At 47.5% G+C, this 135,107-nt stretch overlaps 3 protein-coding genes and 1 long non-coding RNA gene across 6 annotated transcripts; 2 read left to right on the top strand and 2 right to left on the bottom strand.

The window, feature by feature from the left end:
- Positions 1 to 1,253: 1,253 nt before the first annotated feature.
- Positions 1,254 to 4,704, bottom strand: LOC111845980 (uncharacterized). The gene is made up of 3 exons (XR_002838784.2): positions 4,554 to 4,704; positions 1,885 to 1,972; positions 1,254 to 1,801 (listed from the first exon to the last, which is right to left on the bottom strand). It is a non-coding gene; the product is annotated as an uncharacterized lncRNA (long non-coding RNA).
- An 8,639-nt stretch (positions 4,705 to 13,343) lies between these two features.
- Positions 13,344 to 42,239, top strand: cables1 (Cdk5 and Abl enzyme substrate 1). 2 transcript variants are annotated; one of them, XM_023815609.2, is made up of 10 exons: positions 13,344 to 14,048; positions 25,589 to 25,660; positions 25,806 to 25,898; positions 27,861 to 27,938; positions 33,498 to 33,603; positions 34,107 to 34,263; positions 36,185 to 36,288; positions 38,945 to 39,051; positions 39,134 to 39,341; positions 39,860 to 42,239. In XM_023815609.2, the coding sequence occupies exons 1-10, from the start codon at positions 13,513 to 13,515 to the stop codon at positions 39,998 to 40,000; spliced, it is 1,602 nt and encodes a 533-aa protein (XP_023671377.1). In that variant the 5' UTR covers positions 13,344 to 13,512; the 3' UTR covers positions 40,001 to 42,239. The 2 variants fall into 2 exon arrangements, with proteins under 2 accessions (XP_023671377.1, XP_023671378.1); XM_023815610.2 differs by lacking the exon at positions 27,861 to 27,938.
- Positions 42,240 to 52,577: 10,338 nt separating this feature from the next.
- Positions 52,578 to 73,506, top strand: npc1 (Niemann-Pick disease, type C1). Its single transcript, XM_023815649.2, has 25 exons — positions 52,578 to 52,755; positions 56,673 to 56,801; positions 57,026 to 57,132; positions 57,594 to 57,757; positions 59,088 to 59,255; positions 60,090 to 60,339; positions 60,455 to 60,534; positions 61,269 to 61,639; positions 62,019 to 62,245; positions 62,331 to 62,431; positions 62,739 to 62,841; positions 64,042 to 64,231; positions 64,428 to 64,610; positions 65,017 to 65,131; positions 66,338 to 66,465; positions 66,651 to 66,785; positions 66,944 to 67,033; positions 67,288 to 67,478; positions 67,580 to 67,695; positions 68,130 to 68,256; positions 68,515 to 68,715; positions 69,367 to 69,598; positions 70,160 to 70,273; positions 70,520 to 70,682; positions 71,012 to 73,506. The coding sequence occupies exons 1-25, from the start codon at positions 52,678 to 52,680 to the stop codon at positions 71,092 to 71,094; spliced, it is 3,846 nt and encodes a 1,281-aa protein (XP_023671417.1). The 5' UTR covers positions 52,578 to 52,677; the 3' UTR covers positions 71,095 to 73,506.
- Positions 73,507 to 74,122: 616 nt separating this feature from the next.
- Positions 74,123 to 129,984, bottom strand: egfra (epidermal growth factor receptor a (erythroblastic leukemia viral (v-erb-b) oncogene homolog, avian)). Of its 2 annotated transcripts, XM_023815602.2 has the most exons (29): positions 129,868 to 129,984; positions 128,562 to 128,875; positions 95,307 to 95,458; positions 94,942 to 95,149; positions 94,441 to 94,572; positions 93,804 to 93,872; positions 93,288 to 93,406; positions 92,946 to 93,087; positions 92,114 to 92,230; positions 91,908 to 92,034; positions 91,363 to 91,436; positions 89,331 to 89,421; positions 88,887 to 89,086; positions 88,421 to 88,553; positions 87,886 to 87,976; positions 87,241 to 87,398; positions 87,107 to 87,142; positions 86,834 to 86,981; positions 86,024 to 86,146; positions 85,634 to 85,732; positions 84,017 to 84,202; positions 82,499 to 82,654; positions 81,796 to 81,871; positions 80,447 to 80,593; positions 79,854 to 79,951; positions 79,155 to 79,322; positions 77,288 to 77,353; positions 76,872 to 76,965; positions 74,123 to 75,790 (listed from the first exon to the last, which is right to left on the bottom strand). In XM_023815602.2, exons 2-29 carry the CDS (start codon positions 128,632 to 128,634, stop codon positions 75,441 to 75,443), a joined length of 3,633 nt encoding a protein of 1,210 aa, XP_023671370.2. In that variant the 5' UTR covers positions 128,635 to 128,875; positions 129,868 to 129,984; the 3' UTR covers positions 74,123 to 75,440. The 2 variants fall into 2 exon arrangements, with proteins under 2 accessions (XP_023671370.2, XP_023671373.2); XM_023815605.2 differs by lacking the exons at positions 128,562 to 128,875; positions 129,868 to 129,984 and adding an exon at positions 125,594 to 125,660.
- Positions 129,985 to 135,107: the final 5,123 nt, after the last annotated feature.

The raw sequence follows: 135,107 nt of genomic DNA, 5'->3' as shown, positions 1-135,107 counted from the left end.
GTTTTATAAGAGCTGTAAAATCAATCTGGTAGCCAATAAGTTGCAATTACTGATTCTGGGGAAAAAAACACATTTAGACAAGACAGTTATTTATGAGTAATTCAGAGTAAATCTTTAAAGTTGTGGAAAGAATATGTATTCAATAGGGGTGAAATATGAAGAAGGAATAGATTTAACAACAGACAGGTGATTCACAATGACCATCTTATAACCACTTGTCCTGGGTTGCATCATGAACATGATTATGATGTGAGTGCGAGACACTATGGGGGGGGGGGAGGGAGGTGGAATTACTTCAGGGTCTCACCTACATGTGAAAAAGTAACCTCAAAGTCATCAGATATTTTCATTTTTGATGGTAGCGATCAAAAGGGAGTAAAATCTGACAGATTCTATGACCTTTTAAAAAATGGTAACAAATTTTCTACAAAATATGCAGATAAGACTGCAAGGGTGAAAGACATTGTACAGAAAAGAACCGAAGTCTGACAGGATAAACATTCGTGAAGGGTTCTCCATTATTTTTTGGACCTTGCAGGAAAAGATGTGTCAATCCTGGATTATTTGACATACAGAATTGTGAATGATTGTATCTAGCAATAACAGACTTGTTTATTTAAGTTGTCCATGCATGATAAGTTTACTAGACTTCAGAGGATAGTTCAAGTCCAGAGAGTAAAAGTCCAGACCGAGATTTTGTTTCAATCAACAAGTTGAGTACTCTGTGACTGTGACTGGAGTATAAAAAGTCACAGTCACATAGTACTCAACTTGTTGGTCGAAACAAAATCTTGGACTTTTACTCTCTGGTCCTGAATTACCCACCTCTGTCGGACTCACTTTTGCCGTCCTGCCCTGGGGGACGTGCTCAAAGCTAATGCTAAATGACCTTTTAGCACATTTATGTGAAGTCAGAACGTGCATTTCGGGTTAGATGGGAGCAAATGTGAGGCTTTAAGAAAAGGTGATCGGGGAGAGTTTTAACATGTCGTCATAAAAACAACCGTCACCATTATGTAACCGCTGTCATGGACACCACTGGATAAAAGCTTATATTTCTCTGCTTTATAGTGCCATGGTAAAGTCTCCCCTCTTCCTGACTTCTTCCAGTACAAATGTTTGACACTGAATGGCTGCAGATATTCAAATAAAATCTAATATCAGAAGACGGGTGCCTGAATGGACAAAAAATTACATTTCTTATTTAATCATTTTAATGAATAAAGTTATCAAACATCAATATTCCTGTGTAAAAAAAATTGTCCCCCCACTTCCTAATTAAATCAACCCATTAAAAGAAGTCAGCTTACTGATCACAGCTAGGCTTGATTATAGCTAGAAATTATCAACATAACTCACAGATAGTTTGTACTTTACTTAGAATTAAGTTACCAGCGGAAAACAACATTTCAGAAGTAGTCTAAAAAAGAACCTTAATCTCCAAACAGAGAACAGTAGAATGTCTTCCTAGTACCGACCAGTCTACCAATACCTCTCCAAAAGTACAAAATAAAATAATCCAGTCACAAATAAATCATAAAATTACATCCGCAGAACTATAGGCTTTTCTTGCTTCAACTATGGTGAGTTTCCATGACTCCACAATTAGAATGACAGCAGGTCAAACTGGGCTTCTTGGTAGAGTACCTTGGTTGAAACCACCACTCACAATGAAGATCATAAATCCTTGTCTCAAGTTTGCCAAGAAGCACCTTGGACGGTCCCCAAGCCTTTCGGAAGAATGTTCATGGGCCGATGAGTCAAAGCTACAACTTTTTGAATGACATGGGTTCCATTATATCTGATAAAAAGCAAACACAGCATTCCTTAGTAAGAGTCTCATACCGCTGGCGGTGATTTGGAGATACTTTGCTACCTTAGTACCTGGACAACTGGCCTCCGCTGAAGGAACCATGAATCCTCTTGAAGAATGTAAGGTCATCCATCCATAAGCTGAAGCTGAAATGCAGCTCTTGCATAAAAAGAAAGTTTATAGCTTTGGAATGACTTAATCATAGTCCAGAGCTAAACCTATTTGAGATGCTAGGGTAGGACCTAAATCGAGCAGTTCACACTCAAATATCCACAAATCGGGGCCTTTCCGCGTAGGAGAGTTTAGATGTCCTCCGCAAGGATGTGGAAGACTGAGAATCATTTACAGGAATTGCACGGTTGCAGTTACGGGTGGTGCATTCAGTTATCAAATGCAAAGGGACAGTTTCCCTGCGCCTGTGAAACACCATCTGAACTGCTGGATCACTTATTAAAAGGAATATGTAAAACAATATTTTCTGTCCCTCGTATTCCTTTTATTTAATATTAGAATTTTTCTGAAGATCTAAAAAGAGACATTGTCAACCTATGCAATGATGGAGGAAATCAGGAAGGGGGCAAATACTTTTAAATAACATCGTAAGTCGCTTGTGTGTCTCGTTCCATCGATCACAGGAGACTAAAGGGTTGCTCCTGATGTCTAATACTTGGACTCTGGACCATATAATCCTGTTGTTTACGTGAAGAATGTCATGAAGATAGATGGCCTCAGTGCTGCGAGGAGTGCCGTGGTCGAGATGGCCATCTTGGTGTAAACCACTCACTCTCGGCCCCACGATGGTAGCCGGGCCGACCCTCATTTGGCAGAAACCCCCCCTGTGTTTAATCTGGCGAAGGGATTGGTCCTTTGAAGGTTGGGTCCTGCCTCTGGCCAGGGCGACAGTTGAAAGTGCTGCATGGCCGTCCTCATATATCATTCCGGCAGCCCGCGTTTGATGTAGGAGGGCCACCCCGTGCGGGTGGGCTGCCAGGGGTTTCCCCGGGCAATCAATCCTCTGGCTCAACCCGGGACCTGGCCCTCCCCATCTGCCCTAGACCTCTGCCCTGCTGGCCAAAGACCCCTATCACCCGGAAGCACATTGCACTTAGCTGGACTGTGACGTAGCACGAGTGCTAACACCGGGCCCAGTCATCAGCTAATTGCCCACTTTGCATTTTCAGACACCTTATTTGCTTACTTCATTTTCGATTCACTGAGATAAATACGCAACATGAAAAATATAGGGGGCGGCGTGGTGGTTAGTACTGTTGCCTCACACCTCTGGGACCCGGGTTTGAGTCTCCGCCTGGGTTACATGTGTGTGGAGTTTGCATGTTCTCCCCGTGTCATCGTGGGGTTTCCTCCGGGTACTCCGGTTTCCCCCCCACAGTCCAAGGACATGCTGAGGCTAATTGGAGTAACTAAACTGCCCATAGATGTGCATGTGTGAGTGAATGGTGTGTGATATCTGTTTATTCAAACTCCATTATGAAGCACTGAGCTAGACAGGGTTTTGTAAGATATAAAAAATGCATTCCATTTACTGCTCCCATTGGTACACTAAAAAAAATCCCCATCCTTTCTCATTTCCCTAAAAGAGGGGGAAAATGTTACTTTCCTTCAAATATTAAAAGAGGTATATGTCTTTTTGCATATTGTTTTGTTCAGTGGTCCAGCGTGACTTTTCGAATACTGACAGGTTGTGGAGATTGGCAGGCAAAGTGCACAGCATACTCTCAGCTCACTTAGTCACGGCCTGAGAAAAATGCAACTGATTTCACCCCCCCCCCCCCCCCCCTCCCGAAATAACTCAAAGTGACGGCTCCCTCCAATCTGTCTGATCCCGTGTCCCGCCAGTGTCTCGGAGCGAACCCGGAGTTCTCAGTCGCATCTCTGCTCCAATGCGGCTAAGAGCGTACGGAAGCCCGAAAGGGACAAACCGTGGGGTGACTTGTGGTTACAAGGCTCTGAAAGGTTAACAAAACCCCGGTTTAACAAGAAATCTCACAGCTGCCTTATACGTCCTGCTCATGCATTACTAGTCTTACCAGAAGATAACAGTTTACAATTATATACATGCATAACAAAATAATGGCTACACAGAATTTTTAGTAACACTTTGTTGGGGGGGAAGTAGGCCTAACTTTGTACTTGAATAGCAACTGAGTTAATAAATATGAACAAATATATATAGTGACTGCATGAAATACAAGAATCGTTCCGACTGATTAATGAGGAACGAACATGGGATCAGTACATAACTAACACTTGTGTCTGGTTAATTAATGCATTAAGTAAGTAGTGTTACCAGATTTTAAACAAGGCGACGCTTAAGTAACAGACTCATTTAGCTACAAACAAATAAGCTAATAACTAATTAAGGTACAACAGAGCCATTTTAGGAATCGCTAGAGCTAAATTTTGTTTTCCTTAGGACTAAGTCACCATTGAAGTCTTCTCCCATGAGTAGTAACAAAACTCTCTCTGCCGTATGCAAGCAAACCATAAAGGGGTTACCCACACAAATCACGGCCGCCACAATCGCCTGTGATCTATTAAGACGGATAGTGTCCCCTCTGTTAGCTAACAAGCCGCCTCTTTTTTTGCCCGTATTTTCTTTTTTAAAAGACGCTGTTTGCTGCTGTCTTCCCGGCTGCCCTGAGTACCCGTGCTCCTTTCGTATTTTTCTCCATCCTTCAGCGAACAAACACACAGACGTCCAGGCGAAAGCGGCTCCTACCTCCGGTGTAGCGCCCAATCAGCTGGCCCCATTTCCTTTGTTGATATCGTGACTATAATGACACGTGGTTTTATGTCACACGTAATAGAACCTGCAGATAAATCCGCTAACATCCAGAAATCTGGCGAGAAGTTGTCCTTGCTGGCTGTACCTTGGTCTGCAAAGGGATACTGGAAAAAATCTCTAAACTGTAAGAAAAGTAATTGAACAATGCAGTTGTATGTGTAGTGTATTCCACATAATAAGGACTAGTGTTAAAGTTGTTCATTTGCATAAAGTGTTGCTTGCATGCTGTACATTATTAGCATACAGAAAGTGTTCAATTGAGAAAGTGCGAAGAAGAAAAAGACCGTTAAAAGCCATAGTCTGTTTTAATTAAAGTAGGCCTATAACACAAAAAAAATTATACAGGCAATAGACGCACTATAAACATGCACATATTTAAATTGCATTTTCTCGTTATACTATTATTATGCACATTATCAGGTTTACTACCTTCACTAAGTATTTTGGAAGTAACAAAAATAGTTCTGTGGGGTAAAGATCAAACCTCCAAACCCGTGATTAGTGATTTGTGGTTTGGGTGACAGAAGTGGCCTCTAGTGGTCAAAAGGTTACATGCATCAATTACTCTACTAATCATATTTATGCGACTGAAATACACTACGAAGCAAATGTTCAGAGAGGAATTGTATTCCAAATGAACTCTTGAATTGTATAACTGTGTACAAATCTATTGAGCTTGATTAACAGAGTCATTTGTCCAGCCAGCTTTATGTATTTTAATCAATAGATGAAAATATAAGAAAAACATTGTTTTTATATAAAAAAAAAGGACAAGGAATGTCAAAGAATGACATAGAAGAAATAAAGTTTTAAGAATAGTCTCCCCTAGAATTGCTTTCGTAGCTGGTTTTTGGTCATGATAAGTCCACTTTAACACCTACTATTCCAGGCGGTTTGGATTCATAAAAAGTTTTACCAAAGAATACACAGTGTACAAAAAGAGCATTTACCGTGACCTTGCTTTGGAAAACAAGCTGATAGTTAGTGGGAGTTGTAACGTTTGGACAGGGGTGTTTGCTCTGGGACTGAGGAGGAAAAAAAAAAAACAGGCTGGTCTTCAAATGAAGAAGCATTTAAATGATACTCACAGTGAAAACCCAGAAAGTGTGCTCCTGAGTTACCTGGGGGGGGGGGGGGGGGGGGGGAGTGTTACGGGGAACAGTCTAGTGTCCAAAGTCAGCTATGCAGCCGAGGTCATCAAAGTGGACACGTGGAAAAACGAAAGGAAGCGAATTAGAGACCGTGAAACATTTATTAGGAAGTGATGTGAGCGGCACCTGGGCGCCCTGCCGTTTCAGTTCAGTCGTATAAGGCAGTTTATTGGTGCCCTTGCGGTTTGTTTTTACAGTGAGGTGGCCGTTGCTGTGTGTGGGGGTGAGGGAAGCTTCGTTTGTGTCGAGATGAGGGCTGGGCACCGAGGTTTGGCGTTTGCGACAACGTGCAGCGGAGGGGCAGAGCCACGCAGGACCGCAGGGTGACAGAATGTGGAAGAGACACATGCGAAGGTATGCGCAGGGTAAGGGACAAATAGACAGTTAAAGGACGTGTTGAGGTTAAAGGACACGTGAAGTTTAAGGGACAGTCAGCCGGATTTGGTGACATGCAGCGTTTATTTTGACAAATCTGTGTCCCTTCACAAATGCGGTAACGTCATCAAACATCAGTGGGGGTGGCTTATAGTAAACCTCATAAATATGGACATATTCCCATTCAATGGCTCTTTAAGTGCCTAGCTCTGTTCTGAGCATGCTCAGGTACATCCAGTGGGGCGGGACTTCCTGTGAGATTGAAGGAGGCTACGCCCAATGGGCGGAGTTTGTGCGTCTGCTCGATGCTCTTGCAGAGGTCAGGTGGCACCGTTGACTTGCTCTTCCACCTTACAGAGATGACTTAAGACATGATCCGTGTCCTTGGCGGAGCATGCGAGCCGCGGGAGCCCAGATGGGGGCGAGGGGGGAGGGGGGTAGCTGCTAGGTGTCCATCACACTGGAATTTCTGTTCCCCAGAAACCCAGCCGAACAGAGGGAACTGAAGCAGGAGAGATAACGGCCTCTGGAAATAGAATGGCAGGAATCTTAATGGGGGCAGAGTGCTGGGGGGGGGGGGGGGTCTGCTGTGTATCAGCAGCCTGCAGGTGGGTGAGAGTACAGGAGGAAACATTAAACCGATGGAATATGCAATGACGCACTGGGCTCTTGACACCGAGAGTGGTACTTCAGAATCCTCTGTGTGTGTGTCTGTGAGCGTGTGACTGTGAGCGTGTGACTGCATGTGGACACAGGTTTCGTTATCTCTCTGGCCTCTGCAAACGAAAAACACAACAAAAACAGATGTGGGGAAATCCTCACACAATGCTTTGCAACTTTTTGTTTGTTATCAGATCCAAGCACGGCCTGTTAGAACAGCATTCAGAATCATTAACCGTGTCAATACGCCAGCTCTTCCAAACACGGAAGTTCAAACGGGTGTCCGTGGTGACTCGTTTGATCATACCGGTCTTGGTTCTCGAGTTAAAAAATCCATCTGCTTTTCTGCTTCAGAATGGAAATGCTTTGCGGTCCCGCTCCGTAAAAACATGGTCCTAAATGAACATGACGGACTGCCGGAAAAGAGTGGTATGTGTAAGGCCGGTACCATCCCGAAGAGTCTCAGCGAGAGAGTAAAAGCTTTTTATTTGCTGCTACTGTACGGTGAAGGATAATAACAAATGAATTTGCCTTGACCCGCGCAGCCCTGTGGACTTGGCTGAAACTTTCCTTAATCAGCACACTTGAGTGGTGGAAAGAGAGCGGCCAATCTCCTGCCAAAGAACGTGGCACTCCAGGCGGCCCAGCGAGGCCACGGCCCAGTACCAGGCGGCCCACAATGAGGTGCCGTTAAGTCGTGCCGACAGGAAATCTCACACAAACACAGGAAGTGGCCCATTTCACAGGGGCACGGACCAGGGCCGGAGCCATAACGAACTCACGACTGATGGCCGACGCAGATTAACCTGGGAAAAAAACACCCACGGCCCCCAGGGTCTTATCATCACTGAGTCGACATCACCGTCTCACCAGCAGCCCACTATTACAGGGGTGTGTAGAGCTCCCCTGATACCATGACTAGCTCTTTATATGCCTCAAATAACTTCCCCCTCAACACATCCCTCTCAATGATTTATAATTGCTAATTTTCATCTGCACTAAAAAAAATGATTTTTTTTTCCGGGGGGCAGGATGACGAGAACCATGCAGGAATAGCAGGCATCGACGTGCGCACCAGCCACGCCATTAAAAAATAAAAACATGGACGAGAGGAAATCTCGCGAGAACAAGCCGGCGCCAGCCGAAGTTCAGGGGAGCGAGAACAAACGCCTGCGGTCGAAGCGAGGACACCAGCCATGGAAAGGAAGACGGGACGAATGGTGCTTTAGAGACGGGCTTTATCGCCCTTTTATTATGAAGAGAAAAAAAAACTCTTAGACTATACAGTTAACTCCACAGATCTCATTTCTGAATTCATACGTTTTTTTTGATACAGTGTGTCAGTAACAATTCAAAACATTTAACAGCAAAGTAAATAGTAACTATCCTTCTGTTGCTTATTAAAGTCGAATTTTCTCATTTCTTTCATTTACAACTTACAACTTCTAAAAAGCAGTATTACCACATACTTAAAATAATTGTTTGCCACATTTGTAAAGATTTGTGAAAAGTGACATTTCTGTCATTTTAACACCTAAGCGTGGAGGACGCTGTCTCGGGGCTTGGGGGCGGGGATGGGGGGGAGGTGTTTCACAGAGTTGAGCAGCTGATCCCGCTCAACACAGCACCACCGATATCCGAGCACCAAGTAACCAAATTACTCCCGCGGGATGCCATCACAAAAGTATACCTTTGGACAAATGACCTTTGTTCCTCAAACCAGACTCTAAATAATACGCATAGCATGAAAATATTAAAGTATGAAAATTTAGGATCGATAGCACCCTCTTATCTGTTAAAATTCAAATACACTACATGGGACTGTTTTTTTTTTTATTATTAAATAAAAGAACTATAGGGGATTGTTCCGTGGATTAAGACGTCAGCAGCATGATTTGGGTAGCTATGTTATTTTTTCATATTCAGTTGATCAAATAGAAAATAACATTGTCAAGGGGCGGGCGTGGTGATTTCTCATCTCCCCTGAAATAGCAGACAAACTGTGTCAGAAGAAAATATGAACAGGGAGACCCCTGGTGGCCAATGAATGTAAAGCAGCATCCAAAGCAGTTCGATGCACATTGAATAAGTTAAGTAAGTGTGTTATGTTTGCAAAACAAAATGGTTCTTTGTAACCTGACAAATCACAGTATTGAAAACTGGCACCGAATTCAGATATTGCCAGTGTATTATGAGGGAGTCGTTAATGCAGAGATGTGCAAATAAAATGAACTTCAAGTGTCATACGCTTCATCCAAGCCGATAGCGATGAAAGTACAATTGATATTTTTTATTACATGTAATATAAATGGCGCTGTAGAGGTAATTAATTCAGAAAAAAAAAATCAGGGTTATGTGTGTTTTTTCGATGATGTGAGATATTGTAGTGCAACAAGAGTTAATTACAGCCACCTTCATCACTGTATGGACGGAATAATGGTGCTTTATGAAAGATATGCCCGCTATTTAACTTCATTAGATGTGTCGCTGAAGCGAGCCATAATAGCCTTATCTATTTGTAAACACATTCAATTCAGAGGAAAAAGGCGTACACGATGTTGTTTCCTTGGTGTCCTTGTCACAACGACATATGTCATAGGTGCATAAAAGGGACTGTTCCACCGGCTGTTGACGTTTCTATCAATTATTTTTCTTCTGTCGGATCTCAGCGAAGAGCCCCAGGTGTGAAAATTTTAATTTTTTCCTAAGTGTATTTTTTTTTTAAAACAATCGCAAGAGTGCGTCTTTGCGCTTCCGTGAAATCTTTTTTGACGGGCATTTTGACAATGCTGAAAACAAAACTAAGGCTGTTTGCTTAAATGGGACATTTACTTACTCAAATAGCAAAGTTAATCCGAGACCTGCAGTGTCAATAAGGGGCACTATGGGGTCCAAAGACCGAGTGTTGCTATGGCGACTGCAGTCCAACAAAAGATGCCATGAGCTGAATTTCAGCTCATAACACCTGTCTTGTGATGAATGATCGTTTACAATTAGCACAAAAAAAGCCATATCTTAATGTGTCCATGGCTGGAGACAAAGGCATGAGCACATTTATTTGCAGATAATAACAGCAGAGGTGAGGAATTGTGAGTCTAGACCAGGGTTCCTGAATTCTGAATTCAGCTCACCAGACAAGTGCCAGGTTTAGTAGGTGTGTTTGAGGGGGGAACTCTGCAAAGTGTGCTGAAAACTGCCCCCCGAGGACTGGAATTCGGGAACCCCGGTCTAGATGAACCTCATGGCCTTTCCGGAAAATGGGTAGGAATTTTAATACATATACAATGAAAAAATCAAGTCAAAATGGTTCTGAGGTCCGTCCTGGAACAACTGAGAACCCACTATAGGAGTACGGTTCTACACTTCAATCAGAGCAATCTGACATGCTCTATCTAAGTCTGGTATGGTGGAATGGATTCCTTCCATAGGAAAAGACTCCAGCAGATTGTCACCAAGGTCTCAGTGATCTTTGGTTCTGTCCTGCCATCAGTCGAACAACTATACACTGAAGGCACACAACAATGCAATATTCGAACCGTTTCAATGTTTACTTTCTCATCAGCACAGATCCCTGATGATCTATTTGCACATTTTACTTACACGTTGTGTTGTTTGTTATGCACTATACGTACGCGTTGTATGTGGCCTACCTGTGTCAGCTTCTACCGACCTCTATATTTGCACCATACCTTGCGTTTACTCCTCTGTTGTCTGTTTTGTGTCTTGTATTTGCTCTCTGTCCACTTTATGCCTAATTGTAAATCGTACATTGTCATGGTGTCTCTAACTGTAGCAGGCTGTGCTGACACAAAAGACTTTTCACAGTTTGTCAAAAGTAAAATAGACCTAGCCATAATCGGCCGAATAATAAATTTTAACTGTTAAGGTCCTTGTGGTTTATATCTGAGAAAGAGGTTTATAGATAATATTTATATAAATTTACCACAGCTAACTGTCATTAGCATTTTTATTTAACACTAACATTACAGCTAATATTACAGTTTCCTGACCTTACAGAAACTTGGAAAACGTCACACTTCATGTTAGCGAGAGTCCATTTTTTAAATTCCCTTTCTACCAGAAGATGGCGCAATATCTCTGTATTACAAACGGCTCGCCGCAAGGTGTTTTGGACCGTTCGTGTATAACCTTTTCATTTAATTCATCTGCAGATATTCTCTTTAGCTGACACGCTTGATGTATACAGTTATGACAATGATGGCCAGTAAAATATTTTGAATGCCTCACCTTTGGGCGCAAATTTTTTTTAACAGTTATTACCTTGCAAATACAAACGTGTTTTTTACTCCCGTTGGACGACTTCATGTTTTACCATATACTGAATCCTATGTATAGTTTTCAGTATTGACTGGACCATTTACTTTGGTTATAGGCCTGACAGGAGGCTAAGTTATAGCACTATCTGTTAGGGAGCACTATGAACTCGACAAGTGCCGAAAATTTATATGCTACCACTGCAGATTAATTTAAAGTAACTGGACCACCACACAAGAAAAAGGCTTAAGCAGAAGAATTGCTATAAATAGCCCACCCAGCTCTGCACCATCGTACTTAATGTGTATCTGCGGAGAAAGCGTTCTTAAGACAGTCGGATCCGCCATGCAGCAGTTATCTAGAGCAGGAGTGCAGTTTTTGCGGACGCAATTCAATACGGGCTGCGTGGTAGATCCGCCCACCCGCGGCCGACGGACCATCCCCTGTTCGGCGAAATCTAGCGAGGGGGACCCCCTCACCCTCTGGAATATTGTGTTGGGGGCCGCGGACCTTGGCTTTGATGGGATTTCAATCACAAATAACTGAATACCCCTGATCTAGGCTGTGGTAATTACCATTGACTCGATCTAAACATTTAAGTCTTCCTTCAAATCTGAACTAAACACATTTCTCTTCCAAGGACATTTATCTCCTGTCTCTTTCTCTTTTACTGATTAGTGGGGTTTTTTTCTCCTCCCGTAACGCGACCTTGGATTGTGAAAGGCGCATACTATTAACATATGTAACATATTATTATATTATATTACATTATATTATATATGCTATATTGGCCTATATTATATATTAGTAATAATAACTCTATGGAATGGTGCGGGTGCTGCATGACGTTCATTTAGCATTTGTTCTCATCAGATTTCGGGATGTTGGCGGCGCATTGGTGGAGTCCCAGACGTAATACTGCTGTTATACTGCTGAGGGTATGGATCGCGTGCCTAATCACAAAAGAAAGAGGGCGAGAAATGAGTAAGGATGGGCTGGTATCTGTCGCCTGTCGGTGAATCACAGAGAAGCATTAATGACACCTTAATAAAATATCCACACAGAATCTGTAGGTTACATAGTGAGTTTGGCATACAGTGATTCTAAATACCACTATAGGATTTACAATAAGACGTCATATAATACTCAGGTGCCTGCCTAGCAGACACAAGTGAAGCTATTTTTCAGAATTATATTTTATGTCTTAAACAGCTGTATCATGACAGTTTCTATTCAAAGCAGCCTCTTTACTCGATCCCCTTTCGCTTTTAATCGGACCCTTTTGATTTAGCAGTTTGCAAGTAAAATGCGTTTACTTGTATAATGACGCATGATAAACCAGCCCACTAACCCGATTAACTTGTTTTGGTGTGGGGTGAAAAAAGGGACCGACTCCACCCTCACCTAACAGTGAGCGGTGCAAATAATACAAGGCATGGGCGTAGCTAGACCCATTTTACTGGGGCACATGCCCCAGTATTGATCCGCTGTGTCCTAGTAAAACCTCACATTCGTGTTTTAACAAGCTCCTATATTTTTGGCAGTGTATTAATTTAGATTGATAATAAGGGGACAAAAATTGATTTCTTTCTGATCCACGTATCGGCGCCAGAAATAGGAATCGGGACTGAGGAATGATAAAACGATGTGACTAAAGTAAATTTGTAAGTAATTCCGATGATCATATTTTGATTTCGATTTAACTCGGTTATTATTGACTCCTGTTTATTGGCATCAGCATGGCAGTGGAAGTCGCAGCGCAACTAATCAAGGCTAGTCCAAATAGCACATTGTACAGCACATTTCATAAATATAGCAGGCATTCGAGGAAAAACCGTGTGATTTGAGTAATGGGGGGCCTGTGCCCCAGTAGAGCTTTATGTCAAGCAACGGTCCTGATACAAGGAACAAGGGTGTATGTGTGTATTGCCTTATTAGTAAATTAATCAGTGCGTATACAATGTAAAGGGTTAGGATAGCACATGTGTCGCCCCTTCTCCCCCCCCCCCACCCCAAACGTCAAACTACCTCATCAGACTTCTTTATATCTGTTGAGTTAAACCGTCATCGCAGGCTGTAGTCTGCCTTAATACCTCCCCCCGCTGACCATTTCGTATTATGTAATCTTGCGATGCCATGTGGCGGAGAGGGGCGGGACCTGAGGAGGGAACGAGGCGTCCGTCAAGCGTGTCCGCGTCTCCCATTGGCCGGAAACACGCCTTCACTCGCCATAATGTTTTATTACCGCGCCCACGTGACCGCCCCGTCCCCTTTTCCTAAGGGCGCGCGCCTGAGCCCGGAGGAGCGCTCGGCGCAACGTCGGGATCTGCAAGGGCGCTCGCGGCTGTGCACAGTCTCCCGTTGAAAAGCAATCCCAGGTTGTTTCCCCCGCCCCTTATTTTTCCCTCCTACTGCTTGGCACAGTGCGGACCATGGCGGCCGCTACCAGCAGCGGCTCGGCCACGGCCGCTCTGCAGCTGAAGCACTCCGGCGGCGAGCATGCACGGAAGCGCATCGATCCCCGCAGGAGACAAGCGGCTCTCTCCTTCCTCAGCAACATCTCGCTGGACGGGCGGCCGGTGCAGGACGACGGCGAGAACCTGGGGGACGAGGGAAGTTCAGTGGAGGCCAGGACTAGACAGAGCCTAGCGATGCATCCGGCTGGCGCTTCGGCCCAGGCTTTCGTCGGTGCCAACCAGGCTCTCATGCTCGGCGCCCGGGCTAGTTTCGGGGTGAATCCCGTCGGCAGTCCGCCGCCTTGCGTCACCCCGGAGGGCATCGCGTTCGGTCGCGTACAGTCCGTCTTTGGTGCTCCGTACCCGGCCGTGTCGGCAGCAACTAGAGGGAGGCTCCAGACTTTCACTCAGGGATTTGCGCCTGCCACCTTCTCCAGGCAAGCCGCCCAGAGCTACTGCTGCATGGAGGGCGGACAGATCGTTGGTTCCGCTCTGGACCTGCAGAGATCCAGGTAAACTCCATCGGGCTGAGTGCATGGGGATCCTTCTGGATTGCACCGCTGTCACCCTTAAAGTTCAAAGAGAATTTGCAGAAGAAACCTTTGGACGACTTATGCCACCGAGGGCAATTAATTAGATCAGCCCTATCCCTTACAAGTCTAGGGATTAGCGGGCGATCGATGCCTGCCTTATACCATACGATGTTTAAGCTGTCAGCTTCACATGGTCCACAGTCACTATGCATCGCACCAGGTTGACTAATGTCACCAGTCCCCACCTGTTAAACAGCGTGTCCCGTCATTGCAGGCTGTGTCCAATGTAGAAGAGTAACTGGACCTGGAAAACATCGCCCTTTCTTGTATTAAATTAGTTTAGATCAAAACGTCGGGTCCTTTTCAGCTGGGTATAAAGCTGGCGTTGCTTATTATAGTAATGGTGGCGAGAAACTTTTTCGTACAAAAACCTGTATTGTGTCTAATAAATTTAATACCCCGCTTCTTTGTTTCCGCCCCGAAAGCCGACACAATGCTTTGCAACTGAATACTTTCATATTTCAATGAAATGATGAGTCGATGGGATTTTATCGTGTGTTCATAACCGCTTATCTGTAATTTTGGTCGCTGGGATCCGGAGGATGCATGAAGTGGAGGTACACCGTAGACGTGTGTGTGTGTGTTTCTCAGTGCGCTGCCTTAACAGATCTGCATTTTAATGGATCTCCAAACACCAGGGGAATTTGTCAACCCAGGAGGGCATGAGACAGCCAATCCCAGGTGTTTATAATTTATTTTCAAACGCTTTCAGTTGAAACGCATAAATCTTTAGGTCATCTGTTACACGTTACTGCAAAGCTCACTCAGTGTGTGCATTTTCAAACTGCCAAAGTGTGCATCTAGGAGTGCGATAGAGATCCACAATATTGGTTTGTTGTCACCTTTTGCGTAAAATAACGTACCCCGGTCCAGATCTGTACAGCAAAACCTGTGTGGTTTTCAAGTGTTCCTTTCTGGAGGTATTGACTCTCACTTCCATCATGTTTGTGAGTGACGATACGTGCTTCTGAGAAACTTCAAAAGGAAGGGAAAAGTTGGTCTGCTTCTGATACTGGAAGCAAAAACACTGTTTTGGCTGTTAAGTATAATCCCCCCCCCCCCCCCCCCCCATGCAGTGTGCACTGCATGACTGCAAAGATACTGTGGGTGGAGCCACATCTTAAGAAACTGTAAAGGCTGCGTAATGAACCCAAGGCTCTCGGGACCCGCCAACAGAGATGCCCGGGGCAAACTGCCACCCTCCAGGATATCATGCCTGCAGGGCACCTGTGCGAGTAAAGTGGCCTCTATGGGGGGGGATTCAGTGGCCCATCTTCTGCGTAGATGTTGCAGTGCATACTAGAGAAGTCCAGAGTGTATCCAGACATTTCTAGGAATGCAAAGCGAGAATGGATACCGAAGTGCTTGGTGCTGATCTCCCCTAATGGTTCTTCAGTAAACGGCGAGGCAGGTGGGTCCCAGGATTCGGGTTCGCCTCTGTTCCGAAAGGCCCGGTAAAGTGGCTCGCGGGTCCCATCACCCATAGCGCCAGGTGGAGGTGTTTCAGCGCCTCTGGGATTCGGACATTTCAGAACCAGGTCGGAGGCTCGGTGGTGTGTGGCCATGGGGCTCGATGCCCTTTTTGGGAGTTTACAGATACCCGCAGGCTGCAGCTGGCACGTGGGCGAGGGCTGTACTGCTCCCCCCCCCCCTGTCTCCGCCTGGGACTAAAGAGGAATAAAGGGGGACCCCCACTGCAGCCGATCCCAGCTCTTCCCCCGTGACCTTTGGGTGACCTTTCCCTGATGTCTGCCGCTGATCAGAATCTGCTTCAGTAGCGGGCGCAATAAGTACCCGTGCGGGGCTGGAATCCGCACAAACCAGTGACTGGTTAAGAGCCTGTTCTGGGTGGCGTCTCGCTGGAGTTTGGCATTCCGCGCACAAGTGTCACTAAGGTGGGAACCTCCTCGATGCCGCGTTCCTGACGCGCAGCTCTCCAAGGCTGCCGAATCCGCGTAGCGCGCTTCTGTCCCTCCCAGGTGTGGCGGAATACCATCTCAGTGGTCACGGATTTAAAGTCCTGCATCGAATCATGATGGAGGAACGGTAGATGTCAACAAAACTCTCCCTGGGAAATAATAATAATAATAAAAAAACGATGATGATAAACAAAAGCGTGTGACGTCTGTCATGTATTTTCTGAGGGAAACTTTAATCCTTACTTGAAAATTGTATTTTGTGTTGAAGATTGGGTTCTGCGGTCCGTTCAGATTAACCTCAGCGAATGATTAGGACAAAATGACTCTGACCCGACCCACACAAACTCCTGCTTATTCAGTGCCTTTTGGTATCGGGCTGGACAAAATCATACTAAGTATCTGTGGGAAACATTAGGCTAGTCAGACCTGCGGTTCTCAGCCCGGTGCGGGTCTGATTGCTTCACTAAGCCATCTGCAGCTTGCATTTCTTTACCCATAAGCCCCTGGTGCTGTTTTGGGCAAGCAAAGAGCACCAGCAAACTAATATATCGCTGTCGTGTTGGGCTCCTTTACACCCCCAGGTGTCATATTGTGTTAAGATGATTGACTGCTCCTCACGCACAAATGCAAAAGAAACACACTCTTGTGTAATACTTTGTTTCCTGCTCTTGCCTGATTCTTAGTGCCTGGGAGACCCAGAAAAGGGTTTTATGAAAAGTTTGGCTATTTGGCTGCAGTTACCCGATGGGGTGTGAAGTTGATCGTTTACATACTACAGAAGAAAATAATTAAACGCAGCATGACTTTACATGCACCGTTTCTCCTTTTAATGCTGATGTCAGCAGAGATTTGGTATATTTTGTAGCTTGTTTAAATCTGTTTTTTTCCCCCTTCCCATAATGCTTTGCATTGCATCTAAGAAACACCCTGATGTGAATGACCTGTTGTGAATTTACTGTCTCCCAACCCTTTAGCTTGAGATGAACCTCCTGGCACTGCAGTGTGAACCTGAGTAACGTGCAGCCGGTCGAGACCCTTTCCCCCCCTGGCCTTGGGATCGGCTGGTGTTGTGTGTAGCCGCTGTGACCGTTGTTTATTATTTCAGTTTGTTTTTGACGGCCCGACTCCGAGCGCGTTCTGTGCTCTGTGAGTGACTTTCCAGGAAAGGTACGTGATTTGATCCCTGTTGTGTGGCCCACACCACTCCTGCGGCTCGTGGACTCTTCCCACGTGGGTCAGGTTAACGAATTTCCCGTGCGCGTGGGGGCGTTCACGGCGCGCTCCGTCAGCCGTCGTCACCTTCTGGATTGAGAGGAGCGTCATCCGCCCGTGACGTTCTTCAACGTCTGCGTGTAACATCCTGAATCCCAGAAGCTGACGCCCTGCTTCGTAACGGCTTCATATTTCAGTCTATCATTTTTAATGAGTAAAGCCTATAAATGCTGTAACTATTTAACTGCTTATGTTGGAGGGACATAAAATTTTATTGTAACGCAAGGTTGTGGTTCGGAGCTAGTTAGAGAGGCTCTGGGGCGGCAGAAGCTTATGAAACGGGCGAGAGTGATGAACTGGGACGTTATTTGGGGGTGGGAGCAGAAATTAAGTTAACAAAACCAGTTTGGGTGTGGTGGAGGACATATCAATAGGCTGTTGTTTTAATATAAGTATGGGGGGTCAGATAAAAGCCAAAATGAGCTTATTCTGGGGGTCATAACCTAGGACTGGGTCAGGCTTTGGTCTCTGGGTGGGGGGTCAGTGGGGGTTGGGAAGAAGAGCAAGGTGAACTGATCATGTGACTCGGTCACCTGACTGCCCCGGGACATGCATAAGCTGTCTGCTATCTGGAGATGTTTAGAGCTCCAGAACATCCCAACGCACACGGTCAGCTGACATCATCTCACCATAGTCTGCACTCCTCTGGTGACGACGTCCCGGTGAACACGGGCTCTGCTATTAACAGCAAGGATCTCGGGGGTGGGTTTAATACCAGGAGATGCTGAGAATCGCCTTTGTTGTCTACTAGGGGGGTGACCCGGGTGAGCAGTGTTACGAGGACTGGTGGGACTCCGGTCTATGTGAGCTGTCGAGTGCATCAAGGCCGCAGAAACCTTTTGGCTGTCTTAACGTGGGATGTGGACATTCGGCACGTCGTCTCACTTCTGCCGTGGGGGGGGGGAATAAGAGGATGTTTCGCAATCCTTGGCCGGCCCAAGCAGGCAGCTTGGAGTCTGCACTTGCTACATCTTCGGCATCCGGTGCAGACCCTCCCCCCCTCTCCAACCCCCGTCTCCAACCAGGGAGGTCGGAGGGAGACAAGTTGGCCACGGAGGCCCTATATACACTACCGACGAAGAGCTTCGCTCCTGTTGGGAAAAACTGCCTCAATCTCACTGCCAGAATGGGGGGGGGGCTCTGCTCAATAAGGGCTTTCTCCCGTTCCCAAATAACCCCTCCCAGCGGGAATAAATCCCTCAGAGCCTCTTCAGTCGTTTGTGGGAGGAGCTTATTTCTGGGACACTGATTTGTTCTGGATTATCACCAGTTTTCGTGTGATACCGTTTGGCCTGTCCTCGAACCCGGGCCCTTAGTGTTTCATGCGCCCACTCATTAATTCCTTATCAGTCGTCACTCATTCCTCACCTTAACCCTTGAAGCACATGAAAAGGCGACCCTGTTCCGGATCTTTCTGTCCCCCCCCCCTCCCACCCAGTACATGAATCGGTACCTTATGTTCCCGGCAGCCTCACCGAACGTCCGTCCTTGAAAAGCTCATCATTTTCCCTTTTCGCCACTTTCTTTTCAGGGATGTGTCGACGGGCATCGACTGTTTCCTGTTCATTGTGTTAATCTTGAAAAGGATTGGGCCTCTTCTCTGTGCTCTGAGCAGTCAGCGTACGCCCACCCCCCCCCACCGCCGGCACTGAAACTAAAGCCTTTCCACCCCCCGCTCTGGTGCGATTGGCAGGGATCTGCCGGCACACTGAAATGTCAGCTGACAGCCTGCTGGACTTACTCTTCAGCTTGGTGAAAAACAACAGTTTTTAATTTTACCGCCCCCTATTGGCAGGAAACTGTGTCATCTATAAATGAGTTTTTTTTTTTTATTTACTACATAAATTTAACTTGTGCTGACCCTAAGCAGGAAAACCGCCCCTCCCCCCCCTGCCCCCCCCCCAGGTGAGCCAGCAGGTGTTCAGATTATGGCCGTCAGCATATTATTTATTTACTTGCCTAGCCAATCCTTTTACCCGGCCCTGAGCCTTGAAACTTTACCCGATTACAGCTTGAGGATATTGTACCAGTGTCCTTAACTGCCATGCCCCCTGCTGGCAAGCAAGTGGCGTGCGGTCTGCTGCAAGACAGGAGTATCTGTCACTGGCGCAGTGAGACCGCCTCCTCTAGTTTTCTCGGCCAGACCCCGCAGAGTCTGTAGGGTTACCGGTTCATAAAGCACTCTTGGCTCGACGCCGTTCCGGTTGCAGTGGGAGTGCGGGACCTCAAAGGACCTCAGGAGTCACATGCCAGGTCCTGCAGGTGCACAGTTCAGAGGAAGGCGCCCGGCACTGCAGGGAAGATGGTTCTAGATCTGCGGGGGGTGATCCTGGCCAAGCTGAGCCTGATGCTGAGTGTTCGTGACTGACAGGCCTTTCGGCACTACCTCCATGTTGACTCAGCTGGGGCTGGTGCATGTGTGTGTGCGTGTGTGTGTGTGTGCGCGTGTGTGTGTTTGTGCGTGCGCACGTGTGTCTGTGTGGCCTGCGTGGCAACGTTCCAGGGGTGGGCGTCTCTTACCCACACTCGGATGAGCCTTCACTATTGCCCAGATGGTCTTTATCTCCACGGAGACAGTGGTCCGCGTCTCACGATTCGTCGCCGGTGGGACTGAGGGGGGTGCTTCGAGACCCTCCTACGCCCCTGGACTGCGCGGACGGTGCAGTCCAACACTCTCTTCTGTAGGATTGGATCCTGTATCGAACGTCTCCTCAAAAATGAAGGACGCTTCCCGAGATGTTAGGCGATCTTGCGGCTGTAGGCCGTTCCATGGTAGATTCAGCCGGATTTTAAGTCCTGACTTTCCACACGGGAGCGGGAACATCGGTAAAGGGGGTCGTTCGTCGTCCTCTTGTGTGTAATGACTGGCCGTGGTTTAGGTTAAGGGTGTTAGTTCTGCTGTTGCTCATAATGAAAGATGTGAAAAACATGGGTGAGTGGTTTGGCTGTTTGGCGAGGTTGCGGGGGAGGGTGACAATGTCGATTGTCACAGTGAAAGTCATGCTACCTCACTGGTACACTGTGCCACCAGATGTCAACACTGAGACCCGATGGGCTTGTGACATCATGCAAGCCCGGTCGGCATGATGCCACTTGCTGGTCATGTCGTCCCTTTGATCTCGCAGAAGCGGGAGACATGGTCTCCATGACGATCTGGATTTGTCCGTGTGACATGACCACATGTTCGGCTGTCGGCGGCCGGCCATCCCATCCCAGGAGCAAACCCCAACCGTGGCGGATGTCAGAGGTGGCCGGTTCTTCTCAACGTGCTCGGGTGTGAATGACAGACAGCTAGGGGGGGGGGCTCCTCTGTGATACCCTGGGGTAATGAACTTGCCGGGATTGCACCAGTAAATTTTATGTAGCTGTGTCACCTGCATAAAAAATTATACAGAATACAGTACATCCATCCTCCAACTGCTTATTTTACTCAGGGTTTGGGGGGGGGGGGGTCACCATGAAATCTCTCTTCACTGGGGACAGTGAGCTAAGCCTCTGTGCCGGAGATCAGAAGATTCGGGCCCCAGCCTCTGTGAAATAGTCACATGTGCATGTGCCCTAAAGCCGCTGTTTCTGGCGTGGCTGACCCTGTGCTGTGACCCCCAGACCGGCTCTCACCTGTCTCCGTGTCTCTTGCTGAGTGATATGGGGTAGGGAGAGAGCCAATTCTCCCATGGGGGAGTGATTCTGTTCTGTTTCATCTTCTGTGTTTGGTTCTCTGAGCTGAATGAGCAAAAAAACAAAAATCCAACAGAACATCCACTGTAAGCGTTGCTGTTATGCGCAATAACATCTGAAAAGAGAGAGCGATTGCATTTCCTGGCTCCGCTGGCGGATCCCGGTGTGTGTGTGTGTGTGTGTGTGTGTGTGTGTGTGTGTTTTTTTTAACGGGGTATTTTTTGCGCTTGATGTCAGCGTTGCAGGAACGTAGCAGCTCGGTGGGACCTGGCCCCCCACCCCCTTTGGAAAACAGCAGACGTGATACCCTGTCACATCGATTTGTTGGGGCTGCCGCTGAGCTCGTATCTGGCAAACAGAGAGCGGGGCAGTGGGGGTGAGCTGGGTGCGGGGGGGGGGGGTTTCCAGTCCGTCTCTCTCGAGCTTCTGTTGAGGCGTCCTGTAACCCAGCCGTGAAACACGTCATATCTGAGTGCAGCTGATCTCTCACGCGATCGCGTTTCCACAGCAACATACTCCTGTCGTTCTTCCTGCGGCACCAAATTGCAGGAACGTGCTCGGTAATCTTTGGCCCGTTTTGCTCGAACCCTTCTTAGAGCAGCTACGTTGCAGTCCCCAGCAGTGAGGGGGGGCTTTTATAAGCCACTTTCAGCTCAGGACGCACATATTAAAGAAGCTAATTCTTAAGAAAGAATTTGCCCCGAGGCAATTGGCCGGTGCGTTATAAACTGCAGGCTGGGTCCCCGTCATCCGGCACGTTCTCCTCCGCTCTCGCCGTATGTGGGCTGCAGTGCTGCTTGACGTCTACATTTTAAGCTGCAAACGGGACCAGATGAGAGAGACTGTCTGCATCTGGGTGGCTGACTCAGTGAAAGCTGTGGACTCTTATGGAATTCACTTTGGGGCATTTGGTGCGTCGATCCACTTTTAGTTTGAGGCCGATGGACGGACCGTCAGCACGCTGGAAGGGAGGTGGTCTTCGGTTTGGGCGGGGTTTTAAGGGAGGGGAGACGGGGGTGTCGCCTTCAGACGCCGAGCTGGTCCGTCGCTCATCTTTGCTTTTGAATACAGCAGCGCTCCCCCCCCCCCCGCCCCAATCTATCACAGCATCCAAGGACGGAGGGTGGGTTCAGACCCAAGGAAATTCACTGGGAATATACCACCCCCCCCCCCCATCTGAATCCCGTGGTCGGCTTTATTCTTACCCAAAGCCATGCATTTCCCCATCATAGGCTACGGCTCTTTGACCCATCATTTACCAGTGTTTCTGTTTTGCTGAATAAACGATGTTGACGTCGCATGCTGTCCTCCCCGCACGGCCCGTCGTCTGTCATAAGTATTTGTGGTTTTTCTTGTGGCTTCCTGGTGACATTGATTTAGTGGCCGGCGGACCTAGAGTGTCAGCATGCTCGGTCGGGCATGCGCTACGGGCCGTGTGTGTGTGTGTGTGTGTGTGTGAGTGTGTGAGAGAGAGAGAGACAGAGAGAGAGAGATTAGGCTGGAAAGATCCTATTGGCCTCAGGGAAATGACTCTTGGCCGTTTTAGGAGAGATGTAAGATTAAATAAAATTAAATAAAAATGCCTCCTACACAGCTGGCTGATGAGGCTCATACTCAGCCTGCTCTTAACCTCCCCAACGCCCCCCCCCAGGCATGGCTCTCCAGGTCCTGCCCCTCCCCCCCTTTTTATTGGACAAGAGCTGTTAGGTCAAAGGTCAGAGGGCGGTGCCCCACTAGCCTGGCATGTCTGTTTGGGGGAGCATGTCAATCCAAGGGAAAAGTGAAGAGTCATCAGCAGCACCCCCATCGGGCAATGGGGTGGAACATTCCATTATGAGAATGGAACATTCCTTTAAAAGATGGCTGCCGCCACTAGCGTTTGAGAAACCCTTTAGCATGTTTTTTAAAGAAAGAAAGCAATCCTCATTTGAGGCACTGGTGATTAATTAGTTTGAATGTTCCTACAGCAAAAGCCCCTCCCCCATCTCTAAAGTCTGTGTGCTCACTGGTCCGCTGATGCTGTGGGTGTATCGCTTTCCATTCCTCAGGTACCCCCCCCCCCCCACCCGGCCGTCTGCGGATTTAGCACGGTGAAACGTGTGGCTCCTTTTTCACAGCTCCTGCTGCCTATAGAGCGGCTGTCGATCACAGACTTCCTGTTTGGTAACAGGAAGTGACACTGTGCACTCTGGGCCTGGCTTGTCATTGGATTCTTCATGCTTTAATTTGTTACTTTGTTACTTTTTCATTGAGACTACTGTCTTTTGACCAAGTTGTTCTGGCACTGTTTAATCGCCTTTTAAATTTCAATTTTAAAAATCTGTTCGTGTATCTATTTTATATTGGAAAATTAAATTAGATCAGTTCACCCTGTTCCAGGTGATATAGATGGGTGGATGAAATCCACTTGTGCAGTTTCGCTTCTGTTTTAGCCATGAAACCACAAAGCTGATAAAGGAATTGTTTTGGCTCCCGCTCCGCGTTCTTGTATTTTGGCTGTTAAATGAAGTGGACGCGATCGGATTTCACACTAATTCGGGCTGCATTTCAGCTTGTGGGGATCTGTGAAGTGAACGCTCTTCCGTTAAAGAGCGAACGGCGTGTTTTCTGTCATGAGCACCTCGCACTCGACCAAAACGTAACGTAGCGGTAGTCGTGGACGGTATATAATTTTTGTACCGTCCAGACATTGTATTGTGGTATATAGTATTTTCAGGGTTTCTCAAAACATCTCCTAGCAGTGCGGGAAAGGGGGTCCTCAAAAAATCTGCTACTTTTATTTACAAGATTACACAATATACCAGAATAACTCCGTTATTACCATAATATCACCCAATCGTACGTTTAGCGGTCAGATTGTAACACAAACAATGCCTCATTCGCCTCTGCAGCCAATGTCCTTTGATATCGAGTCAGAACACAAAAGTGACCTTTGTGTGGGTTTTACGGTTTTGACATCTACCACACTCTGAGATAATGGCTAGTCGGTCACGCTGTTTTCTGACCTATGCGGCGCAAAGAACTCAATCCAGAGAGATCCACGCGCATGACTGTCAGTCTTGTGACTTTCGGATACTCTAGAGGTTCAGAAGGACTCGCTGGCATATAGATTTTGCGAACGATTTTTGTGAGATGTGTACACGTTTGCATGATCGGTTCACTAAAAAGTTTGCGACATTAACTCTTCGTACACAGCATGATTAAGGCCTTGTGAGGTTTTTTTTGGAAAAGGAGATTTTAAAGGCTCATGTTTTTGATACATTAGATTTTTAGTCATCGGCTATGTGGACTTATCCGAAGCAGCTAGCAGAGCTATTTCTTCTTTATCTTTCATCTATATCATCATACAAAAGTTAGTATTTTACTGAAGAAGTTAAAATAATCTTGCTCTGGACTAGATATGCAGTCTGAACTCTATTGACTACTTCAGTTCCAGCGTGTTACCCTACAAGATTATTGGTCAATCAATAGAATAGTAACAGGGATAAAGGAATTTCACTCGGGGGGGGGGGGAACGTGATATTTTTACTTATGCTTTTAGGGTCTTGGAAGACTGCAAAGCTACTTTCTAGAGCTGTTTTCCTCAGAAAGTGATTTGCGTCTTCCTGCGACTGGCTGATCAGCAGCGACCGTGGTCCGCTGGGATCCGGTGTACGGGCCACCTCGAGTTTGGGGGGGGGGGGGGGGGGTTTCAGTGAAGCTGGGGAACTCGGGCGCTTCTCACATTAACCCGCCGTCTTGCCGTTACATGCCCCTGACGGAGGGTACCGATCATGTTATAGTCCGGGTCGCTGAGCGGTGCTTACGGTTCACGTTAATTTATTTAGCAGATGCTCTTTTCAGGTGAGGCAGTCGGTTTCGTAGGAGCGAGGGCTGTTGCATCGGATAGTAAGAGTTACACTGCCCACGCCCCCCCCCCCCCCCCCCCCCCCAATAAGTGAACCCTTGGACTTATTCAGATGGTGTCTGCATTTTCTGTCCTGACTGGAGAGTTGTTAGATGACTAAATGAACAAGAATGACTTAAATGGCCAAATGTACTAGAGCAATTCCGGGTAATAAACAGTCAAACCACCAAGTCCTACATGGCTCATAAATAATAAGTCCATCCATCTTCCAGCTGGTAGGGGGCCTTGCAGCCTACCCCAGGCAGCAGAGTGGGGACCTCAGCCAGAGCAGGATGCCAGTCCATCACAGGGCTCGCAGAGTGGGGACCTCAGCCTGGACAGGATGCCAGTCCATCACAGGGCTCGCAGAGTGGGGACCTCAGCCTGGACAGGATGCCAGTCCATCACAGGGCTCGCACACAACAGGCGATTCAGAGACGCCTGTTAGCTTAAGTGCCGTCTAAAGACTAGGCGAGAACATGCAATCTCGATTCGAACCCCCAGCCACGGAGGTGCTATCCACTGAAGAACGCTGTCGCCCATCCAACCATTCAGAGTTTGCCTATTTGCGGCTCCTATAGTTCTGACCTGGTAGCCTTGTCTTCCAGACATGGGTGCCATCGTTGGTCCTCCTGCTTCTAGCTCTGGGGGCATCAAAGTCAGCCAACCTGCTCCAACTTTCTCGTTTTTTGGCATTTCCGCAGGCGAAGGCTAATCTCCCAGCGTTCCTCACTGGAGACTCTGGAGGACATTGAGGAAAACGCTCCCCTCCGCAGGTATTGTACTACATAAAATAATATAACTATTGGTATAATGTGAAATAAATTCCATCTCTTTGATAACAGAGACCTATGTTCATCTCTTTGTTGACACTGGGGGGCGTCTTTAACCCGTGGCCGTCTTCCTGGGCGTTCTCCTAAGGTGTCGAACCCTGTCGGGTTCACCCAGACCAAAGAGCTTCAAGAAGGTCCACTTCATTAAGAACATGAGGCAGCATGACACCCGCAACGGCAGGTACGTGTGTACGCCGATCTGCTCAGCGCCGCGGCGGAAAACTCTGGAAATCGGGCACTCTGGGGTTTGACGTGTCCCGTGAGGCGTCGGTGTCACATGTCCGTCCGGCTTCGATTTTATCTTAAAGGTGAACTAACAGGCTAATGGGTGACTATGGAAAAGGATGCTGGTTCCTGCTACTGTGTGGCTGGACTCATGCCAGTTTCTGCCGACGTGTGTTTTTTTTTTTCCTGATAGCTCAGATTTATTGAATTCAGATGTTCCTGCTTAATGAAAAGAGACATAACACAAGCGGCTGTTGTAAATCTGGGCTGCTCTGTAAACACCCATATTTTCACAGCCCTCCTGGGTCTGTGCGAATCAAATTAACTTTGAAAAGTTTATGAGTTGCCTGTTCAGTTCTTAATTGAAAACACAAGCCAAGACTGATAAAGTTCCTCTAGTTTTTGTAGTTCACCAAATATCACATTTCTAGTGCTGAATTATTAGTTTTACTAAATTTATTAAGTTGTACTACTATTATCCATATTCTTAGCCTTACCTTGTTAGCATAGATTTTCTCTAACACAGTTGGGTTTGCATGGAAGATAAGGTCTAAGTTTTCAGAACTTTTAAAGTCTTATGCTATTGCTATATGATGTGAAGAACAAACCACATGCACCCACCAGAATTTCCAGCAGACCGTCAGCAAGATTTATGTTTATTGCAAATCCAGTAGACGTTTTTAGAGTGCCAGTTATTTCTCATGACTTTCCAGACTCTTAAGAATAAGTGTTTGAAAAGGGTTCCTTGTTGTTGGGCTTAGGTTCTGCCTAGAACCATAAAAAGACTCTACAAAGAACTCTGCCGGGGTATATTTGGAACTGTTGTTTAGACGAGACCATAGCAGACATCGAGAGAGGAAAACCTCCTCAGTTGTGCTTAAAGATAAATGAGTACATCTCTGCCAAGTGACCATTATCGATAGGTTCCCATTATGACACTGAGGAATTTCAAAACCATTATAAGATTAACATATAAACTTTTAATCCCAGTGGAATCTCTTGTGCACATAGGAGTTAGGTATGTAAAGTGTGCACATAAAAATCAAATTTGGTGTAAACACGGCTAAAAGACAATTTGCAGTTTCATTTTATTATTCTTTCAATATAATGCAATGACACCATTTTCCCAGATGGATTCCGCATAAAAGCGTTCATTTATTGGGAAAGTCGCCATAAGACTATTTCTTGGAGTCCAATTGTTTCTGATTTTATACAGTAATTCTGTCTTGGGGGAGAAGCATGTGGATCCGTTCTGGTTCTATACTTGTGTTTCACATCACAAAAATAAAAGCCAGCCGATCCTGGCGTCTGTGTTCATAGAAGACGAAGTTCCACACAACATCTGAACCTAAAGTGAGATCGTCTGGTCTTTTTTAGCCTTGCGTATCTTTGTCAGTGAGAGCCTTTCAGGTCCACTGTCATCGTCAGGTGGGTTGGCAGCTTGGCGAAGAGTCCTTCAGCGTAGATGGTGATAAGGCCACGTCGACGGAAACCTAAGACGGCCTCGGCCATAGAGATATATCGAGTGCCATTTGAACAGGTGGTCAGGTAGAGTGCCGTCAGCGTGGCACACCTCCAGCCTTCCTCAAGCTGTTCCCCATGAGCTCAGACTGCCGTCCGCCACGGGCGAGGCTGGCACCGGTTACCAGAGCATTCCGTCGCAATTGGGCAGAGAGTCTCTATAGGTAGGAGGTTTGGGGGTCTTGTGTGCGCAGACCTGAGAAAACCCACCGGAAATTACATCACGAGTGTCACGCGTCACTGCAAGGCTCCAAAACGCATCCCTCGAGATGCGGCCGAACATGACACGCTTCACCTGTGTGCCACGTTCTCTAATCTCTTCTCCTATCTCCATTTGAACCTGAGTGTCACACTGCTGTAGAGATCTCACTCAGCCTGTCATTGTTTTGTCTTATAGGATAGTCCTAATCAGTGGCAGAAGATCCTTCTGTAGTGTGTTTTCTGTCCTGCCCTATCGAGACTGTAGCCAAACAGGGTATGTATCCTCTAGCATGCTAACCTTCACGTGTCCCACCCATCTCCTTTGCCCGCTCTTGTTCTCTCGCCTCTAGTTCTGAGCTTTTGCGTAGAAGCGGTTTATATCCAGAAGCATCCTGCTTTTACTTTTGTCCTCTTTATGTCATGCGGTGTTCCCGCGCATGGAAATACGCATCCGCTCATGTACAGGCAGCTCTCGACTTACATAAAACCGACTTAAGTAAATCTGCACGTACGCAAAAAAATTCCGAGCTATGTGGAGTTCACAGAAGTGCTATCGCACTCGATATTTTTATTTTTTTAATATATGTTATGCAGTACATGTTGTATTTTTTTTGCCCTACGTGTTTTTGTTTTTTTTCGCTAAAGGCTGTTCAATGGTATGGGCGGGGTAAATCCGATTTACGCAAAATTTGACTTGCATATGGGTTTGTGGAACGGATTACTTACGTCTGTTGAGAACTGCCTGTGTATGTGTGTGTACGTACTTTATATATTGATTAAAAAGCTTCTAGACAGCACACCTTAAGGTTCCAGAGATCTTAGGGAAAAAGCAGAACCGTTGGCACCTTTAGCTAGCTCAAGCGCTAACGAACGCTTAACGATGAGCCGAGGATGCGTATGGGCATGACTTTAGCTTTGCTGTTGCGTTACGCATACTGTGTTCCTTTCGCAAAGTTCACCCCTCTGTTTCCTGGAGACCTTTGAACCCCATAGACCAGGGGTGCCCAACCCTGCTCCCGGAGATCTACCACCCTGCAGAGCTTAGGTAGAGCCCTAACTTAACACGCCTGATACAGATAATCAGGCCCTTTAGTTATATCTTAGTATTAGAGTCAGCTATGTTGAAGTTAAGCTGATTCTCATAGTGAGATATAACTGATTATCTGTATCAGGTGTGTTAGGGTTGTACCTAAGCTCTGGGGGGAGGGGGTAGATCTCCAGGAGTAGGGTTGGGCACCTCTGCCATAGATCATGCTTTGCTTGGCTGCTAGTCCTTCATATGCTCCCATGTCAAACTCATTGGTTTGGGTTCCTGGTTCCCATATAAACTTAACCGAATGAAAGTGACTTTGCTGTGACAACCTCAGCATCAAAACCCCCTATATCAGAAGACAGGATTTCTTAGAGGAAATGCATTTTTTGTTGTTGTCAAAGCAGCGATTGGTTAAGGATGAAGTCTGAATGCTTAAAAACCAACTTCTGTGTTTTCTGAATGTTTCAGGTAAAAATAATAATAATAAATTAAAAAAAAAAAAAAAAAAAACGTTGGGGGAAAAATTTTACTGTTTTGTCTCATGCCTCATTTTGCATGATGATTAATCATGCCATTGTTTCAGGATTTGGGAACAAAAGCAGTCTCAGACCGGCCCTTCCAGCTTCCTGTTTCTCGCTCATGAGTTAAATCCTGACCTGACCTTGCGCGGCATTCCGGATTTCCATTGAACCGGGCTGCATTTCGGAGAAAGTCCAATTAAAAGACAATGGGCTGCTAAACACTGGGAATGTGGCGAAATTCAAGCTGAACAGTCCGTTCCTGAACGTTTCTTTGCTCCTTTCGCTCTGTTCTTGAAAGCCACTGTTGCAACAATGGAAAGCCAGCTGACCGCTGGTTTGATCCCCTCTTTAAGCTCGTATCGCAGGAGCCGTTTCAAATAGCTCACTTAAGCTGGACCGCATGGATGAGTGCCGGCATCGATCCGAACGCGTCCCAGCGGCGATGCTCACATCTGGCTGTGCAGCACTGACATCAGCGTGTTCAGGGCCGACCTGCCACCAGCCAGGGCCCGTTTGTGCACGGATACCCCTCCTCCTTTGGACCGTGAGGCACCCCGGTCCCCTTCCCTGGTTCCGTGAAACCCCAAGGGTCAACTAATGAAGAGTTGTACCTTGAAGATGAGAGCAGAAGAGCTTGTGATGGAAGTTCTTCATTCATTTTCCGTTCATGTATTTAGTTAACACCTTTACCCTAAGCGATGTACAATTGAGAAAGTACGCCCAGTTCATGTAGCAAGTGGGCTTATTCTTACACGCTCCTACAATAATAATGTTACTATGAGAAGTCACCTGACATTTGGGGTCAGTTTAACCCCACGGTAGGTGTGAGAGTTAAAGGGCCAGTTTACCCCAAAATCAAAAAACAAACATATGTCTCAGATATGCTGTCAGGCTGTTTACGCATCTAGATTGTTTTGGTGAGAGTTGCCTAGTTTTGGAGATACGACTTCTGGTCAGAGACATTTTTCAAATGTATTTTTTAGCGCGTTGATTGTCACAGACAGAATCATTCAGTCCCATTATAATCGCATGAAGACTGACATTTCTATGCCCAGTTCCTCTAAAACTAGGCAACACTCATCATCACAACAACCTAAATGAGTAGCATATCTGAAATGTTTTTTTTTTTTTTTTTTGGAGTGAACTGCCCCTTTAAGGACCTTGCTCAAGGGCCCAAAGGTGACATCATCTTGCTGCCCACAGAATTTGTTCTGGCAGTCTTCCTATCATGGGCACGGAGATCTCGCCTGGAGATCCACTCACAGCTCCCACAAGAATGTTGTGGCAAGAGCCAGGAAACATTACCTTCGGTTCTTTAATAGGTACAGAGATCTGGATGTTTCATCACATTAGTTTGTGTGTGAAGTATTTGTTTAGTTTTTTTTTTTTTCTCAGAATGCCACAAGGCACCAATGAGAACCTCAGAATGCCACAAGGCACCAATGAGAACCTCAGAATGCCACAAGGCACCAATGAGAACCTCAGAATGCCACAAGGCACCAATGAAAACCTCAGAATGCCACAAGGCACCAATGAGAACCTTTTCACCTACAGAGGTTGGTCAGTCTTCCACAGAGCATTGCGGAAATGTGGCGTTGGTCCAACACGAAGTTCAGCATCTGCTTGAGGTTTATTTCACGTCATGACCAGGCTGGTTGATCTTGGTCAAGTCGTAGTGAGAACGTGACCTTGCTGGGGACTTTGGCTTTCAGCAAGGCACTCTTTGATAGAACATCTGATTATTGAAAATGATATGATGGTAAAGCAGGCAGCCTGTGGAACAGGAAGAACAGACATGTTATTAAGTAATATTGTTTTTCCAAACTATGGAGAGTTTTTGTTTGAATAGAACCCTCTGCAGGTAACCTGCAGATGTGACAAGTATACTTTACAGCAAATATTTTCTGGAAGCATATTTATCCAGGTGTATAAACACATTTGGTGTCCTGCTAGGTATCCTCATTCTCTAACGTGTTCAGATCGCCGGCAGACCCTCTAGGTGTTGAGATTCTCAGAAGAAAGATAATATCACGCAGTTTATTCATGTTCATTCATGTGTCATGATGGGCAACAAATCCATAGGGCTATGTACAGTCCATAACCTTCAAGACAACCATCATTGGTGACTGACTTTCGCTGCCTCATTTGGGTCTTATTCTTTCTTCTCCAAACAAGAAACCAACTGCTCAAACGTCTCCTGAAATACAAGTCAGAAAGTTGTAACCTTGTATTAGTTTCATACTTGTAGCTAGATGCACTGTTACATTGACCAGCTTCTTATTGATGGTGTCTATATAGACAGAGAAATGTAGACTACAGCATGCTCATCCGTTCCTCACCTCAATTACTTGGATTGATTTGCTACAGGGTATTTTATTAACCGTGCAATTCAATTACACCGTTAAGTGACTCAAGCCACTTGAGAGGCGAAAAAGGCCGGTAGTTGACAAATTAGATGTCATTACCTTTCTCGGTATAATCCTGTTCACTGGCTCTTTTTAGTGACTCAGGGAATTTAGATGACATCATTCACAGTTTCATTCCTCCTTTTCTGTTTTTTTTCTCTTCTTTTTTTCCCTCCCCCAGGTATTTCAGGGACATATTAAATTACAGTCTATTAAAGCTGTCAGTTAGGCTTGCCTACTTGAGGTCCAAGCTAAACTGCAAAAATTTCGATTTTTCTTTTCTGACCCAGTTAGAGGGTGCTGATGCTGAATACCCGTCAACACCAGGTCATGGGAGAGAATCCGGGTCTGTAAATTCCTGCTGGGGAGTTACAATAACCCCCTCCTTAACACCTGTGTGCTTTTGTAAGATGTATGACCTTTTAAGGAAGGTACTGTCTATTATGATGTCATAATCTGCAGAAGGTCACACAACAGTTAATTGGCTTTTTTTTCCACCCCTACTGGAAACCTAAAATAGCCTTAGAGTTCAAGGTATCAAGGTGCGTTTAATCATGAATAAACCTCTCAGCCGGGTCACATAGCACTGCGTAGGAGAGCCACCAATCACAGGAGCGGTAATACCGTTTCCACTGGTAACCGTCAGCCTGCTCAGGCTTCACGTTTCCATTGAACTTCTCCGTTGAGGTACTCATGCGGCAGCCGGTCATCGCCGATGACCAGCTTCATCGCTCCTCCCCAGGGCAAAATGATGCCATTTGTTCCACGACCGAAGAACCCTAGGACTGGAGCCTCAACGCCAACACTTTTGTGGATCGTAGAGCCATGGTATCTTACCCGTTTTAATCAGCCTTGCAAGCTTCTGCAGTCGCCTGATAAAATCAATGTCCTGAGTGGCATTCCCGTGCTGAATGGGTCGACACAGAACTGTGACATCGTGGGTACTGACTTCAGTCTGCTGACTCAGATAGGCGGGTCCAGGGACCCGACTCATTGATGGACCTTGGCTTTGACTCTGACCACGGTCTACACCTTGTTTTTAGCCAGCAGGCCCGTTTTTATTATAATGTTAGCGTACTTGGGGAGGGAGGCAGCTAATTGACCATAGATCTCGAGATCTACTCCCCACTTAGGAGTTTTTGGTTCATGTCCTCTGTTGTGTTCGGTCTCTTTCTTCCACTCATTCTTTCCGTCTTCCCCTTTTCCATGTTTCATGCATTATTCTGTATAAACAATGCAGTAATGCATTACCACGCACCCAGGCGCTATATAAAAATAAATCCAACTGGATGAAGTGGAAAATGACTTTCTCGGAAGCTACCGTGGCGATTCGGTTATCGCCGCTGGTCCCGTTAAGTCCCATGACACCTGCTACGTACGTGCAGCCTCTCAGCCTCCCTAATGAGTGTCACTTGTGTCCCTTCAAGCTTCTAAGGCAGAGAGACATAGCCATTGCCAAATTGAGGAGCTTTGCCGCTGAAGGGGTGCCCTGGGAATTTCCGGAAAGTCCATTTTCCACCGGCTGAGTTTCAGGAATCGCGACTCATGGTCACATTTTCTATTGTGAGCACTTTTTTTTTTTTTTTTTCTTTTTGGACTCTTTCCAAAGAAATGTTACATGGTACATACTGCAAGCCTTTTGGATGATGCATTCGTTTTGAAACTACAGCCTTAAATGAATCAAACAGCCAGACAGACCTGTGGGTACGGTGCTTTCCTTCAGAGGTAATTGTAGAATTCACTTCTGAACTACCCCGCAAATCAAGCACCGGGATCATTGCCGACCAGTGGGGATACCGTGTGGGATTGGGGGGAATGAGTTGGCCTGGCTGTTTGGGAGGGGGGGCAACTAAAGTGGTGTTCTACACTGACAGGGAGACCAAAGTGGACGTAGGGCGTCAACGGCACCCCTCAGGAGGCGTCAGCGCCAAGGAGATGGTGATCGGGCTGGAGGGCGTGGAGCTCGGGGCAGATGGGAAGGTGAGGCAGGTGGCCGGGTTGGTCTGAGGCCTACCAGGGGAGGTGACTCTGCATGGTTGGCCGTTTTTTGCTCTTTGCAACATACGGCTTGACATTGGAATCAGTCGATCCCTGCAGCACCATTGGGTTTCCTGTACGCTGATCCTTCATTGTTCCTCTAGAGTTTCATTTGATGGCACCATTGAATGTAGCCATCTGGGAACCCTATGAAGTCTTTGATTTGAAATGGCTTTTCAAGGAAACGGTGCTTGGATACATGAGGGACCAAGAGCCGTCGAACATCTGACCTTAGTCATTTTGTTGATTGCATTTTACAGGTGTGTTTTTTTTGCCTTTGGTGGAGAGGTCCTGTTTATAGCGGTCTTAGAGGGTCCAGCTCTGGTTCGAGCCTGTTCCTGAACACCCTGTGATGCTGAGGAGGACCACGTTTCAAAGCGAGTGGAAGTTCCTCTCCGCACCCTGCTCCCATTCATTGTGTGGCCTCCATTGTGTTGTCTCCTTAGACGGTGTCCTACACCCAGTTCCTGTATCCCACGAACGCCCTGAGCTGCCGCAGGAACACCATCGACTCCACCTCGTCCTTCTCACAGTCGCGCCACTCCAGCCACCGGAGCCTGAACCTGGCACGAGCCAACAGCACCCAGGGCAGCATCGATACAGGTCAGCAGCCCACCTGTACTGGCCATCGTACCCACAAGCGGTGTTTGAATTCTTGGAGGTCTTGGGGCGCCCCCTGGTGGGCAGTCCAACCATGACTTGAAACCGTAACAAGTTTGCGTAAATGTAGGGCAGGGGTCTCTAATCTTATTTGTAAAGTTATTGATTTATTTATTGATAACTTTGTCAATGGAATCATGTTTCTCTCTTATGGAAAGTAAAAATCCACACCAAGATTTTGTTTCAATCATCCAGTTGAGCACTCTGAGACTGTGACTCTTTATGCTGAACTGGTTGGTTGAAACAAAATCTTTGTCCGGATTCTTAATTTCTGGATGTGAAACGTCCACCTCTGATGCTGCCCTACTGTGATGCCGTACACAAATGCATAGTGTGATGTCTAAGGATCGTGGAGAACAGCAGATCAACAGTGATGTGGGACTTAGAGATGATCCAGATGATTGTCTCTTAAAACCTTATTTAATGTTTAATCATATCGAGACACGCACTCACCGTGTCTGTCGGAACCTTCTAGAAAGTTGGCGTCTGATGTTCCAGAAGGCCAACCTCTGTACTAAATGTGGTCACTCTGTCACATGCTGATAAAGCCACTTCTGTTCTGAAATCTGACACCTTGATTTTTTTTTCCTCACATGTACAGTGAAACTAGGTCTCTGGACAAAACATATTTTTATTTTTGCGACTGGTGTTGTTGCAACCAAAGAATAGACATAATTAATTCATAATTTAGCAAATGAAACATTATCGTTTCACCCTATGAATAATTTGCTGTTGACTTCTGTTGTTTTTCTTTTTTTTAATGTTGCATGTTCTCTGTGGAACAGTTTTTATGAACAGTTCAGTCAGGTGTTTCTTTAACAAACCTTTTTTTTTTTTTTAAAAGTCTACACAACTGAGGAATATTTAAATAATAAATATTTGAATGTGAACTATTTAGCCTGTGGGAAAGATCTGTTTTAACTCAGATTCAGTTGGCTGCAAGATAAGTACACTCAGATTACATCGGATGTGTTCTGACCTTTAAGAGTGGTGTTTTTGAAAGTACATTAATGAAATAATGATCTCCTTGATATTTTGTCGTTTTTTTAGCATGTAAATACGGACCTTTTCAGTTTTCCTGAGCGCAGACTTTCCTGAGCGCAGGCCATCTATTCCCGCTGGTCTGAAATCAGAGTCTGTGCATTATCGTGACCTTTTCCACCTCTAGGCAGCAGCAGCGATGTCATCAAGGTCAGTCAAGCGAAACAGGTCAAGAGTTTGCACATCAACGGGTTTCCTCCTTTGGGGGTGGCACACAGTTTGGAAACGACGCCCTTTTGTATGAAGGCGGAAAAACGAGAGGTCATGTTTTTACGGGCATGTTGACCCCCTTCCCTCGTTCCAAGCCTGAGGTCAATGGGACTGTGGCCAGGGTTAGCCGTGTGCTCATACTGTATGCATTTTTAATTTGTTTGCACGGGGGACACCCTCGCCGCAGCTTATCTCATGGTGTTTGCCAGCGCGCATCGTCGGTAACCCAGTCCTCGTTGGGGATTAACCAGAGCTCTTTAAAGGCCATTGCAGCTGTGGTTTATCCAGGTCAGTGTTTCTCAACCCGGTCCTCAGGTACCTGCAGACAGTCCACGTTTTTGCTCCCACCACACTTCATGCAAGGAATCAAGAATGAACCAAGCAATCAAGAAGGGAACAAAATGTGGTCTGGGAGTCCCCAAGGACCAGGCTATGACCCGGGCGCCAAACCCAAACTTTATAGACATTCCTGCTAGAATCGATGCATCCTAACTGTTTTTTAAAGGCAGATGTTGCGTGATACCATTCGTGCTGCCGGCCGTCGACCGGCTTACAGTGACGCATCTCCTCCAGCATCATTATCGGCCATTGACCCCGTTGCTCTCACTCGCAGGAAACGACATGGGCGACTTCTTCGAATACGACCCCAACCTGCTGGATGACCCCCAGTGGCCGTGCGGGAAGCACAAGAGGGTCTTGATCTTCCCCTCCTACATGGTGAGTGACCCCGGCCCCGTCTAATCAGCTCGCGCTGGGATTTTCCCATCTTCCCTTGCTCTGGTTCCAGACGCAGGATGACTTATTGGTATCTCATCGCTTAGTCACTTAGACTTTTTTTTTTCCAGAGAAACTTCACTTGTGGTGACAGTTCTGTGTTTTACCCGTTCGCTGAAGCGTTCCGTTGGTTGAGTGTTTCTCGTTTACGGAATTCTGCACTCATAGGTTCCCTGTTGCCCTACTAGGAACATGTGGTTCCTATTCTGAAACACAATTGGTACTAGCCTCTCCCACTGAATCCAGTTTCACCAGTTTCTCCTCAGTCCTGTCATTTCATTCTCACTCGATCAGATAGCCTTGTCCCTGTGAACTCCTCCTACATATCAGGTGGCATCTGTGTAGGACAAACTTAAATGAAGTGTATGGGTGCAAGTGACTGCTTCTGTAGCTGGACAAGCAAAGCGTAACGCTAACAAGGCTAAGGCGGGGGAGTACGCACGAAGTAGCCTGTGTCTCCGCTGTAAGTCGCTTTGGATAAAAATGTCAAATGTAAACAGGAAGTTGATTAACGCGCTTAATTACCGAAGGCGGACTGCAATTCTGCCGACAGCTGGCGCTGCTTCTATGAGGATCTCAAAGTGCTTTCGGTGGAAGAATCACTATGTGTGATGATGAGCGTTACGTTGTCTATGAAAAGCAAACAGCCAGGCTCCCAACGGACTGATTGTTGAGGCTCTTTTTTATCGTCCTCTTCTTTCTAAATGACGTTTTTCATTGTTTTTAAATTTGAAACCTGTGGGAATTCTCTCACGTTCTCGAAGACACAAGTGGATGATCTAACGACGTCTCCCTCCTGGGTATGATGTAATTGGCTCTTGAGTGCCGTTAACTGCTTTTTTTGGGCAGGATCAGTAAGCCAACTTCAGGCTTCCTAGCAAGACTGTAGCTTGGGACGTCCAAAAACCAGTTCCTGATATCGATGGTTTTTAGCCGCTCCAACGTGCTCACCCAGCAACGCGACACGAAGCTGTCACACATCTCAGCTTTTCTGGAACGTCTGGCTCTCCGGCGCCGAGGATGGGAGAGATCCAAGTGTGGATTCAGTCATTTTGTTGACGCATCGGAAGATTAATCTAGTAAATAAACAGAAAATCCGAAATGGGGAGAGGCAGCCAATAGTGATGTCGCTGTTACTATGGAGAGGACCCGGGACTGAGCGCGACGCCCAGGTCTGTTAGGAAAACATGCTGCCGGTCAGGAAAGAGGAGTCAAAGCTACAAGAGAATGTTCCGGGCTCGGACCAGTTTGTGGTATTATAGTATGTCGAGTTATTGTTCCTTTGTTTCTTGCCGTTTTAATAATGATGACAGTCTGCAGTGAGTCCAGTTCAGTCTACCTCAGCATTCAAACGCACCTGTATAGAAAATCTATATTAGGAACAGGGGGAGCAGAGCCCCCACTGAGGGGTGAATATTAAATCTCTGGGGTGTGTCTGCCCTCCAGGTGTCTTTATAAAGTTTGGTCTTACTCCTGTTTTAAACTTGCCTCCGTATAAATAATTTACAGTTCTGGATAAATGAACGATTGTCCTGCTGGGTTCATGAATGGAACCGTTCATTCTAAATTGTCCTCTCCCGGGATGATTGATGCACCCACACGCCGATTCCACTTGGCAGCATCTCACCCCAAACACCCCCAACCCCCCACCCCCCACCATGCCGCATGTTTTCATGACATATGCCATCTGGCTCTGTGCCACGCGATTCAGCTCCGGCAACGACTTGTAAACATTGCATCAGCGAGCCACAGTGATCTGTTTAGACCGAGATAAGAGGGGTAATGCGGGCTTAGATAACCCGGTGGGTGGAGCTGTGACTCCCCCCGGTGATAGTCTGGGGGGGGGGGCTGAACCGCAAGACAGGACTCCCAGACCCCTTGTTTCCTCATGGAGTCGCCTCTGGTGTTACTGTCCGGGAAACTTTGCAGCGGTTGTTTCCATGGCAACAACAAGTGGGGGGTTCACCTGCTCCTCTTTCTGGTCTCTCCTCCTTCTGGTGCTCATCAGTTGTCCAAACCCACACCCTTCCGGGGTCCCTAACCCTACACACCACCCCGGGGCGATGTTGCCGTTACTGTAATAATAAACCAAGATCTGAGCCCACAATGGAAAATGATCCATGATACCATTTCTGATGGTATTTATGATTTATGTAAAGTTGCGTCCTCAGCAATACAGTGGCCTCTTGAAGGAAAGGTGTTGATTAAAACGCAGAGGTATTTTTATATAACACTAAATTATCAGAACAACGCAGGAACGCTTTCTAACTACTGTGATGGCTGTGAAACAAAGTGACTGGATCAAAGAGGTGGACATTGGCCTCCCACTCCCTTTGAGGCTGCGTTTCCATGGAGATACCGCAGCAACAGACAGAATTATTGTATCTTTTTCCCTCTTCCCTCATGATGTAAAATTGTTCTCAATCTTATTTGAATTGAGAAATTGACTTTATTTTTCGCTTAAACTCGTCTCATGAACATAAAATTTATGCCTAACGTGTAACGTGCTTTTTACCCATACTGCCTTGCACCTCAGCTTAAGCACAGTTGACCCGAGTTAATGGCCATTCAACCCTAGTCATGACTGGTTCTGTTTCAGACCACGGTCATAGAGTACGTCAAGCCGTCGGATCTCAAGAAGGACATGAACGAGACCTTCAAGGAGAAGTTCCCTCACATCCGCCTGACGCTCAGCAAGATCAGGAGGTGAGGGCCGTCGGAGGCGGCCGGCCCGGTCCGTACCCGTGCAGCGGCCCCAGCTAACGTGCTCCTCCTTGTACCCGGGCAGCCTGAAGCGGGAGATCCGCAAGCTGACCCAGGAGGACTGCGGCTACGAGGAGTCCACGGTGGCCATGGCCTTCGTCTACTTCGAGAAGCTGGCGCTGCGGGGAAAGCTGAACAAGCAGAACCGCAAGCTGTGTGCCGGTGCCTGTGTGCTGCTGGCCGCCAAGATCGGCAGCGACCTCAAGAAGCACGAGGTCAAGCAGCTCATCGACGTGAGTCACTCCCTCCGGCTCGCGGGCCGGCAGTTTCCAGATCCTTCTGAACCAAGATGGCTGACCCTGACACCTGTTTATATCGAGCCTCTTAAACAAGAGCTCACTCTGTAATATTTTGCTCCTCATACACATCCAGTTAAGGTCTGGTCTGAGTAGTCAGCTGAGGTATTAGGAAAGTTCTCAAGAACTTCTTGTTCTACTCTAACTGCTCTTTCCACAGAAAAGGTTTATGTTTCCTTAGTGTTAAAACTTAAGCATATTGCCTTTATAAGCTTTGTGTCTTATCTTCGTAACCAGTACATAAACATTCATTTATATCAACATCCACGGACTTCTATGTGGAGTAACAGTGTGTAGGCCGGTACACATTTGTTATGCTGTACGGAGTTAAGGAGCTGTAAGTGTGTCCCTATTTTATTAAGCTGTACATGATGTGTAAATAGTGACATTTAGTTTCAGGAATTGTATGTTCAGTGATGATTCAGTGTGGTTACAAAGCTTCTTCGTTCATCCAGAAACTGGAAGAGAAGTTCCGGCTGAATCGTCGAGAGCTAATCGCCTTCGAGTTCCCGGTTCTAGTGGCCCTGGAGTTCAACCTGCACTTACCGGAACAAGAGATCATGCCCCACTACAGACGTCTCCTGCAAAGCTCCTAGCGCTGGCTACCTGTCAGGAGAGCTGCAGCCGCCGTCGCTCTCCTGATCCATCGTGGAGGAACCTTTGTCTTGGGTGGCCTGGGCTGGAGCGAGCACCTCTAGAAGCTCCATCCACTCCCGTTTGCTGGACCCAGAAACCCCTAGCTTCCCCAGAAAGCAGGGTCTAGGAGGTCCTGCCCTCTCATCACATTCAGTCTAGCAGAACGTCTGTCGCTTCTTCATAAACACAACTTAAACACAAACCCAGGCTGACAAGCAGAAGATTCAGAAGGGGAGATGGTCTGTTTTCTCCCAAGCTAACCAGTCTCTAATCATCTCAGTGCTCTTCTAACTGCAGTGTTGCTAACGATGTGTCTGATTTCTAACAGGTATGAGCAGAAGCTTATACTTCCTAGAAAATTCCTCACAGTGTCAAACTAGTGGATTGTCTCCTCCCAGAGACTTATTTTTTGGTCCCTGATATTTCAATCGAGCTGGTAATGGGAAGTTTGCGCAGAACTGATTTCTTACGTTCGAGCTCCAATATTTTAACCTCTGGCATGTTGGGGTGCCTTCAGATTTTTTATACAAATGAAAGAAATCCTGAAATCATTGTTCAGTGGCCTACAGAGACAAGACTGACCCTCTCTGATTCTGTCCTCTTCATTTTCCTTCCTGACTTTCACCATCGTAAGTGCTCTTTTCTTTTGCAGGACTTTGGGAAGGAATGCCAACTGTTGCCATGCTAATTGGGAGATTCATCTCACATCTCCCAGCACTAGGAAGCTCTTTACGGCTGAGTTGTTCAGGAATGATGTTCCTGAACGTGCTGTTCTTCATTGGCCTCAAGCAGCAGATCTTGCGTGGATTTTGTTGGTGCGACGGACACGTAATTCACTGTAACACGCTGTCATCATTCCAGTTTCCGTACTATGGGCCAACTGAGTTTTACACAGGAAAATGAGGAGCTGAACATGCAGTGTCATCAAGCCCTGGATTTTTTCCATACGGTCTTTTTCCTGCTTACTACCCATCTCATATGAAGAAGTGAGGATTTGGGCCTTTTTAGTATTGTTCCTTAAACCTCCCCCTCTCGTACTCTACGTTAGAGTGTTTTATCAGCACGTTTACGGTGCTATTTTGGAAGAGAAAAGCGATAGTAAGGGTGTGTGGGTCATGATGAGGATGTAGCCGCGTGTGGTCATGTGACTCTGGTTGGGTACTGGAGTGCGATGATGTAATGAACGGAAACTGTGCTTGGGAATTAGCGAATGTGTTGAGGTGACTGAAGATCAAGCGAAACTGCCTACTTTCTGTGGGGCCTCTTTTCTCCCCCGTTTCTCCTGCTTTTTTGTATCAGTTATCGGATATTAATTCAGTATTATCTTTTAGCTTTAATTACGCCCCCCAATTTATTCCCTCTATGATACGCATCGAGGGGGAAACTGATGTAAATACAGTGACCACAAAATCGATTTGTGGATTTTCTGATGTTTCTTTTTCCATTTCTTTCTTTTGTTGTTTTTAAATCCCTAATTTCGGGAATAGTTTCACCGGATTCTCAATCGGCTGCATATTCCACGTCTGAACCGGTTAACTGCTATTCTCCAATATTTCTATTTTTGTATAAAGTTTAAATATTCAAACATTTTCCAGTGTAAGAACACCAAAGACAAAAAAAACAAAAAGAAATGGGTCCGTTTTCCTCGGAGAAAGTAGGCCGTATCTAGCGTGTGTCCGACTCCTTTCAATGTGAGCTTCAGCGTGATCGAAACTGGAATTTCAGCCCAACCAGAGTTTAATTAGACAGAGAGCTGATTTGCAGCGGTGGTTAATCTCGGGCGGCACGTTGACGCAGAGATAACCGGCAGCCCAGCTGCACCAGGTTTGGTTTTTATCACTGTGTGAATCTGTAACCGAAATCCTGCTCGAATTAGACCAAATCGCTGGGAGACGGCTCTCGTGGGAACGGCGCGATCCGAGTCCCGGGCCCCGGGCCCCCAGCGTCTCGCCAGCGCGATCCGGGCCCCCAGCGTCTCGCCAGCGCGATCCGGGCCCCGGGCCCCCAGCTTCTCGCCAGCGCGATCCGGGCCCCGGGCCCCCAGTGTCTCTCTCACGGACGTGCACCTTGTGACATGCGGGTTTGTGAGGAAACAAAAACGGATTTTGACTTTCCCCACAATACCCATAAATAGTAACAATACATATGAGTGTGTAAATGCACTATTGCCTGTTCAATAAAAAAGAATGATAATGAATATCTTGGGGTGTTTGTCTCACATTCCGTTTTACATTCTACTTGCATTGTATTTTCCAATTATTTGTTTTCTTCATCCGTAAAGTTTTAATGGTGTTAAACTGACGATATCAGTATCACCCGAGGGCTTTAAACTGGGTTTGGATCTAGCAGAATGACGGCCCAGTCAGATGGTACCTTGCAAACTCAGTAGTTCTGAGTTCACTGAGGCTCTATTTCTACCCACAAAGATCATTGTGTTTCAGGCTCCTTTTTAATTCTCTACGTATTCGACGTGCACACGTGTTATAAGATGGACGCTGCCATGAGGTATGGCAGTAGTCATATTTAATTATATGCAATTATATTTAATTGTATCAATACCTCCCAACTTCAAAGCCTATAAGGCCTTTTAAGGTTGACCTTTTGTGTTATGATTCAGTTGTTTTCTATAAACCCTGACGAGATGAAGGAATACCCACCGCGAAGTTTATTTGCTCTGTATCCTGTCCTGGTAATCTGTTTACACTTTCTCTAATGTTTACCGGTTTCATGCTCCCAAGAATGCAGTTCCTGCAGAGGGAATGAGACTCACCAGCTGCGATTAAAAGGGGCTTTCGTTCCTCGGCGGGGAGGGGGGCCCGGATTGCTGTTGCCATTGTAGTTCTGATGAAACCTGACAGGACGGGACAACAGAATGGACTGACGCCCCCTCTCCTCCACCCCGCAGCCAGGTGCAGATTTAAGGAAAACAAGACCTGGATTGACACCAGCGCCTCATTCTGGCCATTGAGGGAAATGGCACGATGCTTTATTTTCCATTAGCACAAATACAAGTACAGGCACATTGGAAAGCTTCATTTCATAATATCCCATTTTACTCTTTCAGACACACACACGCGCATACACACACACACACACACACATATATATATATATATCGTTCAGAACTAGAACTAAGTTTGAGGTCTGAGTGCAGGGGCAGGCCATTTATCTGGCACCTCTGGATCATTTGGGGAGGGCAAGGCTCCTTGTTTAAGAGGCCAACAGACATGTGACTATTCTGCAGAGGCGGGGGCTGACCCAGAATGCTCAGCCTTGCCTGTTGACCCAATTCTCTCCCCATTGACAGCTTAATAAATGGGACGTTTCGGGCCAATCCCGGACCCCAATGACACGTCACCCTGTGTCACCGTGAAAATGTGTTGTGTCGTATGGGACAGTTGTTTGCGGCAGGCTTTCCGGAGCGGTGTTTTGGTGTGGGAGTTGTCCTTTCCTGCCCGTCGATCCCCTCGCCTCCAGCTAAGTGGTCTTGCCTTCACCGTTATTGTAAGTCGTAAACAAGGAAGTGATCGCCGACACAGATCAGAATGTCATTGTGCCAAGGTCGTTCCAGCTTGCAGGCCAGACGCCGGAGTGGGCATGACCTCCGCAGAGAGAGACCCTGCAAATCCCATCCTGGCTGTATCTTCATCAACGGCGATTTACTCTTCAGCCACAGGTTTTGTCGCGTCAGCTGACCACTGCTCTGGAGGCCAGTGAAACGGGAAACTTGGTGTCTATTGGTGCTTTCACATAACCATGTAAACAGTGGGATAGATGTCTTGCAAATTCATAATATTCTGGCAAAATGATTTCAGAACATCAAAAAATATATGTAGGTGACTGAATGTAAAGTATGCATGGTATTTAAAAATTTGGAATGCATATTCAGCACTGACATTCCTGGATTAGCCAGAGTGCCTCTGGTTTCCTGTATATTTGCCATCTGTTCTCAGTTCTAGGCTATTGTTGAGAGCCCGGGATCTTCCCCCTGCTCTCCTGTTTGCCCAGTGCCAGTCCTTATCGCTGGACAGGTCACCAGAGCAAGATGGGGGGGAAGGAAAAATACAGTCGCAAATTCCTGAAAATATGCTGCTGACTATCATTATTTGGAAGTGCTCCCCCCCCCCCCCCCCAACATTCCCATGTCCTCCCTGTGACAGACTTCAGCTAAAGGCGTCCCGTGTCAGCAAAGCTGTTTTGATCCCGTCAGTCCATCTAAACTCGACAGAACAGATGGTTCTTTAAGGTAAAATGCATTCTTTTTCAAATTGGGCTTTTTGAAATGATGTGAAATTGGATAAAAAAAAAAACTCCCCCAGCCTTTCTAGTGAGGAGGCCCAAAGGCATTAATAGCGGAAACGGTCCAGTTGCTCTGGGTGATTCAATCGCCACTTTCTGTGTGTGTGGGAGCATTTACACATTCCAGTAACGTTTATCACGTTTCTCGTCACTTATGTAGCAAATTATAATTCTGTGGTCCATACCTCAGTGGGTTAGGTAGGTATTCCTGTCTCCTGTAGGTTGTGGGTTCAAATCCCATACCTGCTAGAGTGATAATACCATCCTGAGGACCTTGAAAAAGGCCCTTAACCCCTACTGCACCAAGGAACCTGACAGACCCTGTGGACAAAAATACACGCGGTGGCCAGATTCCGAATCAGGGCCATTCCCTAAGTCTGTCTTTAAGCTGAATTTGTAGGCAAGTCAGAAGGTACATATGAATCATAATTAGCATCAGTTAGTCAAAAGCTTCTCGTGGTATACAATTCTTGCAATATATTTTACCTTTCTATACGTATGAAACACTTCGAAATACACTAAAACCTTTAAAAATAATGATACAGTACATAATGATAATAATAATCATCATAATATGTAACTACTTATGGTACTACACTGCATCTCGAACTGATGAACCGCCGCATAATATTTTCTAGCACATCACAAAGCAGAGCGTACATTCATTATTACGAATCATTCTATTTAACCCGAATTTTTAATATAGCAGGCTTTATGGCAGTCTGTTGAGTTGTCTGAGTCGGACGTTCTTAACCTGGAGACTGCCTGTGCCCATATGTTTGTGTATGAATAATGTCAATGTAATGAACAGCGATTTATTTGCAAAAGATAACGTCATGGTTGTACTTTGTTCTGTTGAAACAAACAGTCACCCCAAAAATCTGCTGTAAGAGGAACTTATAAACTAATTATCTTTGGCAGTAAAAGTTTCCTAATATGGTTGCTGATTAATTAGACTCATTAAATAACTAACTATAATCATTAAGTTGGGTAAGCTGAATAGTTATACTAATTTATTCAGTAGGCTGTTGAATGCATAGGTTTATTTCATTTGAAGTCAAATCAGTCATTCTACAATAGCCTAACACATACTTCAAAGCCTGCTGAAGTATATCAGAAAGCCAAAGTAATGTTTTTACTCCTGAAATACTCACAGAATCTGAAATAGTCACAGAATCTATATCCAATCCTATATTTTTGTTTTACAACTGGGTGCTAAATCAAGAAACTAAAACTCTGATGTGAAACCCACTCTAGTCCCAACAACCATCTGTAAAATTCCTAATGGCTTATCAGTGTTGCTTTGTGAATCACTTCTTGGTGGACAAGGTCGCCAGCTCTGAGGAACTTGTCCAAAAATAGAATTGGTAATAAATGGAAAGACAACACTAAAGGAACTTGGCAAAGAAAAAATTCCGGGCGAATTTTGACGTGACTGTCACCAGTATCTCAAGCCAGACTTTAGCTGGTAGCTGGTCTGTTGGTTTCTGTTGTACCAGTAGCTTTCCTGGTGAATCATCCGGCAGGTAATTAGGTAGTTGTGGTTGTTTATACTGGTTGTTTTGTACCGGGGCACATTTTCCAGTGAGATCAGCGATTTCAGATGTGTATGGGAAACATCAGCGTGAATCCGATATGTGTGTGTTTGTGATTATGTTTATATTACATTGTGGGGACCAAATGTCCCGCACAATGCGATAAAAACCTGTTATTTTGATGTTGTCGAGAATTTTCAGTTCCCCACAAAGGTCTGTGAATGACAAAAGACTTGTATTTAGTTTGGTTACTTGTGGTTAAGGTTAGGGCTGGGTACGGGTTAAGGTCGTCATGTTGGGAGTAGAGATGAATGGAGAGTCCCCACAAAGATATAATCACAAACCTCTATGTGTGTGTGTGTGACAGAGAGAGAGTTTTCTCAGGCTCGGCGTGTGCTAGACACAACACCAGACACGCTGCTCATTTTGCATTAGATAGGAGAGCGGGACGTCTTGAGGACAACAAGGGAAAACTAAGGTCACAGACGACACGTTAGCAGACGGGCCGGATTTAGCAGCGTCGCTGCTTCTGCTCACGTTACTGTCACCAGTGGCCCCGCAAGGGCAGCTCTGAGGAGAATCACAATCGTGCCTCTCTCTGAGAACCCGTTACAGTCAGCACCACCATGAATACCAATCATCCCAGCGTAGCCGGCCGCGTCAGGACCACTGCCCCGGCTCCGTACGTGTTCCTGATCGTTAAAACAGCACGAAGACAATGACAGTCACTGTGACACAGAATGGCGGATGGTTTCTTAAATAGCTGTTAGATTAAAATGCTGATAGAAGTCTGAATAACATCTATCCTCAGCTAATATATAGCACCGTGGCACGATTCTCCAGTTACTCAGGCCAAAATGCAGTGTCAGCTTCTAAGGTTCCCCCGAACCTTTCAGGTTCTTCACCTGCTTTAAACACATGGAGAATTTTAGCTTCTTAACAATTTTAGCCTGTAAAGATTTGGGACTTAAGAGCAGCATTTGGGCATCACAATGTTCCCATAAACTTTAAATATGTCTTGTAGCATGTTCATGTTGCAGTGTATAGATTTTAAATGTTTTTAAAATGGTTTTGAATCTTTTTTTGTTTTTTGGGGGATTTTTTTTTTTTTATGGTTGTGTTACAGATAATCTCTGACTGTAAGACCTTTATACTTGTTTGTGGATCTTAAATTTAACCTTCTGAAACACTGAAACCTTAGATATAAAAAAGTTCAAATTACATTTTTAGAGACACTACTGTGAGACTGCATTCTGTGAGACTGCTTTCTGTGAGACTGCAATGTGTGAGACTGCAATGTGTGAGACTGCATTCTGTGAGACTGCATTCTGTGAGACTGCAATGTGTGAGACTGCATTCTGTGAGACTGCTTTCTGTGAGACTGCAATCTGTGAGACTGCTTCCTGTGAGACTGCAATCTATGAGACTGCATTCTTTGAGACTGCTTTCTGTGAGACTGCTTTCTGTGAGACTGCTTTCTGTGAGACTGCATTCTGTGAGACTGCTTCCTGTGAGACTGCAATCTATGAGACTGCATTATGTGAGACTGCTTTCTGTGAGACTGCTTTCTGTGAGACTGCATTCTGTGAGACTGCATTCTGTGAGACTGCATTCTGTGACTGCTTTCTGTGAGACTGCTTTCTGTGAGACTGCTTTCTCATCAAATCGTGAGAAAAACATGTAAATAAAGCTTCATGGGACTGGTAAAAAAATAAGAGGAGTATAAAATGGGGTACTACTCTTGCCCAGGTCAGACAATGGACACACAGGCTGTGCTAGCCTTCAGCTTAGGCAGTGGCAAATATTTACATCATCTATAGAGGATTAGCGAGGATTGTGTTTCAAGTACAAGTCAGAAAGCGTAAAAGTCAGAAGGTCTTGTTGTGCTAAAAGGCCCTTTTGACCCAGTAGCACAAAGGCCTGTCTGTCTACATGCCCGACTTCCTGTTTGATGCCATTGCAACATTTTTGAAGGGTGATTCATGGGATTCATACAATTAGCTTTCAGGAGTGAAAACTTTGCCGGGAAAAACAGGCATAAGCAAATGGCTCGTGTGCATGCAAGTGACAGCAATGGCGACGGGTATAGAAGATCTGGTGCATTTTGAACGTAAATTGAACGGAATGGTATGGACCAATGGGTGTTAACCTTGCATATTACAGAGACGTTGGACAGCGTTATTTATAGAGAGTGTCTCCGGCTTTTTTCAATGAGTACGGAATCATCGAGATTCTAAAGTTTCTAAAGTCTTTAATCGTATGAGTGAAGCCCCTCATACTCAGAAAACCATTAAGAGGACAACAAATGAGAAAAGCTAATTAGGCTACACATTATTGCGCCATTCGCTGAAGATTCAAAACATTAAATTGTCACATTTTGAGTAATACATTCCAGGGTACACTGAACAACAGGGTGATGACACAGCAGCACACAAGGTATCTGTAAAGTTTGCCACTTCCCCCCTGTGCCAGGAGATACAGATGAGGGCACAGACGCAAGATCCTCCCCCCCCCTCTTGGACATGGGACCACAAAGGGCAGTGATGCGTCATCTCAGACTCTGGAATCACCCAATCAGCAAGCGGATATTAGAGACACTTCCCTGTCAGCTTTGGTGCCATTCGACCGGTCTGCATTATAACGATAATCACAGTCCATCACTCACTTTCCACATGCTGTTTATGTAACCACGCTGCCAAGTGCACAAACGCTACAGCTTAACATGGAATGGTTCCCACATCACAGCCTGCTAGTTTGGCTCCAGAGAGTACAAATCCAGACCAGGATTTTGTTTCAATCAACCAGTTGAGTATAAAGAGTCACAGACACAGAGTACTCAACTGGACTCAGCAATCTTGGTCTGGACTCTGGACTTTTACTCTCTGGACCTGAACTACCCAGCTCTGTCCCAGATATGAGTCTTCACTGGGAATCTTCTTAAACAAACTTGAAAGCAAAGAAACACGACTGTGCCTTTGGCTGCACTTATTAAAATTGCAGTTTTCCCATTAATTATTGTCTTTTACTGATTTACTTCACTATAACATATCTGTGAGGGTAATGTGAACCATGTCACAAAACATCTCATATCTCCTTATTTTCCACGTATTAAACACAGTTGATGTTTGACCTGTATTTGTCAATGAACAAGGACACCCTTCATTGACAAATACAATCCATAATTCAAAACTGACCAGTTTCCCTGGCTGAGCCGAAGACAAGTATGGTGTCAATTGAAAGAAAAGAATCCTTTTTTTTTATGATTAAAGAACACGTTAAACATTAATTCAGTGATTGTGGGCCAAGCTTTGATCAGATAATAGCTAATATGCTCCCTTTATATTATACAGCCTTAATTCAGTCAAAGAATGAGATTGTTTGTATATTATTGTTTTTGATGTGACGTTACACGGCCAACAAGCAAGAAGCTAAAATGCCCAGAGAACAAATGTTTATCTGTAATGACGGGAAAGCACCTTAATTATTGGTGATCATATCCTGGTTATCAAGTATCTACGTGTCATGCTATTACAAAGCTGATAACCGATACAACACAACCCCTGAATACTGACAAGTTCCGTATCCATAATCACCGTCAATTGCAGATAATATGGGAGACGTCGCCCTCTATGGGACACTACAGGCAAATTCACTTCTAGTGTACACCTTAAAAACGAAACCAAACGCAGTGCAAATAAGTCCAAATTTACTAACTCCCGAGTAGAAATCATCAACTCACGACAACATTATTTTTTATTATTGGTTCTGTAGCAAATATCCAGTCAAATTAATGCATTTCTGTAGGGGCAGGTTAATCTATCTGGGGGTCCTAAACTGACACCAGATGACGCTTATTTAAATAACCTGGTTTATTTTTTCCCAAGGCCATGTGTATTAATCGACTCCTATATTTCTCTGATTTTTTTTTTAAACGGCGGAATTGCTTCTCTGTTCATCGATCCGAGTGTAATAATAAAGATGAATGTGAAACCTTGAAATGTGTAATTATAGTTTTTATGGTGTGGCATGCATGCATATATGGATTGGAAGCATTTTAACAAAGAGAAATTTAAACGTTTGAAATTATTCTGATTTGTTTCACGAAAGCTTGATCAAGTGGTACATGGACCTTGTTACCGATTTTAGCCGGTCTACATTGAATCACAGAGGTATTTGGTTCCACATTTGATTTGCGGGTGCACTCAGGTTGGAAACTTGGTGCAAATAAATCCGTGTTGTTTTTTTACGGAAAAAAAGCAGTAAAAACTGTGTCCTGGGGGCATTTATTATTATTAGCATTATTATTATTATTTCAATACAGTTGCCGGTTTGTGCAATTGCAACATGACTGGTTGGTGCGGTTGTCTTGTCAGGTGAGGAAATGTCATCTCCGGAATAAGTTTAAATCGCCTGGATTAATCACCAATCTACCATGTATCTGCACAAACCAAGCACAGAGGTCAGGTTGGAGGGAACACGTGTCAGACCCAAATGACAAATGAGAATATATAAGCCTACTTTTGAATTGGGACCGAAATTGATTTGAATTAGATTTATTTTCGTTTTTTTAAGAGGCTAAATTGTTACATGATCGTGGAATCCAATAAGAGCCACTGAACTATATTTCTTTGCAAAACGTGTTTCCTTTAATTGTCAATGTATTCTTACTCTCAGCACTAGCGTCGAGTGACGGTCAAGAACAAAACACATTACAAATTAAATAGTTTCACGCAGCTGGACATGTTATGGAGTTTTATCAAATTGGTTCTTAACCTGAGATTGTATCTTTTTGTACCAAAAGTACGGTACTTGGTGCGGTGGAAAAGCGCCCTAGCACTACCCAGTCTCAGGCCGAGGTGGAACGAGAACGAGAACGAGCACCAAACAGAAAAGTGCTCTTGGGGATGCCAGAATAGCAATGCGAGGTGCTTGCGAGCTCATAAGAAAACGAGACAGCTGCAACCTGACGTTTTCCCAAGATATTTATTCGGTAGGTTTACATTATACGGATTGCGGCTGCGTGTTGTGGAAAAAGCTCTTTTATACTAAGAAGTGGAAAAAGCTCTTTTATACTAAGAAGTGGAAAAAGTTCATCTGATGCACATAATCAGAAATATAACCTGACAGCTGATAAATACTATAGCTTTGTTTTTTGTTCCCGGAATCCCTGAACCTAACGAAATTACGGTAAAAATAATATTTTGGCTACTCGTGCTATTCTGTTAAATATTATCATTTCCGCGCAGTCATGTCCATGTTTCATTTGCAAGTAGCTGATAACGTTCCAGGGTAGGTCATCCAGTAAACGGTCTCTGGCGCCATCTGTCGGATGTCCTGTAGAGCTCAAGAACAACAGCCTTTAAGGTTTTAATGTGTGCGTTTGTATTAATTAATTAGAAAATAGATTTGATCAAGCGAAAAATAGCATAAGCAATCAAGCTACGCTATGCTATAAAAATTAATGCATATCCCAATCCAAATATATCAATTCTTCATTGAATTAATTTCCCAAAGGCATTGTATCGATGAAACATTGACTAGGCATGATTAAGCATGCAAAGACAGCTTACAGCTTCTGTTCTGTATTTGGAATGTGTAATGCGATGTTTCCATATTGTTACCCAACCGAGTCAATATTAAAACTGTTTATTTCTATTCTGTCAACAGAAAATGATTATACTAAGTAAATTGCTTCCAGTGACTATAGGCTACATATAAAATTGAATTAGGGTATTAGTTCTGGAACGAGACAACACATTTTTACGCATCACAAATCAAATACTTTCGTGCAGCAGATCATGTGATCGATTTTTATAAAATGCTCCTCTTCAAAATGTATATATTTAAGATTTACACATCTTTAATAATTTCAATATCTAACATTTACGATATTTGAAAATCGTTAAGTTGCAGTGTTGCAAACTCACGCTTTCAGACTCTCACGCTCGCAAGAAATCTTACAGCAAACCTATTTTATTCCATTATAAACCTAAAGTTATCTACATAAAATCGTCGGAGCAGTTTGCAAGCCATACAGACTATTTACATGATAATAAAACTGTTACATACATCTAAATGCATGTGCAGACTTGTCTCGGACTGATCTTACTATTGTCAGCTGACCAAACTTGGCAACCCTTAAGTTGCATTAATTAATGTTTGTAATATTAAAATATGCTCAGCGTAACTAAAATGCACGTACAGAATCTGAAAGAGACCACTCATCGATATATTGATTTTAAACTTCTGAAACGATGAATCACGAAGTTATATGTACCAGCATCAGGGTATCGTAAATAAATGGATTATATGTGTTAATAAATTTGAGATCGTTCTGAAGAATTTCGGCGTTTGGCATCACTCAGCAGTCACAACACTGTATCCAGTCGCTTTAAGTGGTCAGTACTCATTACGGGCATGTTCTTGTTTTTTTCCTTGAGTACCGACAACGTTTCTTGCGTTCGGGCACTGAATGACAAAAGGAGTATTCCTTATATCTATAGAAACGATAATTTAATATTAACTATATTTTATATGCACATATTTTTTAAATAGGAAGGACTTTCCATAGTTCATCTCTGCCGTATTTCTCTGCAACGTTATTTACGACCGAGACCCAACGAGCTGTAGCTCTCTCTGATGCATACAGTAGGGGGCGCTGGAAGACGCGACGGTCGGGAAGAGGCGGAGCTCCGCGGCGGCGCCTCAGCTGACGGCCGGAAGCGGATCCGCCCGCCGCAAACTGAAGGTGCTGGTAGTTCAGCCTAGTCAGTCACAGGCTGCTTTCGAGCCGCGTCTCCGGGATGGGCGCTGCGCCGGGTACGACGCTTTTGCTCTGGCTCTGCCTCTTCGCGCTGCTTCTCGAGGTGTCGCACAAATGGGTGAGTTTAAGCTTTTTTTCCCTCACAGTTTAACGGCCGGTCGAGCCGGTTTGTTTGTAGGGCGAATGACGCCGGGGTCCGGGGCTGTGTTTTCAAACGACAGTGTGGTCGGTAAAAGGCCCTGGTGGGTCGGGGGTAAGCAGCCGGCAAAGTGCCGCCGGTGCTATACTCGGTAGTCGGGGCTCGGGAGGGAGCGCACCGGCCTCTCAGCGGGGCCGGAAAGCCCAGCCACCGGCCCGGAGAGGGGGGAGTGTTAAAAGTTACCTCGGCTTATGAGGGGTAACATGAGTCACTTGAATCGCGCCTGACTGGTAGCGGTGATTCAGCCGCTGGTGGCCCTGCCAGTGCACGTCCGCCGACCCCCGCCACCCCGGCGAGTGCAGCCTGCCGGCGGAGCATCTTCACGCCTTTGGTACGGTTCACGGGCTCGGCCGCTTCACAGAGGCCGGTTAAACGTTTGTTTTTTTTTTTTGAGGGGGGGGGGGGGGGGGTCAACTTTTCGCAGCTCTTTGCTTTGACACTTTTAAAGAGTCCTGTTTCAGAGAAATGGTGTCCGACGCTTCATTAATTCACCTAATCCTGATCTTAATACTGACCCTGATTCTAACTGCTACCATTTTCCCCCCAGTCTTCGGCTGTTTGGATTAAAACGCATACGGTTATTTGTGTGGATAATGTTAATGACTTATCTTTCTGACAAATATAAAAAAATATATAATAATCTCCGAAACCTCATTAGCCTGTATCCCCTGCAGTATAAGGGGCACCACTTGTGCACGTCAGAGCCAGCATTACGTGGAGTAACTTCATACACTGGTTAGCTACATAAATGGCAACAATTGCAACATCTTGTAAATTTCTGCATTCTACTTTTCTAGTTTCTGCTTAGTAATATTTTTGAGTTTTAGACTTTGAGTGTTTAAACTCAAAGTGCAGTGTGTCTTTAGACTATTTACTTCCTCTGTGTGTGGTTGGCAGAGGGGCATTGAATTCAGGGACCTTACAATCAAAGCTTTGTCAAAAAAGCATTAAGTGAATAACAACCATAATCTTTGTGCCCGTCCACCCTCATTTGCATTCTCGTTTGCAAGGCCGGTTGCCATGGACACTTGTGGGGAATGAAAACACACTCTGATTGCAAACAATGTTTTATTTGGTTATATTGGGGTTTTAAAGTTTTATTTACTCTTAAGTATGAGCTTTCAGTTTTGACTTTGCTGAAGCTATGTTTTTGTGCTGTGTTTAGCATGTATGACAAGCGTGCTTGGAAAACCATCATGTGACATCTGATCACATGATTCGCTGTACCATGCTTGGTTGTCTCTCTCTTTTTTTTTGTCTGAAATAAACAGGAACCTGTACCTCTCCCAATTGGGGTGACGGGTTCCCCATGTCCCTCACACCTCAGCCAGAGGGGTCCGGTTCCCTAATAGTCCCTTCTGATTCCACTGGCGGCATGGAAGTAACAGCAGGCATATCAGTTTTCCTCAGGGGACATCCTCTTGTTCTGCGCCCTGTGTTGTGTCCTGTCTGGATGCAACGGTATCACTTAAGCCTGTAGCACACTGAGCCGATTTTCAGCTCTCGATAAGCATTGGGCTGTCGATGAGTTGGTGACTGTCTGTTGCGCTGGTATGTGCAGCATGTTTGGACTCTGTTCCTGTTGGCACTGTTTTGGGCGATTTTGAGCTTGTCGAAGCTCTATGATTGGGCTGTTTTCAACCGCCACCTCTAGTTGTGCTGATGTGTTCCAGCACACATTCTCATAATCAACAGGAGAAGACAGGTGCAGATCATTTCTTTGGCCTTGTCAGGTTGTCGACGTGATTCTGTGACTGCCTGTCAGTCCGGTGTGTGTGGCAATATGGACACTCTGTCCTTATCGGACTCAGCATGTTGAATCAGCGCCAGAGCTGGTTGACGAAACAGAGCTCTGATTGGACCACTAGTCACTTCGGTGTGTCCCAGTCCAAATTTTCACAATCGATGGGAGCCGCTTGTTTCTTACCAATGGCTTGGTATGTACCCAGCTTTAGAGTGGGATTTCTGTGCTTCTCTCTAAGGCAAATGTTCACGGTTTCCTGTGTGTCCCTTAGCCAGTTTGTTCTTGCCATGGTTGTCCTGCACGCGATTGTGTGCTGGAGATGAAGTTCTGTCCCAAACGGACGGCACCCTCCTCCATTGGTTGCATGTGGATTGTTGATTGCTGAGCTCAGCAATCATCTCCTGATGTCAGCTGATGTGGTAGCCGTTCGTTTACCCTTACAGTCAGCAAGTCGATGAACTCTGAAGCATTTCGCTTTTGGCTTTTGATCGTGTGTTTTTTTTTTTTTATAGGAGATATGTTTGGCAAGCCATGAAAGGTACATTTTGTTGACTCTCTGAAGCAACTGAAAGAGGACGTGGTTAGGTCGGTTTTCCACCAACACATTGTACCACACAAGCATAGGTGTTCTTGCTCGTTGAGTAGGATGGAATTTTATTTGTGTAGCACATGTTATAGGAAGCAAGAGTCCCTGGTTGAACCGCACATTACAGCACAACAAAGCTGTCTAGTTACTGTGGTCATGGCTGCTCTTGCTATTTGGAGCATGGATCCACGTCCTTAAAGGTTTTGTGCTTGTCTAGAAAGTAATGATGCACCGATCGATCAGCCAGCGATCGAAATGGGCCGATTTTCAGCCTGATCGGTCTGATTGGTGATCAGCTGATCAGTCTCACGTAGAGGTGGGCCATACATCGATTTTATTAATTAATTCGAATTTACAGTTCAGGACGATGTGTTTTTATGAAAATCGATTTTATTACTTATTTTACACGCAAGCGCCAAAAGCGAAACTAATGTGGACTCGCTTATAACGGAATATCGTCCATAACAGATAAGGTCCGTTGGTCCCGGCCGTGCGCCTTTAAGAACATGCAGAAAAAGCATCGGATATAGCAGAATCGCATATATAACGAAATTCCGCTTATAACAGACAAACAATTTGGTCCCCAGGGCTGCTTTTAGCTGTAGTTTTGTTCGGCTATAACGGACATGCAGGCTCCGGCGAGAAGGTGCGTGGCGTGCTGGTGATATCCAGCGCAGATACGTAGTCGGGATTATTAATAGTCACGCATCTGCTCAGGTAAAGTTGGATTACTACATGTACAATATAATAATCTATACCACAAGTGTGTCTGCTGGGGTGTGGCATGAGTAAATGGTGTCCTGTAGTTCTGTTCTGGGCTTTCAGCAACTCTGGATATAACGGACTTTGGATATAACGGACTGTTTTGCCAGGTCCCTTGAAGTCCTTTATAACTGGATTTTACTGGTAATTGTATTTTGACCACATGGCCACCAAAAGCTGAAAGGGGAAGCAGGTGAAAGCGGGTCGTAGGGTTAGCAGGCAGATTCACTTTTGTCAGGTTGCTTTGTGCTGAAAGGGGATGTGAGGCCAGTATTCTGCATGCACTTTAACAAGCTGACAGCTTCTCGTCTTTTCAGGCATTTTCATAACGCTCCAGGAGGCTGTGAGCCTAGTAAGCAGAGCACATGGCTTTCGTGTGCAGTGGTCTTGTCTTATCGATGCACCGGCGTCCCGCAGATGGCCAGCCGCAGCCTTGGCGTTTTCGGTCCTGCCTTCGCTCCGCTTAGTCCAATCGGATTCATTTGTTGTTGCCTCTCCTTTGGCGCGTGGCCCAGCTGACACATGATTGCTCTTTTGTTCTTGGCCGCAGAACGCCTGACTCTTCGCTGGGGCCTTTCGCTTCCTCATGTGATCGTAAATATATCTGCGCTGGTGGAAGTTACTATGCGAAAGCATGTCACAGTTTTTAAAAATAACATTGTATTTGAGCCCTGTCTATGTTCATGCAACCTGGGCCTGTTTTCTAGATGGGGAAACCAAACCTAACCCCCCTTTTCCCTTCAGGTGTCTGCTCAGCATTGCGTGTGGTATGGCGAGTGCGGCATGTCTACCAAGGTCCCTGGGAAACGCTACAACTGTAACTACACTGGTCCCCCCATCCCTTTGCCCGAGGAGGGGCACGACCTGCTGGCGGTGAGTCGGCCCGGTTGGCGTGGGGTTTGCGTGGGGAAATGTGGGCTATCTTTCTGTTGTTTTTCCATGGAGACACATCTGTCCATGCAAGGATTATACTGAACAATAGTGGTTGGGACACTCCGCAAAAAGAACCCTTTTTAAGGGGAATGTTTGTGTGAATCAGTTGCTTGTAAGTCTTCAGAAAACAAATCGTGTGTGTGTTTGTCCATTTGTCCATACAGGAGCTGTGCCCAGGGTTGGACTATGGAACCGACAGCCTCTGCTGTGACGTCCAGCAGCTACAGACCCTGAAAGGGAGTCTTCAGCTTCCTCTTCAGTTCCTCTCAAGGTCAGTAGCGGTCTTAAACACCACCTTGTCGGCCATCACATGCTCGATACGTCTCTTAAAACGCAATACAGCCAGAAGCACTCTGAGCTGAGAATGCTTATAAATCTCAGGTGGTATGTTTATTTTTATATTCAATGCTACGACTGATATATAACCAGTCATGATAAGAGTAAATCTCCACATTACTTTTGTACCGGAATGGTTGCCTTTTTGAAGGTTTTGGGAACCTACAGGAAAGAATCTGTGTGTAAAACAGCTGCCTCTCTATTGGTCAGTGAAAAAACACCTCACAAACGGCCGCCAATCAGATTGAAGCATTGCTTCACTTGTAATATCACTCCACTAGTCATCGGTCATGCGGTGTTGCTGTGACGCATGCTTCCTCGAGATTGTGCATGCAGATGTGTTGCAGTCACCGCGGCGTCCGTGACGACACACCCCACCTCTCACTTTCTCCGCAGGTGTCCTGCCTGCTTCTACAACTTGGTAAACCTGTTCTGCGAGCTGACGTGCAGCCCGCGCCAGAGCCTCTTCCTGAATGCCACCAAGTTCTCTCCCGATGCTGAGCACAACAAGACCAATGTGGAGGAACTGCAGTACTACATCGGGCAGACGTTCGCCAACGGTGAGGAGGCCTTGTGGGGAGTTGGCCATACAGCTGCTGGGAATCTCAGTTCTTCTTTGTTCAGCTTCATTGTAGATGGTTGCGTGCGTGAATATCGTTGCACGTAGGACTCATATCCTGTAGCTGATATAGTGACGTCACCATTGGGCCTTTGTGCACTTCACCACGGCTCCTCCAAGGACAGGCTGACCGTGCTGTCTGATCCTGACTTTGGACAAAAGCATCTGGTAGTTGTGAAATGTAGCTTGACCTCACCTAGAATACCTTGTGTGGCTTCACTCTCGTCTCTCTTGGTATGACCGTAGTCTGTCATTGGCGAGTGCCGAAGAACAGGAGTGATTTTTGGTCTTTAGGGTTCTCCTCCAAGGACTGGTTAGAAAGGCCTAGGTATCCCTAGTCCCGTTTGAAAGTGGATGAAAGGGATTGTGGTGAAAGGGTATAAAATCCGGCGTTGCTGAATCCAGAACTCATGTTTGAATGGAAGTTGCTTGGCGACCGGCTTATGTCACAACAAAGAACATTTCACAGGAAGAATGCAGAAATGACAGTGGCTAAATTCATGGAAAACGGCACATGTTTTCCATCACTGTAAAATCTGATGGCGGGCATTTACAGTCTAGTCATTTATTTCTCATTTGGAAAATAATCTTAACTCATTGTTCGGGAAGCCTTTGCTTGTGCAACAGCGTGGTGTGTCAGGAAGTGAACACGTCACCCTGTTGCATAACAAGGCAGTTACGGTGAATCCAGACTGAGACTTCTGAGTTCGCTTTAGGTGAAGCTTTATGTGCAATTGTGACTATACAGCAATGGTGGCCAGTCTTATCCCGAAAGGGCTGCTGTGTGTGCGGGTTTTCGCTGCAACTCACTAATTAGATTACTAATTCGAGGACTGATTGACTGAAGAGTCCTCACACCTGGGTTTGAACAGCTGACCTAAAGGTTATCGCAAAAACCTGCATACACACCGGCCCTTTGTGGATAAGATTGGCCAGCCCTACTATAGAATGCTCATCTTCAGTTTAAAGATGTTTCAGTGTATGTCAAAGAAGGACTTGATTGAATAGCCTCTTTGCTGGCTGAATAGTATCAGATGCTGTCCAAACAGTGGTTAATGATTAATCTTTAAGGAACTACTCTAATATTTGATTTATAAGATTATGTACTGCCTAATGGTATTTGTGAGTAAGGCTCTTAAGCAATTGTTCTGTGTTGCAATGCAGATACATCTGACATGGTCTTTGGTATTCATTCCTGTATTTGCTTGTGTGGGTGAGAGTTTGGAGGTATCTCTTCAAGGCTAAGGTTTATGAGAGGTGGTGTTTTTCAGCGATGTTCAACGCCTGCATGGACGTTCAGGCCCCGTCGAGCAACGTCAAGGCCCTTTCGCTCCTCTGTGGGAAGGACGCAAAGGACTGCAATGCCACCAACTGGATAGAGTACATGTTCAGCATCAACAATGGCCAGGCTCCCTTCTCCATCACCCCCATCTTTACAGGTGAAATTTTCTGAATTTAGTGATCAGTGGTCTTTGACACACCACAGCACACAGTGCACAACAACGAAACGTGTCCTCTGCATTTAACCCATATGTGACGTCGTGACATAGCAGGGGGCAGCTAATTCAGCACTCGGGGAGCAGTGCTTGGGGGTGGTACCTTGCTCAGGGTACCTCAGTGGTGCCTTGCTGGTCGGGGAATTGAACTTGCAATCTTTCAATTACAAGTGCGCTTCCCTGGGTTTGAACAGAAATGGACGTCTCCGTACGTCAGGGCTGCGCTCAAACATTCTCTGCCCGCTAGGGTCCAGTCACTGGTAATCCCGGTTCTGATGATAAAGGGCAGATAACAGCTGCTGGAACGTGACCCAAGATACTTAAATTTTTCAGCTGTGTTACACTGATTAGTGGTTTCTGGGACCAGGCACCCACACTGGGCCATTGCTTGGTGGAAACTCATGGTCTGAAGATGTGTCCAGCTTGGCGGAATATAAATAGTCAACAGATTTGATTGATTTTTTGCCTCATGAAGTTCTGCTCAAGGTTACTGAAATTTTTGTTTGTTTTCCACCTACCCATCTTCTGCCTGTCCTGGTCAGGGTTGAGGCTGAGTGGGGGGGGGGGTGGGGGCTCATGGGTGAGAGGCACCCTGGACAGGATGTCAGTCTGTTTCTGATCCCATGAAACCAGCCACTGAATCAGAACCCTCTGCTGCCAGTTGTTGGTTCCGTTTTTGGAAAGTTCGAGGAAGTCGTAAATCTGATGGGGGGGGGGGGGGGGCAGGTTTTGTTCTGAAGATATGTCCGTGTAACTGCGTGACCTTCATTGTCGCAGATGTTCCGATGGCCGCCATGACGCCGATGACCAACGCGACACGTGGCTGCAACGAGTCCCTCCCGGACGGGTCGGAACCATGCTCGTGCCAAGACTGCAGTCTGGTGTGTGGGCCCATGCCCGTGCCGCCCCCCCTGCCCCCGCCCTGGACCATCCTGGGCATGGACGCCATGGCTGTCATCATGTGGATCTCCTACCTAGTCTTCCTGCTGGTCTTCATCGGTGGGGTCTTGGGCACCTGGTGCTACAGGTGAGGACGTTTGAAAATAATCCACGGTTGTTCTTCTGGTTGCCAGCGCTTTGGCAGAAGCGCACAGTGACTCTGTTCAGAAGTGGGCATGAGTGCCTCTGTCTGTCCTGCTCAGGAGGAGAGCCATCCTGTCAGAATATGGACCTATCCTGGACAGCAACAGCGCTCACTCCGTGAACAGAGACGGCGACTCGGGTGAGTGTCTCTGCTGCACTAGTGCATCGGCGACTCGTGACGTTAATCTTTCACTTGGCTTTTCACCCGACTGCTATAGTTGACTTGTTTTCTGTTGCCAGCAATGCTCCACTGGATTTAAATTTTCATAAACCTCAGTTTTAATGGCTCTGTAATAAACTTTGAGGATAATTCCCCCTTATCTGCGTGTCCAGAATCACAAGTTAAACGGGTGATTGGTTTTTTTAACAGGCAGCGTTTCTTTTGCTGAAACTTGGGTTTCCTGCCCTCGCTTGAGTGCACCATTAAGCAGAAGTTTTCACTACTCGATATTCCGTGGCACCTGCCTCTATTATCACGCCATCTGTGTCATCCATAGTGTGTGTTTGTTGACTAGATGTGTGTGTGTGGCTCATACTCGCGTCTCTCTGCTTTATGAAAGGGCCACAAATGACAATCAGATGTTTGCACCTATTGAAACAAACATCTGAGTATATAGTGTGTTTTTTTTTTGAGGTGTCAAGCCTTTGTGGTGATGTTTTAGTGAAACGTTTTTGTATGGTTTCCTAACACCACTGGTTTTTATAAAAAAACAAAAAAAAAAAACAAAAGCACACTTCAGCCAAATGTGCTCTTAAGCAGTATATTGTTGTTTCTAAAATTAAGTTACACAATTCAGTTTTCAGTTTCGGTCAGTTTTTTTAAACCGCTTTCGCCGTAAAAGCTGGTGAGCTGTGAAATACTGCCCCCTGCAGGCGCGGTCACCTGCTGCGAGACGCTGGGCGAGGCCTTTGAGGAAGCGCTGCGGCGCCTCTTCTCGGCCTGGGGGTCGCTGTGCGTGCGCCAGCCGCTGGCCGTGATCCTGGCCAGCCTGGTCATTGTGGCGGCGTGCTCGGGGGGCCTGGCCTACATGCGCGTCACTACCGATCCGGTGGAGCTGTGGTCGGCGCCGGGCAGCCAGGCCCGCCAGGAGAAGGACTACTTCGACAGCCATTTCGGGCCCTTCTTCCGCACGGAGCAGCTAATCATCACCACCACCCTGCACTCGGCTTCCACCTTCTCCCCATACTTTGGCGGTCCTGACGTGCCGTTTGGTGCCCCACTGGACAAGGGGGTGCTGCATCAGGTATGCGGCCAGTGGGACCCAAGCCTGCATTCTGTGCCTCCTGAGTACTGGAGGTCCACCGACAGGTTTTTCAGTGGCCTTCATGGTAATTAAAGAGAATTCATTACTTTAGTTAAATACCATTAATAAAATAAGGAAACGTATTTAACATTTATTTGTTTAGGAAGCGGTTTATGTGGAATATGGTTTTCGTTTAGTTATGTTTACGAAAATGTTTTCTTTTAGTTTCGTTTGCGTGTTTGTGTGTGTGTGATGTTTCATGTGGTTGATTCCCTGAGTGACTGGTTGGCCTTCTCCCATTTTCCCCAGCTGTGTTTGAATGACACTCCCAGTTCCCTCCCACCGTCACGTCCTTCAGCTTAACCTCCCTGTGCCGCAGGTGCTGGACTTCCAGACGGACATCGAGAACCTGGAGGCCAGCTACGGGAACGGGACTGTGCGCCTGAAGGACATCTGCCTGGCCCCGCTGGCCCCCTACAACGACAACTGCACCATCCTCAGCGTGCTCAACTACTTCCAGAACAGCCACGAGGTGCTCGACCACCAGATAGGAGACGAGTTCTTCACGTACGCGGACTACCACAGCCACTTCCTGTACTGCGTCAGGTGAGCCACGCCCCCTTTCTCCGACAGGCACTCTTACCGCCTGCCGCACTGTAAACTTACCCAATCTCACCCGCTGCCGCCGTAGCGCCCCAGCCTCGCTGAACGACACGGGGCTCCTCCACGACCCCTGCCTCGGCACCTTCGGCGGCCCCATCTTCCCCTGGCTTGTTCTCGGTGGCTACGACGGTGAGTTTCACGCCACGCGTTACATTTCCAATATTTTTCTTGATTAGAGCGTGTCTCCGAGTCTCAACTCATGGGCTACACAAGGGTGTAATCAGGCATCTTGTGTCTCAGCCCCTAGTTTCACATTTTATAAATGAAAATCATCCTTAATAACGTCTAGATGCACTACTGAACTTCGTCCAGTGTTTTTCTGCATTTATTGACACGGAATACAGTTTTGTACTGGCGGAGATGGCTGTGTACTTGCATGCTTTGTTGGATAACCTCGTTTCTTTGGTGACTCGCTAAATCTAATTTCCGGTCGCAGCTGCCAACTACAACAATGCCACGGCCCTGGTGATCACGTTCCCAGTGAACAACTACCACAACGACACGGAGAGGCTGAACAAGGCGCTGGCCTGGGAGGCCGAGTGAGTCCGCCGCTGCCGCTGCCGCGATTCGGGGCGTGCGCACGGTCACGCCACACCCCAGCAGAGTAGCTGTTGGATAGGCGTCGGGTAACTAAGCAGTCTGTGGTCATCTGTGCCGGACACCCACAGGATTCATGGTGTTCATGTGTTTCTTTTAATGACAGCAGTCAATATAACAACTGAACTAAACATCAGAACTTTTCTTTTTATGACAATTATCCACAAAGTGTGCAGCTTTTGTCACTGCAGTGTATCTTTCTGGGCTTCTGGAAAAACATCTCTAGAGCCTCTTGATATGGGAAGTGAGAAACGTCTCGCCCATTTATTGAGATCCGCATGCAGACTGCTAGATGGTCTTCTTGCAGCCTATTGCGGATGTTTGTCTTGACCTGCAAATACATTAACTGTTAGGCTTTAAACGTGATCGCTGAGAGCTTAAAATAGTGATAGTTTAAAGCAGAAAATCCGATTGCGAGAAGTATTTATTACCCTGTTCATGGTTGAGAAGTCCCTCTCACAGTTTACACTGCTGACACGCACTCAGACACGAGCACAGGGACTGCACAGAACTTTTATAAAGAGGAAAGAGAACGCGAATCCAAAATCAGAATATCTGGCTGAATATCCCTTTCTGTGCTGGTGGATTGAAGCGGCATATTTTCCGACGCGCGCTCTCCGTCCGCTGCTGGGAGAGTGCTCACCTGTGTGTGCGCGCACGTGTCTGTGCGCACGCATCGGGGCGGAACTCCGCCACGCGCGATACAGAGAGCAGAGGAGAATTGTAAACACGCGACCGTGTAGAGACAAAAATGACAAGCTGTTGTGTAAATAAGATAAATAACATAAGGCTGTTTAGTCTGTTTAATAAACATGTTCTATAGGAAAGGTAACCTTTAATGACTAATGATGCGATCTGGCGCTATATAGAAAATAACATTAATTTGACTTTCAAGAGGGGGGTGGGAGGTGCCGTTGGGGGGGCATGGTGCCCCCCTAATATAATGGTAGGGGAAACACTGGAATTGTGGGTCAGCTCGGCCTTCGAGAGCCGTTGGCACCGCACAGTATATGCGATCTGTATCTGTGGTGTTAACTTCCTCGTGTGTGGTGGAGTGGAGGACGTATCGCCCGCCTTCTACGTTTTGCTTTCCTGCCAATGACAGTGTAAATGCAATCCCCCCCCCCCCCCCCCCCACTCAGATTCATCCGGTTCGTGAAGAACTACAGCAACCCGAACCTGACCATTGCCTTCAGCGCGGAGCGCAGCATTGAGGACGAGATCGACCGCGAGAGCAGCAGCGACATCTTCACCATCGGCATCAGCTACGCCATCATGTTTGTCTACATCTCCCTGGCGCTGGGCCACATCCAGAGCTTCCGACGCCTGCTGGTTGGTCCACCCCCTAACCTCCCCCCCCCCCCAAAATACTTCCTGCCCCCCCATCCCTGCCAGCCTAGTTTTAGTGGAGTCCTTTGTTTGGTTTCCTTCCTTTCTTTTCAAACCAACATTTGTCACTCTTCTGATTGTGCGTTTTGTGCCATTTTGACTTTCCGGAACGTGTCCAACCCGTCTTTCCTCCGCGCAGGTGGACTCGAAGATCTCGCTGGGCATCGCCGGGATCCTCATCGTACTCGGCTCGGTGGCCTGCTCGCTGGGCATCTTCAGCTATGCCGGCGTGCCCCTAACCCTCATCGTCATCGAGGTCATCCCCTTCCTGGTCCTGGCAGTGGGCGTGGACAACATCTTCATCATTGTGCAGACGTACCAGGTGCCCCTCTGTTCCTGCCCCCCACATACACACAGACACACACACTAATTTCCCGTTAGTGTCGCAGTGCACTTTGACATGTCATGGTCACATGACCACATCTTCTCATGTCATTTTCTGTTGCTGCACATTTGAAGTTTCCACCTCAGCAATTAGCTGCAGGTTGTGTCTGTCTCTGGATGTTTTTATAATGATTTTATATTGGCTCTCTGGTATTTATCCTCTTGAAGCTGGCCCCCTCCAAAATGATCTCGAGCAGACACGAGTGAAAGGTTTGCAAATAAGGCCATGTAAACCCAGTGCCCCCCCGTGTCGTCCCTGATCGGATAGCGAGGGCTGACAGTCCAGGCCGGATTAGATTACTGTGTTTGCCTATGGAGTGTGACCCCTCTCCCTGCCCTTTCAGAGGGACGAGCGGATGCCCCAGGAGGAACTTCACCAGCAGATCGGCCGCATCCTGGGTGACGTGGCGCCCAGCATGTTCCTCTCCTCCCTCTCGGAGACTGTGGCCTTCTTCCTGGGTACGGCTCCTTTTCCCTGCGTCTTCCCGTTCACTCATGTAGCGGAACGTGCTAAAGATGCTAACAGTGGTTTTGTTTGTGTGTGTGTGAGAGAATTGGCGTCGTCTTGCATCTCAGCATGCAGTTGCGCAGAGCAGGGGTGAGCGATCTGATGATTTTTATATCATGGTCGAGCTTGAAGACGTCCATGATGTGCTTTTCATGCAGCTCGTGGAGGTCGTGATATTTTGTATCCTCTCATAAAACTTCAGTTGCCAGTAATAACGGGCGACACTACCCAATCCGTACCATACTTCCTCACCACCTGTGTCTGGCATGCTGATCGCTCACATTGAATTGCTTTTCGAATGTGTCACACATGAGACACCTTGTCATAGACATGTGATGTAACTTAGCCAACCAGCACAGCTGTCTACTAGGAAGTCATTCTTTTGATTTGTGAACGTAGCCTGACTAACCACCCTGCCTGATGTGTACTTTACACATCTACGCCACATTTCCTGGCCCCGTCCGATCCATTTCTCCTTCTATTTTATAGAAATCATATTCACTTATCTTTTGAAGTGTTCATTTTGGTCCTTTTTGGATCTGCGCTATTACCTAAGTATCCCATATCTGAAATATTAGTTTTTATCCATCAGTTAAAATTGCTGCTATCCAGCGACATGGCATTTTGGTCACTTATAGTTTTGGTTCCCTCTGAACTATAGGGACACATACAGTCACTCTCCGTGACTGAGGTACCCATCGAGACCCATAAACACGCACTCAGACACGAGCACAGGGACCGCGCAGAACTTTTATAAAGAGGAAAGAGAACGCGAATCCAAAATCAGAATATCTGGCTGAATATCCCTTTCTGTGCTGGTGGAGATTGCTTACGTGCAGCCTGTAAAATGAAATGAAACTAAACGAAAATGTCATGAAACTAAGTGGTGCAAATCCAGCACCATCGCAAGATATGCGGTGAAGTGTAACGCTATGCATGCGCAGGCATGCGAGGTGCTAATGTGCATTTGCGCTTAGATATTTTATAAATCCATCAACTTTGGGCCACGGTCGGCACTTCTGGAGGTAAAACGATAAATCTGACCTTAAAAGGAAGCATCTTGTCTGTTAAAGGAACCTGCGTTAATATTGAAAAATGGAGTTTTTGGTTGGTGGTGGTGCTGTGACACACGGGCCTGCTGTCGGACCTTTCTGCAGGTGCTCTGTCCACCATGCCGGCCGTGCGCACCTTCTCCCTCTTTGCCGGCTTGGCCGTTTTCATCGACTTCCTGCTGCAGATCAGCTGCTTCGTGAGCCTGCTGGGCCTGGATATCCGAAGGCAAGAGGTCAGTCCCTGAGGGAGGGGGGGTTGTCAGCTGACCAGGGTGGGGGCAGTCCGAGGCGGACCACTCCGAGCCATATTTATGATGTGTAGGTGCCTTTTGTGCGTTGCGGTAATTGCGGAGTATAGTACCGCCGCTGTCGAATTCACCTGGGCTTGTTTGCTCTGTCATGGTTCTATCCAAAACAGAGCAACCGCCTGGACATCATGTGCTGCATAAAGCTGCCTGAGGGCCAGGAGGGGAAGACCGACGGCTTCCTTTTCAGGTTCTTCAAGAAGATCTATGCGCCCTTCATTCTGAAGGACTGGGTGCGGCCCATCGTGGTGAGTATCCTGCACATGGCCGGCTCGCACCGAGAGCTAGTCTCTGCGCAGAAGAGGATGGTCTCTCATCAGTTTGGGATCTTCCAGTTCCATGATGAAATGACCCTTTGTTGATGAGCTTTCAGTAAATTACTCATAATCCCCTTCTGCCCTCGCAGGTATCAGTGTTTGTGGGCATGCTGTCCTTCAGCATTGCTGTGATAAATAAGGTAGACATCGGCCTGGACCAGAAGCTCTCCATGCCTGATGTGAGTAACGGTCGGCCTGATGTAGCTAACGTAGAGTCAGCTTGTAGGTGTTACCGAGTTGTCTGCGCCATTAGGGGCTAGGCTTCTGTTTTAATTCTGCTGAGATCCAAACGTGGTTATGTGATCCAGAAATGAGTAGGTTTACGGGAGGAGGTGGTCATAAGGTTGACGTGTTGGTTCGACGAGCGCGGTGTTTTTGGTGTACCTCATATTTAGCTTTTCTCTACCGCGCGTCGGCGGACGTTGTCATGTAGGACTCCTACATGCTGCACTACTTCACCAACCTGAGCGCATACCTCCACACCGGCGCGCCCGTCTACTTCGTGGTGGAGGACGGCCATGACTACCGGACGCTGGAAGGGCAAAATGCCATTTGTGGGGGCGTGGGCTGCAACAACGACTCTCTCATCCAGCAGCTCTACACGGCCTCTCAGATGAGCAACTAGTGAGTCCTCAAACCGACCAGCATGCCAGTACCTACGTCGTGCCGCCTGATCAGTGTGTCTGTAGTTGTAGTAAAACCTTGCTCCCCCCCACCCCATAAAGCACGAGAATCGGCTTCCCGTCCTCGTCCTGGCTGGATGACTACTTCGACTGGGTGAAGCCGGAATCCACATGTTGTAGGATCTACAACACGTCCGGCGCCTTCTGCAACGCCTCCGGTGAGCTCTCGTCCGGTTGGGCTGTACGGACCACCGTCTCCCGTTGACTTTACTCCCGATGTTAGCTGGAGCTAAACAGCCCCGATGTAGCTTCCTTGTCGTTTACCTTGCGTCATGTCGAACTGTAAAATTATCGCTGAAACGCACTTTGGATGCCTACGAACAAGCCTCTGATTTAAGTTATCCCTGGATCATGCACAAATGGGAATTTGCAAAATGTTTCAGTAGGATTAGTGCTTAAGGTCAACATGTAGAGCCTAGTTTGTAGTGTCAGGATCAAGGTTTTAAGATGTATGTGGAGCTCTGCTATGGCCGGGTCTTACAGTTGAGTAACAAATGTGTGTGATCATGTAATTGTATGGTAGTAGGAGGGAGTCATCATCCCATTTTGTCCTGTGTCACATGGTCATCGATCTCCTCACACTGTACCCCAGTGGTGGACAAGTCCTGCGTTCACTGCCGCTCCCCAACACAAGGGAGGACCAGGCCCACCGAGGGCGAGTTCATGAAGTTCCTGCCCATGTTCCTGTCTGACAATCCCAACCCCAAATGCGGCAAAGGGTGAGAGTCTCCAGCTTTAAGCCGAACAGCCACTGCTGTGTCTTTATGAAAAAATAAATATCAGATACGTAGTAGTTTTGTTGTCAGGCTGAAATAAGGATTTTATTGAAGTTCAGTGTCCTATAGCTCATTGTAAAGTTCGAATATCACTGGCTAAAATGCGTGTGCAGTACAGTTGAGCCTCAGCCTGTTTATTGGAGTGTTTGCTGGCTTCACTGGAGCTCCTCACCAAGGTATCTCCTGCCTCCCTGCCACCAGAGGGCATGCGGCCTACAGCGCTGCGGTGGCCCTGACGCACAACGGCACCGACGTGGGCGCGTCCTACTTCATGACCTACCACACCATCCTGCAGACCTCGCAGGACTTCATCGACGCCATGAAGATGGCGCGTATCCTGGCCGACAACATCACCCGCACCATGGCCCCGCAGGGCAAGAACTACAGCGTCTTTCCTTACAGGTACGTTGCCCCTCCCCCTGCGCCCCATTGGCCAGCTCCACCGCTGACTGACCAATAAGAGGGATTTGGCCTACTAATTTAGCTAAGTATATTCCGGGGCCTGTGAAATCACAGCCTCGTTAAAAGACGCGGTATTTAAAGTTGTACTTTGTGGTGCCAGCCTTGGGTTTTCATGTGAATGTCTGAAATGACCGAATAGCATTCTGTGCAATACTGGAACATTTTTCTAGGAATTAATGGCTAGTATTGAGCACTTCTGCCCGCGCTGCTTTTTCTGGGCTAAAGGTGTGCCAGAGGGACTCCAGTGAGCGGCCTTCAGCGTGAAGGTGGTGGCCCCTCCCTGGTATTGATGAAATGAAGCGTTCAAGGTCCAGCGTCAGATTAGACAAGGCTGTCTGTGCTGTGACTGTGGGGCTGGGTTTGTCGTGGAGTCTGAGACGCAGTGGACTCCCCAGTTCTGTGTTTGTTGGAAAACCACTGTAAACACATCTAAGTATGCAAAACATTGTTTGAATTGGTACCTAAGAGTGTGATGACCCACTAACACACAATGGGAAAAACCCATGATGCAATGGGGCTGAGCGTCTTTGTGTGAATCGGTTTGTGGGGACAGCATTGCAGAGCCGTAACCATGGTGACCCTTCCCTGCAGCGTGTTCTACGTGTTCTACGAGCAGTACCTCACCATCGCCGCGGACACGGCCTTCAACTTGGGGGTGTCCCTGGCGGCCATCTTCGTGGTGACCACCGTGCTGCTGGGCTTCGAGCTCTGGTCTGCCGTCATGGTCTGCATCACCATCGCCATGATCCTCGTCAACATGTTCGGGGTCATGTGGCTCTGGAGCATCAGCCTGAATGCCGTGTCGCTCGTCAACCTGGTCATGGTGAGCGAGCCGGAGTTTGGTCTGCATTACCGGGTCACTGTATTCTGTAATCTTTTTTTCTCGTTTTCTCCTCGTTTTCTCTTACTTTTTCTGTCTTTTCCCGTTATTTTCTCTTTCATTCTTACGTTTTTTATTTTTATTTTATTTTATTTAACCTTTATTTAACCAGGAAGGTCCCATTGAGTTACAATAACTCTTCTTCCAGGGAGTCCTGGCCAAGAATGGCGGCTAGTTTACAAGCACACAATAGACATACTACCAGATTCACTAAAGGCAACGAAACATAACTACAAAACACAAGTCTCTCAAAAATACTAAGACAATGAACATACAACCACAAACAATAAAGCAATAACAAAAAAAAAAAGTTTTTCTGTCTTTTTTACTGCACTTTCAGTTGCATATGACTTTATTTTTCTCGCATTACCACTAGGTTTCCTGAAGTTCTTGCAGCTGGGGTCTGTCCCAATGTCGACCCGTTTCATGTGAAGCCCTTTTATTGGTTGGAGAGGGTTTGTCAGTGGTACTCATCTGTGTGTGTGCGTGTGTGTGCGTGTTCAGACCTGCGGCATCTCCGTGGAGTTCTGCAGCCACATCGTGCGTGCCTTCTCCATCGGCACCGGCAGCACGCGGGTCGACCGGGCCGAACAGGCGCTGGCTAACATGGGGAGCTCCGTAAGTACGCCACCGCTAGTGGAGTCCGGTCAGGTGGTCCCAGGGTAACCACTTACATCAAGGACGTACCTGATGAACACCTATGGCGCGAATTACATCAGCCTTCAAGCTAAACGCCACCTGCTGTCTGTTTGGGGGGGATGAAGTCACATATAGAGCATAATACTTATTATTTGCGGATTTAATGAAATCACTATGAGGAATCTATCAGTAATCGGCGTAAATTCCCACTCCGCTCTTCTGCAGGTGTTCAGCGGAATCACTCTGACCAAGTTCGGCGGCATCCTTATCCTGGCCCTCTCCAAGTCCCAGATATTCCAGGTCTTCTATTTCCGCATGTACCTGGCTATCGTGCTTCTGGGGGCGGCCCACGGCCTCATCTTCCTGCCCGTGCTGCTGAGTTACGCAGGTGGGGGCTCCTCACGCCAGCCGCTCCCGTCTGCCTGCCTCCACAGCGAACTCCTCGCACTGGAATGTGCTTTTTATTAACAGCAATTATTTGCGCTACTTAGTGGATTGTTTACCTCTCCGATGTACCTGGAACCTTATTAGACCTGACAGCTGAATGGTCCTTCCCTCACCCTCATGTCACGCGATATATGAACCTTAAAAAAAAAAGGGAGAATTTTCTTGTTCTGCGGGTTTGATTTGATGTTCTTCTTGCCCCACCGTGGCTTTGACGGTGAGCTTCTCGTGCTCCTTTAAAGCTAATACCACTTTTCTCTCACTACTCTGCAGGTCCCTCTGTAAATAAAGCCAAACTGGCTGCTTCTCGAAAACGCTACGTGGGAACGGAGAGGGAGCGGCTGCTGAACCTCTAAGGCCTTCTCAAGATAGGGGTGGGTCTGCTTTTCGGCGATGGCGTGGGCCAGCTTCGGATCTCGTCCTCCGATCGCACACGGATGCTTGCCCCACCCAGAAAAACTTCAGGCTGACTTCATCTCTAACTCAGGAACTCTCAAAACCACACACACCACCTGGCACGTAATATTATTTTTCGTTTTCATCCATCGGCAACACTACACAAGCACCGTGCCGCACGGAACCACACCCTGGACACGAGGGGGTGGGGGGCGGGGGTTTCACTGCATGGAGTCAAGTGTCGACGAGGGACATTGATGTCTTCCTCTCTAGCAGCGGTATAGGGACCCAGTAGCCGCTGCTGTGCCGGATCGTCCTTTCCAGACACTGAATCAGACGCGCATCCAGACAGATTTGCTTTTTAATGGATCTGTATGTGCAACTGTATAAAGGCTAAACATTTTTTTCACAAAGTGAGACGATGAGTTTAACTAACTTTGTACATGACAAATTGTAAAATGGCTTGGGTGTTCAGAAGGGCTTTGCAGAGATTTTTGTTCCAGAAGTTGCCAGTTGGAAAATCTCACGATGTTTCCTTGTCAGACACGAAACCACGGGACGACGCGGTCGCTACAAGCGGTTTGACGATCTACAAGGGAACTTAAAAGGTTTTTGTTTTTGTAAAACAACTTGTCACAGGCTCCTTTCCCTGACTGCCGATGCTCATTTTAATGAGGACCTCGATGCCGGGGGGGGGGGGGTTTGGAGGTGCTGGTAAACGCCTACTGCAGTCGCCCCCTGCTGGCTTGGCGGTCCAGGGGGGTGAAGGCCCTCCAGCCATTGGGGAGTTTCTGCAGTACAGCGCTACACGCGGTTGCCGGAAGTGTCCCCCCCCCCCCCCCGTGTCCTCCGTAGCTCCGTTTTTGCCGGTGCACAGGCCATGAAATTGGGCAGCGCACAACTCGAAAAATTTTCCTGTTTTTTTTAATGTTGTTTCTGTCACGATTTCACCAATGAAGTGTTCCAGGCAGAAAGCTATTCCAGGCGCTCTCTGTGCTACATGGCAGTGATTTCTTGAATAAACTAATCGTACTAATCCGATGCTCAGTTGTTTTGCTTGTCGGCTTGTCTCTGTATGTGCAGAAAAGCCAAAGTAGCCCCCCCTACCCACCCACCCGCATAAAGAACATGCTTCATCTGTGTCCCCCTATGGTCAAATTATGTCAAGAAGATCTGCTGTAGCCCAGATCTCCTGAAGCCCAGATCTCCTGACCTTTTTTTCCCTTCAGTAGCAATCGGAGAACTGAAACTTCCAAACACGCTGGAATTATCGGCGTTCTGACGTCCGCGCTTCCAGCTGCGTTATGCCAGGTCATGACTAATGTGCTGCGGTTTGCTGCATGTAGAACTAAAATTCCACATTTCATCTTTTTACGAATTTAGGCATTACATTTACGCAGTCAGATCGGAGTTATCTGTTTGAATGACCCTCAGCCTCTGTGCTGTTGTACAATGTCAGTGTTTATAGGCAAAATAAGAAGTGACTGTCAAAGTTGTGGTTTTCTGAAGTTCTGATGAACTTACTCTACTTTTATATCACAGTATATTTTTGAAACTTAATGATGAATAATGGCTTTTTGTGTGTCGTCCAGTAGATTTAGTTTTAAGAGAGCTTGAATTCATATTGGCTGTGTGGTAGCTCTCTGCTTGCTATATGCTAGGGAGGCTGTGTGTGTGAGTGAGAGAGAGAGAGAGTGAGTGCCCTGTGATTGGTAGGCAGCCTGTCCCGGGTCATTTCCTGCCTTGTGCATGTAGCTTCCATGATAGGCTCTGGGCCCCTGGTACCCTGCCCAGGATGAGCAGGTATGGGAGATGGGCCGCTGGCAGGGAGAATGCCGGCATTTACGGGTGAAGCAGGAGTGTCGTTTTGTAGGTGCCTTCTCTTTTCCACCCTGCTTCCCTGTGCCTGAAGACTTAATGTCACAAAGGAAGGGCAAAGTCTTCCCTGGGGCATCCCGTCATTGTGAAGAATCCTGTGCCTTCAGGTAGGGTTATGACACTAACCAGGATGAGTCATTGCCCTTTTCACAAAATATCAATTTGAAGGATTGTTGTTGTTGTTGCTAAAACTTACGTCCCTGCTGCAGCTAATCATTTAGTATCTAGAAGGTTAATTTCTGAACATGAGGAATCTCCACAGGACATTTGGAGGTGCCTTTATTTTTTGCAAAGCAATTTTTGTATGCATTAACCTCTTGAGAGCTTGCAGGAAGTGCAGGATGCTCTGTCAGTATCCTAGCAAACTGACAGTTGACATCTTACTGGCAAAGTAAATAAATAATATGTAATTTTTAAGTGTCAAACTGTCTGCAATGATTGCAAGTATTGGTATGTTGCCTTTTAGAAATAAACTACTTCTATACAAAGTTGAATCTTTTGCGCCCTCTTGTGTCATGAGTGGTCAACATCAACTAAAAGGGAAGTTCAGGCAGCATCGCTGGAGATGTTGAAGGTGACAAAGGCAGTTTTACACTACCAGCCTGTGTATTCTAACTGGTGACCACCTGATCAGACCTAACCAATTAAGCCACATACCATGTAGAGAACCTAAATCATGGAGGTGCTGTTGACTGTTAATTAGGGTTCCAAACAGTGTTCTTGGGACGATAAGCAGCCATAGGATCCAGTTTGCCTTTTAGTGACCTCTGAGATGCCCTAGTCAAGGCTGTCCGAGGCAAATCAGCTTGAGTAAACATGTTGTTGAGCCAGTGATGCCTAGTGGGTGTAATCCAAGCTTTTAACTGTTGGATAAGTTAATATGCCCCCAGAGGGCTGCAGCTGTGTTGAGTATAAACACCCCGCCCCCCTTTGTTTTGGGGGTGGCAGTTGGAGGGGTTTCCTGAGACTGCTCTACTTCTTAAAGCAACCATCTCCCATTTCAGTTTTAAAATATGAAATTCAGGATTTAAACAAGCCTTTACACCTGCTTGTTTAAGTCTAGAGACACCTGACTACATTGTCACAACAGGAAAAGAATCCCACAATGCATTAAAAAAAAAAGTATTGATTTATTGATGGAATAAACAATGTAGACATATACAGCGACGCACCCAACGGCTGCAGAAATCGCTTTAATCTGCAGTTGTCCTGTATGACACAATATAACATTAGCGACAGACAAGTACGACAAACCTTATAGGGAAAATGTGTTTCACCAAAGTCTGCATTGTTGGAGTTTAACTGTTCACCTTATAACCTGAACCCCACAGGAAGGTCTAAGTTGAAGAGCAAATCTAGAGACTTAGCCAAGGGTAAACGGATTTATAAAAAAAAAAACTGGAAAAGTGAGTGTGGTTAGGCTACATGTACACTGGGTAGAACAGAGCAAAGGGAACAGTGCATTTTCTCAGGAATTTAAAATAAGTAAATTACAAATGGAAACAATACAAATACATGAATATAATATGTCTATAATCTTCAACTTATTTTGTCCAGTTTTCGACCCTTGGACCATTCTATACAGGCTGTGATGGCTTACCAACGGCGTACTAAAATCTGACCAAAGATTTCAGCAGACCGTCCAAATCTCCCATTTCTCGATAAACCAAGAGATTCCAACTGAGCGCAGCTGTACAGATTTAAACCTAAAAGGTAAAAACATTCCTGTTTTTTATTTACAAAACATTCATCTATGGCAGCACATGAAAGGGTCCCAGCAACGACGCCCCTGTGTAGCTCGTTGACGATACGAAGTCGTCGTCGTCTTTCCGCAACCTTCACATCCGTCGTGACAGAAGAGTGGCTGCCGCGATCGGCTTCCGAAAAGTCATCTCTCATTCGCTGAAGCTCTCGAGCTCCCCCATCATCTAGTTGGGCGCTCTTTGGCCGAAGAGCTGCCCCTTTGAACCTACCTGACTGGGTCAGTGGCCAAGAACCAGCAGAGAATCCGACGTACGATATTATTAACTACTTCGCCAAGACAGAACCTCAGACAGGATAAATGGACTTAAGCCCCTCAGTACCTTCAGTAACTTCAGTACCTCCACGTTTAGCGAAGAGCAGGTGGGATCACAAGGCCGTAGCGGAATTTAAGGAGGGCTCATTCTGAACAACATCCAGTGGCTGAACATGGTGCCGTCCCGAATTCTCATGAAAATGCGAGCTTGGGGCACTTCAGTTGAAGCATCACAGGTCATAGGTCACAGGGCAAATGTTCTCAGTTGAAGGTGACTTCCTGCACCTGGAGGACTGTCTCCAGGTAGCCTGGTTATGAAACTACACCGATAAGAGAAGCAAATGAAAGCAGTCTATTGCACCCCTGTTAAAGTTTGTCTGTCCCTCTGCTACCTTGAGTTTCTGGGGGCAGTTAGTGGACCTGCGCTTCCACAGTAAGGCCCAGGTACTCCACGTTCTCCTTGGCAGGCAGGTGACCATTGGCCCGTGAACGTCCAAAGGCAGAAAAGCCTTCCTGATAGTCCGGGTTGTCCAGACTGGTCTGGGCTCCGAATTTCTGCCCGCAGCTCTGGGATTTGTTGAAGACGGGCTGCACTACATTGAGGTACTCGGGCTGAGAAAGTTCCAGCTTGAAGCAGTTCAGGTACTCAGCCTCCGCCTCGTCAGACGCCACCGCGGGGACCGTGGAGCTGGATGGCAGGGGGTTCTGGTAGATGGGGTTTGTCATGTCAAGCGGCCCAGTGCCATTTTCGTTGACATACTCTGCAAGACAGCAAGAAAAATAGACCATTGGAGAACAGAAGCCTGACTAGTAGTAAATTGTATCGCTCTGTACTGAACTGACATACAGTTGGTCTTGTGAAACAGTGAGCCCAAATGTAAGATTGCTGCAGTACTGATCCCATACAGCAGAGGTCGCCATTGCACAGGGATTCCCAAATTCCATGGGCCAAGTCCACTTTTTAAAAAGTTATGCATAGCTATTTTGCTCACATGATATTGTTTGTCCAAAATTACTAAATCAAACAAATCCCACCCCCCACCCCCCTGCCCCTCACCATCATTCAATGATTCTCCATCAACATATTTAGGTTTTTTGTTTGTTCAGGACTTTGTAGGACACTGTGATACTCAAAGTGTGTCTGTTGTATTAACTGCAGGACATATGGAATTCCCCTCATCATTATTCATATCCTGGCTTTCCAGGTAGTTATCACAGTGTCTGTAACCACAGAAGTTTCTCTGTGCTTCTATCTTAAAATGAACCCCCCCACCCCCCTTTCTGTCAAAGAGCGTCGGTCATGTGTAGCTAATCGCTAATTGCTTTTCCAGATTTGGACCCTGCTGCCAACCTAACAATTGCTGGAACCCCCCCCCAGTCATTTGTCGAAAATCCACAATGCATCTGCAGTAAATCAGCGAATACATAACTGTAAAATTATGGTCCTCAACGTCCTATTCGATAATCTGCAGCGGCATGCGTATGTATGAATTCATATAATTGGGGGTGAAACCAGACTGCAGATTTCATTTTTTTCCCCCTCCCCCCTCTGAGAATGTTTGGCCAATTTTAACCACTTTATTCTGGGACTGGCTATTGTCCTGCACACATTCATGACTGTCTGCACTTCTTGAGGATAGACCTTGCTTGTTAAAACCTTTTATAGTTGAGGAGTTGCACTACGCCAGCAGTCAGGGCTCATGCCTTTCGAGTGCCGAACTACGGCGCATGAAACCAAGGGCGGCCACTTGTCAAGGCACGAGGCCAACAGACGGGACTGAAGCCCGATAGTGTGGCCATGTGAAGAGCAGTGTGACCAGGCGGGCGGGTGGGTAAACTTGCCTGGGAGGGGACGGAAGTCGTGGTTGAGCGAGCCGTCTGTGGGGTCCGAGATGTACCGGAGGATCATGCTGTTCTCTCTCCCCGGGTAGCCGTTCTGAAAACGAGATGCCAGCATCACAAGGAGGACCAACGCAGGTCCAGCCCTTTCGAACCCAAGCGCCCCCTCTCTGCTCGTCTTAATGCCTCTGCTGTTGCCCCCTTGCTCATGTTATTAGGACAGACAAACTGGGAATGCTGCAGGTCTGCAGTCCTGGGGCGTCGCAGCTCAGGTAGAACCATTACAGGTAATTAACGATGGGTATTAATTAGCCAGGAGCACGATCCCCGAACTGTCGCCTGTGTGTGTGGAGCTTGTGTGTGCTACTGTACGCCTCTCCCAGCTCCTCACAGCCCAAGCAGGGAGATGTTTCACTCACCCCATTCCTCCCCTGGCAGCTGACTCCCACTGCTGGCACTCCTCCCCCTCCACTGCTGTTGAGACTCTGCAGCAGGGGGAAAAAAAGAGGGTTTTTCTGTCAGGACATCCGTGGACAGCCTGGGTTGCAGCGATAGAATGCCGTGATGGTGCGGGTTCCCTCCCCCTCATCTCCTCACCCCCCCCCCCCCCCTCTCAACCCCTCACACCCCCCCCCCCCATCTTAAATTCACTCCAAAAGCAGGCTACCAAGAACCAGGACTCCCAAGACCGTAAATGGCCATGTCCGAGAGCAAAGGGGTGGGGGCCGATAATATAAGCAAACTCTTCATCTAAGGAAAGCAGCCCCCCCCCGGTCCCTTAAAAAAAAAAAAAAAAAAGCCAGATAGCTTTAACAAGTATCGCCGGTCATGTCTGCAAAGGTCATCATGCACAAAGAGGCTCTGGAATTACAATGCATTCGGTGTGGGGGGGGGGGGGGGTTAAGGGGGGCGAATAGGCTTTCTGAAGTCCTCAGCAGACACGCTTTGAAAAGTGAGAACGAGCAGGGGCTGGGGGGGGGCGTCCGGTGGCCCGGCAGCCAAACAGGATGCATGGGCGCCGCCCCCACATCCCTGTCAGTCAGCGCCGTCTGGGAGCCAGGTTATCCACGACGAACCCGCCTCCCCCGACCAACATTGTCTGCCCCCGCCTCGCCTGAGGCATGGAGCTCAAACCCGGCCTTGACTCTGACCAGTAACTTCTGACTATCTATTTATTGGTAGCTTTTAAACACCCTATTGATTAAACCCTGTTACACCGCAGTTGAGGTATTTACTGTTTACCGTACACACTCTATATAACTGTACACACTCTATATAACTGTACACACTCTATATAAACTAGGTTTGGGTGAAATACTACATAAATAAAATCTGCCGTCCTGCAAAAGATCTCATAAGGTCCCCCCCCCCCGCCGCCCCCCCCATTCAGCAAATTCTATCTAAATACTGAAATTGCATTGCTTTTGAAAACACTCTATGCGACGATGTAATAACTGGACAGTGTGAAAAATCTGAAGTCATCCAAAGCCTAGTGTCTGGTCCCCCTGTTTTTACACCCTGGGAACAAAGGCGCTTGTGTCACACGGGGGGGGGGTGACAGGCTTCCTGTGTGATATTACATCCTGGCGACTAGGTCCTCCAGTGACGCGTACCCCCTCCTCTCACGGCCTTAAAACAAGGCTTCTCCCGTTAGAAGATGCTGCTCTCATCTGTACTCGGCGGCACCGATCTCTCGGACCCGTTCCGGAAAGGCGCACCTCGGGCGTGCACAGCAGTGTCGGGATGTTGGGAGTTAAGGATCATACACACGGCGCAGCTCTGACCCAAGAAGTCATGCTCATTTTACCAGATCACTTCGGCCTAGAAACGCAACATCAAAAACATGGGAAGAGGGACGGAAATACCGCGGACTGTAGTTCGGCCAGAGCTGCAAATCTCACTAACGACAGGCTTAAAAGGAGAGAATAGGGATACTTCATTAATCCCCGGGGAGAAATGGGATTTTTGCCAATCCCATCATGCTCCCTGTGAGAGACAGACAGACACATGCGGGTGAAAGCAAGCCTGAGTATCATAGCACAGGGTTAGTCCTTGGAGTCAATCGCTTAAGGTCTTTAATGGCAGAGTCGGTTTGCTGACCGCGGGATTCGAACCCGTGACATTCCGGCAGAGAGTCCTGACCTGGTAAGCCGCAAGACCCCTCCCCCAATCCGTAAATCATGGCACTGTGAGCATACGGCCCATGGTGGACGACGCACTAAGAGGCTCCCCTGGGAATCCCCTAGCTGGGCTGTGGCGGAGGGTGACCCCACGCGGAGCGGTTACCATGGAGTGCAGCAGCTGAGTGCGGGACGTGCTGGGGCTGCTGAAGAAGCCATTTTGGGGCACCAGGTACTCGTCCGCGTCCACGGCGTCCTCCATGTCCTCGCCGCTGATCAGGGTGCGGTACAACTTGGAGTCATTGGGGCTGGGCAGGTACATCCTCTCGTCACCCTACGATGATCAACATGCCACTTTACATCCCGTCAAAGCTTCACATGATGCTTGGGGTCACTGAGGTGAGATATTGTTCTTGTTGGTTGCAAATGAGAATTATGAGTTAGTGCTTTTAACAGAGTCTTAGACTGGGAGGGGCCAGATTGGTATGGACCCTACATCTAGATCAGCAACGAGGACCATCATCTGCCCAGTGAGATCCTACACTGTGCTTCATCCATCCTCTTTTCCATCCTTCGGAACTCGGGATAATTCCAGCTCCTCATTTTCAAGGCTGTTTTCTCAAACGTCTATTAGATCTCCTGCCATATATCTGGGATCGTCTTGACTATGTAAGATGTCACCCAGGTGCTTTATATCATGGCTATTTTAGGTGGCCGGCGTCCAAGACGAGAGAGCGCAAGCCAGAGGGGCCGCGAGGCCCCCCGCCACCGCCGAGCTGAAGGAGGGAGCCTGGCGGGGCTCGTAGAGGGAAACCTGCTTATGTAGTTTGTGCTTCTGCCCATGAGACGGAGTTCCGATCGGTACCTGGATGACGAGGTACCGCTGCGGGTCCCGCGCCATCTTGGAGAACTCCGCCACCAGCTCCCGGAAGTGTGGCCTGCTCTCGGCATCGATCATCCAGCCTAAGGAGACAATGACACAAACCAGAAAGGAGGGAGGAGTCAACAACAGCCTTCAAGCCAGAATGGATTGTCTGTAGCCTTGGACGGTCCCAGCACGGACGGGAGATGACTGAAGACCAGATGGTTCCTCCTAGTTCTTCTTTAACCATCTGTGGTGTAAACAAACTCTCCGGCTTAAAGATTGGATTAAGCCAGACATCAATAAATAAGATGCTCTCCAGAAGAGCATAAGTCATTTTTAACCATTTCCTTGGTATTGCCTCAATTATCACAACAATGTGAACGTGTCTGAAAATCCAGACAGACGACGGCACATTCCTGAGTAGTCAACACATGCTTGATGGCACTTAACAATATGACAAACCTGCTATTCTTTCTTTGACGGTTAATAGCACCCAAGGGACGACCGTAGCTTGGTGTTTTAATGAAGCGATTTGCAGCTTGCCATAGCACATGACACCAAGCTGCGATTTCAGTGTGGCAGTACTGACTCACATTTGACCATGATCATGTAGACGTCGATGGTGCAGATGGGCGGCTGTGGGAGACGCTCGCCCTTCTCCAGGACCTCCGCGATGTCACTGGCCGGGATGCCGTCATAAGGCTTTGTGCCGAAGGTCATCAGCTCCCATACTGTCACCCCTGCGCAGAAATGGGACACGTCATCAGACAAGGGCTCCCTGAAGACAGACGTCTGGGGCGACACTTCAGGTTCCGCATAGTCTTTCAGCAGTTACACAGGACGGTGCTACAGTGAGGCTTTGCCGTAGGAATGTCACATGACTGAGACGATGAGCTACGTCTTGGGTGTGTCAATGGGTAATGCTCTCTTTGTGGAGACAATAAGTTGCTTGTTCTTTGTGTCTACGTTGCTATGACGGAATCTGCCTGCGGTGTCATTTTGAAATTCTAGGCACTGATTATTTTACTCTACAAGGAGGTCCCACCAGCAAAGCAAAATGGCCACATCAACTCATTCGTCTCTATAAAGGAGTGACATTGACCCTCCCATTACGGAGTCTCAAGCTCTCACTCTTTCAATCGCTCGATAAATCAGAGTAAGAGTAAGTCAGGTTTGTTTCATGCAGCAGCTCACTCTGCTTGGTCTACAGAAAAGGTTCTGGTGCAACGGAGCCCATTATTCTGGGAATGGAGGATTTAGTGAAGCTCGCATTACCTTGTCCAAGAGGATGCAGAGCTGCAGAACCCATTAGGGTCATTATTATAGAATTTTACCCAGAGGCGTTTTAACCCCAGATCCAGCAGAGCAAACTGGTCTCTGTCTTTACTGGCACGGCACTCCTGGACATTGCCACGGTTACCCAGTTAGGGGACTGGAGCGCAGCCAGGATGGACTGAGGGGAATCGGTTCCTGAACGGTGACAGGACTGGGCCTCGTGCCGTTCTGCTGCTTTAATGAAACGGGCAGATGGCTGCTTCAGGCAACCCAAACGGGTCCAAAGCAGGTGGGGGTGGGGGGGGGGGGGGCTCTCTTGGAGATGGATTTACAGGAAGGGGGGGGGGGGGGGACAGGGGGCGGGAGGAGGTCCTGTTGACCTCAGGGCCCAAGCTGCTAACAAAACGTGTCAGAAATGAGCGAGAGTGTGTGTTGGACCACACAGCTGAGGGGGGCAGCGTACAAATGAGGTCTGCAGCTATCCATCCCTGCTCCAGTCCCCCCCCCCCGTCAAACAAAATGCCCAATCCAAAGAACCTGTTAACAGATCTATGCCTTGAACGAGCGAGCGGAAAGCACACCCACCACCTCAGGCTCAAACGATTCTCCACGACCCTCCCCCTCAGTTACGGTGGCCAGTGCCGTGCCCCCCACCCCCACCACTAACCGTAGCTCCACACATCGCTCTGGTGCGTGTAGGTCCGGTGCAGGATCGACTCCAGCGCCATCCACTTGATCGGCACCTGTGGGGAGAGAGAGCAGGACCTCGAGTTGGCACATTTCCAAGATGGTGAGGGAGACCCGGAACGCAGAAGAACCCTGCGTCTATTAAACACAGGCAAGCGAGCTGGGTCATGCCCGTTTCCTCCAAACTCTTCACCCCCCCTGCATTTTGCTGAGACCAGACATTTAGACAACGCACAGACGAGCTATAGCGTTAACTCGGGTCATGCTGCTGCACAGATTAAAACAGGGGCAGCTTGTCCAAGACAGCCAGTGTGATGAGAACGGCTTTTATACGAAGTGGGGGATGGCTCAGTTTGACCAGAGCCTCACCCAACAGCTATGCACGCAAATCACTAACACATGTTTGCAATTATTATTATTTTTTTTTGCACGGCAGACATTGGCGGTTGAGGGCATGGGTTCGAATCCCGCCTCTCCCCTGTGTGGCAAGCGTGCAAACTGGTGCAGAAGGGGCGAACTGGTCCCGAAATCAACATAGTGGCCGGGTGTGTGGACTGCCAAGCCATCTAGGGGACTTTCTGGGGTAGGGTTCAGGTTTGCCGCGACCCTATACCGCACCGGATGTGCCGTGTGGAGCGTTTGCAAGATGGTTATTGATTGGCAGCAGGTTCCGGAAGGCTGACCTTGCCGCCGTCGGCGTGGTACTCCTTCTCGTCGGTGCTCAGGAGCTTGGCCAGGCCGAAGTCCGTGATCTTGACGTGCTGGGGGTTCTTCACCAGCACGTTGCGGGCGGCCAGGTCTCGGTGCACCAGGTGACGTTCTTCCAGGTAGCTCATGCCCTGTAAGCGAAGGGAGGCACTCAATCCCTCGCAAATGGGGGGGTCGTCATGCTGTATGACGGTATCATTCATAACAGAGGCCCAGTCTACGCAGTCTGGGGATTCTTTGATCTCGGCCAAACAACAGAAACCGAATACAAAAAACGAGTGACAGAATGTGTTCTTATTCTACCAGACAAAGTCATGAAAACGACAACTGAACTTACAGAAATGTTTACAAATATATTGGAAGCATTGATTGACACTGAAGGATATTTAGTTGCAGTTTTAAGCCATTTAACATTAACATTTAATACAACCTTATTACAATATAAAGCAAAATATCGAGAAACAGATGTGCAATAAAAATTCGGAATTCTCAGTAGCGGGGAAATCAAGGCATTCATGCATTCACTTAACAGCAAAGAATGTAGCCAGAGTCATTTTAGCAAATTAGTGAAGGCATTAACGCAAAACCACAAAAAAGGAGCTATTAAACGAGGACAGGCCGAGGGGACAGATAAACAGATGGGTGTGCATGGAATTGATTTCACAGTGAAACAATGAGCCAGTGTCCATGCACCAACACAGTGGGGAACAGGGACTGTGCAGTGACTGCAGTGCCAAAAAATCATGGCAACTCCACGATTAGACGGACGTGAGGGTACGCAGGATCCTCTCCGAGCGAGAAAAGGCATCATCTGGAGAATTACAAAGGCCCGGAGTCCCACAAAACACCCTCCCGTATAATTTATGGGACCCAGAGCGGCTGAATCACTCATGTCCACGTAATAACAGCCTTCTGTCCTTAAGGACGTAGCAAAGACTGCATCAAAATCTGCAGGTTTGGGAGGGAAAAAATGATGGGGTACGTGTTAAGGATCTCTCCTAGCCCGACGGCACAGACGCCGCAGCAAATTTGTTCAGAAACGTTGCTAAGAATGTTCCAGAGTTGCCCCCCCCCGCCCTTTGTAAAATTTCAGGCCACACCTAACACCCAACACAAACCACAACATCCGGCTCCACGGCTAAATAACAAGGCTGCTGTATTTATGCGAGGCATTGGGTCACGCCAGTCTGCAAGGCAGGGGTCACCAGAAATCTAAAAGGATTTCATTTAAAAAATTTAAAAAAAGGTAATCTTGAAAAACAACAGTATGAGGCGTTCTGGGTTCTTGGGAACCTGACTCATCGGAGACCTTGACGGCAGCGATCAAAAGCTCTCCCCAACAAGAGGAACAAACAGTTGCTCGTCCGGCTATAAACTTCAAGCTTTCTGCAAACCCCCGCGGGGGAGGGGGGGGGAGAGAGGGTGGCCTGCTGGCGTGAACCATCTCCAACAGCGGCGGGGGCTGGCGGATGCGGTAAGGTCCTCCCACTCACCTTGGCGATCTGCACACACCAGTTGAGCAGGCACTGGGAGCCCACGTTGTCCTTGTTCTCCTTGACATAGTCCAGCAGGCAGCCGTACGGCATCAGCTGGGTGACCAGCTGCACGATGGAGGTCAGGCAGATGCCCAGGAGCCGGCACACGTGGGGATGTTCCACGCTGGCCATCACGTAAGCCTCCTGCACCATTGACAGCATGAGTTAGGCTGGGGCGTTATTACAGTAACACGGTATACCATGGTATTTCAGCTGCACAGACGAAATTTTGTTGGGGAACCCTCTCCTCCGGGAAATTTTATCGCCAAGACTTCATAATATTAGTGTTGCATGGGAAAATACCAACAGAATAGCGTATACCACGGTAAAATGTCTGGACGGTATGAAAAGGCCAACCGAGCTTACACCATCCTCATCCTATTGCATGGGGGTGTCCCTCTCGCCTCCCCTCCTCCCCACGCCCCAGCTGGCCTCTAGATGTTTAGACTCCGTTGCCGACTTTCCTTAAACACCCGCATTTGTTCCTGAGGCCTTTCGCGCGAGACCCCATCTCCAGCCGGTCGCTGCCCGGGGAGTACACTGTTTACACCTCTCTGGAGAAAATTCGCAACTGTGCGCAAACGCCGTTTAAACACGCCCCACCCCCCCCCCCCCAACCCCGACCCGAGAACATTCTGTCCGACAGAGAGCTGCGGATCGTCAAGCGCCGAGCACTCTGCCATCCCACCCCGTTTCTTTGGATACTTCGCTTTCGACCACGGATGCCGAGTCGCCCTTACAAGGATGTGGCCGTTCCCTGGCATGTGCTCGTCCGTCCATTTCCCTAAGGAAGGGGTGTGATGTAATCTTTCGTCTTGATTGGTCAACACCAGCATTCAGTAACCTAATTTGTCGAAGCATGTTATTTTTTTTGGAAATGTACATTTACGTTCCTAATCCTCTTTGTGGGACATTCGGATATCGCGCGCAGTCGACAAACTCCGAAACCTAACCGATGCCATTTGGTGTCCTAGAGGCAAGATTTCAAGATACAAATACGTGGTTAAACTTAAATGTGGGGGTTTGTACTTATGGGAAAGCAGCTTCGCAGACAGGAAACGCTGGCCGGGCTGCTTTTACCTTTATACCCTAAGCAGATGCTGCGTTCTGGTAATTTAAGAGGGGCCTACACCACTGACGACGGTAAGGTACTGTGGAAAAACACGAGATACCCTAATTGACAAATCACATAGCCAGATGTTGCTGATGATTCACTGAACCCTGCACTGGCCGGTCGCCTCTTAGATCGCCCTTTTTTCTTTTGTTTTAAAGCTAATTTGATTAGTACAATTCTTTTTAACCAATAATCAGAATGCGAGCATTGGGACAATTTTCTGTAAGGCCATATAAGAAAGAAACCTTGCATTTTCATGCTTGTTTACTCTGGATCCGTTTCAGAAGGGTCCAAACTTCACAGACTTGTGTGAGTCCCATCAGAGCTTTGGGGGGAAAAAGCCCCCCCCCCCCCCGCCCCAGCCTATCAGGAATCAGGTTAATAAGACAGCAGCCGGTTCCCGCTGCGGCCCATTGGCTGCTGGCTGAGGGGGCAGCCAATGAGGGGACAGCCTCACTCACATCCATGATCTCCTTGTTGGCTTTGGGAGAAGTGGCTTCCCTCAGAACCTTGATGGCGACTGGGATCTTGACATTTTCACCCTCGGGGATCCACAGACCCTGCAGGATAAGACAAGCTATGGAACCACAACAGGCTGTATCTGAGCACAGGCCCCAGAGCACAGATATCTCAGCTCCGGTCACTGATAGCTAGAGGCAGTCCTGAGACTTACTTATCTGTAAATAAACTTAGTAAAAGGAAAGTTCAAGCTGAGATAGACTAGGCACAACTGCAAACCAGGTTCTTCTGTAAAAGTATTTGCTCTACATACAAATCGGCACTAGTGCTAATGGTAGCATGTTCAGCACAGTGACTGTCACCCCGGTGAAAGCTGGCAGGAACTCGGCTACCTTGTAGACCGTGCCGAAGGCTCCGGAGCCCAGGACCTTCATCTTCTTGAACTCGGTCTCCTTCAGGATGCGGAGCAGCGCTTGGTTGGGCGCCTCGCCGCTCGGGGTCAGGGGCTCCACCAGCTGCAGGGGGCAGCAGAGAGCGTAGCCTTCAAGGTGCGCTCACACTAGCGTGAAAAAATATCATCTGACCGGCGAATTTGCGTAGTCCCGAGATCTGGCACGGTTCTTTTTAACTGTCGATAGCCAGAATATAAATTTGTAACTGGAGAAAAACTGTACGAGAGGCAGAGAGCATTCCAAAGGATCTTGAAGGTAGAAAGAATATTACAGTGCATTCTACAACACGCTAATTAGTGTGCGTCACACCTAGCTAATCTAGGCTGGAAGGCTAATATTACAATATGCATTTATTCCACTGTGTGCTGTTAATTTCACAATACTGACTGGTGAAGAAAGAAAATTAGTATTTTTCAAATGCATATTTTAAAGGCAAACTATATATGACTTATTCCTTATTAACATCACCAGGGTGCATCATTTACTGTTTCCCAAATAAAACCTGTTAGGTTTCGTCAAATGATGTCAAATTGGGTGCACATATACAAAAGTTTGGGAATCACGTATTTAAAATCTGACCAAATCCACGATGTAGTGTTTGAGACATTTACATTTCTGATCAGCAGCAGTGAGCAGGGAGAAAGGTTCTGGGTTTGAGAACAAGGTCAGGGGGAGGTGGGGGGGGGGGGTTGAGGAAACACTGAGGATATGGACACCCTTAAGATAATGAAACCCTGCCGGGCGCCCCACCTCCTTCTCCTGCAGCAGTCTGCGCAGAGTCCTCTTCCTCTTGATGCGCTGTCTGCGCAGCAGCACGAAGATGGCGAGGGCGACGATGACGAAGGCCAGCAGGCCGCCCACCACTCCGGCCGCGATGGAGGACACCTGCACCTGGGGGCTGAGGGGAGGCACTTTCCATTAATGCTGGTCCCCCCCCCCCGCGGGCCAGGGACACTAGCCCCTCCTTCCTACTCACATCAGGATGTTTCTTTTAAGATATCCCATCATGCTCTTCTTACTCACCTTTTCAGACAGCCTTCCAATCCAGACCTACTACATCTGCATAGAGAGGTAAGGGGGGGGGGGGGGGTTAATCCCTCCAGAGCAGACACATCCATGTAGGGCTCTTGCAGTGAGTAGGTGCAGCTGGGACTTACCCCTGCGTGCAGTTGACGTGGCACGGCTGGCACTCGTTGTACTCGTCAGGGTACTTCCAGATGAACGTGTCCCCCTCCCCTGGGACGCCGTGGGGGCAGCGGTGGACGCAGTGGGGGCCGTCTTTGAAATTGGCACACGCCGTGCACGTGTCGGGACCCTGCGAAGCAGCACAAAAGCGTTGAGAGGAAGACCTCCTCGCCTGCAATCTGCGGCTCTGTGATCGGCACGTTCAGACTGGCAGGCTAGACTAATCACACACAGGCCACACATTCCTAATAAGGCTAGAATAATCAAACACAGAGCACATGTTCCTATTAGACCGAGGCTAGAGTAATCACACACAGAGCACATTCCTGTTAGACCAAGGCTAGAATAATCACACACAGAGCATATTCCTGTTAGACCAAGGCTAGAATAATCACACACAGAGCATATTCCTGTTAGACTAAGGCTAGAATAATCACACACAGAGCACACGTTCCTGTTAGACTGCGATGGTGCGAAACAGCATCATAGGAAGGTGTAATATACGTCAATAAGAAATTAAATGTGACATCGTGGACCGAAATGCACGAGCGACCTTCATATCCCACTAGAGGCGGGTGTGAAACCTGATGAAGGTCGATACGGCACAGGATACGTACAGGGCCCTTGCAAGTCACTCCCGCCTCATTGGGGGCACACTCCGGGTCACACTCCAGGCAGGTAGTATTGTCCACATACTCCCGTGGCATGCTGGAGTGTGGACAAAGAAGGGGAAAAAAATGGATGCAGGTGCAACTGCCAGACTGCAGGGGGCGCTATTCCTGTGTAACAAGGCAATGTGTGCCCACCTTCAAATAATATTATGCTGGCAGGCAGGGTCCCATTGGCAGGGGATGCCACTAATCCTATTTAGGCAGACTCCACTCTGCTCAAGCTAGAGATCTCAATCACCAGCAGCGAACAGGGAGAAAGGTTCTGGGTTCGAGGACGCAGAACAGGTTGGGGGGGCGGTGTTAATCCCCGATTAAGGGAACACTGAGGATTTGGACCAGAAATAAACACAGAAATGCCCCCACGGCCATAGTTACACAGTAGGCGTGGTCGCTAAGATAAATGATGCATGACGGTTAAGGTTAAGGACATAGATGCAGGACCCATTTCTTGGTGGTGGGGTGGGGGCGGGTCTCCTCTTACCCATCCTGCAGATTGCAGGCCTCCACGCAGCGGCCTGCTCGGGAAAAGTGCAGGCAGGAGAAGCACATGGAGGGTCCCAGGCCCCAGCAGCCGTCCACCGCACACATGGGGTCGCAGGTTTTATTCTGCAGTTCTGCACGGAGACACCAGAGGGAGCCACACAAGGCCCAGCTAAAATGAGGAACTCCATCCTAAGCCTTCCTAACCAAGATATATACAATCCACGGGATTTCAATGCAATTTCAATCGCCCAAGCCCATCGGATGACATACATGGTCCATAAATAACAAGTAATACAGCAAACAGAGACACGCCAAACGGATGCATCTTTGTGTAGGACTTTGCGGGCTCATGCAGCATTCATGCAGTAACCCAAGACCCAGAGAGTGCGCCCTCTGGGGTTGGGAATGCGGTATAACATACACATACATATATATAAAAACGTATATATATATAAAAAACTTACCGCAACTGACAGGGTTCATGTTGTTGTCTACTCGGGCAGTTTGCTTTTGGGACTTGAACAGTTTGCTCCAGGACAGCTTGTCGGTGTAGCACAGATTGCGGTTCCTCTGGATGACGATGTCGCCATCGCTGATCTCCCTCAGGGACCGGAGGCCCAGGTGACTGATGGGAGTGTTGGCGACAGCAAAACTCACGGTGCCCCTGACATCGGAGACACGGCGAGCGTTACGGCTTTGCCTGCCTGCCGAGTACTGCCTGCCGAGTACTACACTGTGAAGAGACCTGGGCAGCTTCTAACCATAGTTAACTTCTTTTCAACTTGGAATGACGACCAAAATGACCTTAAATGAATGAGTGACACCTCAGGAACCCTGATTATCAGCATCCTTCACTCACGCCTGCCCCCATACCCCCCCACCTCCACCCCCAACCCCCCTGAGCTTACTGCTGCTTGGTCCTTCCCCGGATGATCTCCAGGTTCTCAAAAGGGCTGAGGGAGGGCATCTTGTCGGGCCAGTGCTGAATCATCAGGAAGCCTGGAGAGGGGCAAGCCAGACAGGTTTCTCCACCACCGAAACTTGAGTGTTTGATGATTATATGCAGGGGGGTGAACAAAATAAAAGGAGACACCCAGCAATTAACTTTAGTTCCTGCACTGCCTTGAGTGGCCAGCTGCTGCAGCAGCTCCTGCCCGTTTGTTTTGCTTTCGTTCGCACTGTGTGTACTGTCCGTTTGGTACTATATGTTCGTTTGTCTGTGCACTATGTTCTTGCTGCTGCATGGGTACGGGCACCCATTGACAGCTTCAGTCCTTCTTGGAATGTGTTATATAAGGCCTGGACTGCATCTGGTGGAGTACCGGAACATTCTCCAAGAAGGAAAACCTCTAGCCCTTTTAGAGCGTTTTTCCACTGCATCAGGTGCCGTACTTTTGGTACTTTGAGAAAGTATCAGAAGTACAATCCTTCGAGGTGCTGGTTTTCCACTGGCTTAAAAACTAGTACCACCACCGAATGACATCACAACGCGAGTTGGGGTATTTTGTACTGAATTCGAAAAATGGCCGTAGTATATTATATGGCTTGGTGATGTGCAATATAAAAAATGTGCAATATCACGTTATGCACGTACAATTCTTACATCGTTAGTCAACTATTAAAATCAGTCTTTTTCTTACTTTCAATTCTGTATGGATATTATAGCGCAGGGGGTTAAAGTTTCGCTAAAATATTTTTAATCTGTAACTCTTATATGGAAAAAAAAATTTAGCAAGCTGTGCAATTTTAATTATTATTCCTTTTATAAATACTTATTTTGAAAATCAGTTTAAAGTTGTATCTCCGCTGCTTTTGCATGAGCATGCGTTCTCCGAGACAATCAATCACTCATTCTTGCCGTTTAAATCACTCAAAGACAGGTTTGAGTGACTTTTTTGTTTTATAAATTCCCCAATATTTAGTACAATAAAATCATATCGCTATATACATGCTTTAAAATACTTTAAAGTCTTGTCATGCCGTCCTGATCTTTTTGTTGTACGTGTTCTGATGACCAAATTGTTTTTTTTTCCCCCCCCCCTTTGTTAATCATTTTCTGATTTCGGCCCTGTTTTCAAGTCAGTGTTTGTATTGTGTTTCAGTGGCTGGCTATTTACATATCCAAGAGTTTGGTAACGAAGTACCAAAGAAGTACCCCAGCTGGTTTTTGGCACTTTCGATACCAAGCGCCCAAAGACTTGAAGGGGAAAATCTTCACACTCTGAGCTCCAGAACTTTCCATAAGTCTGTGCGGTTCAGCAGGGTTAGGCCTCTGTGCCTGTGAGCGGAATGTCGCTGGGTCGAGTCCCACGCTCAGCAGAATAGTGACATGCGGGGAGGGTGTGGCTCACCAGGTTAGAATGCTGGGATTGGAAGGTCACAGGTTCAAATCCCAGGGTTGGCGGAGTGATTCCACCATTGAGCCCTTGAGCAAGGACCAGAACCCCCAATAGCTCCAGAAACAGGCTGCCCCTCATCCCTCATTTCCCAAAATATATGTTGCTTTGGATAACAGCGTCTGCAAAATCGATGTCGCTGTAACTGGGGAAGCCAAGAAACAGCATTTGACTTTATCCTGGCGCTCACTGATGGACTCCTGAATTAGTTTAGCAGTGAGTATGGGGGCATCAACGTCTTGGAATACAGGAACATGTTACTTTTTCCCCGTTCGGGGTTTAGTGCCTTTCAGCGTTTTCCTTGGACACGAGCAGAAATCGGCATCCACCCAAACATGACTCAGCTGCGCAGCTGCATCTGTAATCGCGATTTAGTCACTTCGGAGTTAAAGTCCCTTTTTTCGTGCCCGTTTCCGTTATTTTGTTCACCCTCTATGAAACAGAACCGGCTGGATTTCGTCGAGAAGATTCCAGGGCTCGTTGTCTTAAACAAACCACCCGCATCTTGTCCGGGTATGCAGAGTACAATGAAGAGCATATTTACCAGTAATTTCCTTCAGAGTCTTGAAGATCTCCAACTTATTTGCATCCATCTCTGGTGTGCGGGTGAATGTGTCCCTGAAACAAATCCATTTATAAAGCCCTTACAAACACAGCTCACGCTCATGCAGTTAACACCCTGCAGCTCTTCCCATGAATAATGGCTGGGTATTTCACTAGAGAAATGACCTAATTACACCCCTGCTGGGACTTGAACCAGCAACCTGTAGCCAGTATGCTACCTACAGCCCTTAGCCCAGTTAGATTTATGTGGACTGATACTGTGGCGTGATACCAATAGCATCATTAAAGAGCAAGAAAGTGAAGAGGAAACATGGTAACAAGATGTGTGGTCACCATGGTAACAGTGAAGAACGGCCATTGTAAGCATAAGCCCTAAACCGTTCTGCTACGAGGCCTCTACATGGGCGCAGCTCGGAATTCTAGGCCCATCACAAATATCACTGGGGGCTTCACACCTTCACACCCATGTTAAGGTACTGGATACCCCTGGGTATCCCACGCCCCTTGTGTGCCCTTGGAACTGACCCCCTGAAGGTGGTGACGATGATGGCCACGTCCCCGTTGATCTTGGTGCAGTTCTCGAAGGAGTCGATGTTGGAGGCGTTGATGGAGAGGACCCCGGCGAGCGGGCCCATGCCGAGCCCGTTGCAGACTGCGGACACAGGATGGGGAGGGTGAGTCTGCCGCTGGGTGGGGTGGGGGTTTCAGGGCTGCCATGAAGACCACCCTACCTTTAGGACACGGGCCCTCGCACTTCTTGCACTTGCGCACGCCGTTCTCATCCACCTCGTGCGTGTCGATGCTGCAGGTGCGCACACAGGCGCCGTGGTCCGTCACGACATAGTTATCTGGTGGGGGGAGGGGGATGCAGCTCACGTGAAACTCAAAAATACAGCACATCCTTGTTTTCTGGGCTTCTCCTGCAACTTAAAAGCATGCAACGCAGAGTCGTGTCCGTGTCATCCAAACCGATTTCCTTGAACGATTTCAGTTTCTCCGAGATAAAAGAAAACATCACGGTCCGCAATTTCACTGCACTTTCCTCCACAAAGTAGGACAAGTAGTACTGGCAAGAGATAGTAGATTATTATCTAGGACCGGCTCAGGAGCCGGGGCTCATTTCGCAGTTTAACTTTAACCCTGAACAGGGGAGTAACGGCAGACTTCCCTCCCTCATCTCGTCGGCCTGGATTGAACTCTGCGCGCACGTGGGCCGGCCGTAATGGCCGGGCCGCCCTGCAGGGGGCGCTCATGGTACAGGCTTTAGACAGCACATGCAGGGCACTAATAGTAGTTTGTAAATACAGCCTGAAGAATATTAAGTAATATATATTTTTTATAGTGAAAGAATATGAGTAAGCATTAAGACACACACAGTGATGGTGTTTTCCACCAATCAAGCCACTCATTTGTGTGGGGCCCCCTGTTGGCCACAAACAGTCACTACACTAGTGTAAGTCGGAGGTCCCTGAACAACAAACCCGCCTCTGCACACATACACTCAAAGAGTATTCCAGAGATTGTTCGGCGGGACCACTGGGGTTATAAACCGGATAGACTCACGTGGGCAGTTCTTTACGCATGTGGCCCCGAAGCTGTATTTCCCATTGGGGTTGGGGTCCAGCTGGTGGCTGTTGGCATTGTACAGCATCAGTGGGGGACAGGTGTCCTTGCAGGTCCCCTCGTCCTGGAAGGCTCGGCACGCCTGGGCACGACGGGAAGACGGGGAAGGAAAGGAGAAAGAGAAACATGAAGGGTCAAAGGTCACAGAGCAGGAAACGTTAGCAAATTAGCATCTATGTAATACTCAGAAAATGGCTGTTTTTTGATGTTTGACTTGCGAGGAGTGTAGAGCGGGGGGGGGGGGGGGGGGGGCTAAGCAGACTTGGCAGGGTGCTCCCTTACCAAGCAGTCGGTGGACTTGGGTCCCGTGCAGCCGCTGGCGCAGTACTCGTTGCAGCAGTCGCTGGGCTTGGGGCCCTTGCATCTCCCGGAGCACTGCTCGGCGCAGATGAGGCGGGTCACTGCGGGTGCAGGGCAGAGCACAGCGGCTTGAGCCATGGCGCCGGAGGGGGGGGGGGGGGGGCACATGCCGGCACATGCTAGCCACTGCTCAGGCACCATTCAGCGGGCTGACAGGCGCTCATGCTGACAGACTAGTTTGGAAAACCAGCTCTATCGGCGGCCAGTCAGCCCAGAAACGACCAACAGCACCAAGGACCAAGCCCCCTGCAGTTCATGACATTCCTCAGATCAAATTCACCTTTCAAATTCACATGAAACATCTTTGGAACCAACCCCAAAAATTCATTCTCTAACATGTGGTACAGCCATGTTTTCCCCTTGCTGTTCAGTGACACATTCCTCTGTCACCGGGTACCTCTGTCACTAAGCAGAGATGCTTCAAGCACTCATACTTACAAGTTTGACAATTTTCCTTGCCCGGGGCCCAACAGGAGCCATTGAGGCATGTGGGATCACACTTTTCACCTGCATTATGCCCAAAAAAAATGGAAAAAAAAAAGTTTAGCTACTTGTTATAATGTCCAATCACTCAAACTGTATGTATTCAATGTTCTCCGTCATGATGAAATGCCCTACAGCAGCTAAATGATTGACTGAGCGATCCATCACTGCACTCCAGCTCTCTATAAATATTTAACACCACATGTCAGGACGCCTGCATATCTAGGAACTTTCAACATCTTTTAGCATCTTTCTGCAATAATTACAGTTCTGCAAAGATCAGACTGGCCCATAGGATCTTCTAGATTTCTTTGAAATAAACACTATGAATATTAGCTTGGTGATTAGAAAACAAATGCACTTTGAAGACCTGTCTTCATTTTGTAAACATTTTACTTTCACTGCTGCTGTATTGCTATTTCTGGCATTTATTGGGCAAATCATAATACCTTTTGATCACAATCCCTCAATCACCACATAACCCATTGACATGGATATATGTAGATTTATAATACAGTAAATAGTAGCCGATTGTATTTTGCAATGAATTTGTTGCGGCAGGCAACGACATCGTGAATACGGTTGTACGCACAGTTGGCCTGGTTGGCCTTGGGAAGCTCCATGACAGGGTTGCTGTTCTTATCCACGATGTCGTACCACTTGATGGTCTCCACGTTGCACATCAGATGGTTGGTGTTGAACTTCACCCCTCCTTTCAGGATTTCTGCGAGGGGGGGAGGCCACGAAGCATGAAATCGCATGTGGGGACGTTCGAAAAGATTAAGTCGATATTTTATTGATGGCGATGAGGGACTATTCAGCCGGGTATTTCCCCTGCCATGAGTGGCCAGCGAAGAGGATTCTTTACAGCACTACAGAGAATTAAGAGCTTAAGGAATATAGACCAACGAAAGTAAACATCCCACAAGAGCTGAGGGCCAAATTTGACCTTCTATCATTTTATATCTCATACTTTCATGGGAATCCTTTATCGGTTGATGATCCTTAATACTTGGACTTAACACAATGTTGACAAAGTCAACAAACTCATTATGATATGGAAGAATTTTGGAAGAGCGTTACGGAAACCCACCTGTGAGGCTTCTCAGCGACAGCTGAACGACCCCCTTGGTGATGTTCAAGCTCTTGGAGGTAATGTTCTTGTCATTGTTGGACAGGACGGTCAGTGCGTAATTGTTCTCATAGAGGGTATGGCCGCGGATGATACGCAGGTTCTCCAGGGGGATGACTTTCACCTTGTTGAGGGCGATCAGCACGTAGCCGCCCACTTCCTGGATGCTCTGCAGAAACAGGAAGTGAAGGGGCGGGGCATCATTCCCATGTGGTTGTAAATTCAATTACAGAGGCTTCTCTGAACGATTCAATGACTTGGGGGGGGAAGCGATCAACTGTTGCTTCAATGACTTGGGGCAGATATGGAGGGGGGGTGGGGGCTACCTTGAGGAAGGTCAAGTCGTGGTGCTCCTCGGTGTGGGTGATCTCCAGGTTCTCCAGCACCACCGTGCAGTTGCTGTAGATCTTTCGCATGTTCTCGTAGTGGCCCTCAGCCGTGCCCAGCAGAGAGAGCTTATTGCTCGTGCCCTGGCATACTGTAGTGGACAAAGGAGATTTTTAAGAAGGTCAGCGATTGTCTCGTTTGAATTTCTTCAAGGCCAGGCGAGAAATCATGGCAATGCGGGAGCCGAAGTAGACACGGCCATCATTGACTGGAGGGCAGAGCTTTGCCCAGAGCGACTGACCAGCATGTCAAAGACAGCTCAGCTCGACTGGTTTATGTTGGAAGTGTCTTTCACGCCCCCTACTCCAACAGAAACAATCGGCCCCTCAATCACGGTGAGTCAGACACGGTTTTCCCACGTTCGCTCCATCTTTTGCCCCGGTAACCGCCGTCACTGTGGAAACACCCGACACAGAGTCTTACGGGGCGAGGAGGGGGCCTGATTTTCCACCGCAGGCTACAGCGAAAACATATAATTAGCTGGGAAATAAGGTTAAAACGGAAAGAAAACCCCAGAGTACGGGAACTGGTGTGGAAATCGGCCGATGGAGAGCAGATAGGGATGGCAGCACCCGAGCGTAACGAACACGAGCAGCCAATGGCTCTGCGGCGGGAAGCCATGTGACTGCAGCATGTCACAGGTCACGGCCCCTGTTCCGGTGCTGGGAGCCTGGGCTGAGGTTACTTTGAAGGGTGGGACTGAGACGGTGGACAGGGCCGCATTTTCCAGGGTTCGCGAAGGTGACACTTGGGAAAACAAAAACTCTCAACTCGGTGAGAGACGTGTCCAAAAGCGCGGGCCCTTATGTGCGGCCCTGTGGAATTCTGGGATGCAGCGATGTTGGAGGGACAGAGATTCCCTGGCATATTCAGGGGACCCTGAACATAATAGGGGCCTGAAACCCAAACACGGCGCTTGACATTTTGTCGGGGGGGGGGGGTCCAGGATTTCTAGCTACGCCCCCTGCTGGTATTACACCACAGCCTATGACACTACAGACACCACACGAGTGACACACTTCCTGCGGCTGTCCCAGTGAAACTCCAGGGGCCGTGAATCAGCCAGCTTATGTCTGACTTCAGGCCAAGCTGATAATGGTAAGTCCAAAGGTCTGAGTTATCTCCAAGTCACATGACTAATCTGGCGCACTCACGGAGGACAGGCAGACCCCCTATCGATGTTAATGAAATTAACAATCATTGGACTCATGCATGTTTCGTGTGTAGATGGACAAGCTTAGTCACACACCGAAATGGTGTGTATATATCATTAATATATAACTCCACAGGGGCCGCAGCCGCACTGCCAGAACCCGAAAAGCCCGCATTGTTTTCACAGCATTGCATAACCATGAGTGTGTCCAGGTGCTGAGAAGCGGTAAGAACCCCCCCCACCAGGGCCACAGCCGGTCGGATGGGCGGGAGGGTAAGAATGTCCCATCTCGGCACCGGCAGATAACTGGAGCAGTTCTTTTCCCCACTAGGGCTGGTAGTTTTGGGTTTAGGGCTACAGCCAAGGTCCACGCAGCCCCCATGATCTGTCCCTGGGTTTCGAACATGGCAACAGAAGAGCTTCACTCCCCCCCCTCCCCCCCCGACACTGTTACAGAGCTGCTGCCGTGGCGATGATTAGACTGCATTCCTCGGCACGCCTGGACGGACCAGCAAAATGAAAAGCGCATACTGTCCAAACCTCAGTATTAAGCAAACACACACACACACACAGAAATCCTGAGCAAATATGACTGGGTACCAAATGTACCGGACACCGAATGCTTGTTCTGCAGGGCGGCGTGCTTTTATTCTCAAAGTTACTGGTGGCTCTGAGTCGCGGTTCAGTGTCCCGACGTGCAGAACAGCCTCTGGTGAACAACCCGCACAGTACGACGCATTCAAGGCTGGAGATGCTGATAAAGAAGGCCGTGTAAGTGGGAGTGCAGCCACGAGCCTCTGGATTAATCTGCTCCAGCGTAATGGGTAACTCAGTGAAGGATGGGGGGAAAGAGACTGCACTATGAAAAGTTACGGACTGAAAGTCTTAAACAACCTGTTACACAAGGCCACCAAAATCACATAAAAAATTTAAAACCTGCATAAAACATAGGCCCAACAAAGAGTTAAAAAAAAAATGATTAAAAACAAAGAATAACCAGTTACAGAAGGTACTTGTTTTTTAATCTGTTTGTCCCTTCAAGGCTGGGCTGATGCAGGCAGGATCTTGTTAGACTGGGGGGGGGGCAGGCATCGCAAGACTTAAAACTACGTCAATCAGAAGGTGCTGTTTAATACCCTGACATCCGACGCGGCACATAAATTCCCCAAAGCATCGCTCACCATCCCCCCCCCCCCCCCGCCACATCAGCAGACCGAGCCTCGTTCACTTTACGAGTGCTTGGAGCAATAACATGAATTGCACTGTGAGTAAAGTGCTTGGAGCAATAACATGAATTGCACTGTGAGTAAATAGAACAGAAGAGCAATCAGGCAGAGCACCTGCACGTCGGGGCGAACGCAGAGAGACGTCACAATAACCTAAAACTAATTATAAACAAGACAGACCACATTACCGTGCCATGTTTTACACAGAAACTACGATTCTAAAGGAAACGTTACATTACAGTTTATTCTGCTCAGTCTGCTGCTCTGCCAATCCTGCATTTGTGAGACATGAGTGTGTCTCCGGCCTGACACCTGACACTATACGCGGTCTCGCTATCGCCCCCTGCAGGGAGGCAGGGCAAGAACATGTCACCAGCCGGTGGGTTTACTGAGATGTTAAGCAGAGATTTTTTATTTTTTTTTTTAAATAAAATTTTAAAAAGCGGAGTATGGAGAATTTCAATAAGCTGTCGTTAATATTCAGGATGCAGGGTAGGGAAATGTCTCGAAAGCGGAACATGGTCAAATTACTCTTCAAAACATTGCTTTTACTAACCCTGCCAAAAGCTGCCAAAATTTTCCTTGGGGGGGAGCTTGTGGTTTCCTGGACAACCACATCAAACGGTGCCCCGCCGCTGTTCACGGATATCCTACTCTGCACGCTCACACCCCCACTTGACCCGTTCCCCTTCGTTTGATGGTAAATATCAACGCTGTACTGTACTCAGGCCACACGGGGCTGAGCAAACGGAATAAACGCTGCTCGGTGACGTCAGGCTGCGGCTGCTCCGCTCACGGGTGACGAGTCGAACATCGGTGTTGCAGCCGCGGCTGAAAATATAGAGCGGAGACTCACGGGCGGCACAACTTCATGGGAGCCGTTTCCATGCCTGAGGTGTCCTTCCTGGGACATTGTGGAGCTGCAGGGAATAGAGCCTGGCTGTGAGAGCACTTAACTCACCACAAGGGCCTTATGAAACCCACCTGAAAAGCAGCACTTATGGCCCAAGACATAAAGCTCACGCTTCACTAATTACCTCATGAGAAATCCTTAGGCTTGGTTATGTAAGCTTTGATAGAGTAACAGAATTACCAGTGTCTGTTTTTGTGGACAGGAGGCCATGCTGACACACACACACACACACACACACACACACACACACACACACACACACACACACACACACACACACACACACACACACACACACACACACACACACACACACACACACACACACACACACACACACACACACACACACTGTAGACTGCCTGATATTTTGATTGGTGCTCAGTTTGTTGTCCCATCAGACACATGCAAATGAGGAATGTGCAGACTGTGCCAGGCCCTGAGCTACAGGAACAGGACACCTATAACAACAACTATATTTAGGTTTAAATATGCATTACATTTACCATAATTTTATACTATGTTTGCCTATTATGAGTAGCATTGCTGAAATTCGAGCTTCCACACCATCCACACTAAACTGTAAAAAGCACCGTGGGTGGCTCAGCATGTCAGGGATAAGTCTCCCTGTCTGGAAGGTTGTGGGTTTGAGCCCCATAACTGAGAGTATAAGCGCCTCACAGTAGGGCTTTGGAGGAGGACCCTTAACCTCTACTCTGTCAAAAACACCGGCTGACACCAGCTTTCTGACCACAAGCTGTTCTCACTCGTACGTCGCTTGGGACAGAAGCGCCTGCTAAATCAATTAATCTAAATGCGCGATTTGAATAGAGGAAGGCCAGGCCAAAACCGCGGCTTAACAGTAAGCCGGTCCCGCAGCATCAGAACTCGCGGTCTGTTCCGCTCCATTACCATGAGATGACACCGGGTTCGCTTGTCGTGGCGAAGCCCTGCTGTCTCACTTCGTTACCGACACACTGCTCATTTCGGGCCTTGGTTAATGCCGGCCGGGACTAGAAGCTCATCCTCCCAGTGCTGACCAGAAAGTCCCCCCCCCCCCCCGCATGCAAGTTCAGAGAGCAGACACTGAAGACCCAGGAAGTCTCCTTATCAGTGTGCATGAAGGTCGGCCAACAGCTCAAAATCAGAGCCTGCTTCTCCTGATACGATGTCAGGATTAGCCATCATCCGCAGGATTAAGCCAAGGACCATACAGGGGCTACCAGGTGGGGTGGCACTTACAGGCAGCCCGTGCCCAGAACAGTCCCCACACTGTGTAAAACTGCTTCATTATTCAGGTAACGAATAATCCAGCGGACGTAAACAGAACCTTTGAACCGGCCAACCCTCAGCGAGGAACCCAACACCTGCTGAAACTTAGACCCTCAGCCCAGTGCACGTTAATCTTCAGCAGATTCAAGCCACTAATTACGCTCTCAGGCCTCTGGTAGTCGAACAGAGGTTTGGCTATGAGAGATCCCCCCCCCCCCCACCTCCCCCCAGTCCCTCCCATCTGCGGGGGTGGGCCAGCGCGGACTCGTATCTCCGTGGAGCGCCGTTCTGAGATCCAGCTCACACAAGCCCGTGCCACGTCAGAGGAAGAACTACGTTGAAGGCAAAGGAAATCCGGAAAGATGTACGAAACGCGAGTGGGACTGGAATGTCAAAGTTGTGCGGCCTCCCCCCGACCCACCCTGCACAAGGCACCTGCATGATTCACTGCAATTACGGGGGGAATCCAACTAAGCCATGGGGTTAATCATAACTGACAGAGATTCGCGTTATGGTGGAGAGCACGGCCTTCCTCACCCTCGATTACACCACGAGCCGTGCAGACTGGCAGTACCACCATGCAGAGACGCAGGCTGATCTGACGAAGTTGCGACCTGGGGCGCACCGTGGGTGGGGCAACGCCCCCCCCCTCCCCACCCCATGTGACGCAAATTGCCGTGACAGTGGAAACACCTGCAAGCCCTTACAGCCCACAGCGAAGGACTGGCAGGGAAGGAGCCGGGAGTGAGGATGAGATCGTCGTGTTCTCACCTTGGGCGGAGACACCTCACTGCAAGGTGTCGTAATCGCACTTTAGCGCCCGGGGGTGGGGGAGTGGGGCGGGGGGGGGGGGGAATACTTTTTGTCTATAGTTCTTACATTTGCAACCTTATTTTGTGATGTCAAAACCAAACAGGAAATAGAAATCAATCAAAAAGCATGCCTGACTACATATGGACACGCATGACCTGCAAACGAATGCGATGAAGATCTCCACAGGGCCTGTGAATAAGGGGGCCTCTTCACCTCTAATGGCTCAGCAACAAAAAAAATAAATAATAATCTCACACATTAGTAATCAGTTACTGTAAATTAAAAAAAAAGAAGAAAATAATGGGGGGGGAAATGATTACACAAGATATGCACACATATTAGTAATAGTGCCAGATGGAGCCATCGCTGATTCAGTCCCAATTGCTACAGCACGTCCTGGTACGAAGAACACCGGTATTTTAAAGTATTTTACAAAGTCAACCAATTCGGACCCCCCTCAGAGCTCGGCCCAGACAGAACGCGGCGCCTACCGGTGGAGACGGACAGCCGGCGCGTGGCAGCACAGCACACACACCATCTCGCTGCCATTCCTCACGCATGAAGCACAACCCAATCAGCGCCCGGCCAGAAGCGGCTCATCGCTTAATTGGGAAGTTCTGCTGCCGCTAGATGGACTGACATTCCTGGCCAAGCTTCTCGATTCCCCGCCGTCCTGGGCAGGTGACCGGGGCCTGATCCTTCCTCCACTTAAACAGGCATATCTAAAAGGCCACTAATTTAGAGACAAAAATAGCTTTGGTTTACCGAGCTGTTTTATAACCCTTAGTTTCGCTGTCTGGGAAAAGGTGGTCTCAAATGCAGCTCCTTATCAGCGTATCTAGGGAATGTATCTGATTCCTCAGGTAAAAGTCAGGCACTAACACATACTACTTGCTATTCCACTTTCGTTCGAGAGCCTTCGTCTACTCTGGGCTCATGTTACATCATTCCTCACCACCCCCCTCCCCCCCCCTCCCGTCACCACAGACTGAACAAACCACAGTCTGATACTTCCAATAGCCACTTCCTGTCTCGGAATGCCAGTCCTCAAAAATGTGTCAGGAAGGGTTCCCACAGCTTCAGGCAGGGATCCAGATCAGGGAGGGGGGTGGGTATGGGGGGGCAGACCGAGGGAAAAAGAATGCAATCTGACCTGGAGAAGGAAGGGACATGGCCCCACCCACAGCCACTCCTCAGAACCTACATTATTTTCATTGTTCTGACACAGCGGGGCGGGGGTGTTTTTTGGAGGGGAGGGTCTTGGATGCACATATGTCCAGGTTTATCCTGCTGGGACAGGGCCATACTGACCCCAGCTGAAAGCTTATTGGCCCCCCAGAGTGCCCCCCTCCCCCAATCATTCACCAAGTCAAAACTTATCATTGACTAATGATACGGTTGGTCCCTCTGTATGAGTTATGACCCCTCATATGCCCACCCACCAAAAAAAAATAAAAAAAAAACTTACCCCCCCCCAGACTCTGGAACGTCTTGGGATACAGGAATGACTTCCAGCCAGAACCTGGGGTGGCCCAGGTCCCCATATCATCCATGCGTCCAGCGTAGAGAGCAAAAGCACGAGCTCCACGTGCTGCAGACCTCGCCCTCCACCACGCGCACAGCCTCAGGGACACCAGCGACAAAACACAGGACAATCTCGCAGATACCCATCGCAGTGCGAGGTTCAGCGGCCTCACCCAGAAGAGGAAGCTCCTGTACGGGGGGTTCTGCACGCGCGGATCATTCTGGCACCGTCCTGACAGCCGCCCAGGGGACCTTTCTGACGCTGACGACCCATGCTGATAGGATACCATTCATAGACTTCCTTTTTGTTTATGATGTTGATGTTGGGAGGGGGGGGGGTTGGGCCGAGTTGGGAGGGGTGGGGTCATCAATACCTCATCAAGCAGTTTGGGTGACAGGCGCCCAGAAACGGATGGCAGGTCGGCTACTTGGAGGGATGACATGGCCCCCCGCCGACGTGGATGAGCGTGGCTGCACCACACACCTCAGGAGGGATGCAGTGGAAGGGCGCAGATTTGGGTATGGGGGGGTAGGGACATGTCCCTACCAACACGGTGCGGGTGCCATGAGTGTTTAGGGAGGTTTGGGGCTGATCTGGTCCCTAGCAATGCTGAAACGCTTTCAGTGGCAGAATGAGCAGTCTGGAATGATGGGGGGGGGGGGGGGTTACATAGGCTATTTGTAAGCAGAGTGGCCGCTTCTTCACGCCTGTCCATTTCCGATATTAATGAACGGGGAAGCTGCGAATGTCGCAGAACGTGACGCGTTGGGGGCTGCACATCTGTCCGGGCCGTCCTGCTGAGTGCCTCGTGGACAATCCCTTCCTGGAAATCCCAGCGGCTCCGGGGGGGGGGGGGGGGGTGAGCCAGCGAGGCCAGGTGCAGAGTGGGGGGGGGAGCCAGCAGTGCATCGTGGGACGCCCGCCCTCCAGCTGCACTTGTTGAGATGACAGGCTGTTTGCAGTCCCTGTTTGTTTACAGCGGTGAGCTTGTCACGCTCTGCAAAAACAGCGGTTCAGCTGGCATTCCCCGTCCATCTTCTACAGCTTTGCCGTTTCCAGAGCTCATAATCTCTGTAGCTGGCATTGAGACAAGGGCTTCCACAGCTCGTGGCCAAATGGGGCTGTTTCAGTGGGGGGGGGGGGGGTTTAAAGCATTGTCTCACGAGGCACAATAGCCAGTCGCCCGGCCTCTCCCCATCCCCCCACCAGCTGACCACACAAAGGGAGGCGTGCACCATGAGGCTGTGATGTTCCACTTTTCCTTAAAACAGACCCACACCCAAAAGAAGAAAACAATAAATCATCACACCTCCTACAGATGCTGCTGGATCAAGGAACCAGCATTCGACTTGAAGCTTCACACGGTGGAGTCATTACAGCGTTTGGTGACCCCAAAAAGCCTCCCGTATTAAGAAGGGGAAAACGGTCTCCACCTTTAATGTAGAGGACCTTCTGCCATATGTTTTCATCTCCTTCACAGCATTGATTCTCCAAATCACATTTGCGGCGGGAAGGTCAAAGAAGGAAAAGCCCTCCGATTGTCCAGCTGGAAAAAAAATACTGTTTCATTTAATCGCGGTCGGACGTGTTGGGATCGCGGCTCCTCCTTGGTGTTTAAAAGGCCGTAGAGATGATTTTCACAGAAGGCCTCTGTTCAGGGCACGTCTGCTATGCCACAATCACTCAGCTCTAGAAAGTATCCAAGCAAAATGGCTCGAAGAAGCAAAATGAACCCAATTGGGTCGCGCTGGACGAGCTGGCAATTAACCACCCCCCTCCCTCTACCCCTCCTTCTCAGAGGATCTCCAGGCACAGCTGAGTCAGCTCTCCTCCTGGATGGTGCAAGTCACGCTAAATCAGGCCAACTATTGGTGAGCAACGGCGTGTCCTATAAAAGGCACCCAGACAAATTGCTCACGTGTTTGTGTAGGAGTGCAGCCACAGATAATATCGGTAATAAAGGGGTAAACTCCAGGCCTGAACAGCCATAAGGCAGGCCTCCATGCAGGCCTCCAGGCAAGATCTCCGGTGCAGGAAGGGGCCTGGCTGTGAGGCACGGATGGGAACAGCACGGTACCGCTGACTGGAAGGCCCTGGCCCACGGCCCAAACCTCTGGCACTTTCATGTGGAATTCGGGTCCTCCGTTCCGCGAGGAGCCACACCTCCATGCGGAATGATCCGCCGGCGAGGCGAGGCCTCGGGTTCGCCGATTCCCAGGTGGTGCTCGCCAAGCCGCTCTTTACCGTCCCAGTGGACCCCCCCCCCCCAAAAAAAAAGTGCCTCCCACGCACGTTTCCATCCCCTCCCACAGGAAGCAGCATGAATGAGCACGCTCTTTTCATTCCTTCCCAAGCGCAGTTTAACTACTATGGCAGCCCCCAGTGGCGGTGGTTGGGGGGGGGGGGGGGGATTACATAACACCCCCCCCCCCCCCCAATAGTTTTGGAGGAGGGGGGCACCCACACATTTCACACGCAGGCGTGACACCCCCTGTAGCATGCGTCTTATTACCCCAGAGCTGCTGCTTGCACACACTGGATGAATTAGACAGCCCCCACCCCACCAAAATTTTTTTCTGGGATGCCTTTGATTGAGTCCGGCTGTAGCATGACAGAAGGCTGGGGACCTACCCATCCATAACGATATTTCACGTGCTACGATTTACTGGCCCGGAACGCCACTCAGCTGTTCACGGGGGCGGGACGAATAACGCAGTACTTAGTTCCGGTCCCGTGCCCCCACCGCGTCGACCGGGGTGTTCGGAAAAGTGGCCCCTGCCGTCACAGGAGGGTTAAAGGAGGAGGAGGAGGAGGAGGATCTGTGACTCAACGTGGCAGAATTCCCAGAATTCCATTTCGCCCGTGCCAAGTGGGTGAGTGTTATTCCCCAGACGCGCCGTGATCGTCCAAAGTAAACAGCAGATATATGAAGGAGAAGACGACAAAAAAAAAGTCCCTAGAGGTACTGTAGGCTCTTCCTCGGATTGAGGGAAGCGTGATTTACGCTTTTAAAAGCCAGCAGGAAATTGTTTATTATTAACGTCATTATGAATGTAGCGAAGCTTCGGCTCACAGCCCGGAGGCCCGGTGACAGAGATCCGGTGACAGAGGCGGGCCGTGCAGGCGCTCTGGTCACAAACCACCCCCCCCCCCCACTCAGGAGCAGTGCAAACCAGCTGCAGGGGGCAATCTGCTTCCCATCACTCATTCAAGGCGTAGGGGGGCCGAGGAGGGGGTGGGCATGTGCCACTGAGTCTGCCCCCCCATTTGCATGTCGGAAGTGCTGGGGTGACGAAAGGGCTGATCTCACGGCCGACATCAACAGGCCCTGCGGCGCTTTTCAAGAGACACTTAGTGAGAGGAAAATCTGACTTCATACTCTCCCGTCCATGCAAGGATTTAGAACAATTCGTCATTAAAAGCGGTCCAGCGTCACCTCAAACGCAGCCCCCCCCCATTGTAGCACTCTGAGCACCACTGTCGTGGGTCAGCCAGGACTGAAGGGGGCAGTTTGGACAAATAGGAAAACACTAAAGACGATGCAATGTGGCAAAAGCTCAAGACTATTTCCTTACATGCTGATGAAACAGTGGCAGGACCGGCTTGTGTGGGTGGGAGGGGTCAGAGACATGGGGCTGCTTTTTCTGTCTTTATAAGCATTTACATATTTCTGTATAGAAGCTGGTATCAGGACTGGAGCAAACATCCATCTGCTCAGACATCTGAGGAGCTCCTGACTGACTCCTGATGAGCGTGCAAAGAGGCCTGAGCAGATTCCTCATCTGAAAGCCAAATGGCAGGCAGTTAAAATGACTGACAGGTTTCTCTTTGACTTGTCAATCTTCGGATATATGAAGCAATGTCTTCCGCAGGAATCCTTCCGGTCGCCACGGTTACAGAATGAGACAGAAAGTCATTAACAATGGCCGAGTCTGAATTCCCCAGAAATGTCAGGAATATGATGGTGTGTTCCTATCCATCAGCGAGGCATACTGGAAGGGTGCGTCACACGGGAGGCGTGCGAGTCCGGGGACCTGCTTCCCCCTGTAGATTCGCGTCCAATGATGCACCTGGGCGAGGTCGAGCACAGCAGAAGCGGGAAAGGGGCGCGGAACCGGCCAGATGTCCGGGAGAGAGGCTCCCTGGACCTCGGACGCACGCGAAAGCCCTCCAGCTGCTGAGCAATGGCAGCCAGCCAAGAGCTGTCAGGAGGAACACAGAGAGAGATGGCCGTCGTTCCATGACACCATTCTTGCAAAATCTCCATTCCAGAAGCGAACCCGGAGTGTTATGCAACACATTCTGTCCATTCTAGGAGGACGAATAAATAGCTCTAAATCGCTGCTTGTTTACGCAAACATGGCGCACGGCTGGGTTCCCGCGGTCACCCATGTGCACGGCCGTGCGACGCCAACGCACGTGTGCGAGCGACATGCAGCCCCTCGCCGGTGGCCACGACGGGGGACCCTGGTGACCTCATGTATCGCTACGCCCTGCCCTGTGAGGACACAGCATTTCCCACACGAGGCCCCAACCCGCAAACCGGCACGGAGCCTGGACGCCCCCCCCGAGCTGAAATTGGAGGGAAAACAGGCAAGGGAGCGGGGATTAGGGAGGGGGATCAGGGAGGCAGACAGCGCAAACGCTTGACTCAGCATTTCCAGGAAACCGCAGGGGCTTTCAGGCTGACTGGCATTCCCGGGCCAATCGGCTCCGACGCCGTCCTCGGCCCCCGACGTCGCCGGCATTCCAGCCCGGGGGTAATATGCCGCGGAACGACACACAGGGCCTCCAGCCGATCCTCTGACCTACACAGGAGGTCAGAGATGCCGGAGTCTCTCACAAACCCTCCCCTTTCCTGACAAGCAGTGGCCTTTCCCGCCGTCTCCCAGCAACGGCGCTTAACACAGCCGGCGGGTTTTACCTCCCAACTGTCCCACACACAGCGGATCGATGCGTTCGCCGGTACACACACGACTCCGTTCCCTAAAAATGCATTCGGCAGGGCATTATTAACGGGGGCATGATTATAGTTCAAGGATGGTTACAGACCCCGCCCCCACTGTCCTGGGACAGAGAGCCAAACCCCTTTTTTTCCCCCCCGGTGACACTGGGATGAATAAGATGTTGGGTGACCATGACCAGACAAGCGCAGCTTCCGCAGTCCCCGTCACTGGGAATTTCAGCCCTCTCACCAGACACTTCTGACACAGTTACAGAGAAAACACTGCAGCTAATTAGCGCTCAGACTGGTGTGCAAAATAGAGCATGTAAGTAAAATATGATCCTTATGTGGCCTGAAATTTGTGTGTGTGTGTGTGTGTGTGTGGTGGGGGGGGGGGGGGGGGGGTTGCCCAGTGCAAGAGCCAGCCAAGCCCTGGAATCCTTCCACCACAATCCCAGCCCATGATTTCCAAGACTGGGCCGAGCCTAATATAGAATACATAAACTCTGCTGTGTTTTTATGTTTGTGATGGGAGTGGATCTGAGGGGAGTATTTAGCCATAAGAACTGCGACACTGGTATTTCCCCCCCCCCCCCCCCCCCCGCCCCCCATCGGATCTTTCAATTGCCTTAGAATCGGACACGATCTGAGGATTGTTACAGCTCTGGAGAGGAGGCCCGGCTGGAAACGCACTTTATCAGATGGCAGTCTCTCGCTACGAAGAGAGACGCGCAGAACCCCTGAAGGCCGGCCGGACGCGGACCGACGACGCGAGAGTGTAACACATAAACCAGAAACCTGGCGGCGCCGCCATTATTGACGGCTGCTGTATATATCCCTCCCTGGACACCGGTATCACACGGGTCTCTCCGGTCCGTGCGCAGCACGACAACCGCCAGACAGCCTCCCAGCTCCCAATGAGCTCATTTGAGGGTTTTTAAAACTGTAAAAATCCCACAGAGATGATGAATTACTTGTTGCTAATCATAGACGAGAGGCTTTGCAGTCTCATCCGGCAGCACTGACTTGTAAAGGACCGCAGCAGACGGGTTACCCAGACTAACAACGGGAAGATAAAGATTATAAATCCTGGGTTAAGCTTCTGTTGGCCGGCACCTGATGCAGGACGCTCCTCCATATTATTCCCTGTGTTTTTTACGATAGGCTCTAAAATCTAGGCAGCGCTGTATGAGAAATCCAGCCGAAACATGGATGGATTTTTAATATTACCTACCATGCTGTAAACTCATGTTACAGATAATGTTATAAGACTAATGCTGCCTAATGTTACAGAATCCATCTTCGGTCTCTCTCCTCACTGCCATCTAATATGAGCCACTAAATTGACTTAAATCATCGGCAGGAAATCTTGTGATTAACGGAGGATGTAGCTTCCCATTGCCTTCAAGAGAGGAAAAGAACGCGTTAAAAACCAGCTTAAAAACGATGGACGGACTCTTACATTAATGTTTAACAAAGTGAAAACAAGCATCGTGCAAACAAAAGGGGAAGGGCATCGGGTCCTGAAATGTTTTCTTTCTTGGCAGAAGCTCCAAAGTAACGTGGGCAGCCGGCATCGACGTGGCCGTCGGTAAGGGTGCAGGTTAGGCTGCCATATCAGCTAATGCCCCATCCATCCGTCAACCCAGATAAATGTGACCTCCATTAAAATACGGTCGCCATGGGGAGTCATCCCAGTGAAAATATTTGCAGCTCGCTCGCAACGACATTAACCGTTAATTAAATAAGCATTAGCCTGTAATAAAAGCTTGGGCAACATCCGTCAGCTATAAAGATCCTTCTATCAGACGGGTCGCGGTTTCCATAGAGACATGGGCCGAGCACGCTGGACCGAAGGGATGGGAACGGTATCAATAGACATCAAGGGCTTTGTCTCTATTGGGCTGGAGGTCACACTCATGGTTCATGTTCTGTTACAATGGTTCAAAATGAATGGCTATGCTCACCCACGGATAACCCATCACCTCCTGCCCACAGACAAGACATAAATCAGGCACCCAGTATGGAAAAAAAGCCTTCTGGACACTGACCAATCAGGAAATGGAGGATGCAGCTACAGTAAGTGATGAAGGACATATAGATTGAGGGGGGATTGAGAGGGCTGGTTATGATTGTGGTCACACGTCGCTCAGGAAGTTAAATATCTCAGTGACATGCATGAAGTTAGTTATTACAGGTTTTTACTCAGCCAGGGAGGCAAAGGGAACCAAATTAGTAAAACAAATAGAAATGACTAGTGGTTGGCTGTCATTTCCTGGCTGACAGCAGCTACAGGAACAGCCCTCTGTCAGTGTAACTTTTTGGAGGGAAAGGGGGGGGCACAGCTCTCGCCACTGTACTGGTGCAGTTCACGTGGCAACCTGTAGGGCGGCGACGTGGTCTCCGACCAAGTGGGACCCACACCTGATATTCCCCATCCAGGAAGTTGGAGGGAGAGTCTTTCATACCCCAGTGTGGGAACGACACTCCGGAGGGGTTTGCCTGAACATGGTCTGGTCTGTCCCCAGACAGCGTGTCGGGGTCTGAATGGGAAGCCCGGCACCAGATGGGGAGCAAACCAAGAGGCCCTTGTCTTCATGCTCCTGTCACCTCTCTCAATGTCCTTTACCTCCCCCAGTAGTGGGAAGCGAGCAAGACCCCAAGGTCAACCAATCCGGACAATTTCATAGTCTTAAGACTTAAAATAACTGTAGCTGATTGGTTAATTGCTGCCTGAGATCATATGACCGAGGGACATTTTACCAGAGAATCACTGTTATAGGACACAGGTGCCTTTTTTTGTTCTGTTCCGATGATGAACCTCCTCATGTTGGGTTTATGAAAGGGCTTCCTGTTCCAAGGGGGTCAACCTTGCCCTCCTCTCCACATCGGTCACTTCCCATGGTCGGAAACCCAGCAAACCCAGTAAATTTGGGGTCAGTGTCACCACAATGTCGTCGTCTTGGTTCAAGGCGTGACCCTGTCCTCCTCCTGCAGACCTCACCCACTGCGTTTCCAACGGCGACGGCTACATGAAAGGGATGGAATTTCCACTTCCTCGGTCACGGAGATGTCCGAGCCGTGCCAAAGGAAGGGGGGCGGGTGTCGTGTGGACATTGTACTGCCTTCAGCAGAGATCTGCCTTCCACCGTGAGCCAGGCATGAGCTCCCACAGGGGCATTTCAGGCGCAAAGCTCTGGACACAGATGGAGGAGAGATAGATGACGCCCCATTAAATTTAATTCACTGAACTTCCTCTCCAGCCCGCGTGAGTTCTGTGCCTGGATTAAACAAACAAAACGAAGGGGAAAAAAAAAAAAAAAAGAGCTTGCTGAGCTGACCTGCCATGAACCGGGGGGGGCACAGGGGATTCAAATGCCTGTCAGGTGAAGCTACAGTTCCTCTGACTGGTTAAGAGACTCAGGCATCATGTTCAGGATTAGCAGACAGGGTACAGAAGCTACATTCCACCTCAACACCCAGGACAGAAATCCCCCTCCGGCCTCGATCCGATTTCAGTTTCAACACTTGCGGTCAGGTGCCGAGGCTCGCCGCGTATGCCGAATTATGGCCTTTGGCACAAGGCCAGGGGGCTAAAGATCAGTGAATGACATCAGCCACGTCATGTGACCCTACGCGAAACACCCGACTACAACGGAGAAGCGACAGAGTGGCAAATTTGGTGGCAATGTCCAGTGTCTGAAATTTAATGTTGCATAGTGCAGAAAATACGAGCAGGCAGACAAAACAAGAAGAAGCGTGGTCAAGGCACAAGCAAACTCAGTAAAGAGAATGTTTTTGTTTTATTACATCCGGTTGTTCTTAACTGTTCGCATTCTTGTACGTCATTAAACCGTGTTAGGATCGGCGACATATAAAAATAAGCTTAACAGAAGCAGTGATGTCTAAGAGGAAGCTCAGAGACTCCACCCCCTTCCCAGAAGGCCACACACACACACACACACACACACACACACACACACACACACACACACACACACACACACACACACACACACACACCAGTAGGACAGACTTTGTACGTCCACTGCGGCCTTGCAGCTCGAACACCGTGTTTTAGCGGACAGTGTTTTCGAGCATAACCAGACCAAACAATTACTTTAATCAACTAAGGAAAACAAAAAAAACCCATAAGCTTTAGCTCAAGATGAGGATTTATAGTTGGGGATCATCTTTCACTGTGCTGTGTTTATGCTAACCACAATCATCAGGCTGTAATATGGAACCAAAATGAGTTTTCACTGAAACAGCCAAAAGACCCCCTCCCCCCTCAAGGGAAAAAAAAAAAAAAAAACAATAAATCCATTATGAGAAGAGCAGCAGTAACAGTATAAGAGACAGTAATCAATATTCAGCAGAGCAGAAAACCTTTAAAGTTTTAATTAGTAAAGATGGTCGATGCTTAGCTGGAGCAGGTTCAAACCAGCTATGAGACAAACCGTAATCCAGAAGATTACATGCAATCAAGTAGCTTTTCAGAATAGATGGGTGGGGGGGCAAGTTGATTCTACACGGAAAACCATGCAAGTGAAACAGACGGGGATTACAAAAATAATAATAATATTCACCATTTGTTCTGCCAGGTAACCTCAAAGAAACAAAAATTTACATATGAATCGACTGCATTCTGGGTGGGCTCGTATTTTAACAGGTGTGGGGATAATTCTGACAGAAACGCCGTGACAGTGTTTCCCTAACCCGGTCTATAGGGAGCCACAGACTGCTCACATTTTTCTCCCTTCCAGCTCTCTGCCAGACAGTCCACATTTTTACCTCTCCCAGCAAAAACATGGACTGTCTGCAGTTCCCCGAGGACTGGACTGGGGAACTTTGTACTATGGGCTCTCTCTCACTTTGGGGAATGGGAGACTTGGACATAGACACGCCCAGTAGAAAGACCCTGCTTTCAGGAGGCGTGCAAGCACTTGTGAAGGACGCACTCCACGTTTGGAAGAAGCCGTTTCCCATAGCGCTGCTCTAACCCCAAAAATGCTGGGATCACATGTAAGCTCTCGCTGACAGTCTAATTGCCAAGTACATAATCGCAGCTACGAGTGGATTCTTCTCAAAGGGGGAAGGAGATACAGGGAAGTTGAGGGAGGAGGAGAGGGTGCTGCAAGGGTAGATGGAAGACCATTGACCCAGTTTCTGTGTTTAACACAACTCTGGCGATGTGACAGGAAGCTGAACGACAACACAACTTTCAGCAGCTCGTCGCCATCCTCATCAGCCTCTTGAATCGCACGTGCCCCCCCCCCCCCACTGGAGTCCACATTTCTTAACAGAAACAGACAAATTCACGGGTAGAGGTCCTGGCATGAGGAAGCATCAGCGGACTCCTCTGGTCAGGTTTCACACACGTCTGAGGACACAGGTCAGCGTGGGGGACACTGGGCTGTACCTCCACAAGGGGCTCCGGGTCGTACCAGCGCTGGTGGCCTCGCCAGGCGGGTATGAATGGACATGTCGAGGTATCCATCGTTCCCGTTTGGGAGAGGCCTCTGCTTGCATGGGCCGCATCTCGAAACGCATTCCTTATTCTCACTGCGTGAAAAGCACTCGGGTAACAATAATAAAAAAATATATATATTTATTTTTTTTTAAAAACCAAAAGGCTGATGGACTTTGCATGCAACGTGGTGATTGGTGGAATCGAGTGAAGGCCGCGTTGCGATTCGCTGGCGCCCGTCTACCCCTCTGCCCTTGCCACCCCACATACCAAAATCACCACACTTTACCTACAAAAGGCCTCATAGCCAGAAATAAAACTACCCAGTATAGATATATTAAACCATGCCAAAAATCTTCCTCTATAAAGCAGAAAAAAAAGTAATGAGCCCTGTCAACAACTGCTAGAAAGATATTTAAGGATTACTCATTTCCCATAATGCAGTCTGCTTCAGAGAAACATGCCAGAGATCAGCTTTTCTCCCACATGTGCCATCAAGTCCTGAGCGGCAAGACAAACAGGTTCTGGGGTCCCTATTAAGTGGCGGGGAGGGCCAGATAGGGTGTCATGTGCTCCCCAGGTCATAGCCCCCTCCGTGCCCTACGGCAGACGTCCGAACGTGTCGTACCGCCACAGGTGGCCTCTGGACACGGCTGGGCTCAGCCTTACACAATACTGGGGAAATTCTGCACCCTGTCAAACGTCTACATGTTTCTAGAAGGACGGTAACTTTCCACAGATTTTTTCCTTCTTAAGCCCATTCCCAGAAATGCTAAACTGAGAGGAGGCTGGTTGCCCCGGGCGATTTTGGGTTACCCCACCTGGAGCTCTTCCCACAGCTGTTACTTAAACTTGCTAATTTTAGGGCCTGATGCATCTATTTCCAGGGCCACATATTTTGCTTTGGAACCAAAAGAGGAATTTATTTATTTTTTTTAACAATTTAGGGCTGTGCTATAAGTTAGGTTAGAAAGTGCAGTGACAGGTTACTGAACTCAACACCCACCCATGGGGGGGGGGGGGGGGGGAGGTTGAGATAATCACGTCCCATCATTTGTACGTCAGCTTAACCTGCATTCCATTGGTTATGTTAATGGCTCCCATTACGTTAAGCCAAGTAGCGATAAAACCTTAATCCCAACCGCCGTGGTCCCGAAACCTGCCCCCCCCCAGCACTGTATTTTACCTACGACGGTCGGCATCCAGTCAACAATAAAGCCAGCATATGCATCGGAGGACAACCCGTTCCTGAACCCCCCCCCCCTCCCGCTGCCACCTTCCTGTCACCAAAACCTGCACAGCAGTACAGACCGGTTTGGGAATAACCTGAAGCGCTTCCAGAATTATCACAAACTGCGACGCTCCTTTCAAACAACAAAAAAAAAATGCTCGCAAAGAAAGCCAGCCGACCGTGAAAGCATTTAGAGATATGACAATATGCAAGTAGCACTTAATGCAGGCGGGGATAGCGGCTAACCAGATTTAAAGACCAAAACAAAAACAAAAAAACTTCCATCAGCTTTTTAATGAAAACTTAGGCCTACATACCCCAGACAGTAATCTGGGCGCAAACTCACGGTCTTCGGTCAAAGCAGGACGAAAAATTAAAAACGCCATCAGTCAGGAAGGCAAAACTCTGGGTTTCCAGTTACGCACCATGTTACAAAATCACGCCTGACATCTGGCATCCAAATACAATGCCAGCATTTACACGAATGCCGATTAAAACAAAGCAGTTTGAACAAATAAGCTTCTCTGTGCTTCATATGCATAGCATATGCCTCCAATAACATACAGTTCAGTCATTTAGAACTGTACCCAAATCACAACAGCAGAGCGATGTTCTTTTCATGACAGTAGAACTGGGGGTGATGCTGATTACCTGAGGCCATATTAGATTTCAATATCCTCTCTTTTCATGTAGTCCCAAGGAACAAGATGTCGATGTTAGCCGCTACGCTAACCAGGGAGATTTTGTTCATGGTGGGGAAAAAAAAAAAAAACTTTGCTGTCTACACACTAGTGATTATACAGAGGAAAATGTAAGAACATGGTACCTTACCAAGACCAAGTAAAAGCACAAAGATTGGTGGATAGTTTGTTGTGTGTCATAAAAATCACCCAGGGAGCCTCTGAAAGATTTTTCAGGTTGGTTAGCTGGCTGGAGGGTCAGATGATAATTCCACTTGGACAGTTGAAGCTTCTCTGAGCTGCTATGCTAGAAAAGCTCAGGAACAATCTTGGAAAACGCTCATCAGAGCTAAAACTTAAATTCTGCTTGGGTGACAAGGGCAATCCTTTCCTAACACAAGCCGTTTTATAAGTCTTATTTACCCAGCAGATACTCTGGGTTTAAATGCATTCCATTATGCACTTATACGTCTAATGACATCTCATGACAAGCATTCAGTCTGCCGGTTGTCCATAGAGCCTGCACATCCAGGAAGAGCCGGAGGTGGCATTCAAAGAATAGAGCCACTCTACGACACGTACAAGACCGTCAGAGACAGAGGAAGCAGACGCTTTCTGGTTCCTTGTCAGCTGTCCATCCTGTACATCATCTGGGCCGTGTCAACCCACCCTCCATTGTCATGCTCACTCAACAAAACCGGCCATGAGTTGGAGGTAAAAAAAATAAATAAAATAAATAAATAAAAAAGTGTACCATATAAAGTAAAAATCTCATTCCTTCAGATTCACCTCAGAAAAAAAAACCAGAGAGAGATACGGAAAGTGCCGGACTGTCCAGACAAATATGGAGCCATACTAAATACAAGTGATTTCACACGGCCGTGTTTTTGCTGTCAAGGTCTAGTTCTCAGGCTGGGGGGGGGGGGGGGGGGTGGTTAAGCTGAAAAGACTAACTGTGACCAAGCTGGGATAGGCAACTACTGTGAATAAGAGCCACGGAGGAGCAGGGGGGGGAAAAAAAACAGCAAGTCCTTCCGATAAATGTTAAGGAGAGGGGTGGGAGACCAAACAGTTACAAAAAGAAACGAAAAGAAAGCAAGTTCGTGTTTGGATGTGGCTGCGGGACGAAACGCTAAACATATCTGATGTGTTTTAAGTAAAAAGTCTGGTTTGTGATATGTAAACAAAATATTGTCTCAGTGAAATCCAGCCGAGCGCTTGCAAAACACCTTAATGGCTTTCTCTGGGGACTCCGTGCCCCGCAGCAGCGAAACCACAAGGCCTGCGCCGAGTTTAAGGAATTCATTAAAGCTCTCCCACGGATGAGATGCAGGTCTGCTTCAGCGTCGCTCCCGGTGTCCCGAGGCCTCCAGTTCACACGGCTGGGACGTCCAACGCGGAAACAAAAAGTTTTACATAAGAGGGATTTTGCCGGGCTCAAAACCTTACAGTGACGTCGTTTCATTTGTAGCCAGGGCCGAATTGAAGTCCAAACGATACCTTATCTGCAAAGTATGGCCAGTTCCATTACATTTTTCGTTTCTGTTGGTCGGTGGTCCATTGCCACCGGCCAAAGACAAGGACTCATGGCAAAGAGGGCACACGGAAACTTGCATCTGGGCGTTCATTGGAAGATCAACTGAGCCGGACTTATGCCAATCAATTGCTCGACAGTCATGTATTTATTATGCCCAGATATATAAAACGTCTAATATGATAATATTGTACCCTTTGTGTATACATAAAACTAAATGAAAGGCTAAGACACAACAGTGGCAATTTATCAAAGAGTCAGTTGCCAACATGTCTATACTAGGTTAGGGTTTCTGATTGGCAGGGAGCAAGAAGGGAGCAAAAACATGGACTTTCTGGGGGTGCAAGGACTAGACTGGGAAACACTGGTCTAAGTGGCCTTTCTCTTTAAATACTGACTTGCTTCAGTACTGCCTTTATGTTTTATAGCGTAACGCACTTGCTGACTATTTACCCTCTAATTACTGTTCAATATTTGGCAGGTAAGGTTATATATGCAGTTATATAAGGTTATGTTTGCGCAGCCCGGCTGCTTGAGCCGCTCGCCTGATTAAGCTAGGCTACGGTGTCGAGGCCCCGCTCGGCTGCAGGTGCCGTGTACCTTCGAAAGGGTACGGCCAGCGTCACGTGTGATTGAGCACACGCGTCCCGTGGAGTCACGGAAGTGCGGACATTAGTCACTCAGCCGACATGGAAAACCCATTCAGCTAAAAATCCTGGTTCTCTTAAGAGGGAAGGGGGGAAAAAAAAAAATCCACATGGATTTCCATTAAGCATCGCAAATTTGTTTTCAACCTGGCGACCAAACAGAATAAATCAAACGACCCACTGACTCGCTCTTTCCTTACAACGTTTTTTCACCCCCCCAAGCCAATATGTGAGGGGAAAAAACACAGATTAAAGTACCCTGTGGCGAAGATTTCAAGGCAGTCAAACAGGCACCTTGCTTCCGTGATTTACGCTTCACCTCCGCGGAGCAACTGATGTGACGATAGCCTCTCCTTCTCCCTCCCCCGGCCGGAATCAGAGAGTGTATTTCCACCGACAAACCCACAGTGGTCCGTTCGCCAATTGTTCATGGAAAAGCTATTAAAAAACGTCCTGGAACTCACTTAACCCGTTTCAGCTGGGGGGGGGGTCACCCAAACCAAAGGGTCACACCATGCGAGCAACGCAAGTGATGAAGGCTCTGCGTCACATGACCTGCATCTTATTACCTTTCAGAAACAATGAGATCACAAAAAGACAGACGTAGCAATATCTCGGACACACAGGAAGTCTTAAAATACCATGAACGTTTTGCATCAAACATTTAAAAGACTTGGTTTGCCGCTAAGTATCAGCCCGCCGTGATGGAAGAGCCCGGAAAAGGACATTAAAATAATGCAAAGCACTCTGGGAAAGTTCCACAGAGCCCTTTATAGCCCCGGGCAAAATATCAGTCCTAAACCTGCTGATTGTAACAACAGAAGCTCTCCATGTTTTGATTTCTAGCAGAAGACTTTCCTCCTGTTCTGTATCGTTGACGACAGAGAAGCAGACCGCCAAAGATAATGGAGCCATGGACATTATCTATACATGAAATTACAGGCAGGCAAACCCAGCCACTGCTGCAATTCTTATGTAAACAACGGCCGATCTCTCTCCCCCCTTTGGGGCAAAATGAAATTATGATGCACTGGCGGAGACAACGTCGTCATTCAGGGAAGATTGCATAAGCTTGAATTTCCCAACTTGGTGGGGCTGACTAGGTTATACAAGGTACAGCACTCAGGACGCCTGGTAAAACTCATCTCAGAGACGTGTTACCCCATCACAATGTCCTCAGGAGGAAACGTATTAAGCAATTCTCAGAAAATATTATCAGTATTACAAAATCGTGACATTGCAGTTTTCTGGACAGTAGGCTTGACCCAAATGCAACCCCTTTAAAATAAATGTCATCATCTGTGTGTTAAGTCAAAAGTTCAAGCTTTCATGAACTCTAGCATGCGAACCATTAACCCAACTCAAATCCAGCAAAGGCAGGTAAGCATAAGGCCATGTCAGCATATATGGCTCTCATGCAAAGAACCAGTCAATAAATATTCATATAGAGAGGAATCAGATGAAATTGGGTATACAGTACATATAGATAAATGAACTGACATACAAAACAAAAACAACCAAATCAAGATCAAGATAGATCTGGTAAAAATGAAAAGATAACAGAAATGAAAACATTTCATTAATAAAATAAAATACACATGATGCTCAATTCTACAAGCCATGCATTGAGTATTTGCAATAAATATACCCTAACCCTTCCTGGTCTGACTGCAGTGAGCACTGACACAGCCACAGTCAGAGTTTAAACCTCAACCCGAACATTCTGACTCAGTAACCAAACCAGAAGCCAGGGTCCAGAATCCAAAGGAAAACTGGGAAGTTGAGGAAAAGTGACACTAAGGACGAAGTGTAACAAGCCTCCTAAGGGGTGCCTGGACATCGCTGACAATAAGGCTCATTCTGCTGCATACAGCTGAAGCTCGTAATGAAATCCAGGTATAGCTACAGGAGAGGGGGGGGGGGGGGGCGGTCAGCGAGCCGTCGAGGACCTGACTCACAGGCAAACGTGCCGAAAAGGAGCCGGACGTACGGGGAGAGTCAGCACATGGAAGTCAGAGTCATCGCTCCCTCATGAGTCACAGATGAGGTCCGGAGAGTTCGCATCACCCGTCAGTTAGACGTACCTCCTGGGCAGGAAAGTTGGCAGGGCGCTGGGCCGCGCCCCGGGACCCAACTGCTGAAGGATTATCAAAGCCCTCCCATCAACAAAAGCGTTGTTCCCGCGGGCTGTTGTTTCTGCAGCGTGCAGATCCCACGGGAATGTCAGGGATCCAGCAGCGTTTGCTCCAGGTACCTGGGAGCAACAACTGCTGGCTCAGAACAGGAAGCAGGCCTGCTGGGTAGGAGCACCCCCCCCCCCCACTGACTGCAGCTCGGTGCCCCCATTCAACTGCCAGTTCGGCAGACGAGCGTCTGGGAAGGTCATTGGGAGTTGGGGGGGGGGGGGGGGGGGCGGGGCAGGAAATCCCAAGATCATGAAGGAGCGTCCAGACATTCTGCACAGAGACCCGATGGTTCTGGAGGGGGCGGAGCTACGAGACACCGGGGACTAGATTGACCTCAGACCACAAAGGAGTTTTTTAAAAAAAAAAAAGGCTCCTAAGCATTAGAGGTTGGTGTCCAATATACAAGACAGTGATAAGAATTATGGGATTCCATAAAGTGAAAGATGCGTAGTATGGGGGAAAATTTGGGGTTTAAAAAAAAAAAAAAAAAAAAAACATTAAATGGAGGGCTGGACCGGAAGGGGAGTGCATGCAGAGACAAGGGCCTTGAGGGTGGGGGGGGGGGGGCTGAAATCTGCCAAGGGCTCCAACAGGAAGTATCCCACACACCCCAGGAGGGCCATTCAACACTAAACACACTGAACCGCTCATCAGGAAGCAAAACTGATGCTTTAAGGACACCCACTGTGCATCCGTGAGCTCCGAAAAGGAATTCAAGCAACGCTCTCTCTTACTGTAAGATGGGGAATGCGTGCCACACCTCGGCCAAGCACATAAGGGGCAACCCATATCGTCGAAAGCGATCAAATCGACGTCATTTCACAATAAGCAGACTGTGCAAGGATGAGCTGGCTGATGGCCGAGCTTATCCGCCTCTCCGATAATCATGTTGCGTGACGCAGAACGGAGATTTGATTTGTGAACAGTGCCTCTTTAGGTTTTACGCTCCGGTAGCGTCCCGATTTAATTAAAATCACCACGCTCCCGTCACAGCAGGGAGCTAGCAGCCCAAAGGTATAGACCAGCGTCTTCAGCGTCTTGTCACACGCACCCAGAGGGTGCCGAGCTCCACCACCGAAGTCGATGGCCGACGTCCCACGGCCACCTCAAGGCAGCTCACCAGGCCAGCGAGCCCCAATCCTCAGCCAGCCATGTGGCATGACACTCCGCTCTTAATTACCACCATCAGGTCTGCTGCTGTAAAGTTCTCCTCTTCCCTCGTTCATCATACGTGCCCCAAAACTGTTACAAGATCAGCAATAAAAATAAATTAAAAAAAAACCCACAGAACCACCAATAATCATCAATCCCAACCTCAAATCTTGCATAACAATTGGTAGCAGTGCTGTTTCAATGTGCTATTCTTTCATAAGAAAGACATTCGACTGTGAAAAGTGAAAACTGAGTGCAATATGTCCTCTTGCAGATCACCAGACACCCCCAAGATGCTATGCTGAAGGTGAGGCCAGCTCTGCTCAAACATATTTCACACATTGGACGTTAAGCTAAAGGTCATGACCTTTACAGGGCCTGACCAATGACGTAGGAGAGAGTTCAACTTTGTATTTAAATACAAAAGGTCTGTTTATTTGGGATGGGGGGGATGAATGAAGCCAAATTAAATACTGGGACACGGACACAGACACACACACACTTCCCCCCCTAGTTCCTGTGCCCGTGGGTGTGGTGGCTATCGTAGACGGCATCAGTATTTCACAGCCTATCACGTATGGGACTAAGACCTGGCGGGTAATTTTTGTGGTTTTGGCAAACACTATGTTACACGTGATTTTAGTGCGGGATGCATAAGTGTTTTCCAGTGGGTTGTAACGAGAAAGAGGGTAGGAATGTAAACAGCGGGAACCAACCCCGCCTAAAAATGATACCCAAGATGGGGAGGAGAGCAAACATCACAAGAAAAACCAAGAGTCACAGTTCCACCCTGACAAAAGCAAGTCTTATGTTGATAAACAATCAATCTAAGATTAATACGCTCATAAAGCTCTAGTACAATTAATACGCTGATAGTGGCATGTCAAAGGGCCACCAGATGTTTCCAGATGATTTCAGTGAAAGCTTTTGCAGGAGCCTGAGATCCAGGGGCCCACTTCAGCAACCTGTCCCATTGCAGGAGAGAAAATGGCCAAACCCTCAGATGGGTCGTATGATTCGCTTTCCACTCTGCCAAGACTACCTCTTAACTGCATTTAAAAGACCTCAGACTTTTTGGCAATAAATGATGACGTGTAGGATGGCCGCAGGTTCCAGAAGAGGAAATGACAAGGAACATCTGCTTAATTGTTTTTAGACTGCCAAGATCACCACACGGTAAATATTACATCCCAAGCGACGCACTTTTAACACCTTTGCATAAACATAATCAGCTGTGACTACACTAATCGAAAAAGTAACACTGGATTTCACAACACTTTCAACTTTGGATTCCTCCTAACAGGTGACTGAATATAAACATGTTATTTACCATTTACTATTATACCATTTGTTATCTGAATTGACAAATAGCCATACCCACTTCCTGCTAAAGAATAATTACCTTTAAACATGAGATTTTACATTTAGTCGAAGCTTTTATCCAAAGTTACTAGGGATGTGCAAAATATTTTTTGATTAATTGTTTTTAAAAATTTGTCCGATTTGATATGAATATATAGAATTTAAGGATCAATATTTTAGGTTAATATGCATTTTGTTCTGGTTTTCTAGGTTCATTACTACAATGGTTAAAGATAGAGCTGTACTGGACCGTACTGCAAGGCACCTCACGTGCCACCCCTAGTTAACGTTACACTTACCCTGATGTCAGCAAACGTCTAACGTTATCTAGCAGCTACCTTAAACACCGTTAAAAATGCCTGAAGCTAAACAGTCTGAGCTGTGTCTGTATTTCACTGAGCTTAAAATGACCGTTTTATGGCCATTTCTTTTTTTTTTTTCTAAAACTGGTGGGTCTCTAGGGACCCAAACACAGTAAAGTGTCTGTATTTTTACGTGACTTTTAAATGGCTGCGTTTGTAAACAGCACTGGAAAAGCTCCCGTTATTTCAGCTCCCGGATTCAGATTCCCTTAGAATCTCTCTGAAAAAAGTACAAACATTAAAAGTTTGCTCATACTGACCTCCTTTTTTTTTTTACCTCTATTTCCCCGCTTCCACTCCCGAACAGCAAGGTGTGAATGGAGCATTATCTTAATGGTAGTTTTTGCAGCGTCTGCCCAACGTAGCTTGTTTTGTGGATTAAGAACGAAAATTGATTTTGATCACTGTAAAAACACCCATGTCAGCATATTTTGAGAACTTGGCACTTTGTTATACGTGTATATAAACAGGAAGGCATTTTTCACCTGGCAGACTTTATGAAACATTATCTGATACTATTCTTTGTACATTATTTTGTCAGCATGTGGGTTCTACACATGCCCATTTTTATTTTCAAATATTGTCTTTTTTGTGCTTTGGATGAGATTGGGTTGGTTTTGTTTTATAGGATCTACACCCCTATGTTTCTGAAGATTCTGAAATATCAACCTTTGGTCTTTTCATTAGTGGTTTTCACAGTTTGTTTCCAGTGACTCATTTGTAAATTTGTGTTTCATTGAGAGTTTTTTTTTTTTTTTTTTTAAAAAAACATCTCTCCAAATATGGAAAGCAGCTACATAGTATTTCGTATCATTTCCATTGAACTGATAACAAAATCGGAATCAAATCGTTAAACTTGATAGTCGGAATTGAATCATAGCATCTGTGCCAATACCCAACCCTAAAAGTAACATTGTTTTTGTGGGAGGGAGAGAGAGAGCACAGGGTCATTCAGTCGCGGGGTGATTGGGGGTGCAAGGATAATGTTGGTTGGGATTTAACCCTGGGATTTGAACTGGTGGGGGTCCAGGGCATCGCATCCTAAATTACTGAGCCACACACCGTCCACCACTCAAGAAAGATATGGTCAATACACATAATCAAAGAACAGCCAAAGAGGAGTCACCTCATTTTCTCCTCTTAAACTGATCACTACAGGCCTCTTGCACATAAAATATGGGCCCACAACGAGTCAGGTGCTAAAGGATGCGTGTAAGTACATTCCCTGCAAAGGGTGACAGGTGGACATGATACAACTGGGTACAAGGACAATGCCCGTCTGTGGCGTGAACAATGAAGAGAGACACTCAGAAGGCTATATTACATGATACGCTCCCTTGCAGCATTGTTCCCACGGTGACACTGATCAGAGCTCTGGAAAGCGAGCGCAGGATACAGTCCGGCCAGCAGGGCGGCAGCCTTCCCCCAGTGCTACAATCTGACAACGCATATTGTAAGACATAACCATAACACTGTATTAAAAAGGGGAGAGAGATTTAAGGAATAAGACGATCCCTGCTGCCCATTATCCAGCTTGTTAAAGTGTTTTTGTCCTCCATGTTAGTCCCGTTGAGCCACATTAGCCACACAGGCTCTGGATGAAACCACACAGCATTCCATTGCCTGACATTACGTCATAATTACCCAAAAAAGAAAGAAGAGGCACACACACCCTACCATGCTGCCCAGGTTACCTCAGACACCACTCCCCCCATGAGATATTTCAACAACACTTCCCATTTTCCCATCTTTCTCTTAACCCCTCTTAAAATAAAGCTTTATTAAAAAGTACACAGTGTACTACTGTAGCACAGTTTCCCAGTTAGGGTCATAAACGGCCGTCAGGTTTGGCTTAATGTCCTTCGACATATGGTACGGTTAATATAAGCAGACATTATGATTACAGAGCAATTACTAGTGGCACGTGCCAAAAAAAACGCATGCAGGACAGTGCCCCACCCCCAGGAAAATAAATTCCTCTCCACAGCAGGAAGCAAATTTCGCAGATTTTAGGATCCTGTGACAGAAATCAGCAGCATTAAAGCTGGATACACAAGCACACAAACACACACAAGCCATCTGGACTGCTTACTTTGGGGGGAAAACTGTATACCGGCATTAAGACAAACTACACCTTGTTATGGCTTCCCAAACATGGCCAGAGTGAGCACATGCAAACACAGGGACATGCAAGACGACACATCTCCCTTATTCACCTCTGCCAAGGCCCAGAGTTGGTGGGGGGGGCTTGAGTTAATAATGGGAACTTAAGACCTCGACAGTAACGGCACGCAATCTTATCTTTCCCTCACAATGGAGCGAAGGATGAGGCCTTAAATGGGGTGAGGAACTCAGTACATCAGAGGAGAGGGGGCAGAAAGGGGTCATGTCGGCTGTCAGATCCCCCCCCCCCCTATTTTAGCGGCCATGATGTCGAGCAGGTGTCGAGTGCCGACTGTGGAGAGGCCGAGATCCGAGGGGCTATCAAAAAACCGTGATCATGCGACGGAGACGCCTCACTACAGCACACTTACCATACAAATTCTTTCGATCTCCCTTGCAAAACAGAGTAGCCAAATGATTCTTTCTGCTGCAGGAGCAACGTCAAGTCAAATCAGGAGTGGACAAAGCCTGAGAAATTACCGCGCAGGTAATTCTGTACAAATGCTCCCAGTCCTGTAGCCACAGTAGGGGCTGAATTGCCACACTTCTGTTTTGGGTTCACTTTCTTCCCACGCGACAGTGTTTACTCAGTCAACAGCAGTACCACGACATCCCAACCACCAAACGGGGCGGGGGTGGGGACACTGACAGTCACGCCATCGCCTTGACCAAGGCCTCCCACCACTCCGAAGCTCAGGGAGAATCCTCCAGCCCTCAAGACTGACCTATCATCTTTGAGAATGCCTCGGAACCACAACGCCATTGGCTATAGCTCACCAGGGGCCCCTTTAAAGTCCCACCCACATGACACCAATCATTAGGTGTACTACAACACATGGGACTAACAGAAAGAATGCAGCAGTGCATTCCCTCAAACATACGGCATGTTTCTGCAGCTGTAAAAGCTGATCGATGGTAAATTAAACCATTTAACTAAACACCTACAATCATTTATCTGACCCTAGTCTCCACCCTGCAAGGCTTTTAGTTAATGTGCTTATAATAATGTTTGAGGCCTTTCCGAGGGTAAGATTTAAAAGGCAAGTCTGTATTGGCAACACACCCACAACTCAGAAGTCAGGAGATAGAAGAGCCTGCAGACACAGCCCAAAGCGACCGCAGAACGACTACCAACACTGCGTCAACAGGGGGACTCCTAGAAAGCAAAGAAGCGCAAAAAACCCTCATCCACCGTTTTAGTTTTGGTTGTTTTCTCCAGCCTGCGTCTCATAGCGTGCTGGAGGAGAGATAAACCAGCTGAACATGAAGTAATTTCACCATCTGGAGGACTAAGGATCTCTGCCACATTCATGCCTTATTAAGGAACAACCCCCCCCCCCCTAATATCAATGCAGATCATCGTAGCCTTAGGTTAGAATGCAGAACACTAATTACGCTGGCCTAAAGGAGAAAAATAACTAACGTCTATGATGACAGCAGGGAGGACTCTCATTACCCAGCGCTATCCCAGCATTACCGGCGAGCTCTCTAACAGAACACTGCTCTCACCCCATTACCCGCTGAAATCCGTACTTTCACAACCACGGACTCAGAGTTAATTAAGGGGCGCTCCCCTACCACGCCAAGCTCACCTCGCGGCACTAACTGGGCGGATTGGTCGGTTAAGAAAGAACGTCCCAGCTGGCAGAGGACACCCAGTCTAACTGGTCAGGCAGAGTGGCGCGCGCGCTAACGCACGCGGAAGGCCACGGCGGCTCGCGGAGCGCGCGCCAGCGCTCTGGGCCGGCGCCGTGACCGGTGCGCGCCTCACGCGCTCCAGCAGACCCGCCCCTCAGTTCTTACCGAGCGCCGTCATTTAATCGTCCTCCTGTTTACACAGCGTCCAAGCTCGCTTTTACGGTCCAAGCTCGCCAAAAGGAGAGTGTTAAGGGAGAGGCTGAGAGCCAATGCCACACCACGCCGCTAGCAATCGGAAAGGTTTACCAGGAGTCAATCCGAGTCCGGAACGCACGGGACGAACGGAGACCCACCGCGTCAGGCAGACAGGTGCTGGACAGACCCATCAGTCACACCCCACCCTAAGGCAGACATGCAAAACAAACCCTGCCAACGAGCAGCCCAGCCGAAGCCTGTACCCAGAGAAGCAGCCAGGCTGCATCGGGGCTCCCACCTGTTCAAATGGGTTCCTGCGCCAGCGTGAGAGAGGGGGGGGGGGTTCATAAACAAGACATTAGTCATGCCAACTGTCGCGAGGAAGACCTGGCCAATTTTGTTGCAGCAAAGTGGGCTACGCACTGTTTACACTGAGTGAGCACTCCGCGTATTGCTGACCTTTCGCGAGTTCCTCGGATATTCCCAGTCATAACATCTGACGGCAGTCATACTGACCTCAGTACAGGAAATAAGGGCAGAAGCAACAGATCTATAATACCCGATATAATCTCTATGTCTACATTAACGGTACTTCTGCACTGAACACACATACTACGCTGGCTTTAGGTCGGTGAACAAACGAGTCTGGAGACAGGACACACTGAAGAACACAGAAAACATCTGTGAACATCTGGCTCGTACTCCTGGACTTTGCATCTCACTGGGCCGGCTCCATTAAACCAGTTTTTTTCCATGTTAAAGGGTTTAGAGATGCAAACAATTACAGTTTAACAACTTTATAGTATTTACAAATGGGCAGGGCGACCTGGGCTCTGATAAACACATCTGAGCATGCAGATGGGCAGCGATCCGACTGCTCGCCTTACATTAGCCTAATTTAACACGAAATAAAGCGCTATTGTGTAATTCCTGCAAATGGGGTTTAAAAAAAAGAGAAAGAATAAATAACTTATGTACTCCTGAAACTCAAATGACATAACTTTGGGAATTGAGCCTCAGCACACCCGACCTTATGATCCCAATCTCGCACAACTAAGATGATAAACATATCGGATAAACATTTTAAAAGTTAAATAATCATTAAACCTGACTCGGATATAACACTAAGGGAACTTATGAAAATATTAGTCGCAAGTGTTTTGCGCCGGACAGGTGTGCACAGATCTCTCACATGAAAGTGAAAAGGGTGACTTATCAACAATCGTAACATATGTTAATCAATTTATCATTATAGATTCAAGAGTTTTATTTTGATTGTGTTATAATTACACGCGAGATCACATTGATGACTTCCGAAGTCGCTTTTAGTCAATAGCCGACGACGCAAACAATAGCCCAGATAAAACAACAATAGTAATATCAACAATAGCCTATTTATTACTATATTATTACTATTATTATTATTATTATTATGCACGTTAAGTGCTGAAATCTGCAAGGGTTTCATTAAATTGACGAAGTGGCGGGGGGGGGGGGGGGGGTACTGTAGTTGACCTGTAGATAGATAGCTACTTCATGGGGGGTTACATAAATGAATAAACGCACCACGCCGGGCTTGTCTCGGCACGGCACGGCTGGGGTTATGAAATACGGATCGCGACTTCCTTCAAGTGCAACACAAACCTCCAGACCAAGAAGGCTATACGGACTCATTACATAACTATATATCGCAAAGGGTTACGGCTCTCCGGCCAGTTAGCCTATACACTACTAACCTCTACGAAAAATATTTGAGTGGTCAAAATAGTGCTGAAAATTTTTAAGTGTAAGGGAACTGAATGACTTGTAGCTTTATATGGTTTATATTTAGGAGGGGGGGGAATCAGTGACTTTACAGACAGTCCACAACGAATGCTTGTTCATAGACTTAAAGATAAAAGGGAACGTGTCTTTTCATCGGCAGCGCATAGAGACGCTGACTTTGGCACGGCTTATGTTACCTGTTCTTTGTCAAAGGGGTCTAACAATGACGATACTGTGCAGCATTCATTTAACCATCTCAGAGCCTTTAACTAGATTTATCCCATAAACATATAAGTTAGTTTCATTTTTACATGTCTGTGACTCTGACAGTCTCATAAGCAGCAACGATTACAACTCTGTAAATTGGCTATAGTCCGCCTAATACACTTTGGGAAAATACAGTCGGTAAATATTATTTTCCCAATTATATACGCTGCATCGCTCACTGTCGGAGGTGTAGCCTTAGAGCACGCTTCAGTATTATGATCCCAACAGGATTTACTACTTTGTAATTAAAACAGTGACACAATTTAGTGTAAAGTTACTTTAACAGCCACATAGTCTTGCAAAACTGGCAAAAATATCTGATTTCGCTTGTACAATTACCCAATAATTAGACTGATTTATCGTTTCTCTTAAGCTTCGCTTATACCTACAGATCATCATCTTTAAAATCAATCACGAAAGATGCATTTTCCAGACAGTCCCGTATCCAGTCACACCACTATATGGGAAAGAGGCATTTTAAACCACTTTAATGGCGTTTAACAGGAACCCGGGCAGCGTGTAACTCCACAGGTTACAGCGCCAGATGAGCCCAAAAAAACTCACAGCTGTAATAACGTGGCCAGCGTGGATATTTAATACGCTATTGCAGGAAGCCCTCGACCTTTTCCCACGCTGTGCGCATTTTTACTGGGGGGAAAAAATTAAACATTTAATCTTTTCTTCGCATTTACTTACCTTTCTTGTCCGGCAAACCGCAGCAGCCCAGGGCGATCAAGAAGGCAAAGGCGATCCCAACTTCACTTCGCATTTCCGCGGCTTTTCTTGAATTCTTCGTCCGTTTTCAGTTTAATCTGTAGCTTTTAAAATGATCCTTAATATAACTTAATATCACTCCATATCACTATCCTTAAAGTCTGTGCAGAAGATCCGGACTGTCAGAACAGCAAGCGATCTCCAGCAGCGTCTTCACAAGGCGCTGCCCTCTTTCCCTCTTCTCCGGGAGTTTGACAGCTCCTCCTCCGCCTGCCTAAGTCGCCCTGCCGGAGCCTCTGCGTCACCGGGAAGGAGGACCGTCCGATGATCAATTAACCACAGTTAATCCAGTCCTGCAGGCTGCTCGCAAGTCATTAGCTGCCTCTCACTAGTCCTGATTATAGTTAGTGTGCCCCCTCCCCCCAAAAAAATCTTCGTCTGTTTGACAGGTTAAGTTACTTAGGCGTTTTTTTTAATTTATTCACTGAAATACACGTACTGTATGCATACAGCTCTCCCTGTTGTACTCATTTTAGAGGAGAGATATGCCCCTTTTGTTTTAAACATGCATCACCTTAATCGTACTTACAACGTTTTGGATGCATAAAAATATTAGGCCTACATGTTATATTTCACCGACACGGTCTGCAAAGCATGGAAGGTAATGAAAATCCTATGAGCATCGCTGCTGATGTGCGCTCAGTAGCTGGCCTATTAAGTCTGACTTCTCCATTACTGAACGGGAATTTAACGCCAAATGCTGGGCAGTTTCACTCATTCTTGAACAGACGAAGCAATGGAGAAAGACAACACCAAGCTTAAACGGCAGATTTTGAATTAGCTTAATCTTTGACAGACTTCGTAGGACCACTTGCTTTATGTTAACATTCTCCACACATTTTACAGATCATTCGTCAATAGGCACACATACTTACTCTTCTCAAAGGTTACCATCCAAAACAATCGAGGGGTGCTTTCTTATGCAGTAAAACAGGGATGGGCGATACCACTGATTTTTCAGAACGAGTACAAAGGTTGGTATCGCCGATACCCATACCGACACTGATATTTGGGACGGGCAATATATTGTTGCTTTACTCTAGCTTCTGGGCCCCTGAAGGTAACCTCCTTATGGATGGTTCTGCCGTATAGTAGTTTATGTATATCTAACAATATGGGCATTTAAATTTAAGTTTAAAATTATATTTTTTACTTCAGAATCTAATCTAAAAATGAAACATTCAGATCGAAAGAATCGATATCTCAGTATCGATCCGCACATACTTACCAGGGTTGTGCAGCGGCTTTTGGGGGACAGGTGCTGTAAGGTTAAATGGGCATTTAGTATGTCTGTATACCTTTAAAGCTCACGCAGAAGTTCACGTGAAATAGTTCGGGTAAAACAGGCAAGTGCTCAGTCACCCCATGCAGCCCCAACTTGTAGCCTACCTGGTCCTTAGTAAGCTCATCTGTCATGCACCTGGGGTTGATTAAAATGATTTGAATGATATTATCCTTGTATGCTACGGACTTTACTGTGACGGGACACCGATGATATATATCATTGCAGCGTTGCATTTTTTGCCATTCGCCAAATGCGATTTCCCGTGACACACGTGTCTCTATTTCTCGTGAGAAGTTTTGAATACCCCAGTATACGTGTTTCCATATGAAAATGGTTTGCGGCACAGTATTCAACATCGACCACACTAAGCACCAAACAAAGATCTGCTGCAGCACCACATTGAGGAGCATAGAATGCACGATGATTTATGGCAGTGTGATTCGGAGAGAAGGACGAATTAAAAAGCATATGAAAATACAAGTCAGGTGAATGACTGTGAATATCAACAAACAACAAGCGAAAATCTAGGGTATCACATAAATATTTTTGTTTTTATTACTGTCCAAACACATATAGGCTACATGAAGCTGAAATCCGACTCTCTAACAAAACATGCACCCGTTAAGTTTTCCGGCATGGTAACAAATCTGAGGACGCAGCGGGAGGAGTTTCGGAAATTTAAGCACGATGCGAGTGACACGCAACTTGAACACCGATTGTGACTTTGCACGCAGCATCAATGCCTGTTATCAAACGATCTCCAGCCCCGGTTTGCCAAGCCGATTTCCTGGTTTAGCTTTTTAATAATGTCTCCGGTCGTGTTTGTCTTGTCAATCAATTGCGGGAAGAATTGCACAATGATGTTCTGGTGGCGTAGCATAGGTTATACAATGACATGCATGAAAGTCATGCATTTGCTTGCAGAATAACTGGATAAGTAGATATTGTTTGTGCACAGTGACTGGAAGACGGCAAAGACGAACCTGGTTGCACCTTCCGGTCACGGTCATGGGTCATAGTTTACTACTAGAAAATTGTGTTTAGAAATATAAAGTTAACATGCTACATTATAATTTTCCTTTTCATGGTTTATAAAATAAATATAGAAACGTTTCTGCAGTGAAAAGGAAAGAATGTCTTTGCTGTTCTCATTTTATATACTTGTCCAGGCAAATTCTACAAATTGGGCACCTGACAGAACCGTCACTGCACAGACGAACGGTGTTAGCATCCGGAGATTTCCACATTCTCAGTTTTTCTCAGAAGTGAGAGACAGGTAACTCTGCAGGCTGCAAGTCTCAACAGTCCACATGAAAGCCGAGCGATGTCAGCTCGCTGAGGCAACCGGGCAACAAGTCCGGACACGGCGTCGGGAATTTGCCGTATTTGTTGATGTGTTTTTTCCCCAAACCACACAGCTGGTTTGGTCCTTTCACCACAACTGCTCCCAAAGCCGCTGCCTTCTGTCCCCCAATCAATCACTCCGACCCAGTCCTGTGAGTGATGCATTTTTGGGATGCATTGGCAACGATCGCATTAGAACGAGGGATCTCTAAAGCTTTCAATCTGAAAAGACAAATTTAATCTGATTGGGGCCAGGGCTCAATCGCCTCGTCCAACTGTCTAAACATTAAGAAAGCCGTGTTTGTCTGCATTCAGGCTCACTAATGGCATGGCTCGACACCATGACGCCAATCAGAGCTACGATTTAAAAGTCGGCAAAGGGGGCTCTAATTAGCATTTGTTTTTTCGCCAATGCTTTTAGACAAATCTGATACGGATGCTGTTGATGGGGAGCAAGGATAAAGGAGTATTGATCGCTTTCCATACAAGCTATATTCATAAAGCTCTTACTGTCGCTCTAACGGAAATTTACATCTGCCTCATGTTTACCTGATGAAGGAATTACCCTTTCGCAGTGTCTGGAAAACGAACTACATACATACTCATAGGCTATGCACGGTGGCAATGTATTCTCATTCATTATTAAGGTGGCTCGGGCAAACGACAAGAAAGACTTTCTCTTTTGTGGAAATTCTAAGCTGAGAAAGGAAAAATGCTGAACGAATAAAACATTTGATCAAATGAGATATTTTCCCTTTAAAAAATGGCCAAATGTTTGTGAGAGATGGGAAGCGGACAGGAGAACAAACCAGGTGAGTGGAAGAGATACGACAGAGTGTGGAGATAACACTCCTGGGTTCTGATGGCTTTCTGGAGCTGGCACATAAACAGAACTCAGACTTATAGTGTCAGTCGTGAGTTTCAGGGAAAGCGAGCGGATGTGCTTGTCACCTGACCACACCTATAGTCAGACAGTATCGTAACATGTCTGTCAGTAGCAAACAATGACAATGAAACCTGTGAAAGGTACAAACCTTAGTCACACCATAGCCAGCCCAATGCCTCTGAGGCAAGCTTCCAGGTTCACTTAAATGTCTGATGGTTCAGCCATCCATCCATCCATCCATCCGTCTATGTTCTGACTGCTTATCTAGTACAGGGTCATGGCGAGCCTCAAGTCTACCTCAAGAAAGAGGGCGCAAGGTGGGAGGTACCCTGCACTAGACTCCAGTCCATTTCAGAACACAGATACACTCATTATTGGCAAATAATAATGGCAGGTTTCCTAACAGAGTCTTTGGATTGTGGGAGAACACCGAAGGACCAGGAGGAAGTCTGGGTGAATAGTGTACACACTCTACACACATAGAATGGAGCCTCCAACTCTGGAGGTGCGAAGTAACAGGGCTGCCCACTGAGCAACAGCGCCGCCCTGCTGTTCATTTTTTTTTATTATACTTCATATAAATATAAACATTCATGAAGTGCTTTAGAAAAGAGCCACTCTCACTCCATGGTCGTTACCTACTGGCATCGTTCATAAGATGTACAGGCTATTTAATTAGTACTGACTTGCCCAGGATTAAGGTGCCTCAAATTGAATTTCATCAAGGAAATGCTAATCGGAAATGTTAGTCCACAGCAATGAAAAATGCCCTTAATTGTGCCCATATTGTTTAAACAAATAAAAGTCAAAGTGACTCATGGGCTGGCAGAGCTGGTGGTGCTGGTTTAGTGGTGTGTGTGTGTGTGTGTGTGTATGTATGTATGTGTGTGTGTGTGTGTGTGGTCCACGGGTATACTTTACCTGGTGGGGACCAAATGTCCCCACAACGTTATGAATATCAATTTTTTTACCTTATGGTAAAAACCTTATGTTTTTTTTTTTATATATATATAAAACTCCCAATAAAGATATGATAATATGAGTGTGGCATCTCGGCTGATGGGACCTGGTTACTTCCTGTCACCGCCTCTGGGGGGGGGGGGGGGGCGTTCTTTAATGTAGACATTGCCTCCACTGCTGTGCATGCTTGACCGATTCCCTTCTCGCTTGAATAGAGGAACTAAAACTTTTAGAGCAGTTGCCAGCTTCCTCTAGCTGCGAGTTGCCATGATCCAATCAAGTCAAAGAGCATAAATAAGACCCCAGGGAGCTACTGACTATATACAGGATGCGGTTACTACTGATAATGATTTTAGGAAAAACATATAAATGTTTTGCTCATTTTGACATCATTAGTACATAATGTACACTGTGTATTCATGTAGAATTCTCTAAGGATCAGACACATGAAACAGCGTCCACTGTATCTCTAGAAATTAAATTCAACCTTAAACTGAAGTTAAAATATATACTGTAAAAGCTAAATAGAAATGTATTGTTCAAATAACTACCAAAACCACTTTGAAAATTATAACTACATTGGAATTCAAATGAAATCCTGATTTAATTGGTCTTAAATCCAGAATCCTACATCTGATACCTGTCTGCCAGTGCAGGGTGTCCCTGTCTATCCTGTGCTTAGCGCCAAGCTCCGAGCAGCGCGGCACTGGATAAGTCATTACAGGAAAGAATGACACACTGGGCAGCTAAAAATGAATAGATGTGTATGAACTCCGATGGGTGGATTATTAGCTATGGGCTCATTAAGTTAATGGTAATGCGATGAATCATCAGCAGATGAAAGAAGGAATGAATCCTTGGCTTTGCAATGTCATGGAGAAATGTATAAAGTGCTCGGCATGTTAGCAGGGTGGTACGTTAGCGAGGTAGCGTGCTAACGAGGCGTACGTTAGCGGGGTGGCACGTTAGCGAGGTAGCGTGCCAACGAGGCGTACGTTAGCGGGGTGGCACGTTAGCGAGGTAGCGTGCTAACGAGGCGTACGTTAGCTGGGTGGCACGTTAGCGAGGTGGCATGTTAATGAGGCGGCACGTTAGTATGGTGGCATGTTGGTAAGGTGCCATGTTAGTGATGTGGCATTTTAGCGAGGTGGCATGTTAGTGATGTGGCATGTTGGTAAGGTGGCATGTTAGTGATGTGGCATTTTAGTGAGGTGGCATGTTAGTAAGGCATTGCTGCCACCCTCCATGCTGAACCACAGAGCACTCCCTAAGCATTTAAGCGAGTCTAATCCCTTTAGCCTGCCTTCCGCCCCCTGAATGTATCTGCTGTGGGTCATCACTCATCGGTGGCTCCACCCCTGCCGAGGTGTGAATGACTCTGGTACAGTTAAATCGACCAACCAAAACTGCAAAAGGAAGTCCGGAGCCTATCCCAGAGGCTACTACTGCAAGGCAATGAACAGCATAGGATGGTGCACCAATCCATCACCGGGCACTGTTTTGTGATTCTCGGGTCTCTAACTTTTGCACCGAAAGGATGAAGCCATTTTTCTCCTAGAGTTTCAGGTCTTACTTACTGAGAAGTGCAGATGTGGACAATGCATCCAGTCAAAGCCTGCTGCTTAGTGACGAGGCCGACTTTGACGTTTCAGCTGTCTGGGAGAAGAGTGATGTTCTCCATTCCAGTCTGCGCGGGATTTCATGTCGAAACACACAGTTCCCCGTAAATCAGACCTTCTTTTAGGTTGATAATGGCAGAAGCGTAAAAGCAGGTACCGTGGGCTCCCCTGGGATCCCAAATAAACCCAGGGAGTATATCAAGACATCCAGACCTTTATGAGAGACATGGGGCAGATTTATGGCTAGAAAAACCAGATGAGTAGGATTTACCTAACAGTACTTACCTGTCAAACGGTGGATATGAGATCTATGGCGTTTCGTGGAGATGTCCATAAATAAAGAAGGAGCACCTTTTCTAGATGTAGTTACTTTA

The sequence above is a fragment of the Paramormyrops kingsleyae genome, chromosome 4 (genome assembly GCF_048594095.1).
Source record: "Paramormyrops kingsleyae isolate MSU_618 chromosome 4, PKINGS_0.4, whole genome shotgun sequence".
Classification (NCBI taxonomy): domain Eukaryota; kingdom Metazoa; phylum Chordata; class Actinopteri; order Osteoglossiformes; family Mormyridae; genus Paramormyrops; species Paramormyrops kingsleyae.
Note: the sequence above shows the minus strand (reverse complement) of the source record. Positions and strands in the feature narration are given on the sequence as shown.

Excerpts from the sequence above, each read along its gene's own strand:
- cables1 (XM_023815609.2), top strand. The coding sequence starts at position 13,513 with ATGGCGGCCGCTACCAGCAGCGGCTCGGCCACGGCCGCTCTGCAGCTG. Across the intron at positions 25,661-25,805 it reads GAAAACGCTCCCCTCCGCAG|GTGTCGAACCCTGTCGGGTT; the intron begins GTATTGTACTAC and ends CGTTCTCCTAAG. Across the intron at positions 39,052-39,133 it reads ACGCTCAGCAAGATCAGGAG|CCTGAAGCGGGAGATCCGCA; the intron begins GTGAGGGCCGTC and ends GTACCCGGGCAG.
- npc1 (XM_023815649.2), top strand. The coding sequence starts at position 52,678 with ATGGGCGCTGCGCCGGGTACGACGCTTTTGCTCTGGCTCTGCCTCTTC. Across the intron at positions 66,466-66,650 it reads TGGATATCCGAAGGCAAGAG|AGCAACCGCCTGGACATCAT; the intron begins GTCAGTCCCTGA and ends TATCCAAAACAG. Across the intron at positions 69,599-70,159 it reads CGCTCGTCAACCTGGTCATG|ACCTGCGGCATCTCCGTGGA; the intron begins GTGAGCGAGCCG and ends GTGCGTGTTCAG.
- egfra (XM_023815602.2), bottom strand. The coding sequence starts at position 128,634 with ATGCGAAGTGAAGTTGGGATCGCCTTTGCCTTCTTGATCGCCCTGGGC. Across the intron at positions 89,422-91,362 it reads GACTCTGAAGGAAATTACTG|GCTTCCTGATGATTCAGCAC; the intron begins GTAAATATGCTC and ends GCCCCTCTCCAG. Across the intron at positions 75,791-76,871 it reads CGACTTCCGTCCCCTCCCAG|AGTATGTCAACGAAAATGGC; the intron begins GCAAGTTTACCC and ends GCTGTCTTGCAG.